The sequence below is a fragment of the Panthera pardus genome, unplaced genomic scaffold, assembly GCF_024362965.1.
Source record: "Panthera pardus isolate Hobbes unplaced genomic scaffold, ASM2436296v1 HiC_scaffold_11, whole genome shotgun sequence".
Lineage (NCBI taxonomy): Eukaryota > Metazoa > Chordata > Mammalia > Carnivora > Felidae > Panthera > Panthera pardus.
In genome coordinates this window covers 31,073,074-31,196,487 of record NW_026526666.1, presented here as the reverse complement: position 1 = coordinate 31,196,487, position 123,414 = coordinate 31,073,074, and the positions used below count along the sequence as shown (strand labels likewise).

General features: G+C 41.4%; 1 protein-coding gene and 2 long non-coding RNA genes across 4 annotated transcripts; all 3 read left to right on the top strand.

Moving 5' to 3' along the window:
* The first annotated feature begins 2,052 nt into the window (after positions 1 to 2,052).
* LRRC8C (leucine rich repeat containing 8 VRAC subunit C) lies at positions 2,053 to 82,632 on the top strand. The gene is made up of 3 exons (XM_019414098.2): positions 2,053 to 2,352; positions 47,090 to 47,231; positions 76,007 to 82,632. Exons 2-3 carry the CDS (start codon positions 47,094 to 47,096, stop codon positions 78,278 to 78,280), a joined length of 2,412 nt encoding a protein of 803 aa, XP_019269643.1. The 5' UTR covers positions 2,053 to 2,352; positions 47,090 to 47,093; the 3' UTR covers positions 78,281 to 82,632.
* Positions 82,633 to 93,603: 10,971 nt separating this feature from the next.
* LOC109246249 (uncharacterized) lies at positions 93,604 to 106,768 on the top strand. Of its 2 annotated transcripts, none has more exons than XR_008418714.1 (3): positions 93,604 to 93,973; positions 103,443 to 105,210; positions 106,178 to 106,768. It is a non-coding gene; the product is annotated as an uncharacterized LOC109246249 (long non-coding RNA). The 2 variants fall into 2 exon arrangements; XR_002071280.2 differs by lacking the exon at positions 93,604 to 93,973 and adding an exon at positions 98,817 to 99,136.
* Positions 106,769 to 107,860: 1,092 nt separating this feature from the next.
* LOC109246250 (uncharacterized) lies at positions 107,861 to 122,784 on the top strand. Its single transcript, XR_002071281.2, has 4 exons — positions 107,861 to 107,997; positions 109,749 to 109,884; positions 114,257 to 114,420; positions 122,580 to 122,784. It is a non-coding gene; the product is annotated as an uncharacterized LOC109246250 (long non-coding RNA).
* Positions 122,785 to 123,414: the final 630 nt, after the last annotated feature.

Genomic DNA, 123,414 nt, shown 5'->3' with positions numbered 1-123,414 from the left:
CTTCAGAGTGCATGTGAATCACATCACTGCATGTAGACCTACCCAATGCACCCTATTAAAAAGCAGGTAGCAGACAAAAGTATTGTAGTTAAGCATCTGGGGGAGGCAGGAGCCTCAACTTGCAGGGTTCATGTCCCATCTCCAAATCTTGTTGCTCTTCCTCATCCTTCTGATTTCAGGTCTATGAAGAGTACAGTAAGCACATATTTATTGTAAGCTACCATTGATAGCAGCTACCGTTTATTGCATATTTATAAAGTGCTTGGCACTGTTCTTGCTGCTTTAAGCATGTTATCTAATTCACACAGCACCCATACCCATATTGCCGATGATGGAAAAATATAAAATTAGCAATAACTCCCACAGGAAGAGTAGGGATTTATTCCTGGTGCACCCCAGTCCAACGTCTAGAGTGGAGTAGTTCCTTGCCACTGGGTAATGAGGGAGCGTTTCAGGGATTCCTAAGCTTGAGGTCAGGGTGACAATGGTACAGGAGGACAGAGATGCTCAGAAAGCACTTGCAGAATGAAGCCCTGGATGGGAGGTTTGTGCCCTTAGAGTACTCGCCTCATTGAGTATTTAAATCCAGGTAAGCTATTTAAGAGGCGGAACTACCTCAGATAATATCTGGTAGTTTGCAAGGTGCTCACAATTTTAGCAATTTGCCACAGTCAACTGTGCCTTTTCCAGAGGAACTTTTCAGGAATTTTTCCACCTGTTATCTAGGAGAAAGGCCCCACCCTTTCTCCTAGACTTTTGTGTTGATTTAGGTGAATTAAGACTGTTGTTAGAGTCATCTAAAGCCTACAAGGGTTTAAGGTTGACTTCCACAACAGTACAAGAGCTGGAAAAAGTGTGATAGTTCTCCAAGCAAGTAGGGGGAAAATAGTTAAAAGCTAAGAGAACAGCTTCTGGACAAATTTTCTTTTCATTTTGACTTGGAAATAGAAATGGGGTAAAAGGAAATACCTGCTCTCTTAAGCCTTCCTGTGTAAGAACAAATCAACTACTGAAAGACAATTAGAAACATCAGCCTTTTCCTGACTGCCAGGACAGAGCAATGGGTTAATTTTAGGTACTCTTAGAATAACTGATATTACTAACGCATCCCTGGAGACTTTATATAACTTAGTAATCTTGTCTGTACATTTTTCACTGGGCAGAAGATTTTCCATACAGATAGTTGTCAACTTCTAAGAAGACAGACTTTGCTTTTCAATCCTGAAATTGGGTGGGAGGAGAACGAGAAGAAAAACATGCTTCAGATCAATCAGTAAGGGAGAACCCCTCCCCTATACTCTTTAAACAACAGGTGGTTTTGACGAGCACCGTCAACTCTTCTATACACAGCTCACAATTGTAGGCGGAGCGCTCAATTTCAGCGTCCCTAGAACCTACTGCTGAGAGACAGGGGAGCCCAGCTGTCAGTGTCCAGGAACATGGGGGTTCCTGCTGGAGAGGAGCCGGGTGTCCTGGGGCTCGTGGGCTTCATGGTGCACGGATACGGGCTTTAACCTTTCTCCTCCGTCTCCCTCAGTGCGCCCCTTCCCATTCTTGTGTTCTTATGGGGTCCTTCTGTTGTCACGAGGGGCGGGAGACGAGGAGGAGGGATTATCCCTACCCAGACCCCAGTCTAGTAGGGGAGTTGCCAGAAGGGCTATTTTTAGTGGTAGCTGCTCCCCTCTAACACCCAGGGGAGGAGCTGCAGCAGTGGAGTGGCCACAGAGCGCAGAAGAGCCTCGGTTTCCCGCGCCCAGTTAGCGATGGGGGAGGTATTAGACGCAGCCCGCTCCCCGGGCAGAGGCCGCCAGGTGGCCGCCTCGGAGGCCGGAGCGGCCCCGCGGGAGAGCGCGGGAGGGTTCGTTTCCCACTTGGAGAAGAAAGCCTCCGGCGGCCGGCGGCAGCCTTGCCGACCAGTCCCGGCGCGGGGTGGTCTCCGCAGGGGAGGAAGTTCCCGGGCACGGCGGCCTGCGTCACAGCGGGGCTGGGACCGCGGGGCGGGCGGCGGCGGGCGGCGGCGGCGGCGACCCCGGGGCCGGGCGCTGGGCGGCGCTGGCTGCCGCTGGCCCGGCTGCGCGCGGGGCGGCGCTGGAGGCGGCTCCGTCCGCGGCCGGGGAGGCGGAGGGGAGGAGGGCTGCGGGGCTGGGGCGGTAGCTGCGTCCCGGCTCGGAGCCCGCGAACAGGACGAGGAGGAAGACGCCGCCGTGGCCGCGGCCGCAGTGCTCCGGGCGCCACTCGCCCCGAGCAGCGGCCCCGCCGACGACCCCGCTGCCGCTGGCCGCCGCTGAGTCCGACCGGGAGACCGCTCGCCGCTCCCCAGCGCCCTCCCCGCCGGCACCCTCGCGCCCAGAGGTAAGGGCGGGGACCGCGGAGGGATGGAGAGGGGCGGCCCGCCGAGGACCGGGGGGCTCGGTCCGCTAGGTGCGCGGGAGCCACCGCTCGCCCCGCCTCGCTCGCGTCCCTGACTGCTCCCGCTCTCGGGCGCGCAGAATATGTGGTCGCCTGCCCACTGTGTGGTCCTTGGAGCCACCCGCTGCCAGGGCTCGGGGACCCGCCAGCCCCTACCCCACCCATCCCACGCCAGCCCCAGCGGCGGGGCCGGGGACCCCAGCCTGGCGCCGAGCACAGAGCGGCCGCCGCAGGTCCTGCGGACTTGGTGGGGGGTGGGGGCACCGGGGGTGGAGGACGAGGAGGAAAGGCGGCCACCACCGGGGCGGTCGTCCTTCTTCCCTACCTGAAAACCTCCGGAGACCCCACAGCCTGGCCCTTCTGGTCTGCTCTCCCCAAGCCCCTGAAGTTAGCACTTTCAGGGAGAGCAGTCTGATGGTGTCCAACGCGAACGAGAGCGCGGCGCCTGCCCCTTTGCGGGACCGGAGGGGAGAGAGGGTTTAGCCGGATCCGGAGGGCCAGGTGTCTAGGCCGGCGGTTGAGACCCAAGCCAGGGTCGCCGGTCCTTCCCCTCCCAGCAGAGAGGTGGTTAGGGATGGAGTTAGCAACACCGGAACCTTAGGATGTGCTCTGTAGACTCCAATTCCTTTCTTTGCTGCTCAGACAGTTCTTTCCTCCCCCACCTTACGCCTGCCGGTGTGCATCAGATTATAGTTCCTTCAAAAGCTCACACCTTACCTAGCTCTGAATAACCACAGACACCCAGCCCACGTCCCAGGACGGATATTTCAAAGTGTGAAGACCAAACTTCACTTGGTTTCAGATTCTTTTTAAGCATCTGAAACTCGGCAAACCAGTTAGAAAAACACCTGCAAGTCCCCATCCTCCTTAAAGTAAAAAAAATAAGAATCTTTGTGGGAGTGCAAATGCTGGACAAGGGGAGGCTTGAGTGACCTTATTGGTCGCAGCTTTATGGAGGAGGAATTAGTCACATACCTCTTATAATGTAAGAAATGGAGCCTCAACCAATGGGCACATTTCCAGACAGGTATGGAGTGGTGTCCTAAGGCATCCATGAGGCTACTTCATGGACAAGTCAGGAAAATGGCATCTAGATGGGACAGGAGGCAAAGTGATGGTAACCCTCTTGTTTAGCACAACACTGCAAAATCACCCTTATGTGTGTATACATTTTTTTCTTCATTTTTTAATTATTTTTGTAAACCCAAAATGTAAGTTGAACTTCCCCAAATTTGCTCAGATCGATAAACCATGTGCTGGATGTGTGGACACAGATGTATACAACTCTAATCTAGTATTTGCATTTCTTCTGACTTGCTCAAATAATGAAGACCAAGAGTGTAACCCCGATTTACTTTGGAGTGATTCATTTAAATCCTGTCTTGAGGTCAGTTTGTTTTTGAGGGGTGGGACCAGCTTTTCAAGAATGGATATTTTTTGATGGTTCACATGATGGATTGACCACAGATCAGTCCTACCATTTAACAATGGTATCAGAGATAGCAAGCACGTTTAACGATTTCTTACTAACAAAATTATCAAAGTCTTTGTTAACAGTACTATTCTCTTATTTCCCAGATTGACTAAGTACTTTGTTTAATGGCATGTTTTAGAAGGGAATGCTTTTGTGGGGGGAGGGCTTATTAGAGAGTGTAAGGGAAAAGACTGAATGATTTTCCACTTATGTGAAGTTTCTTTTTAAAACAATACGAAGTTAGCAATTTTTAAAAATTCCTGAGGTGCCCAATTTTTACCGAGTTGTTTTTATGATTTTCCAATAGTCTGTAGCATTTTTAAGTTACAGTCACCAATAACATTATAATATAGCCCAAGTTTAGAAGCAAATAGGGCGGAAAGTTATACATATTTTTCCACGCATTGTGTTAATGATTTAATATGGTACATTGCTATAGTGTAGCTGCTCTAGGTACCTAACATACACTATACTCAGATTCTTACAACAAATGTTTAGGGAGATGGTGACTGTCTACATTTTACAGAAGAGAGTTTGTGACTTGCCCAAGACCAGAGAGCTAACTTAATGCCTGAATGAGGCCAACTCTCCTTAGCCTTAATGATGTACTTTTTTATTATCCAAAGCGGCCTTTCTTATTTCTACATAAATTTACTGTTAATTTGCCGTAATGACTATATGAGGAAACTGAGATTAAAGAAGTAAAATCACCTGTCTATGGTTTTCCATGTAACTAGTATAGAGTAGACTTCAAATTTGGAATCCAGGGCCTTCTGTTTCTCAAACCTGTGTTCTTGCCATTGATCTCTATTGCATGACTGATTAAGAACTTAAGGAAACATTTTACTCTTTTTCATCAGCTGTTCTCATCCACTTGACAATGATGTTCTCAGATAGGCTGCAATACACTCTCAAGTTTTTATATTCCATCCCTGAAGTGCAGGCTGTATCTCCAGCCCTAGATCGCTATATGAAATGCACCCATAACCAATGAGGGTGACATTACTATGGAAGTATCCTTGAATCCACTTAATTTTTCTTAAAATATAAATCAGTGTAGATTGGCATGGGGGAAAGAGCATGGCCTCAAGATGGGAAAAGCTGGCCAAAAATTTGGCTCTGCTATCAAGGAGGAGTGTAAACTAATTCATGCCGTGGAACTTTTCTGAGCCCCAGGTTCCTTATGTATAATGAGGTTAATAAAACCTGCTTAGTTGGATTATTTTGTGAACTAAGTGTAACAATCCATATAAAGGACAGCTCCTGTCACCTGGTAGGTGTTCAGTAAGTGGTAAGGATTAACACCCCTGTATCCTAGCACTGATTGAAATTTCTGCTGTATTTAACTCCATGTATATTTTACATGCACCTAGTGATTAGTCATTGCTATCAGTGATTCATTCTTCAACTATACAAATATCTAATCAAGTGTTTAGCATCTTTAACTTTTGAATCACATCCTTTTTTTGTAGTCCTGACTTAAAAACATTTGCTCACCTAACACAGTTTTTTCTTTGCTCCATTCTGCATATTTTTTTTTAGAACTTCACTAGCCATATTTCAGTGAGTTGGAATTTGTAATTTTTGGCAAACACACTTTCCTGTTTTCTGCCTCTCCTGATTTCTCAGCCTTGCTTATCACTCAAGGCACCATGACAATCCCAGTATCTTCCTACCACATACCTCACCCTTGACCAGATCTCTACTAGCTGTATTTTCTTCAAGGCCCAGCCTAAATGCTGCCTCCTTCCTGAGCCCATATACCTCCCATTGCAAATCCTTTCTCAGTTGAGGGCACCTGGGTGATTCAGTCGGTTAAGCGTCCGACTCTTGATTTCAGCTCAGGTCATGATCTCATGGGAGAGTGGGGCTCTGAAGTCATTCTTGGCTTTCTCGTGTTCTGCTCCTTGCTCCAGTTCCCTGGGGATCATAGCCTGGGCTTCTGGTGTTCAGTCTCAGAAGCCACGAGCATTAGAGGAGCTTGGCTTCTTTGTATATTGACTTCTTTCAGCATCTGGAGCTCATCGGCTCTGTACGCTCCCTTCCCCTCAAACAACTCATCCTCATCACCTGTAGCTTTTGCTTTGACTATAGTGTTCTTTTTCCTTTCCTTCACCCTCAAACCTCCAGTAATATATTTATTTTTCAGCATCTTTTCTCTTGATTTTTGGAGCTGCACTGAAGCCTCCCTCAGGGCAGAGGCCATATCTGCCTTGTGCATGTCTGTATCCACAGCACCTGCACAGTGCCTGAGACATAGCTGCTCAAGATATAGTCACGGGATAAGTATATGGTATATGTGACAGGAACATTTCTAACCTACCAGCTGGGGATGTATCTTTTCCCCTTTCTATTGCTTTAAATTCTGATTATGAAATTTGATAGTGTAACTAGAAGTTATCCTTCTTAGGGCCATGAAATATGTATATGGAAATAATTCTATGTGTGATTGGAAATTAGGAGCAAAATATGAAGTCAGGACTCCAAAATAAATCCTGGACAAATGTCACTAAATAAGCTAAATATATGAAAGGTCATGAGTCCTATGAGTTCATTCTGTGTATTTGAAGACCTTGTCGCATCAATACAAATTAAGTAGTCTTTCTTAAATACTGTTGAGGCTTAGACAATTGAAGCCACTTTAAATATGGTTTGGGTTTTTTTTTGAAACAGGAAAAATATAATCCAACTTCTGGAAAAAAATATTATAGAGGATTAATCTAATAACACCTTGATTTTTTCAAAATAACTGTGAGAATAGCTTCATTAGGAAAACACCATCAGGCTAATTTGTATTATTTCCCTTGACCTTAGGCCCAGGATAATGTTATTATCAGCAAAGTTAGGAAATACTGTCCAGCATACACAACTTTGTAGTTAATGCAAAGCTATGTGGATCTGTGTAATCAGAGAGTGGTTAAAGTTGAGGAGCTAGCCGGAGGTATGTCTAGGCTTTGAATCGGAGTTGAGGGCTTAGGCATTTTATCTACGAATCTGGATGGCATAACAGAAAACATGTATCTGATATTTCTTTAAATGGCTCCATGGTGAATAGAGTAGCTTGGTGTTGAAGCAAGGATTGGAAATGAGCTTGGCAAAATTAAAATAAAATAAAAGGAAATAGTCAAAAATAAGCAATAAAATATACTTAAGGAAAGCATACGATTATATCTTGAAGAACAATAAACGAGCCTACCATACGAATATGCCAGAGTTTTGTTTGGGTATGTTCATTTCTGTATCACCAGTATTTAGAATAGTGTATTTGTTAACGTTTTATTTTAGTCTGACATATAAGAAAAAAGGTTTCTGGTATGTCAGCTTGAAAATTCATTCTTATTAAGGCCATTTTATAAAAGTAATGGATGGTCAGATACAATTGTGAGACCAAATACAAAATGTGCGTTAAAGGTTACTAGACTCTTGACTTACAGTCAGCAATTAACTGGGTCACTGGGTAGCTGGTTTCCAAGCATAAGTCTTATCCCCACTCCACATTATACAGGAGGCTAGCAAATGCAATAGTGATGAAAAAATTAAAGACATAAAAGATTAGAAAGGATGTAGCAAAAATATCTCTCCCTATAAACTTTGTGATTAGAAATTAGGATTCCAGAGGCACCTGGGTGGCTCAGTTGGTTGTGTCTGACTCTTGACGTCAGCTCAGGTCATGATCTCATGGTTCATGAGTTCAAGCCCAGCGTCAGGCTCTGCATGACAGTGCAGAGCCTGCTTGGGATTCTCTCTGTCTCCCTCTCCCCCACCCCTGCTCATGCTCTCTTTCTCTCAAAAAAATAAAAAAAGAAGAGAAGATTCCATAATCTAAGGAATCTACAAAGCAGCAACTAACAATAAGTGCCCCACTAATCTCTAACTGAATTGCAGGTATTCAAAATTTACCAAAAAAGCTTAGAAGTAAATATGTTGTCAGTCACTATTTCAGTCAACCCTTGTACGTAAACATGTAGATGATTTTACTTGTCCTGAGAGTGTACCTAACATTATAGTCACATTAATAACATTTTACCTATCAGGACGCCTGGGTGGTTTAGTCGGTTGAGCTTCTGACTCTTGATTTGTGCTCAGGTCATGATCCTAGAGTTGTGGGATCAAGTCCTGTGTTGAGCTTCATGCTGAGCGTGGAGCCTGCTTGAGATTCTTTCTCTCTCCCTCTCCCTGACTCATGCTCTCTCTGTCTCTAAAATAATTTTTTTTTAAATAACATCTTACCTATTGACTTTTTTTTCTGCTTGATAGCTTTCCCCATAATGTGATTGCAATAAACAGAGCAGCCTACTGTTGACCTAATTAAGGATTTAGGGAGCAAATCAATTAAAGCTAATGATTGCTAGCATCTCTATTACTTATGAATGCCATAATCTGGCTTGTAGGAGAGAGAGCAAACCGTTGATGCCACCTGGGTACTGTCTAGTGTGTATCACATATGTCCTGAGTATAAAAAATCTTTATTGCTTCAAATTTGGAACATAATCTTAAAAGAACAATTATAAAATGTCATATAAGAATACAGATGCTCAGTGACAAGAGAAGCCATATTGTTGGTAGTCGTATTTACTAACAACTAAATCGGAAAGTTATACAACATGTCAGAATTTTAATATCTCTAGAGGCCAGGAATCTCTTATTACTCCGCTTGTTTGCTTTCAGTTATTTATAATTTAGGAATACCAAAAAGCAGTACAAAAGCAAAAAAGCTAATTGCCGCTTTTGAAATAATACATGGGGCTGGGTGAAGAAAAAAATAACTTGCTATCCGGGTAGGATATGTAAGCAAATGATTTTACAGCCTCATAGTGAGAAAAGGTCATCTCAAAACTAATTTTTCTTTCGGGGCACCTGGGTGGCTCAGTCAGTTAAGCGTTCAACTCTTGATTTCGGCTCAAGTCATGATCTCATGATTGAGCATGGAGCTTGCTTGCAATTCTTTCTCTCTCACTCTGTCTCCCCTCCCCTCATAAATAAACTTTAAATAATAATAATTTTTTTTCTTTCTCAGTTATCAGTTATCTATTAAGCTCTTTGAAAAAGTAATTGTATCTCAGTATATGTTATTTATCATATAAATCGCATAAGCTAAGCGCTGGGGATGACAGTATTTAAAATGGGAAACTTTACTTTTTGAGATAAAATTAACTTTATAAAACGTGTTATAAAACAGTGTTTATAATCATTATTTGAATGTTATGAAGAATAAATTATGTTTGTATATATGATATGTAAATTTAAATTATCACATGATAGTACTTTGTCAAAGATTATTCATTATCTAATTGGTTTAATGTTCGTTTATTTTGAGAGAGAGCACATGTATGCACATGTGTGTGCACAGGGAAGGGGCAGAGAGAGACAATCCCAGGTAGGCTTCGTGCTCGATCTCATGCAGCTCAGAGCCTGCAGCCTGCAGCCTGCTTCAGATTCTGTGTCTCCCTCTCTATGCCCCTCCCCTACTCGCACTCTGCCTCTCGCACAAAAATAAATAAACATTAAAAAAAATTTAAAAAATATATATATATCAAAGAAATACAACATCCATTGTTTCACATTATTGTAGCATTGCCTAAAATTTACAACCATCATTAGAGAAATAGTTATAATGGTTGTATGAATGGTTATACCATTGAATGGTTATAATTCAATTTTGAACATATCTACAAGCACTTAAACTTTTAGTGTAAATAATGATCTGATCTGTGAGATAAATACAAGGAATTTAGTAACTTCCAATTAAATATACATCTTATCAGAGAACATATCAATCATGCGTAAGCTAAAATACATTTTAACAACTTTATTGAGATATGTTGTATACTATAATACTTGCTTAAAGTATACAATTCAGTGGTTTTTAAGTACAGTTACGGAATTCTTCAGTATAATCTAATTTTACAACATTTTCATCACTCCCAAAAGAAACCTGTACCTATTGGCTATCACTCCCCACTGTACCCTCCCACTTCTCTTCCTCCTGAGCTGTCGAAAGACACCAATCTGTTTTCTATATCTATAGATTTGCCTATTGTGCACACATTTCATGTAAATGGTATCCTACAATATGTGATCTTTTGTGAGTGTCTTCTTTCATTTAGCATACATTTGAGGTTTATCCATGTTGTAATATCTATCAGTAGTCCTTGCCTTTGTACTGCCAAACAATATTGTATAGATATACCATATTTTCTTTATCCATTTATCAGTTGCTAGACATTTAGGTTGCTCTGAGAAATACTCCTATGAATGTTCGTATACAAGTTTCTGTGTGGACATAGGTTTTCATTTCTCTGTTGGATAGATGCATGTAGAAATAGAATTGTTGGGTTGTATGCAACTGTGTGTTTAAAATTTTGATGTAAATGAGTTTGATGTAAATGAGTATAATTTTTGCATCATATCCCAAATTAGAATAAAATCAGGGCTGAGGCATTTAACTGGCTCTTTAATGAAAATTAACAAGATAGTTTAATTTGTCTAAGTATTCATCATCAGAAGTATCCACTGAATTTTGAATTTTAATATAATTCAGCCACAGTTTGCAAAGCACTAGTAAAGTGCAACTAAAATCTCTTTAAATTTTGGAATAACAGTTCTGGTTAAGAAATATGAAAAGGCTGCTGAAGACTGACTACATAATTATTTGTATATTTTCTGGTTCCTTATCCTTAGTGACCGGGACACCACCCATTAACGCCAAACTTCCCTTTTGTGCATTTTTTTCCTCTTTTTATTGTAGGGTGGAGGGGGATATTTTTCATATTCCCTTAGTCTAGAAGTATGTAAGTGTTTATTAGCTTCTGCCTAAAAAATGTGAACTCCGTTCAGTTGAAAGTCTACAGTCTTGTTAGTTTCTCTCTGGAAAGAGGGAAAGTCACCTATGAAAGTAAAATACCTCTCATTGGTTAACATTTTTTTCAGGCACTGCTCTTTTGCATGGGATGGTGATGGAGAGACTATCTTGGTAAATTGGACCCGTTCAGTCTACTTAGTACTATTCTTTTAATTCACTGTCAGACCAAGACCTGGCAGAAATTTCCCCTAACCTTTTCTCTTCACACCCTTGTGAAATCACCCAGACAGATTTCCCTTTTCCCTTCCTTTCAAAGTGAATCTATTTGTTTAAACAGGTATTCTCCTAACACACAAAAGACGAACTCCTGCAACCACTGAACCTTCATTCTTAGAGATGTTCTGAGCAAGTGGGAAGCTAATGCCTCATAGGGGCCTAAAGGACTCACTCACCATAAAAGCAGAACACTATAAATAACCACTTCCAGATACAGGCAAATGAACAGAAAACCCCTGAATAAATTCCTACATGCAATTTTAACTTTTAGACAAATGTAAATATATGCACAAACCCACTGCAACCAAGACACAAAATAACTTAAGGCTTCTGTGAATGTTGTCAAAGGATAATTTTCAAAAAGTTGAACATGACTCTTAATATAGAATGAACATGTCGAGGAATTATTCAGGTTCTTAATAAAGAAGCCAGCTGGTTCAAAGAGCGTTCAAGGAACTATCTGAAAAAAGAATGTTAGAATAACATTTCTCAGTTAGATACAAAAATTAGGTAGAGTCCTTCAGGGCTATTAAAACACACACACACACACACACACACACACACACACACACACACACACACCAGTGTTTGTTTGTTTGTTTCCTACTGGACAAAAATCTACAAGTCTGGAATTGAATCAGCAATAATTAGCAAGTCAAAGAAAGCTATATTCCCTAAATAACCTTTGGGTGAGCCAGTTAAACAGTTCTTTAATATTACCTTGAAAGAGTGTACTGCCTTCCCTTTGTCTCATTTCTAAGTTTTGGATACTTTGTTTCTTAACAATGCATACGTTTGCTCATCCTCAACTTTCTTTCTAAGGGCTTTGATTGTTCTTAGTAAAACAACAGACATTCAGCCATGGAGTGTGTCAAACACAAAACACTGGCCATAGAAATCCTTAAACTTCAAACATGAAACAGAAACTTTGGGTTCTACCCTTGACTTCTCTTCTAGGGAATCCTTTGTGTCAGTATACCTCTCTAACCTCATTCTGGGGAGGAGTTCTATTTTAACTTCAGCCCCAAGTGCAGCCAATTCTTAGGGCCCAAACTGCTCTCCAGGCTCTCAACTTGGATGACAAGTTATCTAAGTCTCGGAGGGTGAGATTCCTTTCCGATGGCCTTTAGACTTTCACATTGAAGTGCTTAAATTGCAGCAAAAACTCCAAGGCTCAGGAAGAGAAACATACAGGATCTCATTGGCAAACATGACTTGAGGGTCCTTGATCCAGAGGCTGCCCACAGCTCTGCTTCTTTTGAGTCTCCATTGAAACTTCAAGAACCATTCCACTAGGAATTGGCAAACTGTGACCCATGTAGTTTGAGGTCTGCAACCTGTTTTTATCTGGCTCACTTGCTGAAATTAGTTTCTACGTTTTGGAAGGTTGTTTAAAATTTTTTAAAAAGAATATGCAACACAGATTATATGTGACCTGAAAAGCCTAAATATTTATTGTCTCTCCCTTTATAGAACAAGATTACTTATATCTTCATTTACTAAAAACAAAAACAAAACAAAACAAAAAAACCCCCGACTTCATTGTTAGTATGTAACAAACTTCTTGAAAGGGAAAAGCTCCCTTGTAGGCTAATTTAAAGATTTGCTCTTGGTAGGGACATTTTATGGGAGAAAAGAATGGTTAGAAAAGCATTAGATTCAACATCAGAAGAAAATAATATTGGTTAAAGGCTACTAAACGTGGTTGACAGCCGGTCAACTGTGTGGGTGGTAACTGATTTCCCAGAACAAGTCTTAATGTCATTAAAGTTCATGAGACTCAACTACTTAAGCATTGTATCGAGAGCACATTTCTTTCTGGGAGGAGGTTGCAAGTTATATCAGACAAACAGATTAGGAACAATTTTTCTTTTACAAGGCAATGTATTGTATATTTTAAAAGCATACCCAGGATGCAGTAAAAGAAAAGCAGACTCTAGGAACCTCTGACGCCACACTAGCTCTTACGGTTTAATTTAGGACTACACAAATAAGCAGGAAGATGAAAAATTTGGAAGGAAGTCAGAAGACCATCACAAAGAGGATTAAATTAAAACATTGAAAAACTGAATCTATGTGGAAAAAATGAAAAGAATTGGGATGTTTCAGCTCAGATTAAGAGGATGAGGAGAAATGTTACAATTACTTCCAAGGGTATAAAGGGGTCTCCAAGTGAGTGTGAAGAGTGATTATACATCTCTTCTCAAAAGAGGTAAAAATTTAATCTGCGGAATGAGGATGACATCAAGACATCAGCCTTTACACGAATTTTCATAAAGGTTGGGTCTTTAAGATACTTTAAAAATAGAGTAGCATTGGGGCTCTCTGTCATGGGTTGAATATGGTCTTGCCTGAAGGGTTAGCCAGATAATCCCTTGAGATCATGTATTTTTCATTTAAGACTATATTGGGTGCAAACCACCAGACCTGCTATCCTTTGAGGAGATTAAAAACCAGCCATTATCCCTGAAGACTTACTCTGTGGCAGAGGAGGTAAGATAAACAAATACGTGCATGGCAAAGGTAAGGGACAGTACTACCACAGGGGGACAAGGAATATTTGCACGTATTGAATTATCCAGAAAGGGAAACAATTAAAAATATGGCTCGGAAGGCGAAGACCTGGACTCGGGGACGGAGCCATCCACATCTGAGGAAAGAGCAATCTAGGCAGAGGGAACAGCAGGTACAAAGGTGTATCCTTGGCATGATGGAGGAACAGTGAGAAGGCCAAAGTGAGAGGAGGGCACTGAGCAAGGGGGAGAGTAGTAGTTGTTAAACGAGGATGTTGTAGGCTCGTGGAGTATCTTGTCCACTTCTTCTAAAAAAAAAAAAAAAAAAAAAAAAATTTATTTTTAAGTAATCTCTACACCCAGTGTAGGGCTTGAACTCACAACCCAGAGATCAAGAGTCACATGCTCCACCGACTGAGCCAGCGAAGAACCCTCCCCTTTTTAAAATATTTATTTTTGGGAGAATGCAAGAAGGGGAGGGAAAGGGTGAGGGGGACAGAGGATCCAAAGTGGGCTTTGCGCAGACAAACAGCAGCCAGCCCGATGTGGGGCTCAAACTCAGGAACCATGTGATCCCAACCTGAGCCAAAGTCATGACACTCAACCCACTGAGCCACCTAGATGCCCCAGCAGCCGCCCCCCCCCCCCCTTTTTTTAAAAGATTTTATTTTTGTCCACTTCTACTCAGGTGAAATGAGGAACCGTTAGAGGATTGTGAGGAAATGAGGGTCAAAATCCGACTTGACTTTTAAAAGGATCACTCTGGTGGCAGTGTAGAGAAGCCCTTAGCTAATTTTTTGGCCTCAGGGCCTTTCACTCTTAAAATATTATTTGGGAATGCAAGCTGGTGCAGCCACTCTGGAAAACAGTATGGGGGTTCCTCAAAAAAACTAAAAATAGAACTACCCTACGACCCAGCAATTGCACTACTAGGTATTTATCCAAGGGATACAGGTGTACTCTTTCAAAGGGACACATGCACCCCCATGTTTATAGCAGCACTATCAACAATAGCCAAAGTATGGAAAGAGCCCAAATGTCCATCGGTGGATGGATGAATGGATAAAGAAAATGTGGTATGTGTATACACACACACACGCACACACACACACACACACACACACACACACTGGAGTATTACTCTGCAATCAAAAAGAATGAAATCTTGCCATTTGCAACTACGTGGATGGAACTAGAGGGTATTAAGCTAAGTGAAATTAGAGAAAGACAAATATCATATGACTTCACTCATATGAGGACTCTAAGAGACAAAACAGATGAACATAAGGGAAGGGAAACTAATATAAAAACAGGGAGGGGGACAACACAGAAGAGACTCATAAATATGGAGAACAAACAGGGTTTCTGGAGGGGGTGTGGGAGGGAGGATGGGCTAAATGGGTAAGGGGCACTAAGGAATCTACTCCTGAAATCATTGTTGCACTATATGCTGACTAATTTGGATGTAAATTTTAAAAAATAAAATGAAGTTATGAAGCAAATCATGGAGACCCTGATAGGAATCCAGGACTCCAAGCTCATAGGCCAGGGTTCTGTCCTCTTCATCAGTAGCTACCAAACATATGAAGGGTATGGATTGTTAAAAGCACAGATTTCTCTTAACTCTTAACTCTAGAGAACAAACTGATGGTTATCAGAGGGGAAGTGGATGGGGGGATGGGTGAAATAGGTGATGGGGATTAAAGACTACACTTTTCATGATGAGCACTGAATAATGTATAGAATTGTTGAATTGCTATATTGTACACCTTAAATTAATATAACACTGTATGTTAACTATATTGGAATTTAAAAGCTTAATTAAAAAGTGGAAAAAAATTTTAAAAATTATTGAAATTTTTATATAGTTAAAAAATTATATAAAGACAAAGAGCTTTGTGTGGTTTATATCTGTAGATATTTACCATATTAGGAATTTAAAACTAAGTTTTTATTTTAAAATAACATTAATAAAGCCACTACATGTTAACACAGAGAACATTTTCTAATGAAAATAACTATATTTTCACCCAAAAAAGAGAAAATGACAGTGTTTACATTTTTACAATTTCCTCAGTGTCTGACATTCAGTCTGTTCACTATCACATGTCATGTAGCTTCTAGAAAACTCCCTTGTATACTCATGAGAAAATGAGAATTAAAAAAGCAGGTAATGTGTAGTATTCTTTGAACTTACTGATTTCCTGAAAAGGCACACTTTGAGAAACAGAGGCAGAGAAGAGACTAGGTTATAGGAGGCAAGCAGGTAAGCACGGAGACTATTAGGAAGCTGTTGCAGTAAACCACACGAGATCTGCTGGTGGCCCAGGTCCTAGCAATAAGTGTAATGAGAAATGTTCCTATTCTGGAGATACTGTAAAGGTGGGACCGGTAGGTTTGCAGACACAATAGACCTGGATTTGAGAGAATAAAGTCAGAATTCAAGGTTTTGGACCAGAGGAACTGAAATGTAGAAGATGTGGGAAGAGCAGATTTGGGGGTGAAATGAAGGATTGTTGGACTGATTGATTTTGAAATGCCTATTAAACACTCAATGGTAAATGTCAAGTCTGCAGCTGAATATCTAAAGCTGGGATTTAAGAGAGGGATTTTTTAATTGCCTTTACATCCCTCTGTACTTTTTTTGTTTCAAGTTATTATTTAAATTCTAGTTAGTTAACATATAGGATAATATTGGTTTCAGGAGTAAAATTTAGTGACTTACATACAACACCCAGTGCTTTTCACAAGTGCCTCCTTAAAACCCACCCGTCACCCATCTAGCCCATCCCACCCCCACCTCCCTCCATCAACCCTGCATTTGTTCTTTATAATTAAGAGTCTTATGGTTTGCTTCTCTCTTTTCCCCTTCTCCCCCTATGTACATGTTTTATTTCTTAAATTGCACATGTGAGTGTAAGTTTTCTGAACATTTCAGAGTCTAAAATCTATTATTTATTCTCTCAGAATTGAAAGTTAGTTTCGCTGGATACTGAATTCTAAATTAACAATTACTTTTGAGGGCACCAGGTAGCTCAGTCAGTTAAGCATCGGACTCTTGATCTCAGCTCAGGTCTTGATCTCAGGGTCATGAGTTCGAGCCCTGCATTCAAAACAACAACAAAAAACTATTTCACTAAGAATTCTAAAGTTTTTTTTTTTTTAACCATTATCTTCTGGTGTTCAGTGTTGTTACTGAAAATTCTTATGCTGATTTGAATTTTGTTTCTTTGTATGTACCCTCTAACCTCCTCTCTCACAGAAGCTTTTAGGATCTTCTCTTTATGCCTAAAGTTCTGAAATCTCTTGATGGCACAGGTATTTATATGCATTCATTGTGCTGGACACTTTAGTCAGCCTTTTTAAATATTGAGTCTCATATCCTGCAGTTTGGGGAAATTTTCTTGCAATAATTCCCTGCTCATTTATCTTTTTACTCTTTACAAATAAGATTTCCATTTTCAGCTATCAGACTCTTTACAAATAAGATTTCTGTTTTCAGCTATCAGATCTGGAATCTATATTTCTGTTTTTTCTTCCCTTTGCCTTTTTGAATTTACAGTGAATTTCCTCCAGTTGCAATCTAACCCTTAGATTGACTTTTTTATTATCTTATTTTTAATTTCCAAGTTTCTACTGATGTGTTTATGGACACAGTATCTTCTGCTAGTGCTCTGAGAATATTAAATATAGGTTGGAGTCTTTTAAATGTGATCTGTTACAATCTGCTTTGTGTGTTTCTCCTGCTTTTGGTTTTTCTGTGTGTTCATTCACTCTTGATTATGTGTTTAGATCTGTCTTTCAGGTTGGAGGCATTCCCCAGAGATGGCTGGTAATCTGTAATGGTGTGTTCATATTTAATAATGAAGCATAGAAAGCTGTTTAGGAGTACTGCGTAAGTTGTAGAATTTTTCTACCAAAGAGCTTCATAATAGGTGTTAAGATGTAAGCAGCCCTTTTCTGGAAGGCTTCCAGTTAGACGTCATTGTGCCAGGATTACAATACCTCACATCTCACTGCCTTTCAAGATCATGTTTACATCATCTTTATCCCTCATGCAACCCATTAGTCTGTGTGTGTGTGTGTGTGTGTGTGTGTGTGTGTGTGTGTGTTTAATAGTGTGTATTGGCTTAACATATAGGCATGTGGTTCTGTTTTATTATTGTAACAAGCACCAGGGCACTAGGACTGGTCTAATACAGTATAGTCAGGAGTAGAGTTTGGTCTAGAACCTTGAACGTCCAGTCTAATGTTCTTTCTACAAGTAATGCTCTTCATACTGTCCATCAGAGCCTCCCTCGGGATAGAAGAGATTTTTCAGAAATCAGACTTTCAGACTTTCAGCTCGTTTCATAAATCTGGAGTAGAGCCAGAAGCATTGTTTGAAGCACCAAATTTCATTTATTATCTTGTATTTTAACTCTAAAATGCACATTAAACCACACCCTTGTTGGTTTCAATGTGACATTTTCTTTTCATCCAAAATCTTTGAGTAGAGGGGCACCTGGGTGGCTTAGTCGGTTAAGCGTCCGACTTCAGTTCAGGTCACGGTTTGTGAGTTTGAGCCCCACGTCGGGCTCTGTGCTGACACCTTGGAGCCTGGAACCTGCTTCCAATTCTGTGTCTCCTTCTCTCTCTCTGCCCCTCCCCCACTTTTGCTCTGTCTCTCTCTGTTTATCAAAAATAAATAAATGTAAAAAAAATTGTTAATCTTTTGAGTGAAGCCTGTGTGCCTGGAAAATATGCCATGTGGAACCTATGACTTCTCACACTCCCTAGCTGGCATGCGTTCACCTCCTCCAGTGTGAGCAGTGTCACATGCAACTAAAGAGTTAAGTTATGAATGCAAGTACTGTCAAAATCTCTGCCTCCTCCATCCCTAATAGTGACAAACAAGAAAGGACATTCTCTCTCATAGTAGGAACACAGTCATGTGGATCTATGATGTCAAGAGTTCATCCTCCACATGTCTTGATGTTCCACTCTTGCTATCGTGTATCCCTCATTGGCATGGTTGAAGATCCTGAATACTAAACCTTCATCCCAGCTTAGAAGAGGGGAGGGGGATATGTTAAGGGTAAACTCCTTGCTTTTAAGGACACAACTCAGAATTGACTATTTTTTCTCTTTATATTTCACTGGCTAGAACTAAGACACATGGTCACCCCTGCCTGCAAGGAGGTTGGAACAGGTATTCTCTATTTATGTAAAAAGGAGAGACTAGATATTGGAAGGCAATAAGTGATCTCTCCCACAATGGTACTGCTATCTTATAGCCGAAGGCACAAGGAACATAGAAGCACAGCTGCTGACCATGCTGTAGACCTCAGAAAGGCAGCTGTGTTCATAGATGAGAGCACTCAGACAAACAGCCTTTCCAAAGTGCTGTGTTCTTCACACTAGCAGGTGTAACTACCTGAAGGTATGGGGTAGGGATGGGCCTTTGTTCTTAAGTTCAGTCACTCAGTTGACCTTATCATTATCATTAAGATCTTCTTAAACTCAAGAGTTTCCTAAAACTCTGTGTCATACTCCAGAGATGCTAGGTGCTAAGGTCTAGAAGCCACATAGTCTATGGAGGATCTAGCAGATTTGTACACCTGAGACCTCTGCGTTTGCAGATAGCTACTTCAAGAACTGGGGCAGGTTGGCATTTTCATGGGGTTTTGTTTCACTATATCATACAACAAGGACAGATAACAAATGGAATTAGAGATGGTTGATTTGAAAAAACTGGCCTTTTTTTTTTTTAACATTTATTTTTGAGAGACAGAGAGAGACAGAGCATGAGCAGGGGAGGAGCAGAAAGAGGGAGATACAGAATCCAAAGCAGGCCCCAGGCTCTGAGCCATCAGCACAGAGCCGGATGTGGGGCTAGAACCCACAAACTGAGATCATGACCTGAGCCGAAGTCGGACGCCCAACTGACTGAGCCACCCAGGTGCCACAGAAACCGGCCAATCTCGAGGCAAGGGAAAAAATTAGCAAATGTTTTAAAGAGGTCACCACAATTTGGGAGTACTTTTTAGGCACATTCTATGAACATTAGATATAAAGAAACAGAGTAAATAGGATTTTTGAGGATCCAGAATCTTCCCAAGAGAGAAGCCTAGCTAATATTTTCTTAATTAAATAATGAGGTTGATAATTGTCATATTTACTGCCAGGCACTTTTCTAAGTGCACATAATTTAAAGAGGTTGGCACAGAGCTAGATTTCAAACCCACTATGAATTTCTAGCTGTAAAATGTGCATTGTAACCAGTACATCATGTTGAACAAAATGAAAGTAGAGATGACTTTTATTTTTTAGATTAACGTGGTTGTTTATTACTAAACTTAGAGTTCTGGGAATGTAGATGTTCAAAGAGGTAATATATACATATAAGGTAATAACAGGAATATTTTTATTAGTTTTATTGTGGGCATATATTGTTTTGGAATAAGAACTTTATATCACCCTAGATGTGCACAGCAACTGTAATCACTTCACTGAGAAGGAAATTTATAGAAACTACCTTTAAACTTTATATTAAAATACTATTAAAATCATGCCGGTGTCCTGAGTAGGAGCATATCATATCTTTATATGTCCACCTGAGGATGCTAGTGGGCTCAGTAAGCAGTGGCCATTGTGGTTTAGAAGGAAGATGCTTAATATGACCGCATGCCTCTGCAGAAAATTTTAGGGGGTCTAGTCTGCTATAGAAGAGAAGAAAATTTGACACCCAAACTGGAGCCATGCGCAAAGGACCATATCACATTAGAATTTTTTTTAATTTTTATTTTTTAATTAGAGAGAGAGTGCTTGCACGCGCATAAGCAGGAGGTGTGGGCAAAGGGAAAGAGAATCTCAAGCAGGCTCCATGTTCCGTGGGGAGCCTGACTCAAGGCTTGATCTCACTACCCTGGGATCCTGACCTGAGTCGAAATCAAGAGTCGGACACTCAAACAACTGAGCCACCCAGGCACCCCTAGAATATTTTATACACAAAACCAGAAATGTAGGTGAGACAGTAAGGCGTGTTATCAGTGTGAAGGTCAAATATATTTATGGTGAATCTCAGGAATGTAAGCATATGCCTGAGAGCATGTTTACGTTTACCCAGCTGTGTTGAGAGGTTTTTTTTAATCGAAATATGCTATGCTTTTCCGAAAGCCCCCTTGTGCCATATCCAAATACAAGCAGAATAGATCCCTTATATGAGGGAACCACAAATCTTGAGAACAGTGGTGTTCCTTGATGTTCTTTGGCCACACTACTGTTTGGTTTAACTAACATTTCTGGTAATGGAATTGCCCAAGTCTCCGAATTAGTTTGCTTAGAATTTTTATGTTTCTGCCAGACCTCTTCCTGTTGACATATTCAAACTGAATCAAAATTATTTGTGTGACATCATAAGCAGTGTATAGCATTGGAGAACAGTCTAAGGGTCTGATATATTAATCTATTTGGGTGTGTTTGCTTGGAAACCTGGAATGAAGCCTATTGTAAAATATATTTGTTTTTAGAATATAATCTAAAAAGTTAGAAAATTTGTAACCTCCGTGATGTATTAAAACAGCCATCCACCATCTCACAGCAAGAATTTATTTAGTGGAAGTGAGGAAGGTGGAGGAACACAGTGTTTTAAAAATAGACAGCTATGTCCTCACCTTTAAAAAGATTCTACCTAGGGGTTCCTGGGTGTCTCAGTCAGTTAAGTGTCGGACTCTTGATTTCGGCTCACGTCATGATCTCAGGGCCGTGAGGTTGAGCCCTGGATTGAGCTTTGCACTGGGCATGAAGCCTGCTTAAGGTTCTCTCTCTCTCCCCCTCTGCCCCTCCTCTGATCTCTCACTCTCTTTAAAAAAAAAAAAAAAAAGATTATACCTAAGCACCATCACTGTTTTTATATTAGAGTCACCTATGAACAGGATTAAAGAAATCCCCATTGTCTTTCTAAAACCAAGCTGTGGATATAAAAATTGAACCTGTATATTATTCATTATCAAGATGAACGATGTTTATTAAAAATACAGATATGCAGTATGCTGAAAATGGGCACTTTTCTAACAGGAAAATGGACTATCCATACTCTGACTTAGCTGTTGGATGAAGTAGATTTTACCCTTTAAATTCTTTAAAGTTAAGTGTTTGACCAAGAGACAGAAGAGCTAAGAGTTTTAAAGGCAGGGAGTTAGGAGCCACTGCCAATGGAAAAGCAAAGAGAAATTAAAAGAAAACACACACTAATATAATACACAGAGGAGATATTACACCTTGAGTATATTATAAATTTTAAAAAATCTCTGACATTATAATGTAAGTTAATAGGAAATTTTAAGTGATATCACTACCATTTTTAAAGAAATCTTTCTATAGAGGAAAACACCCTTTCTTGCTAACATTTCCAAAATTAAATCTAGAAGGAATTCAACTTTCAATTCTATTGTTTCTGTTGTCCATGGAATGTTAGGTTTAGTGACTTTGAAAAACTGGCTCTAAAAACAGATTCCCTAGGTTGTATTGAGGCTTCTCTGCTTACCACTGTGTGACGCCAGGCAGGATATTTAACCTTCCAAAGACTCAGTTTCATCTGTAAGAGCAAGCTAATGGTACCTAGAGCTTCGGAATGTTTGGGGATTAAATAATATGTCACATGTGAAGTGCCAGACACTGTCTAGGTGCACAGTAAACCTTAGCTCATATTATGTTGGAAGTGGAGTTTTCCTTTATACATACAGAGATCTTTGCCAGGTAAGATCAGTACTCACCGTTATTCTAAAGTAAAACACCTATAAAATAAAAATAGATTGCAGTTCTATTTACAGTTTAGAAGTATCGTCTACATTCAGAGAATGTTCTGGAGAGGCAAATCATTGCCTTCTTGTCATGTAAAACCATTACTGCTCAGACAACCAGGTCAGAGGCGAGGTGTGCCAAGATGAGCTACACTCTGCCCATGCAGGATTTATAGTTGGGAGGGGAGATAGATGGGTGTATAAATAACCCAGGAAGGGGAGTGAAGGAGTGAGCAGAGCAGGTAGGGAAGGTGTTGATCTTGGACTGCGTATGAAAATACTCAGCCACAGGCTTCCAAAATAGGACACTGCCCTTATGGTCTAAGACCCTTGCAAATCCAGTAGCATGTATTTCTCATGGGAAGGGGGCTGCAGGGAAAGCCTGTCTGTCTTGATGTGGTGATCCAGGGAGAGAGAGGGTCTGAGGTATGTAGTAGCTAAGGACGTGATTAACTTATTCCTTACAGCTATAAAATATAAATTCATAGAGTACTGAAGTCATTTTAAGTGAATTCTGCCTTGATAGGCCCAGAGAAAGTTCTGATTTTTCTTTAAGATTTCATCTGATGCTTCGGTTTACGTTTTATCCCAAGAAGAGGAATCAAGATGTTTTCTAGGGGCACCTGGTGGCTCAGTCAGTTAAGTGTTTGACTTCAGCTCATGTCATGATCTCATGGGTTCATGAGTTCGAACCCCACGTCAGGCTCTGGGCTGACATCTCAGAGCCTGGAGCCTGCTTCGGAGTCTGTGTCTTCCTCTCTCTCTGTCCCTCCCCTGCTCGCTCTCTCTCTCTCTCTCTCTCAAAACTAAATAAACATTTAAAAAATTAAATTAAAAAAAAAGACGTTTCTAGAGAGATAGGTCTCAGCCTCAGCTACTCAGCTATTAGAATCACCTGAGAAACTTCGTGCCTGGATCTCACTCCAGATATACTGACTTACTTGGACCCAAGTGTTAGTATTTTTAATGCTTTCTAGCTGATTCCAATGTGCAGCCAACATTGAGAGCCACTGCTCTACCTACCCAGGGTTTTGTTTTCCCCAAGATGTTCTAATACAATGTTTCACAAGACTGGCTCAGCCCGGATTCTGTGAACAGAGTTTCCTATTGGCAGTTTCCAATTTCATATCAGTCCATGTGTTTTCCTTTTGGAAACACATAACGTTTTCTGCTGTTTCAGTAAGTGACATTGGCTCAGACCTTAGGCTCTATCTAAGTGGAGCAACAGAGGGCTTTCTCCACTAGCATTCTGCTTCCAGAGAGTCTTACCTATTTTCACATCTCCATGGCATGACCAACTGACAAGTTTTGTTCTAGAGCCTTCTGTTCAATCATTTAATAACAGGTTCTTCTGGTCTGCCCTAAACGTCTCATATAAGCAGTGTGAAGTCTGTTTTTATACACAGAGGTGAAGCATTGTTGTATTTGGTACCTCAGTCTGTCCATATGCTTCCAGGTTCTTGACTCATCTGTTAGACTCATTAATTCCTTTGTTTATCTCTGTTCATGTAATATTTCTGTATAGGTTCTGTTTCCACTACTTTTTCATTCAGCAAATATCTCTTGAGTGACAAATATGGGCCAGACACTCTCCTAGACGTTACAGACAAAATAGTGTCCAAATCAGGCAAAAATTCCTGCCCTCGTGGGACTTATGTTCAAGTGGGGGGAAACAGAAGAGAAACACATAATTAACAAAAATATGTAGTATGTTCAGAGGGGCTAAATGCTATAAAGAAAAATAAGGCAGGACAGGAGGCACGGAGTGCTGGGGTTGGGCCTGGCTTGTGATACTAAATTGGCTTTGCTGTGTTATCCAAGCAAGAGCTGGTGAAGGCTTGGACCAGAGTGGTAGTGACAGAGATGATGAAAACTGGTTGGAATCTAGGTAAGTTTCAGCAGGGCCTAAAGAAGGCCAGGGACTGAGCCAGGCAGATATCACCAAGAGGAGAATTCCAGGTAGAGAGTACTACAAATGCAAAGTCCCTGAGGCAGGAGTTAACCTGGGACGTTCAAGAAGCTGCAAGAAGGACCAGTGCTGCTGGAGCAAAGCGAGAGTCAAGGAGAGAGGGCTCTGATACTGGTATTGGAAGTGGGAGGGGTGCAGATGGCAGGGGACCTTATAGGCTTTTTGTAAAGATATTGACTTCTTTTTTCTCTAAGTGAAATGGAATTCTTAGAGGGTTTTAAGCAGAGGAGAAACCCGACATTCTAATAGGATCATCTGGCTGCTCCATTGAGACTAATCTGTATGGCTCAGTGGTAGAAGCAGGGAGACCAGTTATGAGACTATTGGGATAATCTAGTTGAGAGATCATGATGGCTCGGACCAGGATAATGGCAGTAGAGCTGAGTCAGAAACAATTGAATCTGGATGTACTTTTGAAGGTAGAATTTGTGGCTCTCAAATAAGTGTCTAATGTTTTTCCACATTCCTCTTAAAAGAGTCTTAAACCCCAGGAAGAGACCCGAGTAATTCTAGTTACAGAAAAGTTTAGGGGTGTCTGGGTGGCTCTTTCGGTTGAGGGTCCGACTCTTGATTTTGGCTCAGGTCATGATCCCACATTGACTCTGTGCTGAGCATGGAGTCTGCTTAAGATTCTCTCGCTCCCTCTGCCCCTCCCCCACTTGTGTATGAGCATGCTCTCTCTTTCTCTAAAAAAGTTTAAAAAACAAAAATAAAAATAAATAATTTTTTTTTTTTTTTTTTTTTTTTTTTTTTAAAGTTTAACTTTCAGGGCACTTGGGTGGCTCAGTTGGTTGAGTGTCTGACTTTGGCTCAGATCATGATCTCGCAGTCAGCGAGTTAGAGCCCTGCGTTGAGCTCTGTACTGACAGTGCAGAGCCTGGGGCCTGCTTTGAATTCTGTCTCCCTCTCTCTCTGCCCCTCCCCTGCTCATGTTCTATTCTCTCTGTCTCTCAAAAATGAATACGCATTAAAAAAAATTTTTTTATAATATTTAAAAAGTTTAACTTTCTGGCTCCTGAATACACCAAATTCAGTATCCTGTTGGTTTTTTAAAGGACACCAGCATTGCTGATTTTTTCTACTTCTGATCTACCATAACTTCCCACATTTTCCTTTGCTTGTGCATTGCTGTCATTTGCCACTGAGTATTTTGACCCAAATTATCAATGATCACTATTGTACGGCTGGTACTTTTCTTCCCTTCTTTGTGGCCTTTACCTGAGTCCCTGGAAGGTAGCTTAGGCAGGAAATAGGAGTAGAGGAAAGAACATAATACTATTTTTTTTTTAATTTTTTTAAATGTTTTTATTTATTTTTGAGACAGAGAGAGAGCATGAGCAGGGGAGGGGCAGAGACAGAGGGAGACACAGAATCTGAAGCAGGCTCCAGGCTCCAAGCTGTCAGCACAGAGCCCGATGTGGGGCTCAAACTCACAGACTGTGAGATCATGACCTGAGCTGAAGTCAGATGCTCAACCGACTGAGCCACCCAGGCGCCCCAAACATAATACTAATATTTTTATAAAGGAACCCAAGGTTCAAAATAAATCAGGCCAAGAACACCTCTTTTTCCACTCCTGTCTTCTCCCAACTCCCTCAACAAAGCAGAAAAAGAAGATTTTGCTCTTTAGCCTACTAATCAATCTCTCAGTGGGCCTTTGATGCCTTCTATGCTTCCCCTGTGCCCCTAAGCAGAGAGCAGATAGCATGAGAAAATGCAGAGTGCTGCAAAAGAAATCTGGTGGTTCTCTTCCCCAAAACGAAGTGCACTTAACTCTAAATTCTGGTATTCACGGAACTATTTCTGTTACCCATTTTTAACAACTGGAAGAATTTCAGAATAAGCATACACTCGTCTTTATTTATTGAGTACTTTTTATGTTCCAGGCACTGTTTTGCACACTGGGAGACAGGAATGAACAAGACAAAGCTCCTGTTTATTATGGAACTGAGCTTATAAATGGGGAGACAGACAATAACACAAGGAAACAAGTGAATACAGTGTAGTGCATCTGACAAAGATAATGCTGTTGAGAAAAGTAACTTAGAATGAAAACGGGAGTGCTGGGCTGCTGTGCTACTGGCAGTAGCCAGTTAGGATTAGTATTTTAAATAGGGTGACCAGAGAAGGCATCTGATAATAGGACATTTGCACAGAAACCTAAGGAAGTGAGTGACTCAGTCCCACATCTGGTGGGAAAATGCTCCTTGCTACTGGAAGTCTTTAGGTAGTTTTCTTCTCTCCATGCACTTCCTAAGTGACTTCATCCTGCCCTGTGGCTTTACCCACTTCCTGTCATGTGATAACTACCACATTTGTATCACCAGCCCAGATCTTCCTAACTTGAGCCTCATGTATCCAGCTGTTAATGGAGCCCCATTGGATGTCCGATAGTGGGCTCAGATTTAACACATCTCTAACCAAGCTCATCGCCCCCTCCCCAGACCCGCTCTTGCTGTGGCTTCCCTCTCCCCTAGCAAATGGCAGTTCCATTCTTTCTCAAGTCAAAAACCTTGGTGTCATCTCCCTCTCACTGAAACCCCATATCCGACCAATCAGATTGATCAGGATTACTTATACTGGAGAAAACTAGAAAACGAGGAGACTTGGAAAGTTGGGACAAAGGAATTGGGGTAACGTAGAAAGCAGAGCAGTAATAGCAGTGTCCACAGGACAGTGTTTGGTGTTTATGGAGAAAATTGAAGCTAAGGGAATGTGAGCCCTGGAGGGCAGGTTGATATGAAAGCGCATCATAAGCCAGATGAGACCCTAGGAGAGCTGGAACTTCAGAGTGGTCCACTATGTATGCATGTGTCTCAACATCGAACATTAGCTGGACTTTAGGTACCCACGACAATGTTCACGTGAAGTTCACCTGAGGTAGTTTCTGTCCCCTGCCTCTGGAAACTTTGTGGACCTGAATGGGGAAGCCAGAAATCCAGAGTCATAATTTTTAAAAGACAGTGAATATTGGAACCATTTTGTTTTAGAAAAACCAATTCTCAGGGCACCTGGGTGAGTTAGTCCGTTAAGCATCCGACTCTCGATTTTTGGCTCAGGTCATGACCTCACAGTTCATGAGTTCACGCTCTGCATCAGGCTGCATGCTGACAGTGCAGGGCCTGCTTGGGATTCTCTCTCTCCCTCTCTCTCAGTGCCTCTCTCTCTCAAAATAAATAAATAAACTTAAAAAAATTAAAAAAAAAAAAAAAAGAGGGGCACCTGAGTGGCTCAGTCGGTTAAGCATCTGACTTCAGCTCGTAGTTGATCTCATAGTTTGTGGATTTGAGCCCTGTGGTCGGGCTCTGAGCTGACAGCCCAGAGCCTGGAATCTGCTTCAGATCCTGTGTGTCTGTCTCTCTGCTTCTCCCCCCCTTATGCTTTGTCTCTCTCTGTCTCTCAAAAATGACTAAACGTTAAAAAAAAAAAATTTGAAAAGAAAAAAGAAAAGCCAATTCTCTTTGTGGGCTTACTGCAGTAGAGCAAATACACTTTGCTGGAACATCAGGGAAGGGAAATCCTGATAATTTTATAGGGGCAAGTGATGGTTAATATCTAAGAGTAGTTAAGTGTGTTGACCAAATTAATTTGAAAAAGAACAATGAAAAGGAAGTAAGTAGCCGCTGTCCTTCTATTTTCATTTGGTATACATTTCCCAGTATTCAAGTTTTCAGTACAGAAGGTTCTTGCTATTTTGCTGCTCTGAGTTCCTGGAAATAACATGGAGATTCCCCCTGAAAGAGTTTGGAACAGTATAAAGTTGAGGACTGCATTTTCAAACCAAGGGGTTAGTGTCAAATGAAAAGTAGGTATAGTCAAAAGTAAAACATTAAAAGCTTTCTGTGGCTCTGGTAAAATTATGTCTTTCCTAGCTGTTTATGATAGACTGGTAAGTCTCTTACCAGTTACACCTTTTTGGAGAGAAGCTGAGTCCTTTCTAACGTCTAAGGAGATCTGACTTCAGAGTGGATTTCTCTCTCAGTGCCAGATTTTAGGCCAGAGTGTGCACATCACAAATATGATTGTCCTGAATTCAGTCCTCAGATACCTAATGCCTCAAATAGGTGTTGTTGCCAGTGGATGACAAGACGAATTTCCCATAAAGGAAGTTGTTAGAGACTGAAATAATTTCTCTCATGAAGTGGAATGAGCTTGGGCACTGGAATTTGACCTGAATGGGAAGTTTTGCTATGCCATTCACAGCCTGTGTAACTTTTGAGAAATTATTTGATCTCTCTTTGCACACTTCCTCGTCTGTAGAGCAAAGATAATACTACCTCATGGGTATAATGTGGAAGGTCCACAGATAACACATTTAATGCCTGGTGGTTAATAGACACAATAATATTAAGTGTTCAATGTTATTGTACTTTTACTTTGAAAGTACTTTACTTTTACTTGAAATGATTCAAAGTTCTGTTTCTTCTGTTTTTATAAAGAATTATTTTTTAGTGTGATACCTTGAGTTAGAACCAAGGCGCCAAACACCAAGGAGTTCTTATTTTGAGTAGTAAAACTCCCGATCGCACTTACCAATTTGGTTGTTCGCTTTATTGCTCGAATTAGTAGCAGTGCTATAGCTCTGCAGTTACTGTTTGCTACAATTACCTCTTACACACTCCTCCCCGCCATCCTATGAAGGAAGATACTATCCTATTCTCCATTTTAAAGAAGAAACGGGCACGTGGGTGGCTCAGTCAGTTAAGTGTTCAACTTCAGCTCAGGTCAGGATCTCTTGATCCGTGAGTTCAAGCCCCGCATCAGGCTCTGTGCTGACAGCTCGGAGCCTGGAGCCTGCTTTGGATTCTGTGTCTCCCGCTCTCTGCCCCCTCCCTCACTCACACTCTGTCTCTCAAAAATGAATAAAGGTTAAAAAAAAATTTTTTTTTAAAAGAAAAAACAAAGATTAAGCACCCTGACCGTTGTTATCCTGATCCCAAGTGGCCGAACCAAGATTCACACTCAGGCACTTGGACTTGAGTGCTGTGCCCCTAATCACTGTAATTCTAAAGCAATACTTTAAAACTCTAGTACTACATTAATATGACTATCTGTTCTTGGCTTAATCACCAGGGATGGATCACCTCCAAAAAAGTAGACGTTGGGCATGCAGAATGTAACCTATTTTATGTTTGTCTTTTCCTATAATAAAACCAGAGCTCCAGAATGTGTGGAGGTTCCATATCGTTTGCAGAAAAGTAAGTGGGTTGGAGATCATACATATAGCTGAACTTCTAAAGTCATTTAAGATCACAGGTCACTGAAGAAAGTCTCATTTGATCCCTGTAGACCCTTTGAGAGTTAATTCTGGGAGTTAAAGAAAAGAAAGGTACAGAATGTTTATTAGATTAGCTTAGTCCTGATTACTATGGTTCTACTCCCTTGGATATTCTCTTTCTTTAATCTGTTTACATGTTTTTTGCCTGTTGCCATGGTAAAGCTCATTCCATGAGTGAGAGACCTCAGTGCTGAAGGAGGTTTTCTTAATGTTAAATCTTGCATTTTCACTTCCACGTTTTATCTTGGTGTTACTAGGGCAACCCAAATAATTTCATTTTCTCTTTGAAGTTGATGCCTTTAAAGCTGTTATACCCTCATGCTGACTCATTCATGTTCTTACTTTTTTTCTAGTTTAATTCCCGCAGCTACTTTCTTTACACAGATGTTTTCTGCTTTTTTGTAGCCATGATAGATGAGGTCCTGTTGGTATAGTAGTTAAGTATTTGGGGGAATTACAAATCCCACTGAGGATTAGAAAGGAGCTATGGACCTTCTCACCAGAGGACAAAAAAAAAGCCAGTTTAAGCAATAATGGATGAATGTACAATGGGAAAAGACAGTTTCTTCAATAAATAGTGTTGGGAAAACTGGACAGTGACATACAAAAGAATGAAACTGGACCACCATCTTATACCACACACAAAAATAAACTCAAAATGAGTTAAAGGCTTGAATGTAAGACCTGAAACCATACACTCCTAGAAGAAGGGAGATAAGCTCCTTGACATCAGTCTTGGCAAGGGTTTTTTGAATTTGACACCAAAAGCATAAACAAGTGGAGACTACCTCATACTAAAAACTTCTATATAAGAAAGGAAACCATCAACAAAATTAAAAGACAACCTATGGAATAGAAGAAAATATTTGTAAATCATATATCTGATAAGGGGTTAATATCCAAAATATGTAAAGAACTCATATAATTCAATAGGAAAATAAAGCAGTTCTATTAAAAATGGGCAGATGGTCTGAATAGTTCTTTTTTCCAAAGAAAAGGTACAAATGGCCAACAAGTACATGAAAAGATGCTCAGCATCACTAATCATCAGAGAAATGCAAACCAAAACCACAGTGAGATATCACCTCTTGTTATCTATCACTTGTTATAATAATTATTATCAAAACACTTGTTATAACAGTTATTATTAAAACAAGAAATAACAAGTGGTGGAGAGAATATAGAGAAAGGGGAACCTTTGTGCACTATTGGTAGGAACGTAAATTGATATAGGCACTGTGGAAAACTGTGAGGTTCATGAAAAAATTAAAAATAGAACTACCATATGATCCAGCAATTCCACTTCTGGGTATTTATCTGAAGGAAACAAAAATACTAACTCGAAAAGATACCTACACCCCCATGTACATTGCAGCATTGTTACAATAGCCAAAACGTTGAAACAACCTAAATGTCTGTGGCTGGATCAGTGGATAAAGCAAATGTGGTGCATATATGCATACAATGGAATATTATTTTTCCATAAAAAGAAGGAAATCCTGCTATTTGCAACAACGTGCATGGACCTTGGGGCATTATGCTAGTGAACTAAGTGAGACAGAGCAACACAAATACTGTGTGATCTCACTTACATGTGGAATCTAAAACAAAACAAAACTTGTAGATACAGAGAAGAGATGGGTGGTTATCAGAGGCAGGGGTGGGCAAAATGTGTGAAGGGAGTCAAACTTCCAGTTATAAAATAATTAAGTCCTGGAGATGTAATGTACAGCATGGGAACTATAACAATACTGTTAACAATACTGTATTGTATATTTTAAACTTGCTAAAAGAATAGATCTTAAAAGTCCTCACCACAAGAAAAAAAGTGTAACTCCATGTGGTTAGTGGATATTAACTAAACTTCCTTGGACAATCATTTCACAATATAGACACATATATCAAATCATGTTATACACCTAAAACTAATACAATGTTATATGTCAATTATATCTCAATTTTAAAAAGACATGGTGGATGAAAATATTGAACAAATAGTATCTCTTATCCAAATTTATTTGGGTCTTAGGTTTTGAGTAGCAAGTTGTAAGAGTTGGTATAGCAAGGGATTCATCAAAAAAATCTGTCCCAATCTATTCTGTTTCTAACTTCAGATTGTGAAAGTTAAGGCACCTGTTTATTTCTGTTTTCATTTTTACCTCATCCCAGGGCAATCTCCTGTTTGGTTTTATATCTGTCGTCTGGAAAGCCTCTTGGCAAAGTACATGCCCGAGTTAAATGGCTAGTTGGCATGCATCATTCCCAGTGCTGGTCTGGCTCACAAGCCATTTGGGTTTGAAATCATACAAAAAGCTGAGGAGCAAAGAGGAAAGATACCGTATTTTGAATCTCCTTGTTTAACAGATCTGTTGCCCACACATTTGACTATAGCTTCTTTTTGTATTTTATCCCTAGTTCTTGACACATAATAGTTGGATAGCAAATGTTGAAAGAGGGAGGGAAGGAAGAGAGATCAAGGGGAGGGGGAAGAAAGAAAAGGAAAGGAGGAGGATATATTCAAGGGAAAGAAGAAAAGGAGGAAATAAGTAGACCATAGGAGACTATCCTCTGACCAAAGACTGAATTTCTTGTGTGTAACTTGGAAGTCAGCTCCTGAGGGGGAATTCTAGATGGATTTTGAAGGGAGGGGGTGTAGCCCAGTGGTAGAGTGCACGCTTAGCTTAGATGGGTTTTGAGTGAGGTGACTACACTGCAGGCTGGCACATGTTTGGACAGGTGCAGGAGACAAGAGCAGCCCTAGGCTTTCATGCTTGCCACCTGTGCTCAGTTCCAGGAAGTTACTCAGCAGCCCCCTCACTGGTCATGACTGGCCTACTGAGATTCTAGAAGAATGTTTGCTATTTGTGGTGAGAATTTGGTGAATTCAATACCAGAACTTTGGGGCATCGTTAGACAGTTAACAAGAGAGTGAAGGCATTGTGTGGAGGATGATTCAAGAGATCCAGTGGTGGGTTGGTTCATGTGTTTAGAAGGCAGTTCAGCAGCAAGGTACAAGGTGAAGCTGAGAAGGTCTACCTTCCTCTACAAAAAGGTTGCTTTGGGTGAATTTTTATGTACACTTTAGAAAAAGACTTGGTGAGTCTTGGTGCCTTTTGGCATTTCAGTTGCCCACTTGGCCTCAGAATCTGGACCAGCTCAGGCTACCCTTACCCTGTGTCTTCAGACACGGAAAATATCAGCTCTAACCTGGTTCAAAATAAACAGAAACAAATCATTTCTGGTGAGTGATGGAAGGCAAAATGATACACCTTGAATTGGGAACAGAGAGCCGTCATATTATAGACCTTATGTTGTGCCTGAAATGTTCTGGCCCTGGCCTCCAACTTTACCTAGATGACTGTCCCTACCTGCACTTCATCTTTCTGTGCAGGCACCACTTCCCAAGCCCCCAGTAGCTCAGGTACCTCAGTAAATATCAGTGTCCTAAACGTCCACTTCATCAGACTATCACAACTGCGATGAAGCGGTTGTATGTCATTACTTCTGTCTGTCTCTCCACCATAATGTAAGATTCATAAGGACAGGGGTTGTATCTGGCTTACTCACTGGTATGTCCACATCAGTGAGCTCAATACCTTGCAGTTTACTTATTTTTGAGAGGGAGAGAGAGAGCATGAGCTGGGGAGAAGCAGAGAGAAGGAAACACAGAATCCAAAGCAGACTCTAGGCTGTGAGCTGTCAGCACAGAGCCCGACGTGAGGCTCAAGCCATGAGATCATGACCTGAGCCGAAGTTGGATGCTTAACTGACCGAGCCACCCAGGCGCCCCAGTACTTCGCAGTTTAAAGCTACTCTAGGACTTGCAGAAAGAATGAATAAAGCTGCCAGGCACTGTGATAGGTGCTAGGGATTTAAAGCTTTCAAAGACACTACATCCAGCCTTGAGAAACTGTGCTTCTGAAGTAGGTATCTCCAATGATAATTCATCCCTCTCTCAGTTTCTAGAGGGGAAAGACCAAGGGCGAATCACAATGGTATGGCTTTTTCCACCTCACTTCCCCAAATTCTACCTCTTTGACTACAAGTATCCCAACACAGACTCTGTTTGTATCTAAGGACTGGCATAGAAATGAACCAACCTATCTTTCTACCAATTTCTGTTTCTTTGTTGAAATGGATATTTATTTTGTTTTTGCCCAAACAATTTAAATTTATGTCTATGTAGCCATTTATTAGGTTCCTAAAACATTAGTCTGTTAAGTTTTTAACAGGGGTCATCTGAAAATAGGATCAAACATTACAGAAGGAACGAAAACAAACAAATCCCCACAGTTGTTGTTCCATAAACCTTGATTTTCCCCTGGACCTGAGCCACCTAAAAGATCATCCACCCATTTCTAAGTCCCACTTTACTTCAGAACTTTTGTTTTTTGTTTTTTGTTTTTTGTTGTTGTTTTTTTTTTTTTGTGAGAGAGACAGCAAGCGAGCAGGGTAGGGGCAGAGAGAGAGAGGGAAACACAGAACCTGAAGCAGGCTCCAGGCTCTGAGCTGTCAGCACACAGCCCAACGCAGAGCTCAAACTCATGGACTGTGAGACCACAACCTGAGCCAAAGTTGGACACTCAACCAACTGACCCACCCAGGCGCCCCTACTTCAGAACTTCTGACGGTCTGTCAGCTTTGAAATGTTTGACTTTTAAATGTAAGTTTTTTCTTGTTTCTTCCTTGCTCTTTCCAACTAAATCTAAGGTTTTAGGTAAATTTCTGTGACCTTTCTACACAGCTTCTCATTTTTTTAATGTTGGTGATCACTACATAAAACCTCCCAATTCAACAACCACTGAACTAATTTTATTCCTTCCAAGCATCCCTAGTCCACCTTTTCATCCTGCTGATAAAACTGCCAAGCAACTTTAGGTAACTAAATGGCACCCTGCAAGTTGACAGATTGTGGGGCTTCAGGGTCTTGTTTTCTAGGTCTTTCTGCCATTTTTGAAAACGCATTTGGCAGGGCTCTCAATGTCTTTGAGATAGTTTTCTCAGGAAGACTTCCTTGGCCCCAAGCCATCTTTCTTTCTAAAATTAGCAACTGCAAGCAAACGATTTTCAAAATACTATAGTTTGTCTACAAAGAGGGCACTGCTTTGGGTCTTATTCCAAGTTGGCTAATGGGTTCTATTCCTCCCACCCCCCTGCCCCCACACCACCATTTTCTTTTTGCTGACAAAGTATTCAAATGAATAAGTCTAGGTCTCACACTTAGACTGGTATTATAACTTTCTTTTTAATTATTCATTTATTTGATGACTCTATACTGAGCACCTATGACATGCCGAAGACTGTTAGGTGATGGGAAAACAATAGAGACCAACATTAATCCAAGAACCATGCAAATGAGTGGAAAATGGAGTCTATGACAGAAGTCCAGGGTGCTCCAAGAGCCTGCGGGCTGGATTTGACCCAGTCAGGGAGATCAGGGTTGGCTCATGGTGCTAGAGCCGAGGTCTGCAGGATGCATAGGAATCTGCAAAGCAAGGGGGGTTGGAAGAACATTCCAGCTTTAGGATTAACACCACAAGGCCCTGCTATTGCTTGAATCTCCTTCATAGTGACTTTTCGAGAGCCACACAGATCACTTGACCTTTGTAATCATGCAATGTATACCACCTCATTTCACTATTTCTTTCTGGTAGTGTGTTGGGGGGGGGGGTAGTTTTTTGTTTTCATTTTTTAACTAAAGACTATTATCTTCAGAAACAGATGTACTTTAACAAGTTGATTCATATTTTCCAAGCATTTCTTTCATTTAAATTTTTGGCACATTCTAGGTCCGAGAGGCAAGTAGCCTTTGACCATGTTCTCCTAGAGCCTTCATATAAAGAAACTTTTATTCCCTCCTTCAGTTTCTAAAATGTGAGCCTCTAGTATTGAATATCATCGTGTTAGATTTTATTTAGCTTTGCTTTGAGAAAATAAGAGTTGAAAGAGGGAAGTCCTGTAATGTCTAACTTGGAAAAGATAGGCCATTAAATCAATATGTTAAATTTAGAGCCAAACCCAACAAATATTTTTCCTATAGGCAAAAAGCCTTGCATTAAATATTTATTGGTTGGATGAACAAAAACCTAATATTCAAATTTTAGGTGTATTCACATCCATTTTAATATTCTGACAAAAGTATGGTGGTTGTTAATTTCTTTATGTAGAATTGTTTCTTCCTGGTGGCTGGAGGGCCTGGATTTCATTCCATCGTGGATTTTACTGAGCACATCCAACAGGAAAGACAAACCAAGAGCTGACTTTTTCAAAACAACCTTTTTGAAAAGCCCCTAAGAGGATTAACAGTTAATGTTTTTTTTACTGTTGTAAAATCTTCTCTTAAAAGAGAAATTTTAGGGGTGCCTTGGTGGCTCATTCAGTTAAGTGTCCAACTCTTGATTTCAGCTCAGGTCATGATCTCATGGTTCATGAGTTTGAGCCCCACATTAGCATGGAGTCTGCTTGGGATTCTCTCTCTTTCCCTCCCTCCCTTTCTGCTGCTCCCTTATGCTGTCTCTCTAAATAAATAAACATTTTTTATAAAGAGAGATTTTAAATGGTAGATTCTTGCAAAGATGAGCTTAATAAAAAAGGCCATAAAAATATTCATACTACAAATCTATTAGTCTTTCAGTCTCTCACTTTAAGTCCCAATCTTTTGTTTCCTGAGCAGTGTTACTTTGTTTCCTAGTTGTTAGATTTAACATAGCTGGAACTTTTAAATCTTACCATGAAAGAAAGAAAGAAAGAAAGAAAGAAAGAAAGAAAGAAAGAAAGAAAGAAAGAAAGAAAGAAAGAAAGAAAGAAAGAAAGAAGAAAGAAAGAAGAAAGAAAGGAGGGAGGGAGGGAGGGAGGAAAGAAAGAGAAAGAGAGAGAAAGGAAAGAAAGAAAAGAAAAGAAAGAGGAAGGAAGGGAGGAAGGAAGGAAAGAAAAGAAAAGAAAAAAAAGAAAAAAAGCAAGCAAGCTTAGTGGGAAAGTTTTCATAATAAGTTTTTCAGCTGCCTGTTGCACTTTTGCTGACTGTTTTTAAAAGTATCAATCTCTCTAAAGAAGACATCCGGATGGCCAACAGGCACGTGAAAAGATGCTCAACGTCGCTCCTCATCAGAGAAATACAAATCAAAACCACACTCAGATATCACCTCACGCCAGTCAGGGTGGCCAATATGAACAAATCAGGAGACTATAGATGCTGGAGAGGATGTGGGGAAACAGGAACCCTCTTGCACTGTTGGTGGGAATGCAAACTTGTGCAGCCACTCTGCAAAACAGTGTGGAGGTTCCTCAAAAAATTAAAAATAGACCTACCCTATGACCCAGCAATAGCACTGCTAGGAATTTACCCAAGGGATACAGGAGTACTGATGCATAGGGGCACTTGTACCCCAATATTTATAGCAGCACTTTCAACAATAGCCAAATTATGGAAAGAGCCTAAATGTCCATCAACTGATAAATGGATAAAGAAATTGTGGTTTATATACACAATGGAATACTACGTGGCAATGAGAAAGAATGAAATATAGTAAGTGAATAATATAATAAGTGAATATAAGTGAATATAATGAAATATAATAAGTGAAATAAGCCATACAGAGAAAGACAGATACCATATGTTTTCACTCTTATGTGGATCCTGAGAAACTTAACAGAAACCCATGGGGGAGGGGAAGAAAAAAAAAAAAAAGAGGTTAGAGTGGGAGAGAGCCAAAGCATAAGAGACTCTTAAAAACTGAGAACAAACTGAGGGTTGATGGGGGGTGGGAGGGAGGAGAGGGTGGGTGATGAGTATTGAGGAGGGCACCTTTTGGGATGAGCACTGGGTGTTGTATGGAAACCAATTTGACAATAAATTTCATATATTGAAAAAATAAAATAAAAAAAATAAAAGTATCAATCTATGTTTATGAAAAGTATTTGTAAAACAGCCAAACTGCCTATTGGAACAGACAAGGCAACTTTCCCCCATAGGATTGCTAAGAATTTAACTCAAAACTATGGAGCATTTTGGGGCCTGGAGCTAACAATACGAAATGGAAGATGGCCTCTGCCTTTTCAGACTACTTTAAACTCCAAAAAGTGAAAACTAAGTAGGAACCTTCAGCTTTAATGTTCTGAAGGGCAGGAGCCATCCTGTCTTCTTCACCATCCTCTCCTTGCTTTCCTTTTGTTAGAAAGAAAGTTGCCTTCCAGGTAGACCTACCACTGATCCTACATGCATTTTGTCTGGACTCTCTGACCTGCACCGTATGTTCATGGTGCTTCTGCTGCTTAGAACTATTTTGTGCTTTCTTGGCTCAGGGAGTAAAACTGGACTGGAAATAAATTTCTTTTTGTCCATTGAAGGAAGAAGATAGTGTTCAAAACAGTTATTATGGATTTGCTCAGTTGAATCCTAGACTTAGTTTTTGGATGTCAGGACTGATAAGATGAACTGAAATCTTTTCTCAATCACATATAAATGATATCAAGAGTTGGAGGGGAAACACGCAGTCTTCTCAAGGGTTTAGAATCCTGTGAGGGAAGGGGTGGAGGCTGACATGTACAGTGTGCCTCCTGCAAGACTGTTTCTGGTTTAAGGGAGAGAGAAATGACATGAAACAGAGGTGACCAAGAATGCCAGTGGGATGCAGGGAGCTGGAGCCATGTTTCTTGGAGAGACTTTTAGTAAATTCTGAATGACAGAGATGAGTAAGGCCTTGATATCCTTTATGATCGCTTTTTGAGACTGTTAGATCACAAGTTAGTCTCATTTTAGAAAATGTTTCTGAATCCAAATTTACTTGAAATGCACATAATAAACCTTAAATTATTATTAGTGTCATATAGATGAAGCTGAAGCTCTTGGACAGAAAATCCCAAAGAAAGCAAAGCCTTCTTTTGAGATCTCACTAAGATTTAGGAGGGCACTATTCCAAACCATTATATCATAAACAAGACTATTATGTTTGGATCTGTTTTCTGTCTCTTGTTTCTTAATAGAGCAATGTTCTGATAAGGGAGTCACAAAAGTTGGCCATTGGATACAAGCTAAACCTAAGAAATCATTATCGATCGACACATCCTCTTTAGCACCAGTGACAGAACGTTGTGCATTAAAATTTCAATGATCCTTAACTTTGAAATTATAAATTATTCCTGACTCTTTTCTTCTTCTCACTCTCTTCATAGTGCATGTTCTTTGAATAATCACTATTTATAATGTGAATAGTTAATGGTAATAGTCATTTATTGCAATGTCAAACTTTATAACAGGATAATAATAGAAGAAAGAATTTGGTCTTTACTACAAAATGCTTGAATGGGTGTGTGTATCTTTGAGTATGCTGGTATATGGGGACCTGGTTTGATTTACCAAATAGGAATTGAAGGTCCACTCTAAGGCATTGTGTTGTTTTCTAGAAGACACAGAGATAAACAAGATATACACTCCAGCTTCAGTGAAACAGAAATAACCTCTTTAAATGCACCACTGGCACAGGGAACACTAATCAGTCACATTTACAAAGCAGATCAATTACAATTCATGCTTTTATAGGAATTTCTTTAATACGCATTCTCCCATGAGAGTCCATGTGGGTGAAGACAGGTACCTTGTCCTCTGTTTTGTTCACTTGCATTCCCCTAGCATAGGACCTGACATATTTTACACTTTCATTATTCTACAGCAAGTGCATAAGTAAATGAAGGTAATCTGTGCTTGTGAGAGAAAAAAAATCTGCTGTTGATCATCATATATACTAAATTTTTAGTGGATTCAAAAGCTTCTGGCTACAGTATAGGTAACTGTGGAAACTATCATGTGAAGCAAAGTCCTTGAGATGTATGGCCTGAAGTACAATGATTAAAGGGATTTTTCTTTAATATGTGAAAGGTATAATGAGGAAGAGAAGATATGATATCTTCTCTTTAAGAATGAGAATTGCTAGGTAGGAGTAATTTTTGCTTCCCACCACCACTACCACCCTTAGAAAAAAGGGCAAGCTCAATTTGAATATTTTTGAAATAATGTGATTGGGCCATTAATTTAATGTATGACATTGTGGAAATATGCAAGGAGTTAATAATACGGAAGTATCCACTGGGTTCCAAGTTTCACTTGCCTCTTTCGATTCCTTCTGACTGCAAAGTTCTTGCTTTATGGGGCTGTAAGGGCAGTAGAGTTCAAGAATCATTTAAATGTATTAATAATAGGTTTTTAGAAATTTCCTGCTATCAAATAGGGATATGAAAAGAGAAGTTGAATACAGAGAACTTCTACTTAAACTGTTTGTTTCCTAGTATATTTTAATTGTTTTGCATTTGAGTCATCATGATGTAGTTTTAACTAGGAGCTATATGGGGTAAGGTTTGGTTAGAAGTCATGGCTCACCCTTGGCCATGTTCCTTGGGCATGAGTCACCTAATCTGTCAACTCAAGTTTTTCACTCTTAAAATGAGAGTTATGGATGAGATGACCTCTGAAGTGCCATTCAGGTTCTAAAATTTTATAACTCATTTCTTACTTCCTTTTAATTAGATATATTTCTATAGAACCATGTAATTATGATCTTGGTTGTGGACTTTTCTAGAGATATTTTGTCATGTGTGCCACAACTACAGAATAAAATACAATCTAGAGTCACGTTCTCCCAAGAGAGAAGGGTATCATTTTTAGGAATTGGAAAATTTGGCATTTTCTCGTTTTTTATTTCCATCTTTGCACTGCTAGAAGAAAAGCAGTTTGTTTTATTTTGATGATTGTTGTTTTGAGCATATCTTGAGGACTTTATTTTGATTTATGGAACCTTTGGGTACAGCTGAGAAGAATCCCTAAATAAATCAAAGTATTTCTGTGCTCTTCCTCACTTGCACTCCTTTTCCACAGTAGCCTCAGGACACCAGCTGATGTCCTGGCCTTGCACCATGGGATCTTTCTCCCATAGCATTATCCAGAGACACCCTTTGCCTTTACAGTGATTATTTCTAAAGCTAAAGGCAATTGTATTTCCCTTTCTTCATTAAAATTACCATGTATCCACTATTTACTCAGCAAATACTGAGTGCCTACTATATGTCAAGCATTATTTTCTAAATAGTTGAGATACGTCAATGTATAGAGTAGAACTGAAAAGAAAGTACCTGCCCTCATGAAACATATTCTGGTAGGAGACAGACCATAAAGGAGCACAATATGTTTTGGTAGATTGGATGTAGGATATAAGAGACAAAGAAGAATCAAGGATGACTCCAAGGTTTTTGGCCTAAGCAACTGGAAAGATGGAGTTGCCATATTTCCTAGAGATAGGAAAGTTACAAGAAAAATAGGGCTGTGTGGGGTTGGGGGAAATAGGAATAAGGGAAGGGACCTGGAGCTGGTTTGGGACATACCGCATTTAATGTGTCTGGTGAATATCCAGATGGAGATGTCAAGTAGACAGTTGGGTCCATGAGTCTGGATTCAGGTTTGAATTTGTGTTTAGTTTGGATGCTGTTTAAAGCAGTGTGACTAGGGGCACCTTGTGTGGCTCCATCAGTTAAGTGTCCAACTTTGGCTCAGGTCATGATCTCACAGTTCGTGGGTTCGAGCCCCACATTGGGCTCTGTGCTGACAGCTCAGAGCCTGGAGCCTGCTTCGGATTCTGTGTCTCCTGCTCTCTCTCTGCCCCTTCCCCACTCATGTTCTGTCTCTCTCTCTCAAAAATAAAGTAAACATTTAAAAAATTTAAAAAAACTAAAGCACTGTGACTAGATGTGATCGCCAGAGGATGAATGACTTTGGGAAAAGAAGAGGTCCAAAGACTAAGCCCTGAGCACTCCAAAGTCAGAGGTCAAGGAGAAGAGGAAGAAACAGCAAAAGGGTTAAAGAAGGAACAGCCAGGGAAGGAGGAGGAAAACCTAACAGCTATGGCGTCTTGAAAGTCAAGTAAAGGATGGTCAGATTATGCCCATGCTGCTTATATGCTCGTAGAGCAAATAGGTGAGGCCTGAGCATTGGCCATTAGATAGGTTTAGCAACATAGATGAAGCATATATGTGGATTTCTTCTCTGTAGAATCCATATTGCATGTGCTCAGAAGTTATTGAACTTTTATTTTTTTTAACTTTTTTTTTAACATTTATTCATTTTTGAGAGACAGAGACAGAGCATGAGTGGGGAAGGGAAAGAGAGAGGAAACACAGAATCTGAAGCAGGCTCCAGGCTCTGAGCTGTCAGCACAGAGCCCGATGCAGGGCTTGAACTCATGAACTATGAGATCATGACCTGAGCTGAAGTCAGACACTCAACCGACTGAGCCACCCAGGCGCCCCAGGAATTATTGAACTTTTAAATTCATTTTTGTAATGGTTCACTCCCACATTACTGTAATTTGGAATTGGCTCTTGTTCCCTTGAATGATGTCTGTCTAAAGGTAATGCCATTTTCCAACTGCCAAAAAACTGTGGAACAAAGCAAATGTTGGCTGTATCCAACTGATAGGCATTGGAGAGCAGTGTTAGCAATCAGGTTTGAATCAAATAGAGTAGGTTTCATATTCTTAGAGCCAAGGGTTAATAGAGCAGAATTTGTTCTGTGTAATTAATTCTGGAGAAAATAATAAAACTCTCCTGAGAGGGAGGAGGACAGATTGTTCAGGAAGAGCCAAATAAATGAAAGAAAGAAACTCTGGGTTTGCAACTAACTTTACCAATATTCTTTACCAGAGGATTATATCATATGATGTTCTGAGAAGTAAATTTTATAAAGCCATTAAAATGACTTTCGGAAATAAATATTTCTAATAAAGGAAATGCACGTGGATTTCTGCAAAAGGGCACAGAGGCAGCTCTATAACATAATGTAGAATTTATATAATTTTAATTAGGACTCCAGAATCTCATGATTGAAATGCAATGCCATATTTCCAAAGGCATTTTTTAATTAGGTAAACTAAGCTCTTACATAATAAGTTGGAAATCAAAGTTGGACAAAATTCCAAAATAGAAAAAAGTTAAATAGAAATAAAATTATGCTGATTGATCTCTAGGGGAAAAGACTATATTTAAACCCAAGCAGTTGATTCAGTGGTGACTCCCTGAGCTTGAAACAGTAACTCTTGAAATGGTAACAAATCCATTGGAAGCTACAATAGTAATGAAAGAGAAATCCAGGGTAGCCACTGATAATGCAGGTCTTCAGAGCTGCTGAAATTTTTGAAAGAAGAATACAAAATAAATTTTTGTTTTCAATCAGCAAGCACAAGGTCCATCTGCTCTCTCTTTAGTTTTTGGAGTTGTTTAATCAACTTCTTTATCCCCACCCTTTTGTTGCGTCAAAAATAATTACAAGGATGAGCCCTGTGATATGTTAAAATAATAAAGTCTCTGTGTGTGTAGGGTGGATCTGTGTATGTACATTCATGTGGAGTATGTGTGTACACGCATATATGGCCTGGCCATAAACATGGACACATACATACACTTACCCAAAAGCGGTGAAGTGTGTTAAGAGCTCTAACAAAAGGGCTGTGTCATCTTGGCCGTCAGCTTCTCTAAAAACCCATCTTAGTTAGGTTGTGCCAGTATGGGGAGGCAGTACATACTATTTAAGTTTCTTAGATTCCTTAGTTTGTCTTTATTTTCCACATTAAAAAGACTAATGCCTGTGAAGGCAATGTAGCCAAGGACTCAGAGAACATGGCCTTTTCTGAGTGCCTATGCTTTGCTTTCTCAACAAGAGCTGTCGATGAAAGAACAGTGAGCCTCTACCTCAGTGCTTCTCAAAGTGTGGTTGATGGAACCCTGGTGGCCTAAACCGGGAGTCCACAAGGTCAAAACTATTTTGTCATGCTCAGATTTATTTTTATTTTTTTATTTTTTATTTTTGCCTTTTTCGCTTATGGTGCCAAAGCAGTGGTGGGTAATGCACCTTAGCACGAACCAAGATAGAGGTATCAGACTGTGCTGTGGTGATTACATTCTTCATTAGCATACACTTACAACTTAAATGCCAGTTTTATTTAGTCTCCTCATTGATGCATTAAAATTATTTAAATAACTCATAAGCCTTAGCTACACACTGTATTAATGTGCTGTATGATGAAGGAGAAGAATACATAAAGCATTTCTGGTACATTCCACAGTACAGCAGTTGTCTCAAGGAAAAGTCCTCATTTGAGTTGAAAGTTGAGTTAGCTCCTTTATCGTATTATGTCACTTTTACTTGAATAAAACAACTGATTACTCAGACTTTAGCCTGTGGAAGATATTTTCTTGAAATGAATGAAGTGAGCCTAATGCTTTAAGGAAAACATCTGATACCATTTGCTACCACAAACTTCAAACTTTCAGGTGGTGATTAGAATTTTGGAAAAAATCCCATTCCTTAAAACTTTTCTCATGAAAGCAGTAATGATATTAATGAATGTGATTTTTTTTTACATAATTTGTCAACATTTGGAAGATCTGCATAACTCAGCAATCCAATATTTTCCAGATAACCAAATACCAACATATCATGAAGTTTGAAAAGTTTGTTGATATAGTTTTCAGATTCCATATTGCAACTAACTAGGTCAGTTTGATATCAAAAGTTAATATCCACAATTATATGAAAAGGCTGTTAAGATACTCTATTTTCCAACTGCCTATCTATTGGATTCATAAATTTCGATCAAAATAACATTGCAACAGACAGAATGTAGAAGCAGATGCGATAATCTAGCTATCTTCCATTAAGCCAAATGTTAAAGAGATTTACAAAAGTGGAAAGCCATGCTTCTCTCTCTCTCTCTATCTCTCTTTCTTTTTTTTTTTCTTTTTTTTTTTTTGTTACTGTTTTGGAGACTAGTTATAATCAACATGTAATGGGTTTATTTTTAACTTAGTATATATATTTAAACTTTCTTGGTTTAAATTTCTAATACAGTAAATATTAAGTGGTGTGATCCACATAAAAAAATGCTCCCTGGGGCGCCTGGGTGGCTCAGTCGGTTGAGCGTCCGACTTCGGCTCAGGTCATGATCTCACGGTTCGTGGGTTCGAGCCCCGTGTCGGGCTCTGTGCTGATAGCTCAGAGCCCGGAGCCTGTTTCAGATTCTGTGTCTCCCTCTCTCTATGCCCCTCCCCAACTCATGTTCTGTCTCCCTCTGTCTCAAAAATAAATAAGCATTAAAAAAATAAAAAATAAATTTAAAAAAATGCTCTTTGAGGTCCTTCTACATTTTAGAGGGTGAAAGTGACCTGAGATCAAAACATTTGAAAGCCACTGCTTTACATTGGTGCATTTTATTCCTGAGATTGGTCCTCACTTCAAAGAATAAGCCCAGTTCCTTCAAAGGTGTACAGGAACTCACCATGAAGGAAACAACCACCAAATCTGTCAAAGAATGTGGACTAGCACACAGGTATACTGCCCTCGTTAGCACTGTCACTGCAGCTGGCTGGGGTCACCTCCAATCTCATTTGGGTGAGCAGAGCTCCATGAACAAGCATCTGAATTCAGTCATTCACTTACTCAACAGCAGTTGTTCAGGCCCAGCTCCTGTTTGCCAGGTGCTGTGGTCAGTGATGGGAATGCAAAATGGAATGAGACAATGTGGCTCAGCCGGTTGAGCGTCTGACTTGATTTTGGCTCAGGTCATGATCTTGTGTGTTTGTGAGATCAAGCCCCACATAGGGCTCTGTGCTAACATCGCAGAGCCTGCTTTGGAAGCAGAACTCGGAAGTTAAGATGAGTTAGAGCCTCTGTGACTGTCACTGGCCCAACCGTGAGTAGGAAGCACTTGGGGCAGTGAGGTTGTAATGACTCACTGGGAAGCAAAGCGGTCATGAAGTGTTAGGAAATATGAACTAGTCTGAAATGTCAAGGACACTAGGAATCTGCAAAGTTCTTAATTTAGCTTGTATGGCTTGCCTGCAACGTATGTTTTGAGAACACACGTGCATAGCATATAGGTTCTTCCTTCAAGAAGCTTGCAGCCTAGTGGTAGTAACAGAATGAAGTTAGGGAAGTCGTGTTTTGATAAAATGAGAAAATCGTGTCAAATGCTGCACGGATGTCAAGTAGGCAGGTCACAGATGAGAGTGGCAGCAGGCAGTTGAAATTTTCAACACTGTGTTAAGGAATAAGCCTAGAAGCAAGACAGATTGCCGCTTTAGGAAGTCAGCTAAAGCAACAAGACAGAATGGATAATTAAAATCGTTTCCAAAGATAACCACCTGTGAACTCAAAGAGGAGGCTTGGCTTGGCTTTGGGCTGTTTATTGTACAGCCCTCAATTCAGTATGAGGGAAGGGAAGATCCACAAAATAAACAAGGCTTGGGAGAATAAGCAGCAAAACGCAGCCTTGCTCTTGCTCTGTAATTAGGACTGAGTAATAAGGACAGGTGCAGAGAGCTAGATTCTTGGATCCAAAGGTGGCAAAAGGGAGAGAAATTTTCTTTTTGTCCCACACTGGCTGCCCTTATTGCCATAAGAACAGAACATTCCTTCTCACATAGCAGGCTGATGAACTTCAAGTCCCGGACCATAGGAAAGGCAGTGGGACTGAGCCATGAGAAAGGACAACACAGTCTAAGAAGGATGTGTCTCTTTCTCCTTTTTCCTGGAGCCTCAGTTGCATCCTACTCATTTATCTTCTGTCGTTGAGATAGAGATAGGCGTTTCCAAGGACAACTCATTTCTCAGAGCAGAAAATCAGGATAAATGTGAGGTTCATGGTGAAATATGCAGAATACAGAAAATAGAGAAAAAGAAATCAAGTCAAAAGCACAGGCACAGGATGCCTGGGTGGCTCAGTTGGTTGAACGTCTGACTCTTGATTTCGGCTCAGGTCATGATCTTGTGGGTTCGTGAGATCAAGCCCCACATGGGGCTCTGTGCTAACATCGCAGAGCCTGCTTGGGATTCTCTCTCTCCCTCTCTCTGTCCCTCCCTACTCGTGCTCTCTCTCTCTCAGAAATAAATAAACAGTAAAAAAAAAAAAAAAGAAAGAAAAGAAAGGAATGTTTTACAAAGCACGGGGACAAAAAATGGGAAGCAAGAAAGAGTGAAGTCCTTTGCAAACCATCCCCTCCCCCTACCACAACCACAACCACAGCCAATGAGGTCCTTCCATCTTACAAGACCAGGGCCAGGTGGCAAAGCAGTCTACCTTCCCAGGGGGCAAGTAAATGCTTTACAAATAGAGACTAGTAAATAATTAACACAAACCAATGCTGAGATTACATTTAAAATAGTTTAAAGCAGCAACCCAGGATGCGAAGATAAATAACAGAAGCGTTTCAAAGGCTGGGCTCTGTTCTTTCTGGCATCTTCATGTTTTGTTTAGGGGAAGGGAGGGTCCAGGAAATAATGGTCTGCTCTGGCCATGGTCTTTCTGGTCATGCGGAGCCAAAGGCAACCCACTTATGGGATAATAGTCAAGTATTTGCCATTTCCGTGTGGGGCTTATTTCCTCTACCAGTGGCATTATTCAATGGCTTCATAAAACACCAAGGTGCCTTGACAACTCCTGGACTAATTCAGGTCACTGCTTCTCATGGGTTGAAGCAGCACGTCAAATGCTGTTAATGTGGTGTGTTGTACGTGAAGAGAAATTAATTCACAGCCTTTCCTTTCTCAGAAACATGATTCCGGTGACAGAATTCCGGCAGTTCTCTGAGCAGCAGCCTGCCTTCCGTGTGCTGAAACCATGGTGGGATGTGTTTACCGACTACCTTTCGGTAGCTATGCTGATGATCGGTGTGTTCGGATGTACTCTGCAGGTAGGTGCCTAGACTCACATCAAAATGGGAGCCAGAGCAAGACACTAAGCTGTTGAAACCTTTAAAAAGAGCTGGTGGTATGATTTTCAGCCATGTAAATACTAGTTGTCCTGCTCTACTTGTGTATGGTGTTTGTAGTCATGGAAGGGAGCCCAAAACATATTCACTGCACTTTCATATATGTATATATATTTGTATAAAACTAAATAAACTGGCCTTCAAGTGTTCTACTATGATAGGGGCATCCATAAAGCACTAAGAGAGTGCAGAGGAGGGGCCCGTGGCTTGGGAATGAGAGAAAAGGTGATGGTTGTATTAAAACTTGGAGAACCAACTGTATTAAGGGAGACGGAGCCAGGGGTAGAAAAAGATGCCAGGAAGGAGACAGAAAGCTTGAAGTCATGGGTGTGAGGAAGAACATGACACCTTTGGGAAACTGTCAGTAGGGCTGGCACTCACTGGGTGTCATCAGCGTGAGAGTTGAAGCCATGCCTGTGAATGGAGTCACCAGGGAGAATGTGGAGAGAGAGATGACGTCAGGAATACCAAAGTGTGAGCAAAGGAAAAAGGGGTGCCTTTGAGGGAGACTGAGAAGGGGCAGCCGTATGGAGAGGTGGAACCCAGGAGGGAGTGGCAAGACACGTGTGGTCAACGATGGCAGGCATACAACTCACTCACGGACTAAGGAGAAACAAGTAGCACCCGGCTCGTTCGAAATCATAGTTCGAGTGGTTGGAAAAGTGAATGGAAATTAAAGACTGGCGTCAGTCGATCAGCTGAGAGGAAGAAAAACTTGGAAGAAAGGGAAATATCTAGAAGTGGTGCAGAGTGGAAACAAAGGCCTTTTAAAATTTGATTTTAATAATGGTTAACACATAATGCTTCCTAAGTGACAGGTACTCTTCTGAATACTTGACACATATTTTAACTCATTTCATCCTCATGGCAACAGTGAGATATCGGTACTATTATTATCCCCACTTACAGAGAGACAACAAAGGCACTGAGAGATTAGGGAAACCTCCAAGGTGAGTGGCAAAACCTTTACTGAGACCCAGGCAGTTTGGCCTGCGTGTTAATCTCTAACACCATGCCCCTTTGTATTTGTAGGCTGAAAACATTTGGCCTCTCTCTACCCCCCAAAAAAGGATACCAGTGAAAATTCAGAATTTGAAAGACAGAAAAGACATACATTCATTTATAAATAAAACAAGTAGTTGTTGAAGAACCTACTGTGTTCCAGGCACTGTCCTAGGTGCTAAGAATTATCAGTGCAGGAGAAAAAAGACAAATACCCCAGCCATATAGACTTTAAATTCTATGGGAAAACAAAATAAGCAAAACCAGCTCATAAATTATATATATTAGAAGGTAATAAGGACAATGAAAAAGAAAATACAGCATACGTGGACGGTGTCAGCAGGTGATATTAGGAGTTGCAATTCTCACGTAGGAAGCCTTCACTGAGAAGGTGACTTCTGATGAAGGAAGTGTGGGAGCAGACCGTGCAGATGTCCAGGGAGGAGCCTCCCCGGCAGAGGGAACAGCAAAAGCAAAAGACACATGGACAGAGTGTTCACAGACTCCTTGCCCTTCTCCAGGAGAACTTGACATTTGACTTCTTCAGCTTTCTAGCTCTGTTTCCCTGGAGACCTGATAAAAGTAGAATGTTAGCTGTGTTACTAGGCAACGTTGCTTGTGATATAAATGACTACTGTTTGGTCAACTGCATCTGGACTGAAAGAATGATAAATGCCTGGTAGGAAGCCACACCACCGGACTTCTGTGATTGTGGTGACACCTATAATAGGGCATGTCCCTTGACACACAGAAAGTGTATCTATTGAGTTACACCAGAGATTAGTCTCTTTGGAGCATAATAAGCCTTTTAAGCCAGGGTAAATGCAGACCCCCATGTCCAGTGGATCTCTTTTCCTTGTGCCTGAGATGATCTGGAGAGGAGGGGCCTGGGGAGAGACGAGGTCCTGGGCAGGGTGTGGATCCCACACAGACAGTTAAGAGGGTTCCTCCAAAGGTAGAAAGCCTGATGCCACATTGCTGGCAAGCTGTGATTTTAATCCTGGATCTTTCTAAGTGATTCTGGTGCCAGATGAGTGTTAGGATAATCTTAAAGTCCGAATGTTGAGATACACCTGGAAGGACCCCTGGTGATGTTATAAGCCTGAAGCAGGGATGTCCCTGGCATGCTGAAGAAAGCCAGGCCAGTGGGCTAGAGCAGAGTGAGCTAGGCACAGAGTAGAAGAATAAGGCCTGAGAGGCAATAGTTGCAGATCACACAGGGCTTTGTAGGTCCCTGGAAAGGTTTGGGCCTTGCTCTGAGTGAGATGGAACATGTTTTGAGGTTCAGGCAGAGGAGTGTCATTATCTAACTTGTATTTCAACAAGACCACTCTAGTTGTTAAGAATACAGTAGAGGGGGCAAGGATAGAAGCAGGGAGGTTTAGAAGGCTAATTTCAGAAGGCTAGTGCAGGGGCACCTGGGTGGCTCAGTCGGTTGAACCTCCAACTCTTGATTTCGGCTCTGGTCATGAGCCAAGGGTCGTTGGATTGAGCCCCATGTCAGGCTCTGCACTGTGTGTGGAACCTGCTTAGGATTCTGTCTCTCGGGCACGTGGTGGCTCAGTCGGTTGAGCCTTGGACTGCAGCTCAGGTCGTGATCTCACTGTTCATGAGTTCGAGCTTCACATCAGGCTCCATGCTGACAGCTCAGAGCCTGGAGCTTGCTTTGGATTCTGTGTCTCCATCTCTCTCTGCCCATCCCTCTCTACCTCTCTCTCTCTCACAAAAATAAATAAACATTGAAAAACAATTCTCTCTCTCCCTCTGCCCCTCTCCCTCACTCACATGCTCTCTCTCTAAAAAATAAAAAAATAAATAATAAAAATTTTAAAAATCATTAAAAAGAAGAAGAAGAAGGCTAGTGCAATAAAATCCAGGCAAGACATGAATCAGATGGCTTGCACCGGGATTGAAGCAGTGGTTCTGGATATATTTTTAAGGAAAAGCTGTAAGATTGGCTGAAAGATTGAATGTGATGTATGAGGGAAAAAAAATCATGACTAAAATTTTTAGGCCTGAACAACTGGAAAAAGTTTGTTTTTGAGCATAAGTTTGAGTTATATGTTAGATATCCAAGTAGACCTGTTAAGTCAGAAGTTGGATAGAAGACTCAGGAAGGAGCTCAGGGTAAGTGAAGGATGGTCATCTTCACAGAGGAGGAGGTGATGGATCCAGGATCCAGTGGCAGGACAACCCTTGATTTGGGGGGAGGGGGCATCTTCCACCACAATGGGAATGATGGCTACAGATGCATTTGGTTGGAGGGGCAGGGGCGAGGCACAGAAAGATGAGAGTTTGCACCTAATAGCTTCTGTGAGGTAGAAAGCAACACATCTGAAGAGAGCTTGTGAGGGTGCAGGAGGCCATAGGATGTGGCAAGAAAGGAGGCCTGGAGTAGGGTCCTTGAGGAGAAGGGCAAATATTTAGAATGGCCAGTTTGGGAAGTCACAGAGGGAGGTGACATAGATCAGCAGGAGGACTCTGTGTCTGTTTTACTTTATTACCATGGCAGGGCCTGGAATCGTTTCTCTTGTTGGCATATCCCATGGCAGGATGAAATGCAGAAAAGAGAAACCACACAGACTATCCATAAAAACTAGTAGTTAACCTGGAACAAAATGAAAACAAGAGCAAGAACCGATGAAAATATCTACAGTGAACATCCTTTAAGAAGTGCACCCATAGCAAGTTCAGAAGGGACAAGTGAGTTCAAGCACAACTGGAGCACCTGTTCCTGTGTCATGGTCAGAATCCTGTTCCTGGAGCACAGCCCTGTTGCATCTTTCTGCTGTGCTGTAGCTCTTGGAACTCCCCACCTAGCACCCCACCCAGCATCACCGCATATCAGATACTGACCTAACCTGGTCCCTTCACACACAGGCCTGTTTCATTCTCATAGTCTTTAGAAGAAAACCGACCCCAGTTATCTAGATATGGGAAGTATAGTCTGAGAAGTCAAGGCTCTAAACAATGTGAAATGCCTCAAAGGAAGATTGTGTCAGAATATGAAGGTTACCAGTCTCAGAATTCGTAGGAGGTGGACCATTTGATTCAACAACATCCCCAAGTACCCACAATATGTCAGGCATTGTGTAGAGTGCTAGACACTGAAAGAGAAATATAATACAGCCCCTGACCTCAGATTGCTAGTAGTCAAAAGACCATAGAAATCCATAAGCAATGCCACTCAGCATGTAAGCACCTCAATGGTGATAGACTTCAAGAGCATTAAACATGGTGTCATATCAGCTGCTGGAAGTTAGGAACTTGAGGAAATGAAAATTGAACTCAGTCTCAATGAATAAATATACAAAACTAATATATATATGTATATATACACACATATGTACATATGTGTGTATATGTGTATTAATATATATATACACATATATGTGTGTGTGTATGTGTGTGTGTGCGTGTGTGTGTGTATATATACATATACATATACATATATATATATATATATATATATATATATATATTTAAAGGAGTGGAAGGAAAAATCAGCACAAACAAAAGATTTAGTATGATCATTTCACAAAGCCCTCATTGATGAGTATCAATGGCGTTATAGAGGGCGTCTCATGGTGGGTGGGACATTCCTGCATAGCAGAGGAATTGTCGTATCTCCAATGCTAATCGCATCTGCATTGAGTAACCGTGATAAGGGAACCTGTTCTAGAATCTGCATGTATTTTAGCTCCCAGAATGAAACTGTAAAAGTAAATTAGTCCCATTTTTCAGATGAGAATTTTTATCTGAAAGGTTAGGTGACTTGTCCCAAAGCCAAGAGGGATACAGTGGATTTTCCAAACTGCTGTTGATTCTCCAGAATGGGTCTTTCACGAACGCTGTGCACACTGCTCTGGAATGGTATGGAAGCATTACAACTGCACAGATCATATGGCCAAATTTTGGCTTGTGAAACAGGATCTTAAGTATAAAAACAAAGGCAAAATGACCAAAAGGGAAAATAGAAAGTTAGAAAAAGAAGGAATTTCCTGAATTACATTTTAGATTTTCTAAAAGATGATTCACTGTACACGTACTATAAGAAAGAATAACTTTTAACCTATAGTAAACATTAAAGAAACAAGAAATAAAATAAGGTATAAATTAAAGTAAAACCATCTCATATATCCATATTACACATGAAAGTAATATTCTTTAGGGGGAGAATTTGCACTCTTATTTTAGTTCTGATATCATAATCCTCTGAAATTGACTTGATGACTGATAACTTCATAAACAAAAGGTTCTCTGTGAAGCTCAAATTTCCCATTCCCAAGGCAATAATTTAAATAATCATAAAATCTTATCATAAAATGTGTTTTTATGCCTTGGGTTTCCCTTTGTAAAATGAAAGTGTGATAATTCTTTCCGATCTTATTTACAAAACAAGTTACTCTTATGGTTCAAAAACATGACAAAGCAAAAAATCAAAGGTAGGGTTACAAGAGTGCTCAGTGGTGGTAAGAGTCTCTTTGACTCTTCAAATGGCTTTGTCAAGTGGCAAGTTGATTATCTGTTTATTCCTATAATATTGTGTTCATATAGGTTTAACACTATGCATTTTGAAACTATTGGGGAAAGGAAGAAGTTGTTATCTATCAATAAGTTGTTATCAGTGTTCATTCTTTTTTGCCCTGATGTAAAAGGATTGTCGTCAACACTCTGGTCTTACTCTTCTGACAAATATTTGTCCATTTCCAAGCAAGTAGCTATTTTCAAGGCTGCCATGGAATAAGAGAATGTATAAAGAGCATTCCTTAGATTACATCCGTCCACATAAGAAGCAAATGTAAACTCATTGTGAACCGGGAGACTGTGCATATCCTATTCCTGTATAGTCATACACCCTTAAGGACCAGTAGTGTAAACACCCAACTTTTTGCTATAAACAACGCTATTCAAAAACTCAACACACTCAATAAAATGGAACAAATCCTGAAAGGTCAACACATTGCTTCCTGGAAAAATAAGATTGCTTTAGATCTCTGCTCAGTGACTCCAGGTTATCTTATTATGACCAAATCCAAAACAGCCCCCAGGCAGGCTGTTCCAAATATAGAGTTAGTAGTTAGAAACCAGAAACAGGAACTGGAAGAAACAAGCCCCCTGGAAGCCCAAGGGGACTGCTTTGTGACTGTTACACAAGAAAGACATTTCCTGCTTTCTAAATTAGGAAAGAAAAAAAAGCCAAGAGAATGATTTCAATGACTTGAAAGCACCTACAAAAAAAATCCTCGGGGACTTAACCCAATCCCCAGGAGCAGTCCGGCCAGCAGAGTTACACTGGAGAAGAGTTTGGGACATCTGGCTTATTGGTGGGAATTGAGTCCCACCTTGATTTTTTGGTACATATTGAAGGTAAGTTCCACCTCTCTGAGTTACAGCTGTCCATGTCATTTGCACGACAATGGCCTTCAGGTGAAAATGCTCACAGGCAGTTCCCAGGAAAGTACAAGTGGTAAAAATTGTAGACTCCAGAATGATTTCAAAAGAGTTCACTTTAATAATGTGCCCTGAGTTCTGGCTTCTGTCTCCTTCCCCCATTCTCTGTCCCATACTGTCTGGATTTCTAGTTGATCTTTTTCTTTTGTCAAATTTGAATTTAAAAATGGAGACTCAGAAATTCTTAGCCTGTTGGGTTTGGTGAAATTCAGAGTCCTGGTGAAAGAGCAGATGGCACTAATGGGTAGGCTCGAAATGAAACCCTCATCTAAGATCATGTTTTATGAAGTTTCTTTGTACCCTCATGTCATCATTCTGCTCTGAGTCTTTGGGGAATATAAACAGAAATCATTAGGTGGCAAAAATAATTTTAAAGAGGACCCTTTCCCATCTCTGTAAGATGGTGGTGGGTCCTGTAAGAGAAGCACTATTTCAAAGTCCCTGTTACATCTAAGTAACAAAAATATGCCTTAGTTAGGACTTCCTTGTTATGATGGTTTATTCAGACTGATACTTTTGATCTTCCCTAGAACATGACTCTTGTCATCTTTCACCTTGACAACTGAATATGCAGTGAATCCCTGGCCACCAGAATAATATATGAGTGCCTTTCACCTCATCCTCTTGGGTTTAACATGGGGTATGAATCTAAATGCTTTTCTTAGATCGTCTAATGCCGTCCAATACTAGTCAGTGAAGGAGGAACATTTCCCTTTATCTCACTATTATTGATTGTTATGATCGTGTTGCCTATTGATTGTTTAATAATACACCTTTTCCCTCAATAGCACAGCACTGATAGGCTTTAGGATTTTTTGTGGGTTTTTTTTTCTTTCTATAAGAAGCAAAGGAGATTTAGTCTCTGTTGTTGAGCCTGGATTGTAATTCACCAAGACCTATGTTTAAAGGTCTCTGTTGAGTAGGTTTGCTCTGATATGGAGGGCATGATCTTGTATTTCTAATCAGGGTCCTGAACTTGGAGACCCTCCTCAGTCCTCTAATCCTCCCAGCCAAACACTGACTAGCCCTCCCCTGCCCTCACTTGGTTCCTCTTCAAGTCCCCTTCTTCCATTTCACTGAGGACACCACACTGATGACATGTGGGTCATCTCAGCCACACAAGGGCCCTGAGATCAAAAGATTTGACTACCACTGGGACGGCATTTTAATTGTAAGGCTAGGAAATTTCTAGTTTATATCTGGAGTCCTCTGTTTAAAGAGTGCTTGCTGTGCCTTCTCCCTCTGTGGTAATGTTTTCTTTATAAACTCTTACATTTTTGTTATATTTAAAATTTCTGTTTGGGAACATTTAGCCTTTGTATAGTTAAAAAAAATTACCCAGTATTATTGTTTTGTGCTCACTTTTTAAAATATGTAATAAAACACTCCCAACTAGAAGATTTAACAAAAAAATAAGATACCATTCAAAATAGCACCAAACCTATCATGTATGTAGGAATTAAGCTAACAAAGGATACATGGTAACTTCACAGAAAACTTTAAAATGTCTAGTAAATGACATAAGAGACAATTTTAATTAAGGGGAAGATATTATATGCCCTTAGCACAGAATTGATATTACAAAGAGGTCCAGTCCCCATGAATTATTTTATGAAATAAAAGCAATATTAATAAAATTCCAGCTTGATTTTTTGAGAAATTTGATAAACTTATACCAAAATTTATATGACAAGTGCTCACATGGGGGGGGGGGGGACTAGAATGGCACAGAGGAATAAAGAAAGAGATGGAGGGGGAAGAAGAGGGGAGAGAGGAGGGAGGAAGAAAGGGGCTTTGCGTGAACTGATAATATACTGTGCACTGAAGAATATGGGTAATTCAAGCCTCTGCCCTTGAGGTTCCCCTCTCCCTAACACACACACACACACACACACACACACACACACACACGCATACACGTGCGCGTGCGCACACACATTCAGCCCACCCCAACTATATAAACTAATTTATTCAAATGTTCTTTATAGAATATGAGTCAGGTGCTCCATTTAAATCTCATCCTTTTTCTTTCTTTCAGTTATAAACTTCTAAGTCTCTGTACAAATATTTCTATTGGATTTCATAAGCTGGAAATTTCTTAACTCCAAGTTTTACAAATAGAAGAATCACTAACTCTAAGATTTATCATCCTTTTGTTTCAAAAGCAAAAATCTAGTTGGAAGAACTGCCTAGTAACATAAATTCCATAAGACCATGCCTCATCTGTCAGATTTATCCTATATCCCCATGACCGAGAGCAGTAACAGGCAGGTGTGAGTGCTCACCAGAACCCATCCTGCGGAATGAAGGGGTGAGTGAGCAAGGAAGAGTAGATGAGACATGTTTTGCCATGTGCTAAGGTACAGTGAGCATCCAACAGCCGTGGGAAGGAGCTGAGACCTTTGAATCACAGAGATAACTATACTCACTTGTGGGTGTTTCACACCGTAACTTCAGAGACTGTGACCAGTACAAGAGAGGAACCCACGGCCCCTGTCTGAGGCCTGATGGAAGTACACTGAGCCTAAAGTTGAGAAGATTGAAGGGAACATGAGAATAGACAGCAGACACCTGAAGGGCTGCCTTGTGGAAAGTTGAAATGGCTTAAACCATTCCGTGTGTCCTAGAACACCAAATAGAACCAATAGCAGAAGTTTTAGGAAAGACGATTTGGGCTGAGTACAAACTCAGACTCTCAAAAAGTCAAGAACTTTCTGAAAATGTCATGCAAAGTAGTGAGTTTTCTCTTCTTAGAGATGCCCTTCCAGAAAGTGAATGGCTCAAGAATCCATGTGTCATGCAAACAATGTTCCTTTGTTCTCTACATATAATAAATAGTGCCAAGCAGTGAGGTTAGGTGGTGATAAAACATGACAAGTCCCTGGCAAAAAAAATGAAAAATTTAAAGTGCAACATTAGATATAAGTGAATTGTGAAAAGTAAAGCCATGTTAGGAGAGTGACAAGTGTCCTACTCTAAATAGGGTGGTCAAGGAAGTCCTCTCTGAAAAGGTGCCATTTGAGCAGAATTAAAGGAACTGAAAGAAGGAGGTGTGTAGGTATCTATAGGAAGAAAATGCCAGACAGGAAACAGAGGAGGACAGTGTTCCAGGTACAGAGAGAGAACAGGGAGTATGGTCTCTTGCAGTTTTTCTTGCTTGGATCCTCTTTATAAGGCTTGACATCACTATTAACCTAAAGTGAGCATTACCACTAATGCCTTGGAGCACCGTGCTCCTGCGAATAGCATGTCTTAGGTTGACGCTTCCAGATTTAAGTTGACTCCGACATCAGAGGTAAGACAAAGAATTTAATCCTACAGCATTTGGAAGCTAGGACCTTATGAACTGCTAAAGCAATTAGCATGACCCTTTGTTGACACTTCAGCCACAGTGTGTGGCAGAAAATGTCAAGAGCATATCTCATCACGCCTACTTCAAGTTACTAAAAGACTTCAAGTTGCTAAAAGGCAGGGTGCGTGTCTAATTCATCTTTGTGCTGCCCACCTGCATGTCTTAGACTTGACATGCACTCAAGAAATGTGTTGAGTGGATGCATTAATATGCTTCAGCAGCTCTAAGGACTCAGTGACTGTCATAATAATAAAAACAATTATATGAACTTGCAATTTAAAACTGAACCAAAAACTGACAGAGGAAAGTTTTGTGTGGGGTAATTAATAAGGAGGTGATAAAAATCAGATCTTCCCCCAAAAGTAGAAAAAGAAGCCAGTAGCAAATAATTTTCCTTTAGTAATATCAGAGAGTAACCACAGCCTTCTAGAACTGGGTAAGACTGGGGAGCACAATCCTTAGAATAATTAGCATAAACCCAGTGACAAAGAAGTAAGACTGGCTCTGTGTCTGAGCAACAAACTTGGGGGGAAAAAGTCCTTTGAGGATGTTTTGCAATAATGGGCTAGAAAGAGATCAACACACCCTGACTTATAGGTGGTTATGTGGCTTCATGTGTTAGAAAACTAGAGTCAAAATTTGTATAGAAAAAAATAGCATGCTGTTAGAGCAAAGAAATTTATAGAAATTGAGGCACCTCAGCAGAGCAAGTTATAGAGTCAATCCAGTGAGACCAATGGAGTATATTTTACAGACTGAAAATTTGTTATGTTTGGCATGTGTGGTGGTTTTTTAATACAATTGTAGTTGACTGTCATGGTGAAAACCAGGTTTTTCTTATCTAGACAATTGCCCATTTATTCAGATGTTGTACAGAGAAGTATACTGCCAGCATCCCAAAGTAAACCATATTATGAGCAGTGATTAAGTTCCAAAAAATATTAATACTTGACCTTCTACCCAGGGATTGGATTTTATGAGCTTCCCTAAGAGTCTAAAAACCTCCATGTTGTTTTGTGGGAAAATGGTTTCTTCATTCTAAACAACCAGTTTTCAAATGGACTTTTGAGGGGTTTTTTATATTCATTAACTCTTTAGTATACGTTAGTCTTTCAGGGGGTTTTAAAAATTAACATTTACTGGTTCTTGAGTAACGGTGATACTTCCATGATATCGGTTTATTCTGTTCTTTGAAGTTTGTAGTCCCACACTAATTAAGTTTCTCTAAAAAATAAAAATAGAATTTCAGAATTAGAGGAGAATTTAGAGGTGAGTTAATATAAGTTCCCATCCAATATAGAAATCTCTTCTATAACATCCTTGACAGATTAATACCTAGTTCCTATTTGAGTATATGTGGTGATAGGGAGAAGTGTTTTGTTCAGTGAAATTTTTGCCATGAAACTGCAAGTAAATCAGTACTGGCTGTTGACTAGGTGCCCGGGACTGTGTTAGGTACTATGGGGGATACAAAATAATTAAGGCTCCGTCTCCTTAAGGAATAGTTGAAGAAGCAAAATAACAGACTTTCATTCTACCGTTTTGTTTGCTGTGCTGTGTTACATGCTAAGTTCTGACAACACAAAACTTGCTCTTGACTCTGAAGGTGTTTAAACTTTTGCAAAGATAAACATTCACGTACATCCTTCTAAAACGCAAGATAATTGCTGCAGTGTGTGTGCATGTGCGTGTGTGTGTATGCGTGCATGCTATATGGTCATATTTCAACGACCAGTTATTACAATGACTACAAAGCAGGAAAAACAGTTAAGTCTACCTGGGGAAATCAAGTTTGTCTACATTCTATATAGGATGATTTAAATTATATTCCTGGGGGAAGAAAGTATTATGCTGTGTTACAGAAAATAAGACTTGTGAGGCAAAGTAAAATTTAATTATATGTTTCCTTCGAAGATTATAGCAAATAAAGACTCTTAGATTTTTTATTTAACAGCACTTCTTCTTCCTAAAGAATAAAGGAGTAAAGGCTTTTCAATATGCATAGTGAGTTTTCATCAGGTAATAATAGCAAGTTCTAAACATTAGCTTTCTCTAAGAAGTAAACTTTGCTAACTGGCAAATTAGGGTCAGCTATTTTTAAATTGAGCTGTGTCTCCCTACTCAAAATATATTAGTCTGTAAGAGCTGGTGAGATTCTTTGCACTGATACCTTAAGCTAAAGCTGTGTAACTTTAAGTTCAAATATGTTAGCTTATGTTTTGCGATATTGATGTTAACTTTTTAAAGTTTTTTTTTTGTTGTTTTTTTTTTTTTCGTTTTTTTGGGGGGAGAGAGAGAGGTAGAGAGAGAGACAGAGACAGAGAGACAGAGAGAGAGAATTCCAAGCAGGCCCCACGCTGTCAGAGCAGAACCTGATCTGGGGCTCAGTCCCACGAACCATAATCAAGAGTCGGACACTTAACCGACTGAACCACCCAGGTGCCCCTATGTTAACTTTTAAAATGTAGTTACTGTGGGTGATGTATGGAATTGTTGAAACACTATATTGTATGCCTGAAACTAATATAACACTGTATATTAACAGGAATTAAAATTAAAACCTAATTTTAAAAAAAGAGGGAAAAAAATTAAAATGTGGGTGTGAGATGTTGGGCTCAGAAATGCCTACGGCAAAATGAGGAAATATGGTAGAAACATATCCTTCTAGTTCACTTTTGTGCATGATCATACTGGTTAGTCATTTAGTTTTATATTTTTATAAATTCTGCACTATCAGGGCACCTGTGTGGCTCAGTGGGTTGAGCGTCCAACTCTTGACTTCGGCTCAGTTCATTATCTCACGGTGTGTGAGATCGAGCCCTGAACCGGGCTCTGCACTGAGAGCAAGGGACCTGCTTGTGATTCTCTCTCTCCCTTTCTGCCTCTCCCCTGCTCACTCTCTCTCTCTCCCTCTCTCTCTCAAAATAAATAAGTAAACACTAAAACAAAACAAAAAATTCTGCACCATTAACCACAAATCTTCTGTTTAATAAACAGGCCATCAATTACATCACCATTTCAACGGAAAACATGAACTCTCCCATAGGTTTTTAGGTGAAACACATGGTTTTTCTGAGCCTCAGTTTTATTCAATGAGCCTCAGTTTTATTCAATTGGCATCATTTCCATTTCACAGTTTATTGTGAAAAAAATGGTGGTAAAATAGAAATGTATTCTTTTTAGTCTCTTTAACTGTAGACTTCAAATGCCTTCATCTGGTGCATTTCCTTCAGCCCTAGGTGTGATTAGTTGGGTCTCTGGCAAACAGATTGAGAAAGGTCTAAGAGAAAGGACCAAATTCTCAATTCTTCCCTCTCCCAGAGGACCCTACAGGAGCTATATGGACAGAAGACAAGACCAGGCAAAAGAACATTTGATAAAAGAAAAAAAAAGAACATGTAATAAAAGAACATTTGATAAAAGCCCCACTCTGTCCCCAAACTCACTATATCAATCTCCTGGTGAGCTAAGCCAGACCTCAGATAAGTCACAAGGCCTTCCTTTGCCTAACCACTGAAGGCTATGTGATCTGGGGTAGGAGGAGGGGGAGGGCAGCTCAAGAAGCTGCCTTATCCTCTTTCCCTGCACTTTAATCCCTGCCTGTCCAGAGTTGGAAAGGGCAAGGAAGACACTGAGATCGGGACAGTGGAGGTAGGAGATTGATTGTCGATTCTCCCTAAAGCCAGGGGGAGAACTTGTCTGAGCTATCCTCCCCAGGCCCTCCGAGGAGATGGTCCGCTTCCAACAGAGGCAGTTCCAGAGCCATCATATCACATCAGCTTCAAGAAAGAAGAGAGACTTCAAAGTGGTGACCCCCAAGGGAAGCTCTAAAGAGAGTCCAGAAGAACTCATCTTGAGAGCTCATGCCACTTGAACTCAGAGCCTTCACCCCTTATGAGCACCAAGATTCACTACTTTTCCTTGAATGCAGCTATCTCTACTAACCCCATTTCTCCTAGAAAGAAGGAAGGAGGAACAAAGGAGAATCTTGAGTTCTACCCCGAGGTCAACCACCTAGATAAGTCAGAAAAAGACCCATCACTGAGATTCATCCTATATGGTAAAAGATCCATTTGCCTGGAATGTATGGAACCTTTCTTATCCAAATTAATGATATTTCTGGAGTCCAGATAGGTTAGCTTCCAAAAAGCATGATGATTAAAAAAAAATTTTTTCCTTACTATCCAACACACCTAAATGAGTAACACTTGCCTTGACTTTTGCCTTTCCGGCAAGCCTTCCAGGATGTCACAACAAGGCACAGGCATTCTCTCGTAAACTATACCATCAGTTCCCTCCCATAGATTGACCACAGCCTTGACATCGTTCATTTGATGAGCAATTTATTCTTTGATTATTAGAGTAAATTAGTTTTTGTTTAGTAAAACAGTTTTTTGTTTGTGTGTGGATGCTTCCATTGTTTAGAATTCTGCATCTTTATACTGGTTGTACATTGTGTGGACCATCCAGAGGATTTGTTTCTCTTTGGACCCCCCCCCCCCCCGCCCCAGTTTCTCTCCTCTTCCTTCAGCTCACAGTTTATCAGAGAACTGCAGTGTGTCCAGGGATAAGTCATGTTGAGTACAGAACTAGGATTTCAGTCCCTGGAGATTGCTTTAAAAAGAGCTTTCCCTTCATTATTTCAAGAGCATAATTATAAATATTTTAAATTTCTCAAGCAACTGAAACAGTCTCCATTATGAATCATTAACTGTAAGTTCCTAATGTTTATCCACAGTTTTTTTATATTCACTAAATCTTCTCACATGGTTTTGGCTTTAAAATGAATACTTTCCACTTAAATCTTGAATTGCAGTGGATCAAATAATGCACTAGTCCACTTGGCTTATGGGAAAATGCCATGAAGCAAAATGAAAGCAGTTTTGAATCGGACCCACTCCTTCATTTTTGAATTTTCTTTTCTAATTCCTTTTGTATCCTAGAGCAGCTGACCTCAAAGAGGGAAAAGAAAACACAAGGTAAATACAACTAGGATACAGAAATTGAGAGCATCCTTGATGGCTGGAAAGTCTCAGGCTAATCAATGGTTTAAAAATATATAACATTGATAGTATATAGTCATCCTTCCCTCAAAAAGTCAGTATGTCTGTATTTACAGTGGTAAGAGAATCACCTTTGTTAAGTGAAGTGTCGAATGTATACATGATCCTAATGGAGGCGTGATGGTTTCTTTTTCATTTGGGAATAAAGGGATAGTGCCTCGCAAATCTTGGCCCCTTCTTTGTGTATCTTAAATGAGTAAGCACTTAGCTCCAGCTTTATGAATCACTAGGCAGATATCACCTGGCAATTTGGAAGATGTGTGAAATGAATTGTTTCATCTCAGAGGAAAGTAGCTAGCAGCCAAGTATTTCCTGATGCTCACTGGCATCTGATCTTATAAATGCGTGTGCTTGCCATTGTAGTTTGTTTTCCTTAGGTGAGAACATGTGTTTGTCTACTTGCCTCATATTTATTACGTACCTAATTTGTGCCAGGCAGTGTTAATAAGGATGGAGCCCACTTTTAAAGAGCTTCTTGGTCTAGGAGGTAAAATGATAATAAACAATTATGCCAGGTTTCCTTAGGTGCTATGATGGGGGAAAACCAGGGCTTGAAAGACTTCCAGTTCTGTTTAACTGTATACCCTTGTTCTGTATAGTAATGACTCAAGAAATGAGGCTTTAACTTTTTCAGTGGTTAATTCTTCCACCAGACTAGTGGCACTTAATTCCCTCAAGCTTAGACATTTCTGATAATGCTTAACTTGAGAAGATGTACTTGCTGTCAGGGATTCACTCGTGTACAGATGAACCCTTTAGCAAGTGTACTATTGCTGTACCTTACCACCGAGAGAATTCATAAACTCAGATATCCAAATTTTAATCACTCATCCCTCTGATCCCTTGGAGTTATTCTCAAATAAAATAAATTCAACTATGCCTCAGAGGTGCCAGAGGATGACCTTTTTTTCCCTTTTCCTTTTCCTGTGGTTATTGAGAAAATGAGCAACCGATAAAAACAGGCATTTCGCTCGACCCTTTTGTGTTTTTAATAAACACCTTAAAACTGGGCAATTTGCTTAAGGCTGGTGTTGTTGGGATTTTTTTTTCCCCTCTTTTTCCTCTTACTATCTGGGTGTATACTTCCTCCATACACAGGGTATTATTTCCTGTCCACGATAGAAGTCTTAAACGCCATCCTTGAAGAGAAGGCCAGTGCCCTGCGCACAGCAGGCCGGGAACCTCACACCCTTGCAGCAGCCACACATCCCCAACTCCCCTGGAGACCGGGACCTGGTTTGTGCTGGTGAGAGCGTTGCTGCCTGTGGCGCTCAGGGGTGCCTGTGTCTGTGCTGCCGCGATCACCGCCCCACATACACACGTTCTGGGCTTGTGAACAAGGCATTTGCTGAGAAAGAAAGCATTTAGATGTTCCCCCCTTGAGAACCATCTTTTCCACCTTTTCAGTTCCTTTTCTTTCTCACCAAGATTTGTGTGTACCGAAAATATTTTCAGTAGTTAGCCCTGAAACAAAATCTGCATTTTCAGAGTGAATCCTGTCACTGACAGAGGCAAATATTGCATCTCTTGAGAATAGGTGTTTTCTTTATTTTCTAGCACCTTGTTTCTGGGGGAGTAAGTGTGTGCGCTCACTGATGACTTAGAGACGTGAAAATTCATTTCCTTCCCTTGGTTCTCCATCCCTTCTCCAAGGAGGAGGTAGTGTGCCTCAGAGAGGAAGAGCTGCACTCGACCTTTGTCATCTTTTCTCTTCCCCTTCCGAAGTGCAATCCTTTATTCCTGCCTCTGCAACCACGAGGTTCTGACTTGACCCTCCTGTAACCACCATGTCCAGTAGCTTTGAGGGGCAGATGGAGGTGCTCCAACCCCATGAAGCCTTCCCCGCTGACGCCAAGCCTGAGTGTTCATTGTACTTACCACACCGTTCATTTGCTGTAGATCCTGCCTTATTTGCACCCCTGCTTGACTTTTTATATGACTCTTTATGTCACTCCCTTTGGATTATAACTACTTTTAGAAGAGCAAACCTTGGTTATGTCTCCTTGATTTCCCTGTGATACTTAGCATAGAGTAGATATTCAAGAAGTTTTAGTTGATAAAACTAAAACTGTTCTATCCTAGTATCTCTGAACAAGTCTGAGGAATAGGTCTTTAGGATCTGTTTCTTGCAAGGTCATTCTTGGGTTACCAGAGATTGTTTTGGTCTGTCAGAATGGGAGGAATTTTGATGATTAGCTGCAGGGTAGAACCCTTTGGAATCAACTGTATTTGAACCTACGGAGCGGAGAGAGGATAAAGTTAATCACTTTTATATTGGCTCATCTGCCTTTCTGTGGCTGCCGGCTAACTAACTAGAGCATAACCCAGTTAAAGCACTATCTCTTTAAAGAGTCAACCACAGGGGTGCCTGGGTGGCTCAGTCGGTTAAGCCTCTGACTTCAGCTCAGATCATGATCTCATGGTTAATGAGTTGGAGCCCCATCAGGCTCTGGGCTGTCATAGTGGAGTCTGCTTTGGATCCTCTGTCTCACTCTCTCTGCCCCTCCCCCCCTCTTTAAATAAACATTTAAAAACAAAGAGAAAGGGAAAAAGAAAAGAGAAATAAAGAAGAAAGAAAAGAAAGAAGAGAGAGAAAGGAAAGAAAGGAAGGAAGAAAGAAAGGAAGGAAGAAAGAAAGAAAGAAAAGGAAAGGAAAGAAAAGAAAAAAGATGGAGGAAAAGCAAATGAAGGAAGGAAGAATCAGCCACAATCTAAAGAATATGTCTGGATCATAAGTTAGCATATTGGAAAGACACCTGCCTTTTTATCACATGCATCAAATGTTCTCACTTCTTTCAGTGATAACATAGTCATAACTACGACTTAAAGTCTAAACCAGAGAAATAATTTTTGGGTTATAGTACAAAGAAAAAGAGTAATGTACTTAATTGTTGAGGTTGTAGGAAAATAAGTACTCTCGTATGCTGTGACAGTGGGAGATGTATAAAGTAAGTCAGCCTTTTTTTTTTTTTGGTGGGGAGAGGAATTTGGCATCATAGATGTGCCTTGTTTGGCACTACCCGAGCAATGTGGTTCTTCATAATGTTAGTCTTAAGACTAAATTTTTATATTAGAATGCACATACACTCTTTTCCTTCTGGAAAAGATACTAAAGCAAGTGTTATACTTCAAAACATTCCCTCTGTTGAGTGTGTATAGCCATGATAAAGTGTAAAAAGAGATAACAAAAATGCATACATGGACTCAAAAACAAGACCAACATTTGTGTGGAGCAGGAACAGAATACTGAGTGAGGCTGAAGCAGCTGCCAGGCTGTTAGCCAAAAGCAGGCAGTAGCAGCCAGGGGCTCAGCTCCTGCCAGCAAGGGGAGCTAAAAATGCACCGAGCAAGATAAGAGACTGGAGCCTGGTCACTGTTTGAAGCCAAAGGCCCCCACTCCCAAAAGGAAGCTGAAAAGAATGGCGAGTAACTGGATGGCGGACCGACACTTCTGAGGAAACTGTGCCTCCAGCTGGGAGCTGAGCCAGCCTGCCTGCTGTATCCTGACCGGATCCATAGGATCCTGACATTACAGCGGAACGTCAAAATACCGTGATAAGACCTAATGGCGGGTTGGGGGGCTGGGGGTTGGGTGCAGGGAACCGCAAAAGAGCGCACAAGAGATGGTGGGAAACAGTTTCATCTCCCAACCAGCCTACCACCCAGAGCACAGGAAGAAAACTATGCTAAGAAAAGGCTCTCAGCAAAATTAGCCTTTGGAATACTGGTTCACCTGAGATGAAACTAAATTTTGAAACAAACAGTGAAGTTCAAATAAATATACTTACAGTGGTCAAAGAGATAAAGATATAACAATTAAAAAATGGGTACATATGACATAAGAGCAAATGGCTATAAAACATTTAGAAATTTTGAGCCTGGGTGACTCAGTTGGTCAAGCATCCAACTGCTGGGCTCAGGTCATGACCTCATGGTTCTCGGGATGCAGCCCCACATTGGGCCCTGCACTGGCAGCATAGCCTGCTTAGGATTCTCTCTCTCCCCCTCCCCCACTCACTCTCACACTCTCTCTCTCAAAATAATTTTTTTTAAATGCTTATTTATTTTTGAGAAAGAGAGGGCACAAGCAGGGGAGGTGTGGAGAGAAAGAGACAGACACAGAATCTGAAGTAGACTCCGGGCTGTGAGCTGTCAGCACAGAGCCTGACATGGGGCTCAAACTCATGAACAGGGAGATCATAACCTGAACCAAGTCAGATGCTTAATCGACTGAGCCACCCAGGTGCCCCATCAAAATAAATATATATTTTTTTAATTTAGAAGTTTTGGGAGGAAAAAAGTCACTGAGCTTAAAAATATGAAAAATAAGACTGTACTCAGCTGCAGAAAGAAGTAATGAATTAGATAAGCATTCTGAGTTTACCCAGATCCCAGCAGAGAGAGGCAGAGATTAAAAAGCACACACACACACCCATGGGTGATCGATTGAGAGACTCTAACATACCTCTAATAGGAATTACAGGAAAAAATGGAAGAAATGATGGAGCAAGTGTGGAAGTCATATTTAAAGAGATTTTGCTGAAATTTTCCAAAATTGAAGAAAGTTGAGTCCTTAGCTATAGATATTGAGCAGGATTAATCCACACACGTTCAAAATGAAAGTGAAATTGTAGAAGGCCTGGTATTAAAGGTAAAATCTTAAAAGTTATCATCGAGAAGGAGATTGCCCACTAAAGGACAAATGCAGAGTGACAGCAGACTTCCCAGCAGTGAAAATACAGGCCAGAAGAAGATGGAATAGTATTTTAATGTGCTGAAGGGGAATTACTGCCAACAGAGAATTTTATAACTTACGAAACTATTCAAGAATGAAAGCAATAGAGTCACCTGGGTGGCTCAGTCAGTTAAGCATCTAACTTCGGCTCAGGTCATGATCTCACAGTTTGTGAGTTTGAGACCCACATGAGGCTCTCTGCTGACAGTGCAGAGCCTACTTTGGATCCTCTGACTCCCTCTCTCTCTGCCACTCCCCCGCTAGCTCATGCACACTGTCTCTCAAAAATAAACAAACATTAAAAAAAAAGAATGAAAGCAATAGGGACATGTTCTGACATACAAGTATATGAGTTTTCTATCCACAGACCTTTATTAAAACAATTATTAAGGGATATACTTCAACTAAAAGGAAAATGAACCCAGAGAGAAGATACAGGATCTAAGAAAACTGGTGAGCACATGACTTAATAAATATGTAAATAAACACAATCACCTCTAGGTCATTTTTTAAAATGTGTGTTTCAGAAGAAAAGTAAAACCCCAACAATAACAAAATGCAATAGTTCAGTGGGTAGTTAAAACGTGCTTGGAGTGGGATTGCAATAGTGAAAAATTTAAAAGTGTATATTCTAAGAAATTATAGGTAGTATCTTTCTAGAAATACAGTCTACACCTTACTAACCCAGCTGAGGCAGGATGGCAAATAAGAGATGTGGAAAATGTTAACAGTGCAAGGGAAGGCAGAAATAAATCCAAAGACCAGTAAATATACAAATATGAGTGAGCAAAATAATTAATGGATTTAATTCACTTGTAAAAAGAGAGAAATGATTTGTTTGGATTTTTTTTTAATCCATAAAAGACATACCCAAAAAATAAAATCACAGACAGGGGTGCAAAGTAGATTAAAGAATAATATTAAAAAAGAAAAGCTGGTGGGACACTGTCAATATTAGACACATTTAGCATTGCCATCTTCAAGAATGCACTCTTTATCAGAACAAGATACATATGTGAGTTTTAAAAGGTGTGTAAATTCTTGTAGTCACCACCACAGGCAGGATACAGAGGAATCCCAACACCCTAAGGAATTCCCCTGTGCTGAAACTCTGCAGGGAACCCCCGGCAACTGCCCACAACTTCTCTGTCCTGTTTTACAGAATGCCGTGTAAAGTCAGATGGCACATAATTTTTTAACGCTGGCATTGGTTTCAATAGAAAAATTGCCTAAGTGCATGTGGTCATTGGAATGTTTTTAAATTATAGCATATCCACACTATGAATTCTGGTGGTCCTTAAAATGAGGTAGAGCCCTATGTGCCAATGTGTTAAGGTCTTCAGGACGTATAATGAAAGTGAAAAGCTCGAGGTGCATGAACAGTCTGTATAGTAAGATCCCATGTGTTTATATGTCATATATATGCAAATACACAGATATAGATCTGGAAGAGTGTACACCAGACTTAGCAGGGCTTACTAAGGAATGGCACAAGGGTAGAAAGGGAGAAAGGAGGACTCTACCTTCTGTGTTAAACATAAGTATTCATGGGGCGCCTGTGTATCTCAGTTTGTAAGCATCCATCCAACTCTTGATTTCGGCTGAGGTCATGATCTCGCAGTTCATGGGATTGAGCCCAGCGTAGAGCTCCATGCTGAGCATAGAGCCTGATTAAGAGTCTCTCTCTTTCTCTCCCTCTCCCTTTGCCCCTGTCCCACTTACTCACACGCTCTCTCATGTTCTCTCTCCCAGAAAAAAAGTGTTAAAAAAATTATTAGAAAGATTTATGATAGTGAATAATAAAACGATTTAGGCATAACTTGACATTAAGTATCCAACATCTATGTGAAGAAAGCTGTAAAACACTCCTGAAAGGCATAAAATTGGATGAAAACAAATGAAAACACACCATGAAGGAGGAGAATCAATGCCATGAAGATGTCAGTTCTTCTTAAATTAATTTATAAATGTAATTTAGTCCCAATAAAAATGCCACCAAGGTGTTGTTGTTTTCTGGATCTAGACAAGTTGATTTTAAAGTTCATCGTGAAAGACAAGCATGAGATTGAGCACTTACCACACCAATTACTGATTAGTTGTCTTTCTGCTGTGCTTGATCTTGAAGGGGTTCTTTTTTTTTTTTAATGTTTATTTATTTTTAAGAGAGAGCCACTGAGTGTGAGCAGGGGAGAGGTAGAGAGAGAGGGGGACACAGAATCCAAAGCTGTCAGCACAGAGCCTGATACAGGGCTCAAACTCGTGAACTGTGAGATCATGACCCGAGCTGAAGTCAGATGCTTAACCAACTGAGCCACCCGGGCGCCCCAACCTTGAAGGACTTCTTGTTCTTATATTCCTCACATAATATCTGGCATAAGTAGATACTCCAAGATGGCTGACCTCTCCTGAGGGCACGCATGCAACACTCCACTTTCATGTTCTGTCTGCCCTACCCCACTGACATCAATGCCATTTATATCTGTGGCATGTAATAGATAAGCTGGCCCTTCTTCATGTTGCTCTTTGTTATTTCAAGCAGCTTCTCTGAAGCTAAGTGGTTTTGTTTTGTTCTGTTTTGCTTTTACCCTCAGCTCTTTTGGTGTCTCATTCATGCCAATATGATACTTTTTCAACTTGTTACCACAGGTGGGTTCTGCTTTGTACTGCATTGCTTTTCTAGAAATTGTGTAAGTTAAGTAGATCTTATTTTTACATTATCCAGTAGATGCTATAATCCTAACAAAGTACTGGGAATCAAATTGCTATTATCAAAGGTATAGCATACAATCAAAGATGGAGGAATGAACAGTAATGATTTAAAATAGTGAAAATTACTATTAAAAGGCCCCAATTTCCATTGACCATGCAGGGCATTTCAATAGATGATAAAGTATTTCAACATATTCCACTTAATATTCCACTTAATTCCACTCTTTGTGGATATAAATTTGACAATTACAATGTTAAATATTTGATTCTTTTCTTAGATATGAGCAGCATGTCAGGCATGGTTTAGATGGGTTGTTTCCTTTCCTAAGGCGGCCTGAATGTTTACTTTATTTCTCTTGAAAACACACTGAGTTCCTTCCCCCTACCAAAAACAGCTGTTGTGTTATCTCAAAATAATTTACCAGTGGGAATGTATGAATCCAAATTTCACTGAGCCCACTTCTGAAACCTTTAGGTTTCTTTTCCAGAACTATTTCCTAGATATCACAGTGATGGAAGACTTTTGCATGAATAGTTTTATTCCTCCAGGTTCTTTAATTGCAAGACCTTGAGGGTCATAGTATACATTTTTATCACCTAGATATCAGCTGCTCCTTGGGATCCAGAGCCTAATGGATCAAATTGCAGTCCATAGCCCCATGACCCTCTCCAAGTTCTACAGACTCCTGGAAGGATTTGGTTCTTATGGTTCTCATTCCTACTTCCATGGAAACAGTTTAGATGATAGACTATTACCATCCCTGGCAAATTCTCCCCATCTATACAGTTTGGATCCAGGCATGAAATCTTCCTTTTTGTTGTGGTTTTTACAAAATTTACTCACAAAAGCTGTGTGTGTGTGTGTGTGTGTGTGTGTGTGTGTGTGTGTGTGTGTGTCTGTCTGTCTGTAGCAGATTATACCAAAGTTTCAGGGAAGATTGAAAGGTATTTATATCTCAAAATAGAAATATGGGGCACCTGGGTGGCTCAGTCAGTTAAGCTCCTGACTTCGGCTCAGGTCAGGATCTCGTGGTCTGTGAGTTTGAGCCCCGTTTCAGGCTCCGTACTGACAGCTCAGAGCCTGGAGCCTGCTTCAGATTCTCTGTCTCCCTCTCTCTCTGCCCCTCCCCTGCTCACACTCTGTCTGTCTCTCTCAAAAATAAATAAACATTTTTTTTAAATGTAAAAAGAAAGAAAAGAAATAATGAGCATATACTCCAGCCTCCTGCCATGTTGCCTGACCTATTTTGTTTGATTCTAGCCCCTCTCTGCTTTGCTGACTCACCACTTCCCACCTCCAAACCTGTTCATCCCCAGATAAAGTAGGGTTGGCCATTGTTGTTGCCATGGCTTCACCTGACCTTTGCTCTCAGTGATCACATTCTGTGTCCCTCTCCTCCTTGTTTCCAAGCTAACTTAGATATTTTCCTTAATATAGACAATTTTATTCAAGAATTATTCTCATATCCACCTTTAGCATAGTAACTTTGTCACCTTGCTATATTTTGAGTTGGATTCTCTTGCTCATCCTGCTTTTTCAATCTTTTTCTCTTCCCCTACCCCATTTCTTCCCCCTCCAGTCTCTCTTTCCCTTCACAAACACACATTGTAGCTCCTGGTCTCAAGCCCTTTTCCTCCAAAGGCATTCTGAGGGTTGCTCCTAAATAAAAATGGTAGCCTTCCTCTGCATTGTGATGTGTGTGTACAAGCTGGTGGTGATGGTCTGAGCCTTAGTGTTTCGTGGAGGGCTTTCTCCCTACCCACCCCCCAGGTGCTCTCCCTTAGTCCTGCACCAGCAGCCTGAGACCCTGATATTCCTTTGAAATTTGTGTTCTAGCCTCTCGGTAAGGCTTGTTTGGTGCTCTAACCTTTAAATTACTGGATAAAGGCAAAGAGAAGAGAGGTATGTAGATTTAAATAGCAAATTTCTCAAAAGAGCAAGAAAGGTGAAACAAAAAATTTTAAGTTCTTATAAGCTGCTGTTTTTTTACAAAAGATACCACAAAAACACCCTTTACCATTTGTTGTTTTTGCTGCTGCCTTATTTTTGTCTGTCTTTCCCTTTTTTACTGTACCTTTGCAAATATAGATTCTTCTCCAGTTCTTCTCAATGCTGTAATGTTCACAAATACTATGTCTGTTAAACACGGCGGGGGTAACTTCCTCTCGCCTGTGGCCGTTTTACTATTCCAGTCTTCATGCTCTTACTGTTGGACTCCTTTACCTGCCCTGTTCCTTTTCATCCTTTTCAGTCCAGGTTCCTGGATTAGGCAACCTGCCATCACATTCTTTGGGAATTCTCCTCTGAGTTGCGTCTCTGCTGGAGTCTTCTTTTGAAATGTTCTCTCAGCAGCTCCAGCAGCTATTGTTCTTAGCAAGTGAACACCAGTATTTTTTTGACTCTCTGCTCACTTCTGAATAGTTAACAGCTGCTGAAAAATAGAACACCATCCTTACCCTCCTGGGATTTAATAAGTAGGCACATTTTCAAAATTCTGTCTTTGTGAAGATTGAAAGAGAAATAGGGCATCAGAAGGCTGAAAGGAACTTGGGGAGATCAACTGGGCTGTTTTCTGTGACGCCCTCAAAGAAGAAGCTGGGTGAGATGGGAAGATGTGTGGAATTAGAAGAACACAAGTCTGTAAACAAAAGACAGGTTTAAATTCCTGCACTACCATTTCCTAGCTATGTGAACTTGGGCGAGTCACTTCCGTTCAGTTGGGTTTCTTCTTCTGTAGAAGGGAGAGAATATGACCTGCCTCCCTGGCATGGCAGATGTTAGCCAGTCAGGGACCTTTGTGCAGAATCTAAAACGGTATCCCTGCTGTGTGACCATAGGTAGCCCCAGGAGGATGGAGCTCCCATCCTGCTGAGGGAAACACAGCAGGATTTCACCCCACCCTTGCCCCCTTAGCTCCGCACCCTCTCGTGCCCTGCATATCCTAAAACCCTACACAAGCTCCAGAGGTCTGTCATCTTCCACCATTAGGAACAAGCCTGGGGAAGCACTGGGCAGGGGGACAGTAATGGGGTCTGCTGGTTGCTTGGCAGGGAGTTAGCACTGAAGAAGGTGTCCACCTTTTTACCTTCTAACTGGTCTTGCTTTCACAAATGGATTCTCCTGTGTTTTCATCACAACACTGACAATGCCTTATTAACATACCGGCTCAAATGTGTCCCTCTTGGGGAAGGTCCTCGGGGAAGCGCTCCCTTTCCCTGCTCAGCTCTGGCCCCCACCTACTGCTTACTACACAGACCGTTACAGCGTCCAGTGAGACCACTAATGGGAAAACATCCAGAACATGACCCCAAACTGAACTGCTTACTTGTCTCTCTTCTGTATTCCTTAAGGATAGTCTGGCATTCTAGGCTTCCTCCTATTTTCGATCCCAGGGTTTTCCAAGGTGGAGTGCTTGACCCCCCAGAAGTGCAAAAGATGCTCCACTGAAAAGTGAGATAAAAACAAAAACTTTTAGACAGGCATACCTCATTTTATTGCACTTCCCTTGATTGTCCTCTGCAAATACTGTGTTTTTCACAAATGGAAGATTTGTGGCAATCCTGTGTTGGGCAAGTCTGTTGGCGCCACTTTTCCAACATTTACTTGCTTTGGGTCTCGGTGTCACATTGTAATTCGTGCAAGGTTTCAAACTTCTCCGTTATTATTATTATTTGCTGTGGCGATCTGTGATCAGTGATTATGACTTGCTGAAAGCTCAGATGATGGTTCGTATCTTTTTGACATAACACTTTCGCACTCTTCATAGACTATAGTATAGTGTAAATATGCACTGGGAAACCAAAAATGTCATTTGACTCACTGTGTTGCAGTATTTGCTTTATTGTGGTGGTCTGGAACTGAACCTGCAATATCTTCAAGGTATGCCTGTATTTATTTTAGGCTTAAAGGGAAGGGAATTAAGCTTTTCTAATATTTCACATATGAATTGACAGGACTTTATGGTTATAATTTTGAATAGAAATAAATATACCGGGTGGGCACACTCAAAATTTTTTCCCTGACCTGGGTAAGTGATAAAAATGTTCGAAGACCACCACTCCATTCCCACACCTCTGTAGCCACCAAATTCTGGTAAAATGCAGACCCATTTATTATTCTTCCCTGCTGCTTTTTTGGGGTTTTTTGGTATAATTTATTGTCAAATTGGCTTCCATACAACACCCACTGTTCATCCCAGCAGTGCCCTCCTCAATGCCCATCACCCATTTTCCCTCTTCCCTGCTTCTTTTGATTGACATAATATGTAATTGCTCCCTGCTTTATCTCCCAGGACATAACTTATAAATTTTTTTTAATGTTTATTTATTTTTCCGAGAGAGAGAGAGACAAAGCATGAGCAGGGGAGGGACAGAGAGAGAGAGGGAGGCACAGAATCGGAAGCAGGCTCCAGGCACCTGGAACCTGATGTCAGCACAGAGCCTGATGCAGGGCTCCAACTCACAAACTGTGAGATCATGACCTGAGCCAGAGTTGGACGCTTAACCGATTGAGCCACCCAGGTGTCCCAGGACAGAACTTTTATAACTCTTGTAGAGAGACTTCCTCTCTCTCCCTAGCCTCATTCTTTCACTGTTACCTGCACAGGGTATTGAAGAAGTAACCTTTTTTTTCCCAAAACATAATTTGCATAAGGTAATTTGTTACTTACAATAAAGTCAGATTGGTATCTTTTTTGTTTAATTCTAGAAATTCAGTAAAATAAAATAAGAATGTGGGCTCTGGGTGCAGGTGGCCTGAGTGACTTAGCCTTTCTGTGCCTTTCTCCTCATCTGTGAAACAGGAATAATAAGAGTACCTGCCTCATCAGATTAAGGTGACAATGAAAAGAATGATTACCTGTGACATTCTTAGAATAGGGTCAGTTGCATATTAAACACAGCAGAAGTTTTCTGCTGTCACCCACTATAATCACCATCCATATCTTCATCCCTCGGAGAGCGATGGGCCACACCCAGACATACGGAACTCTGAACTGGAACTACCAGTGGCAGTTCTGGATTCACCCACTTTCTCAGCAAATACATACTGGTGTTCTCCTTTGTACTGGGCGCTCTGCGAAGTGCTGGATGCTCCACTCCATTGTCAGACCTCGTACTTCTCTCCGGTGGCCTGTATCTCCCATGCCATCAATGCGTGGTCACATCCCCATGCCACAGCAGCTCACTGGCAACGGATTCAGTTTCTGCTTCTATAATCCATAGAAAAGGCTTTGCTGTTTATGACCAAAATCACTAAGTATTTTGCTGTTGCAGAATCACTGAATGCTATGGTTTTCCAGCCATTTGACATCTTACAGTACAAATAGATCTTCCCTGCATTATTAATCCCACATGTTATTGCTGTCGATTCCTTGGGTGGTTATTCTCCCTCTACACCGTTTGCTTGTTGTTCAAAGAGTTCCACCTACATAGACTTCTTCGTAGGGACAATTCCTCCTGGTTGATTCAAAGAGTACGCTGCCTTACATTCCCTCCTATTCAGAAAGTATGCACGCACTATCTCTTACCCAAATTTCAATGTCTGGGGCTACTGGACATTTTTAGGGCTTACTATTTTTTTCGATGAATTGAAGTATCGGTACAGGAATAAAAGTTGTTGAGGTAATATTTTGTATAAAAAGCCAGCAAGTTTAAACCTAATTATTTTACTGTGGAACACTTCTGTATTGTTCCATATCTTTCTGCAGAGAGATGAAATGGCTTTCATAAAAGCTTAGTAAATTCCCATTGTAATAAGACCATTTGCACTCCTGTGCATGCAGTCCGGGATATGGGTAGAAAGTAAAGGGGAAATGATAAAGACAAATTCTTCCACGTTCCCTCCTTCCAATCCTTTTAATTCTCATACACAAGTTTATGTCATCTCAGAAGCCATCCGATTCAAGATTGAGCCTGATAAGGGGTGACTAGTTGGCTCAGTCAGGAGAACATGTGACTCCTCATGTTGGGGTCATGAGTTCAAGCCCCATGTTGGGCATAAATCATACTTAAGAAAAGATTGAGTCTGATAAGGGCATGTACTTCCCAGTGATTGATTCTCCCAGGCTCCAGTGAGGGAAGAAATGCAAAATTTTAAAACACACAAATATTCTTTAGATACTTATTTTGTTGTGAGTTGTTCTGAGTCCTAGCAGAACCGCTGTGTTTTATGTCATGACTTACACATGCTGAACAAAGTCAGATATTTCAGTTTCCCACCATGTGGGCTGAGGATGAAATCCTGGTGCCGGAATCGAACGTTGTATTCTCCAGGCAAAGGAAATGGACATTTATTGGATGTTATTGCTGCCCTCTCCACACTAATGACATTATCAAAGCTCTTTGAATAATATAATTTGAAAATATTACTTCTGTGTTTCAGGTCATGCAAGACAAGATAATCTGCCTTCCAAAAAGGGTTCAGCCTTCTCAGAACCACTCTTCCATTTCAAATGTCTCTCAGGCAGTTGCCAGCACCACCCCACTGCCTCCCCCTAAACCATCTCCTACTAACCCTGCCACTGTGGAAATGAAAGGACTAAAGACAGATTTGGACCTTCAGCAGTACAGTTTCATAAACCAGATGTGTTATGAGCGAGCCCTCCACTGGTATGCCAAGTATTTCCCTTACCTTGTGCTCATCCATACCCTGGTCTTCATGCTCTGCAGCAACTTCTGGTTCAAATTCCCTGGCTCCAGCTCCAAAATAGAACATTTCATCTCGATCCTGGGTAAGTGTTTTGACTCTCCGTGGACCACCCGGGCTTTATCTGAAGTGTCTGGGGAGGATTCCGAAGAAAAGGACAACAGGAAGAACAACATGAGCAGGTCCAACACCATCCAGTCTGGTCCGGAAGGCAGCCTGGTCAACGCTCAGTCACTAAAGTCGATTCCCGAGAAGTTTGTGGTCGACAAGTCCACGGCGGGAGCACTGGATAAGAAGGAAGGTGAGCAGGCAAAGGCCTTATTTGAGAAGGTGAAGAAGTTCAGGCTGCATGTAGAAGAAGGTGATATCCTATATGCTATGTATGTTCGCCAGACTGTACTTAAGGTTATAAAGTTCCTGATCATCATTGCCTATAATAGCGCCCTGGTTTCCAAAGTTCAATTTACAGTGGACTGTAACGTTGACATTCAGGACATGACTGGATATAAAAACTTTTCTTGTAATCATACCATGGCCCATCTGTTCTCAAAACTGTCCTTTTGCTATCTGTGTTTTGTGAGTATCTATGGACTGACGTGCCTTTACACCTTATACTGGCTGTTCTATCGTTCTCTCCGGGAATACTCTTTCGAGTATGTCCGGCAGGAGACTGGAATCGATGATATTCCCGATGTGAAAAATGACTTTGCTTTTATGCTTCATATGATAGATCAGTATGACCCTCTGTATTCCAAGAGATTTGCGGTGTTCCTATCTGAAGTGAGCGAGAACAAATTAAAGCAGCTGAACTTAAATAACGAGTGGACTCCTGACAAACTGAGGCAGAAGCTCCAGACGAATGCCCATAACCGGCTAGAATTGCCTCTCATCATGCTCTCTGGCCTTCCAGACACGGTTTTTGAAATCACAGAGTTGCAGTCTTTAAAGCTTGAAATCATTAAGAACGTAATGATACCAGCCACCATCGCGCAGCTAGACAATCTCCAAGAGCTCTCGCTGCACCAGTGCTCAGTCAAAATCCACAGTGCAGCGCTCTCTTTCCTGAAGGAAAACCTCAAGGTCTTGAGCGTCAAGTTTGATGACATGAGAGAGCTGCCGCCCTGGATGTATGGGCTCCGGAATCTGGAAGAGCTCTACCTGGTTGGGTCTCTAAGTCACGATATTTCCAAAAATGTCACTCTTGAGTCTCTGCGGGATCTCAAAAGCCTTAAAATTCTCTCTATCAAAAGCAACGTTTCCAAAATCCCTCAGGCCGTGGTGGACGTGTCCAGCCATCTGCAGAAGATGTGCATACACAACGACGGCACCAAGCTGGTGATGCTCAACAATTTAAAGAAGATGACCAATCTGACGGAGCTAGAGCTGGTCCACTGCGACCTGGAGCGCATTCCCCATGCCGTGTTTAGTCTGCTCAGCCTCCAGGAATTGGACCTCAAAGAAAACAATCTGAAATCTATAGAAGAAATCGTTAGCTTCCAGCACTTGAGAAAGTTGACAGTGCTCAAACTGTGGCACAACAGCATCACCTACATCCCGGAGCATATCAAGAAACTCACCAGCCTGGAGCGCCTGGCCTTCAGTCACAACAAAATAGAGGTGCTCCCTTCCCACCTCTTCCTATGCAACAAAATCCGATACTTGGACTTATCCTACAATGACATTCGGTTTATCCCACCTGAAATCGGAGTTCTACAAAGTTTACAGTACTTTTCCATCACCTGTAACAAAGTGGAGAGCCTTCCGGATGAACTCTACTTCTGCAAGAAACTTAAAACTCTGAAGATTGGGAAAAACAGCCTATCTGTACTTTCCCCGAAAATTGGAAATTTGTTATTTCTTTCCTACTTAGACGTTAAAGGCAATCACTTTGAAATTCTCCCGCCTGAACTGGGCGACTGCCGGGCTCTGAAGCGAGCTGGGTTAGTTGTCGAAGATGCTCTGTTTGAAACTCTGCCTTCTGATGTCCGGGAACAAATGAAAGCAGAATAACTTATTTTTCTTTAGAGCTTGACTGACACATGCTTCTACCAAATACAGTATCAATAATTAGGTAGTCTTAATGCCTTTCCTATTTTATTTTATTTTTTTTCTCTTTCACACAAAACAAAATGTACACAGAGATTGAGCAAGGAGTATGTATTTTTTAATAAAAATTTAATTGTATTTTCTCAACATTAATATTTTAAAGTTTTATTTGTCCTGGAACCTAATGTATCTATTATTGTTTTCTACTGACAGGAACAGGTGGTTCCATCTGTTTTTTGTTTTGTTTTTGTTTTTTTTGTTTTTTTGTTTTTTTCCTTTTTTTTCCATTCTTGTGAAAGGGAGGGAATTTTGAGTTGCATGCTTTTGGTATTTTTTAAATAGTCATTTTGCCAAGGTCATTTTTAGCTTGTTTACACCTGTACAGAGTCCTTGTTTTGTTTTCATTGTGTATGTACCAAGGAATTTCAGCTAGTTTATTGTAATACCAGCTGCCTTCTCCATTGGCCAAGTCCTTCATCCTACAGAAAATTTTTCTCTGGAGTGTAAATTCACATAAGTGCATTGTCACAGACGAGTGTTTTTAAAATTTCTCCTCCCCTCCAAAAGAACCCTAAATTATGTTATTTCATATACCTGACAGTGAAAGTTATCCTTAGGCTAGGATTTTGTGAGTGAAGACAATAATCTTCCATGGTTGGCTTACTCGAATTGGTCATTTGTAATCTAACTGATCCGCGTTTTCAACGACGTTTCAAAAATATCATTTAAAAGCAAAACACAGAGGCCCTCCCCGCCCCTCGCCTTTTAATCTTAATATTGCTATGTAGTACTGGTGAGCAACCTTAGAGAAGCTAGATTTATTTTAATTAAAATAGATAATTAAATTTAAAAATCAGAATCAGAAGCCTGGTTTTTAAGTAATTTAATAATCTCTGATATCTTGATATGTGGGTACATCAGATGGAAAAAAAAAATCGCTGCGAAAGCACTCTGTTAAAGGGCTGGCGCACTGTAGTCAGGCGCCCTGATTGCCCTGGGCGGTGTGGGGTGGTCATCTATTCAGATTCTGCCTGTTACACAAAATACCCATATATACAGAAATGGAGCTCCCTTAATCCTGCCCTTGCTGCAGATGCCAGTGATGCAAGCACAGGAACTTTCTGCTTTCTTTTGGCTTAAAATAAGCATCTCATCTAAAATGGTTCTTTTACTTTTGTTTTAAAGGGGCGAATAAATAGCTAAGCGGATGTCACTCAAATAATTTTTGCTTGATGGTCAGCAGAGCTTTTATTTATCTTTGTATTTAAACCAACATAGTATGCATCTTGGGCAAAATCCATCACTGATTCTTACTCTGTTAGAACAGGAAAATGAAAAGACTATTTGTGCCCTCAATCCAGGAACAGTATTACCAATCACGGGATTTTTGTTTTACGTAGTAAATTCATACGGACTGTTTCCGGAACTCTAGTCTGATCTAAGAAAGTTTTGTGACTTAACAGCGCAAGAAAATAGGAAGATGATTTGGGGGTTTCAGAACACTGCTTTTAGAATTTGCTCGTTGGTCCTGGTGATTTTGCTCAGTGCTGCTTCGAGTCGTATACAGAACATAACTACAGAAACTCCTCAACGGATACATGTACCTCAATCGTGTTTTAAATGTTATGAGATGTCATGGAGTGAAGGATTTGGGAAAGAGATGCTTTTCATTTGTTTAATAATGAAATCACATAGTCCAAAGTGCTTTACTGTTTCTGCTCTGTGTTAAAGTGTTCAAATGGTGATTTTGTATAACTGATTTATTTCCCACTGGAACTGAAATGCTATGTTTAAAATAGTAACATGGTTATATTTCTTGTATGATAAAATATTCAATTCCAGAATATGGTTAGGATCCTGATTATGAACAATGTGTTGTATTTAGAAACATAGCCCTATTTTGTTTTAAGCAAACAAAAGACCTGGAAGATTCTCCATGGCCGAGCATAACAAAAATACCCTGTTGAAAGGTAAGCTTAAATAACTACTGGTAAAACACTGGGTGCACTATATTTCTGGACAAAATTTATAGTTATTTTCTATGTCACCCTTCAAAAGGGATCTATTCAGGTTAAAAATCATATTTATGCTGAAGTGTTTATCTGGTGTTAATTCATAATCTCATATGGGTTCATAACTGAAGTAAGGCACTAATAAGTAGTTTTCTCACTTGTAATAATTTGTTCACAATTCCAAGAGACTTTGACCTGCTTTCTTAATGATGTCACAGGCTGACCCCAAACATAAATTCTAAATAACATCCAGTAAATCGGTATTGCTCTATGACTTTATGTTTTAACTAAGAAGGAAAATTCATAGATGTTTCTATTAGATTTTATAAAAATTCAAAAGTCTCAAATGTCATCTTGAGTCTCAATTTTCTGACTCTGGCCCTCCTTAATATTGTAAGTTTTTGTTCACATTTATAAGCAAAAAGTATTCAATTACGTTTAGCCTTTAAATGGGAAACTCAGGTAAACGAACTGCTGACTTTTCTAAAGTCCTTTAATGGATCAACTCAGTGTAAAAGGGGTATTTACCTAATCCCTTTCTGTATTTTACAAGTGCTCTTGCTAACAAGGAACAAACTAGCTCTATTTCTCCAAACTCTATAGGATTCATGAGAAACTGCTTATGTAAATATAAAAGCACCATATGTAATCATAACTCCTATGGCTGCTTGACGCCCATGATGGGTATGCTTTTTGGTCAGTTTTAATGGTTAAGTATCGAACAGGTTATTTGTCTGGTGATGGTCTGGTTGAAACAGAGCATATAAGTATATCCCAATGGAACTCACACCTAAGGAGACCACACCTCAGAAACTACTCATGTGTTAGGTTTTTGTTTTGTTTTGTTCTTAACACAACATTTTTAATATAAATGTTCTTGATACAGTGAAACCTGTTACTTACAATTGTAAATTTTTTCTTACTGTTCACACACCTCTTCCCTGCTGTTACATTTCCTATGTAGCTACTGTAAAGAGTTCGAACAATTCACATGGCATCCTGTTCAGCAGGCACTGCGTTTTCGGAAAGCCTTGGAAAATATGCCTGCTATGAGTATTTTGTTCATTCAGAGGTTCCACTTTATTTGCCTCTCAAGCCGTCTTCATGAAAGAGCATCTTAAACCTCCTGGATTCTTTCTTGGGCTACTTGGTATGAGGAAAGCCCAAGTTCTTGCAATATGCTATCTTATGATTTCTGATATTAAGAAAGAGAAGACAAATTCTTTACATCTCTTCTTACCATTTCCCCCAAGAAGAGTTTTGCTGTTGTTTATTTTTCTAATTCTTTTTTTTAAAAGTCCATTTATAAGTAGTTTATTTTACTTTCTAATTTCATGCCAAATACCTGATCCATAGTAATGATGTATTTACTTAAACAGTGAACATTCATGATCCATCTTTATGAAAATGGTCAGCAGTACTTAGTAGTGAATACATAAGATACATTTTAATATAATTTCAACTCGTGTTCTATTAATTCTGAAAGTGACCACGCTGGTCAAGCAGTTCACATTTTTGGTAGGATCTCAATAATTCACAGTAGGGTCCAATAGCAGCCTTAAGTTAGTAAAACAAAGGAACAAAACAGAGCAGTGAGCAGTGAGGGGAATGCCTCGAGAGTCCGTAAGGTATTCTCATCTTTTCTTGTCTATTCAGACACGTTGTAGGAAAATTTGGACAGTCTCAGCCAGACCTGCCATTGATTTTTCAGATTTAGGCCTCAGTGACATGCTTCTAATACAATTTCATACTAGCTTTCAAACTAGGTGTCCACTCTTACTCCATTCTCCCAGAGCCACACACTGACAAAAGTTAACATCCTGAAGTTCATTCTGGGGAAAGGAAAGAGTGTCCTCCCGCCCCCAAGGAATTTTTTTTTTTTTTTTTTAAATCAGAAGACCTTGAAAAAGGGTACTTTGAAGAGCTTAATTTGTTGGCCGTGTTAAGTAACAGTTCCTCTGCATGGTTTTTAACGTGGTATAAATTGGCTTTCTGCCGAATACTAGTCTCTCTCCCACCTGATCCTGCCTCTTCAATGAATATCTTTACTGGGGTTGAAACTCATAATGCCTTATGTGCTCACTCAGTTGTTGTTTGTTTGTTTGTTCTTCCTACGACTTGTTTTCTCTCACTGTCTCTATGTGTTCAGATTGTGTCAAATGCTGGTAAACCTCTAAGATTGTCAAGGAAATGCTTGAAAGTTGATTTGTCACAGTGCAAATTCACGATAAAATGTTTTAGTGTTATTTGGCTATGTAGTACATAGGAACGGAAAATAAATAAAGACATTTTTGTAATTTAAAATTGAGATTTGTCCCTTAATCGATTGTAGAAATCATATTTATCTTTTGCATTTCTCTGGTGTTTTGCATGTTGTGTTGCCCAGGCTCTCTGTACTCTGCAGGAAGTAGGCTGCCTGGATCCTTCCACTGCGTGTCCAGCCTGTTTCTGCAATTGTGACTAATTATTTCCTTCCTTAATTCACTGCACTGCATCTACCTAAGGTGCCCCTGGAGTTTCATTTGGGCAATTAGCACATTAATATGTAATCTGGGGTGCAATTTCTGTGCATTTGCCAGATCAGATTGTACAATTGCTGTCCAGCCCAGCTTTCAGTAAATACTTTTATGGTCATGATCGTGGTTACTTAAAGGAATCAGAATGGTTCTCGGTTAGGATGCCTCCCCTTGTTAACCACGTACACACCAGGCTTATGGAAGCCCTTTTTAGGAAAAGTGAATACACCACTTATACATAAAAAAACCGTGATTGGTAACTTTTGAAGCTAATTTGTCACTTAACATATTTTTCTATAGTCATCTATGACTCGTTATTTTACTGATGATCAACTGATAGTCCTTTGGAGAAAGACTATTGAGACTAGGAAGGATTCTGAGTTGGGGAGAGGCCCTGTGAATGTGGGCATCAGATTGTGTGTGAGCTCGAGAAATTTTGGACACAAGAGCAGAGAAATACAATAGAATAGACACAGCTGGTGATTTCAGTGTAATTTGTACATACGAAAAAGACTATCCACTGATACATTCTAATGTCCCATCTTCTGGTCCTTTCATTTATACAGAATAGTGAGATAAACACTGGAATTAAATAAATTCATTCACTGTTGGTCAGGCTAGTAAGATATAAGCATATTTGTTTGGGTGCAGAAGTATGTAAGAGGAAAGTCACTGAAGGCAATTTTTGACTCAGTGGGGGTACTTACATGGCCATAGGCCTCCATATTTCTAAATCTAAGTTTGAATGTTATCCTAAATATCCAAGTAGTAAAAAAAGTGAAAGGCTGAATTATTTTTGTGTGTAAATCTTTGAATGCAGGCTATACTTTACATTTCATATTTGAACAAAGCAACATACAACCACATATAAGATTGGGCCCACAATAGATGACAGTTTTTTCAAAGTTAAAATATTTTGCATAAAAGACACAGCCTGAAGCAAAGGTAATATTACCAAATGTAAACCAAATTGGCCATTCTGATTATTTTGATTTAGGGATTCCTGTTAGAAAGTTTGGGAACAAGTAGAAAATGGGCTCTCTCTTTAATTTTTTAATCTTTCAAGGAATTTATTTTATTTCAACTCAAGCTACATCTAGACATCACCATTAAAAACAAAGTGTCTTAGTAGCAGTTATCAGGTAATAATAGATCTTGGGAAAAGCGACACAAAAGGGGTAGCATGTAAATTTTATGTTTTATATCTCCTCCATAGTCTATGAAAAAAATAAGAAACTTCTAGCAGTGATTTTGCTATAAAAAAATTTTTTTTGTAACGTTTCTTCAATCTTCATTGCACAGGTTCTTGGGATTCCTTTCTGATTTCATATGGTCTTTGCGGAGTAATTTTGTTAAATCATACTCTAGGGGGCGCCTGGGTGGCTCAGTCGGTTAATTGTCCAACTCTTGGTTTCAGCTCAGGTAATGACCTCATGGTTTATGAGTTCAAGCCTCCTGTGGAGCTCCATGCTGACAGCGCAGAGCCTGCTTTGGAATCTCTCTCTCCCTCTCTCTCTGCGCCTCCCGTGTTTGCTCTGTCTCTCTCTCTCTCTCTCTCAAAATAAATATTTTTAAAAAATCATACTCTAACATTTGGACAGGGCTATTAACTGACAGCCTTGGGGCTGTGAAGGGACATCATCCCTGTCCAAACTGGTTCTGGGACACACACTTTCCTTAGGGCTGCCATAACAAACTACCACACACAGGTGGCTTCCACAGACAAATATATCGCCTTACAGTTCTAGATCAAGATGTTAGCCACGTTGGTGGCTGCTAAGGGCTGTAAGGGAAAATCTGCTCCACGCCTCTCTCCTGTCTCTTGGTGGTGTGTTGGCAATCTTTGGCAATCCTTGACTTGTAGATGGATCCCTGAATGTCTGCCTTCATCTTCATTTCGCGTCCTCCCTGTGTGTGTCTACCTCTGTGTTCAAACTTCCCCTTCTTATAAGGATTCCATCATACTGATTAGGGCCCATCCTAATAATTTCGTCTTGATAATCTGCAAAGACCCTATTTCCAAATGCTTAGGACTTTATCATTCTGAGGATGTTGAAGAGCAAGAATTCCTGTTCTCTTCCAGGTCCCTGGCCTAAGAATCAAATTGATACGAGAAAAAAATTTTTAGGAGAAAAAAAATGTTGATTGCATATGTATGGGGAATACACAGACTGGAAACTCCAAAGACAGTCAGGAAAAATGAGATCTGTATGTCATCATGAACTAAGGAGAAGAGGATAGAGGTCTGGGACTTTGAAGGGAAGGAATGCCATTCACAGTGCAATAAGACAAGCAGATGTTTAGTAATTAGATGTTTGCTCTGCCATATAGATAGGTCACTCAGATAAAATTTATCTGTTAATAACCCTTACTCTGGGAAAGACCGCAATTTATATTCTTCTATTTAGTTAAAGGAGGGGCAAATATTTTCTCTTAAGCCTGCAGGGTCTCAACTCCCTTCAACTGAAAATAATCTTCATGCCAAAGTGGCCCATCTTGGGACAGCCTGTCCTTGGCCACTGCAGGGGACACCATTCAATCCATTACTCTAGACAAGATACTTCACTTTCTTGATAAACCTATTATATTCCAGGTTTATTAGAAACAGAGAATTTGGAGCCCTTAAAGATTGGTTAGTTAAGTGGTTTTCAAATAGTGTTCCAAGAAACTCTATGCTCCAACAAAGTATCTCAGGAGGATTCGGGGACTAGTTAGAGCTCCTGGTTTCATACCTGTTCCAATTACTATTGCCCTGTAACAAGCCATCCCAAAACTTGGTAGGTTAAAACAACTCTTTCATGGTACTCCCAGATTCCATGGGTATGGAATTTGGAGGGCATAGCAAAAACATATCAAACATAGCAGAGCATATCTCTGCTCCACAGTGTCTGGAATCTCATTTGGGAAGACTCAATGGCTGGGAGCTAGAATCATCTGGAGTCATCTTCACTCCTACCTCTGGCATTTGCTTCTGGCTGTTGGCTATAACCTCAGCTGGTCCTCTCCACATAGCCTGAGCCTTCACACAGCTTGTCAGCTTCAGGGGAATCAGAGGCATTATGTGATACCCTAGGGCTCCGAAGAGACTATTCTAGTAGGCAGAAAGGATGCTGTATCACCTTACTCTTGTGACATCACTACTGCCATATTCTATTGGTTGAGGCAGTTGTAAATCTTGCCCAGTTTAGGAGTAGGGGAGAGGGACTACACACCCCACCTTTCAATAAGAGGTGTGTCAGGATTGTAAGAATACATGGAACAAAAAATGTTGTGGCATCTGTGAAGATCACAATCTGTGACACTATCCACACCAGTCTCTTCAACCATTAAGCACCACCTCTCGCTGACACTCTAACGTTCACTAGCAACTGTATATAATAAATACAGGATCCACAGAAGCCAAATAACACTGATAAATTTTACACAATCCTTTAGCAGATCCAATGATTATTAAAGAAAACCCGAAAACTGAGCCAGCTAATATTTCCTTCACCCCTTTCCTCTGTTTCTTCTTTTTTTGGACAAGCTGGGAGAGCCTGGCAGAGTTTGTTATGAATTTACTGCAAGGAAGTCATCATTTCATTTTATGGAATTGCATCTTAAGAAATCATCAACTTTTGGGGCACCTGGCTGCCTCTGTCGGTAGAGTATGTGACTCTTGATCTTGGGGTCCTGAGTTTGAGCCCCACGTTGTGAGTAGAGTTCACAAAAATAAATAAATTGCACAGCTCTTAAAAATATTCTTTTTAACCGTCGACTTTTTGACGATTAAAGCAAGGTGCTTTCACAAAACTTTCCTGACTATCCTAGGTCTCTCCCAATGTCAGCCAAAATTTCGTATGGTGCTGGGAGATGCACGTGTACACGCACACATCCCTGGTCTGTGACTTAAAGCAATCGGAGGAAAAGTCTCATCGGAGTCCGTGTGGAAAAGTGGAGAGACCTGGGGCGACCCGCTAGCCACGTCCCTCTCTGCCGCCCCAGCCCAGCTCCCTGCCCTCCCCTCCCGACCCACCCGCCCAGGGAGCCGCCCACCCCTTGCTTGGCAACAGCCTTGTGTTGTTACCTCGCATCCTTTCAGCTCAGGAGGGACGTTTAGGGTTGGGGAAAGTTTTCTAGGAAACAATTACTCACGAGCAAAGGGACCAGAAAAGTCCCAGAGATGTGCTCCAGCAGACAGTGTAAACTAATGACTCGCAGCTGGGCAGCCTGCCCCGTCGGGCCGATGTGAACCGAGGGTGTGGAAGGCTGCCTCGGGTCGGTGCCCTCCCTCCAGCCTACTCATCGTCAAACCACGCACCGCGGGCTCCCCTCGCTCGTGTTCGCTCTCGTAAAATCCACCAGCGTGCTTAGTTCATCCGGAAAGAATAACTCTTCAATGGCATGCCTTCCTTCCGTCATAAGCTTGTACCGCGGAGGTCAGCTGCAGTCGGAATGGGTCTTAAGACTTGGGTGAAATTGGTTATACCCTCCACTCCACGCCCTTTGCAGCCCCTTGCCCTCCCCCAAAACCTTGACAAATTTCCGGTATGTTTATGGTTTCAGGCCACCGGCTCTGAGCCTCTGTTTCTGTGGAATGTCTTGCGCGCATCACCTCACCGTTCCAAGTGTTGGATCCCCCTTCCAGACCTGAAAGAGGAGTCGGCCCTGGTCCTTGACTTCCCCCAACACATACACCAGGGGTGGGTGCGTTTTGGAGACTCTAGTGGAGGTTTGGGGGGAGAGCAGAGCATTCAGGAGAGCCATGCAAGCCACTTTCCAGCCTCATAGTTGTAAAAGCCCTCAGCCTGTCCACGGAATTCTTCGACCACCCCCACCCCTCCCCTGCTCTTCTCTGCCCCACCCCCAAGCTCAAAGTCCTCGTCCAGAGCTGGGCAGTTTAACTTTCTCTATTCTTCCGCCGCCTTCCTCTATCCACCTCCTCGCTCATCTCTTCCACCCTGGCAGCTTGTCCAAGATTTTCTCAGCACAATTCCGTTAAAAGGAATGCTGGTGTCTGCTGTTAAATTCTTTCATCAGCCAGTTTGCTACAAGCCCTTGCTCTGGGCTACACCTGACTATGTCTCCTGTCTTCTTCAACATTACCTGGCCTTTCTCCAACCCTCTGAATGTGCCAAATCTCCAAGTTTCATCCTCAGCCCTTTGTCCCCCTTGGTCCTCCCAGGAACCCTTAGTGACCTCATGACTTTCAGGGCGACGTCGGCTGCCTTCCTATAGCAGCTCCCAGATCTGTGCCCCTGGTTACCACTGCTCTCTGCATCCCACTTCAGCAGCCTTCTGGGCATTTCCTCCTGTCCTGTCATCTCAGGTTGCATGTATATGAGAACAGCAACCTTATCTAAGCACAACTATTGGCAACAGCCTCCACAGGGTGCTGTCCCTCCATCCTTGCTTTCTCCTCTTCTCCATTGCTGGACTGGTTTTCCAGAATGTAATTCTGATCTTACTGCTTCCTCTGCTCAAAACCTTCTGCTGTCTTCTTAATACAGTCTGTAGACCTTAGCCTGTGTTTCAAGGTTTACCATAATCCAGGTCTGACCTACGTTTCCAACACAAGCCCCGGAATCCAGCGTGAATTCAAATCCTCTCTGTCCATTTACCTGATGCATAACCTTGGGACAGTGAATATAAACTCTTTGGTCTCTGTGTATGTTAAAAACATGCATATTTGGCCCCTCTCAGGAAATACTAAAATGTTATGTATCCCAATGCTGATAATACCTCAAATTCTGTCCTTGCTAAATTTAAATCTATTTTCACAGTTTATCACCAGTCCTGGTCTCAATCAAGGTAAAGACAATCTGTGCTTGGAGCGCCTGGCTAGTTCAGTAGGTAGAGCATGAGACTTGATCTCAGGGTGGTGAGTTCCAGCCCCACATGGGGTGTAGAGATTACTTAAAAATAAAAACAATCTTAAAAAAAAAAGAAAAGAAAAGATGGGGCACCTGGGTGGCTCGGTTGGTTAAGCGACTGACTTCGGCTCATGTCATGATCTCACTGCTTGTGGGTTCGAGCCCCGCGTCAGGCTCTGTGCTGACAGCTTGGAGCCTGGAGCCTGCTTCAGATTCTGTGTCCCTCTCTCTCTGCCCCTCTCCCACTCGTGCTCTCTCTCTCTCTCTCATAAGTAAATAAACATAAAAAAATAAATAAAAGACAATCTGTGCTCTTGAAATTCTACCAGTATTCTCAGCTGTAAGTCATAGCTATTTGCAGGGCCTCTATGATATGACCTAAGGTTTAATAGCAAGAGAATACAATGAGGTGACTATGTAATCATATGTATAGTCAGCCAAGAGGATGGTTAGCTATATCCTGCAGCAGTTACTGGACTGTGAGGAGACATGGATGGAGTTAGGGAGCAATGACTTATTCCCTTTTCTCCAGGAGTTCAAATGCTGACAGGTAGTTGGAAATACAGGGGGTAAGGACTAGAGCCAAAAGTCTTGCTGCCTCGTAGCATCCGAATTCAAACCAGAATTGACCTCTCACCTGTGTCACTGTCCGGATGTGTATATTGGAGAAAATCACTTAGCTCCTTGAGTCACAGTCTCCTCCTCTGTAAAATGGGCAGCAGGTAGGGGGTACCCCCCTTAAGCACTGTTGTGATGCTTAGGGTGTGATGCATACAATGTGCCCAGCTCAGTGCTTGCACTCAGGAGTTTTGCCAGTATCATGATGACTGTGGACTGAGTTCTGGGGAATGTAAGAAATACCATACAGTATTGTACATTTTCCAAAAGCCAACTCGTATTTGGACGCGCTAGGCATTGTCTTAGAGGCAGTAAGCTTGTAGCTTTGGCCTCAAGGAGCCGGTGCATCCCAGGAGAGTCACAGGTGAGCAGTGCCAGTGGGCCGCGTGACGAGTGGTGTAGCAAGTGTGAAAGTGCAGTACTCTGGAAACACACGCTCTTTTTCCACTAACCACATTTACCAAGCCCACTGCAGGTAGCAGACACTCTTCTAGGTGCTGAGGGATCAAAAATGAAGATGATCCCTGCTTTGAAGCACTTTCTAATCCAATAGGAAAAGACAACCAAGTATTCAATAGCAATAATGTGTCACAAGAGCTCATGCTACACGTGAGGGCAAGGGTGCAGTCACATTCACCTGGTGACTGGAAAGCTTTCTGGGAGTGAACCTGAGCTGAGTCTTGACGCATGTGACCCCCCAAGCAAAAATGAGAAGACTGTGGGGAAAGAGCTTTTTGCGAGGGCACAGAAACCTGCAAGACCACCCAATGTCATTGGAGGGCTTAGGGCCAGGGAAGAATCATGAATCATGGCACTGATGAAAGGTGAAGATAAAGAGACATGGTGGAGCCACTGGCATGCGCCCTGCCCGTGTCACCCAAGCCCGGGAGCTCTTGGGCTTATCCTTCAGGCAATGGGAAAGGGCAAAGAATTTCAACCCATCCTCCTTTACGTTCAAAGCCCGGATAATCCTACTACATGTATCTGAGAATTTCCTCCCTGTTTTCAAATCCTTGTAAAAAGAAAACACTACCATCTGGTCTTGCAGAAAACCAAAAGCTGCAAGGAGAAGCCAAGCATCGGCAGACTGACAATGCCCAGAGCAAACTTGGCTGTGCATAATGAGACTCACGAACAATGTGTTGCTTGAACTTGTCCTTGGCATTAGGACACCTCAGGGAAACCACCCAGAGGACTCATTCTCTGTCCCTGCCTCTTCCTCTTCTTTCACACCCTAGTTTCTTCCTTTGCTTTGCTGCCATTTTTTTTTAATAGCCCAGCTAATTGCAGGAAATTTGCCCTGTTGAGAGTTTGGAAAGTCATAAAGGAAACCACTCAATTCAATTGAACTCTGAGTGTAATTCTCACGACATAACTCGCCTCCTTCCTCTGCCCCTGCCCCTTAGGTTTTGGTCATTTGGAGGTAGCATTGGTTGATCTCAGGGCACACGAGGATGTACACACTTTGTATCTGCCACCCTCTTTGAAGCCCACTCCTGGGCGAGCCCAGGCTGCCTGCTTGAGTCATGTGGGCTGGATGGTCCAGACCAGGAGAAGTGGAAGAGGACGTGGCTCGGCTTAGCCAAGTGTCCCCATCTGACCTCTTGCTCTTTTTCTGTCCCCAGAGGAAAGGTGGAGCTTTCCTGCCCACAGAACTTAATTTCCTTTTCCCGTTCTTTGCAACATTGCATTCCTGTCCTACCTCCTGGGGAGAATGGGACTTGGTGTATCCTGCGGACAGCACTCAATAGAATCCTTTTTTTCTCAAAACTGAGGCCTTTGATGGGCCTTCAGGGAAAACTACAGGTTGAAAAGCTCGAGGTCGTCCCCCCTCCTCTGCTGGTACCGTTTCTTAGTGTATTTCTCACTCCCTTGCCTCCCCCCAGGGTGAGGCTTAGAATCTGGCTGGACCCCAGTGAGCCTGCCACAGTGGGAGCATCTCTGGTCACCTGCCTTCTCCCCGACCAGAGCCTGGGAGCCCCTCCCTCCTCCAGTCGCTTTCAGACACAGAGGAAGCATGGCACCTCTGAGCATCACATCGTGCTGGCAGCTGCTGTCCAGAGGGACCAGGTGATTCAACCTGGAAGTGGGGGGAGTTCATGCCCCGTGGGGTTTACTTGAACCAAAGACAGAAAGGAGACCCCAGGGTGCTAGCAATATATTCTGCTCCCTTCGTTCCTCCTATGGACCATCCCTATGCTCAGCTGTTTGGTATGCCCTGCTAGAGCATCACATGCTAGCGAGGGACTGGCTGTGTTGTATCATGAAGCTGTGACCAACCCATTAACCAGTATTCACTTTCCTCTTTCCCGGCCTTGATTGTCCTTTTCTCTCATTTTTGTAACCCTGCCATTGCACCTCCCAAAGAAGTATGAGCAGGTAAGTTTTGCCTCAGTCTGTTTTCTAGGGAACCCACTACCAGTGGCTCACTGACCTCAAAATAACACTCTGGACCCATTAATTTGGTTGCTTTACTCCTAGGTCATCCTGGGCAGGTTTATATTCACCTCTGCCCATCATACTCTAAAACCCCAAAGGAAGGGCATTCTTTATTTCTGCACTGGAGAAATTCAGATCTACAGATCTCTAGAAAACATTTAGTCAGAAGGAGAACCATCCATCACAGCACTATTAACAAGGGGGGTTGGGGGGAGACAGAAATAATCCAAGCTTCCAAAAAACAGAGTGATTTTTTTGAAATGGTACCTTTATAGAATAAAACACTAGATAGACATTAAAAATTATGTTACAGGCATGTTTATTGCCACATTAACATTCATGATGTGTTAATCGAAAAAAATCAAAGTACAGTATGATCTCACTTTTGCAAGAAATAAAAATACATATATCTGTGATTTTAAAAATTGGGGGAAGTTACATGCCAAATGCAAACAGAATATGTCATTTGGTAGTAGGATATGAATGAGTTCTCCTTAAGTCCTTATATGTATCAGTATTTTTAATTTTTTTCCTCTAAGAAATACATATTAATTGTGTTTTTGGTTTTTGGTTTGTTTTTTTTTTTTTTAGTTAAAAGGAAAAATGTATCCTGGGCCTGCTGTTCAAAAATGCACACTCTGCCAGCAACATGCTGTAACTTTAGAAGGAAAATGAGATGAAGACTCCAGAGAGACTCTAGAAGGCTAATAATAACAGTTAAGTTTTTATAGTATTTTATTTTGGGGTGAAAATTCTCAAGAGGACATGACTTGAAATTGTTCCAATGATACACATGTGTTCAAGTATAAAGGTCCTATGTCTATAGCTCTAACAAGAGAAAGGATCCATATTGCCATTGTAACTATCTTTTGTGAGGCAGCTCATAAAGAACACCCATGTATTTCATTATTATAGTTAATCATTGTACTATTCTTTAAAACATGGGCTGCTCCTTGAATACTTTTTTGTGTGTGTGTTTTAATTCTTGAGAATTTTAAAGAATAACCCATTGCATTTGCACAGGTTGGGGCAAATGGTGGGCAGTCCATATGGTCCACTAAGCTTTGTCTGTTTCCCAGACACTATGCTGGGTCCTGGGGAATATGGAACTGAAGACATGTATTCTTCCCTCGACGTGTTGGTAGGGGACGTGGACCAATGAACTGACGTCTATGGCTGATAATAGTGGGCATGCTGTGGCCGGAGTTCTGTGGGCCACAGAAGGGCATGCCATCCAGACTCTAGACATGAGTGGTCAGGAGACACTTCCCCAGAGCAGGTGACATCTGAGCTGTATGTTGAAGGATGTGTGGAAATTAGCCAAAGAAAAGGAGAAGAGCCTTCTAAGCATCAGCTCAGAGAAGTAGAAGGGAGCACACCCAGGGACTGGAAAAAGTGAAATCTGTTGATCAGTGCTATCCAGATGGAAAAGTTCCATACCTCTGCTGTCCAAAACAGGAGCCACAAGATAACATGTGGCTATTGAACAAGAGAACTGAATTTTAATTTTCTTTCTTTTTTTTAATTTAAATTTAAATAGCCGCATGTGGCTACTGTATTTTTTACATGACTTTATTGAGGCATGCTTCGATGTGATTTAATGTGGGGTCCTGGAGCAAATGGTCAAGAAAGAACTCTTGAGATATTTTCGGTACAAAAAAGGTGGTTTTATTAAGGCACAGGAATAGGAACCAAGGGCAGAAATAGCTGCTATTTTTCTGTTGGGGTAGAGACAAATAAGTTCCCAAAAGATTTTCATGGGCTAGAGAGGCCTTACAGGATCCTGGAGACCTGGCTATCATCAAGCTAAGCTTGCTTTTTGCCTTTAGAAAAGCATTAAGACAGTTGGGAGTTCCTGGAGGAATGTCCTACTCTGCCTGTCCCAAGTATTTGTCGATGGGCTGCAAGTTTTAAGGAAATTTAATTTTACTACATTTCCTTTTGCCTTTGTTCTCCACATCATGATTAACATACCAAAAAATTGTACAGAATCAATACAACTTGATAAGTTTGGAGGTAAGTATATACCTGTGAAATCATCACCACCATCTATGCCCTAAACACCTCCATCGCCTCCAAGGGTTTGCTCCTGCCATCTTATTTATTATTGTTCTATGTGTGTGATAAGAACACTTCACGGAAGATCTACTCTGGCTACAGTATTGAACAGCACAACAGCGGTGAGATCTGCTGCTAGATCTTTTACGTCATTTTTTTCTGGTAAGTTTCATTTTCATTCTAAAGGTGAAAAGGAGCCACTGCAAAACTTCAAAACAGAGTAATGACATGAGTAGACTTAGAAGAAGAAAGATTTCTTGCAAATTTGGAAGCAAAGTAATTTGGCCAGTTTTTAGTATGTGTTCATTTTCCATGACCGTCGTAGAAAAGGTGACAGAAAGGAAGCATGTAAAACAAACATTGCCATAAAATTCAACTTTAGAAATGGCCTGACAGTGGAAAAGAACAAACAATTAGCTACCCACAGACCAATCAGTAAATGATAACCATCACAGTAGGAAATTGAGTACATGGCATGATGGACCATTCCCCAGAGCCCACAAACAAATGGCCAATTAAATGCATAAAACAGTGCTCAACCTCACTGGTATTCAAAGACATTTCAATGAAAATGAGATTCCCATTTTCAACAACCAAATTAGTAAAGCTTTATTTTGAAGATGGTATGTTGTTGAAGATGTAGATAAAAGTCTCAAAAGTCTTTAAGAGAATAAATGTATGCATCCATTTTTCAGTCTTTTAGTAAAAGACGTGAAAATGTTTAAGCCCTGTCAGTGAGCTATTCCATATCTGGGAATTTGCCATAAAGAAGTAATTAGGGATTCTTGAAAAGATTTATGCACAAGGCTGTCCATGTCTGTGTTATATACAACAGTGAAAAAAAAATGACAACAATCTAATTGGAATTCCCAATAGATTTATTAAATAAATTATAACACATCTACACAACTGAGAACCACATAGACATTAAATGTCCTATTCCATATGAATACTTAACTGCATGGGCAAAATGTGTGTGATATATTTTTAGTGGCCAAAAAAAAAGCATCCCTATTAGAATGTAAGCTTTCAGTTGAATATTAAAAAAATCATATGGATTGAAAAAATACTTGAAGGATGTTCACCAAAATATTATGAAATTGATCACTTAGTAGTGTGATTATAGGTGATCTTTATTCTCTACTTTGTTTCTCTGTATTTTATAATTTTCTACAGTGAATATCTGTGACATTTAAAAAAGAAAAGGATTTTTTCAGGTTGAGGTTCTTAATTATGTAGGTAGTGTTCAGTTATAACAGAAGTAATTTGAAGTATGTAACTGCCACACTTCTGTTCCATGAGATAAAAAAATTATAAAGCGGTGGTAAGCATTTGCCAGTCTAGACTTGTGGACAGCAGAGCTGTTAAAGAAGGCCAAGTGACTTTGGAGTCCTTTCCAGAAACTCTTTCCTGCTGCTGGGAGCAGCTGAAGTGCCTTAATTAATCAAGATAAAATGTTTCAACCAGAGATAATTATGTATATGAAGATGATTTTGCAGCCAGATATGTGGATGGTTTATATAAATAGGAGGGGGATTTTCCCCTCTTTAATTCTTCCTAGTATTTTAACCCTATGTATCTAGAAAAGAAGAAAGGACAAGAGCAAGGAAAGCTTCCACCAGAGACTAAACAACCAGAAACTTTAGCTAATCAGAAATTCTTCTGCCTTTGACTTTTAAGAGAGAATGCAAACTCTCAAGAAAGTGACTGTAAATTGAGAATTTCTCATAACCAACTTTCAGGATATTTCTTAAGGCTTTGCCAATTCAGACTAGTCTCCAGACTTTCTACGTCAATATTTGTCATATCCGATGAAAACAATTCCTAATGGTGAATCTGAAATTCCAGAAAGATTTTTATTATCAACTAAAACAGATTAAATGATGTTCTATATACTCTGAATATACGACTTCCTACACAGAAGGAAGGGAAGGAAGGAAGGAAAGGAGGAAGGAAAGGAGAAAGAAGGGAGGGAGGGAGGGAAGGAAGTGAGGGAGGGAGGGAAGGAGAGAAGGAGAGAGGGAGAGAGGGAGAGAGGGAGGGTGACTACATATACAGACTAGGAAGAGTGGACTCCATCCAAGCCTCACATGTCGGCATCAGCAATGTGGCTTCCAAGGGCTTGGTACATCTCTGTGTAGTCTGGACAAATGTCTAGTATCCTACTCTGCCTGATAATTCCCTGGAGGGGTGAGAGTCCTGCCCCCTTACATCCTCCCTTCTCCTCTCGCTAGTCTTGGAGGCTCATAGATTTCTCCCATAGAGAGCACAGCCTCCATCGGTACGGTTCAGGGGTGAACTTCATCACTCAGGACAGGTGGAAGGTCCAGAAATGGCAGGGTGACCTGGTGGTTCCGTCCTTGGGAAGGGGATTGGAGTTTGCAGTTTGTGTATTTAAGCCGTATCATAGGTACCACACTTTTCCTTATTGTCTGTGTATGTATTGACTTTTTTTGTTTAGAATATTTCCCCATGCCAAGGTTTGTTTACATTTTTTTTCAATGTTGAAATGATTCAGGTAATTTTTCTTCCAAAAAAAGCCATTTCCTGGCTGTGCGATTCCTCCCCCGCTGCCAGTCACTTCTCATACCTTAGTGTCACAGCAGGAACCTTCCTCTGCTCCTGAATCTCCCAGCTCTTCTGGGATTAGCTGATGAACTGTCTAGGCAATTCTGCTCACACATTTCACTTCTAGTTGTGTTTAGTGACAGGAATGATTTCTGTTTTGACATTTGGCAACTTCATTAATTAGCAATGACTTCTTCATCTCCTCTGGTTCTGGCAGATACTTAGAGGGAAAAGAAGAAAAAGCCATCTTCTATTTTCAAAGTGACTTGGGTGGATATTGGGGTTTGGGCCTAGAAGTGGAGGTAGAGGTTAGTCAATGACAGAAATGGCAACTATGGGTCTCAGCAGATTATTCTGACAGAGTTACTATTATGTGACCCAGCCTGTGTGGGGTGGGACCGGAGATTTTTTGGGTCTCAGTATGAAAGGAAAAACAAGGACAGATCTACTTACACTATTTTTAAGTGTATTTTAAACATCTACGTTTAATAGATGCTAGGACAGAGGCAGTGCAAAATGAATGAGCAATTTCACATTTTTGAGAACTCAATTTAGTAAATCTAATCCTGCCTCAGGGGGCAGCAGGACTCATAAGTACCCCCTGCCGGTTTTCCTGTGGTTATAAATAGATACATTGGAGAATTCAAATGTACGGTGTATAGTATTAATTTAAACTCCACGGAAGCCAGAACTTGTCAGTATCCCCAAGGCCTAGAGCTTAGCACATAGATGATGTTCAATAAATATTTGTTGAATGAGATGAGTGAATGAATGTGGATAATTTATGTGATCACTCCTACCTTAAATGGTTTCCCCTGCACTGGTTGATCACCTATGACATTGTTTCCAAATCATGCCTCTGATCTCTGCCTTTGCCTGAGGAAATGACTAGTATCTCCTCTTGGATGAATAACTCAGCTCTTACAACTACCTGAAAGTTTTGTGTTTTGTTTTTTTTTAATGTTTATTTTTGAGAGAGACGGAGACAGAATCCGAGTGGGTTAGGGGCAGAGAGAGAGGAAGACACAGAATCCAAAGCAGGCTCCAGGCTTCGAGCTGTCAGCACCAAGCCCAACGCGGGGCTTGAACTCACAGGCTGTGAGATCATGACCTGAGCTGAAGTCGGACGCTCAACCGACTGAGCCACCCAGGCGCCCCTGAAAGTAGTCCTTTTAAGCAAGCCTGCATCCTGATGGACCACCCAGCTTCTTCACTGCGCCTTCTGTCTGTACATGGAGGCTGGTGCGGTTCTGTGGGCTTCTGTGAGTCCACTCCCCGCTGGGTCATCTCCTATCGGCAAAGTGAGGGCATTGGTGGGGGAGGGGGGCAGATTCCTTTCTGAAGGTGAGGAGAGCCCTGACCCTAGGGCCAATTTATCTACTTAAATAGAGGCCCACAAAAATATTTTAATCTTAATTTCTTTTAAAATTCTAAGGAAAACGAATATCATAATGCTTATATAATAATGGTTCTAGCCTGGATTATATTCATCTTTATACCAACACAGTTATAAATTATAATTTTTAGGGGCACCTGGGTGGTTCAGTCGGTTAAGCATCCAACTTTGGCTCAGGTCATGATCTCACAGTTTGTGGGTTCAAGACCCACATGGGGCTCTGTGCTGACAGCTCAGAGCCTAGAGCCTGCTTCAGATTCTGTGTCTCCCTCTCTCTGTGCCCTCCCCTGCTCACTCTCTCTCTCCCTCTCTCCAATATAAATATTTTAAAAATATATAACATAATATAATATAATATAATATAATATATAATATATATAATTTTTAATTCTTTCTTTAATGAAGGAAAGTGCCCATGATGGAAAAAAGGGAACAGGGCCCTCGAAAGTCCTAGCGTGGCCCTGGGTGTCCTGAGCAGAGCAGCAGAATTAGCCAAGCTTTGTGCTGCCCAGGAGGGTGTCCTCCCCTCAGACTCTTTCCCAGAGATAAGCAAGCTCTTCAAGGAGGAAGGCAAACTGCCACATGGAGGCTAGGACGCTCTGTAACTTCCCCAGCCTCTAATTAGCTGTACCCTCTCCCCTCACTCCTGGACCCCAAGTAAGGGACACGCAGCACGATCCCATTGTTTCTTCTCTCAAGTAAGGTAAACCCCAGTGTGACCTCCTCCCCGGACTCTCAAGTAAAGAAAGCTGGTCAATGACTTCAACTCCTTTTCCCTCAAAAGTCAAGCTCAAGCATGACCTCCCCTCAAATCCAGCAGGAGCAGGCATGATGTCACTCCCACCCTCATGCCTCTCTCCCACCCGCCTGGCGGATGACACATTTCCACCCCGACTGCTTCTCAGAAGTGGCTCTGCCCGAAGGTGTGGGTGTCTGGCTGGCCGCTGCTTCCTGCCAGCCACGGGGCAAGCCCACCAGGCTGGAAGTCTGTGACATCACTGTGACTCAGCACTCTGTGGCAGATGAGAATTTATTCAAGGCTCAACATTAAATAAGGAGTTTTCAGGCAAGTCTGGAGGACAAGCTGAGCCAACTTAGGATGAGAAACTAAAAAGCAAAAGGGGAAATCCAGGGCTGAGAAATTCCTAGAAACGAAATCATAACCTTGGACAGGAGGAGAAGGTGACTTGAGCTACTAAGCAGGCATGACCTCAGACCTGCAGCGGCTCATGGGCCTGCAAACACACAGGAACCCGACCACCTGTCTGTGTCCCCTGTGTGCCTTCTGACCTCCTCTACAGGCTCTGGTACGTCCATCTATGAGGGACAGCGGCAAGCCCCCAACAGATATGGCCGTCCAGGTATGCATGGGGGACTCAGCATCTGGGGAGTGATATGATTTGAATCTGCAGCCCAGATTTAATTCACAAGAAAGAAGCAAGACATGGAAGGAGTTAACCTTGTAAATAAAAAGTCTGGTGGGATGTGGACAGTCAGGGAGGCTGTACATGTGTGGGGGCAGGGGGTATATGGGAACTCTCTGTACTTTCTGCTCAGTTTAGCTGTGAACCTAAAACTGCTCTAAACAATCCAATAACTTTTAAAAATTGGCCAAGGGCACCTGGGTGGATTCTTCAGTTAAACGTCTGAGTTCGGCTCAAGTCGTGATCTCACGGTTCGTGGGTTCAAGCCCTGCATCAGGCTCTGAGCTGTCAGCACAGAGCCTGGAGCCTGCTTCAGCTTCTGTGTCTCCCTCTCTCTCTGCCCCTCCCTTGCTCACATTCTGTCTCTCTCTGTCTCTCAAAAATGAATAAATGTTAAAACAAATTTTTTAATTGGCTGAAATTTCTTTTTAAAACCTATTCTATGGCCACAGAACCCTGCCTAGCATCATGCAGAGGTTGATCCTAGCTCAAGAAGAAGACTGGGCAGAGAAAGACAAATATCATATGACTTCACTCCTATGAGGACTTTGAGAGACAAAACAGATGAACATAAGGGAAGGGAAACAAAAATAATATAAAAACAGGGAAGGGACAAACCATAAGAGACTCTTAAATATGGAGAACAGAAGGTTGCTGGAGGGGCTATGGGAGCAGGGATAGGGTAAATGGGTAAGGGGAATTAAGGAATCTACTCCTGAAATCATTGTTGCACTAAATGCTAACTAATTTGGATGTAAATTTTAAAAAATAAAATTAAAAAAAAAAAAAAGAGGAAGAGTGGGTAAGCAGGTCGGCTAAGCCATTGTGATGAGAGGAGCCATAGGAAATGTAACTTTTTCTCTATTTCATGCCTTTGGCTGATCCCTCATGTTACAATTTCTTAACTGTGTACAACTGCTTTGCATTCTACAGCTAGGAAGAAGTCCATAGCAAATACTTCTGGGAGAGACAGACTCCACCATATGAATAGCTAATAGATCAACTTTTGCAAGATAGTTTTTATATCCTAAGCCTCAGTTTCTTCACCTGTAAAATGAAGATAACAATATTACGTGACCCAAGAGATGTCATATGGATCAGTCTTCAGGAAATCTTCATCTAGAAGAGTCACACCCTCCCTTCCTGGACCCTCACCAGTACAACCTAAAACCCTTCCTCATTTTACTTTTCTACAAAGCATTTACCATCTTCTCCATATCATACATTTTACCTTTAAATTTCTCGTTATCTTTTTATGCCATGAGCCGAAGTAGGACGCTTAACCAACTGAGCCACCCAGGCACCCCTTCATATTTCCTTTTAAGCATCAAGTGAAATACTGGAAGTTTTTAATGCCTGTATAACTATACAGATAATGCCTATAGAAGTATAGTTGGCCCACACCAGATTCTGCTCTAAGAGTCAAGAAGAGGTGCACCAGCCGGCTAACGTGCACATGTACATTATTTTAAAGACTCTCTGGTGTAGACACAATGAACCATCCTTATACAGTGGCCCTTCGATTTATTTAACTCCTTGTTGGTTCTGCACTGACAGCTTGGAGCCTGGAGCCTGCTTCGGATTCTGTGTCTTCCTCTCTGTCCCTCCTCTGCTCATGCTCTATGTCTCTGTCTCTCTCTCTCTCTCTCAAAATCAATAACGTTTTAAAAAAGAAAACATGAAGAATTGTCCAAAAACCAACTCCAGTTAGCCACCCCACAACACCATTACCAGGAGGGTACCAGGCTATGAGGATCAAAGCAGAAGCTCAGAGGGGCATCAGAGCAAAAGTTTGGAAGTACTAAAGCAGGCAGAACTGAGCTGCAACAGGCAGCAGGAAAGAATCATCTTAAGTAGATATTAAGTAGATATCAGGGCATCCTGATAAGGCATGTTCCCCTTATACAAGCTCATGGAGTATGTAAAGCCAAAATCAATCAACAATCTGCCTTCCATCTTGATGGGAAGTTGGTTCTTTCAAAATACACTTGCATTGGGGCAACTGACTCTCTCTCTTTCAAAAATAAATAAACATTAAAAAAATTAAACAAAACAAAATGCACTTGCATTGCCTCAGTTCCTATAACACACACACACACACACACACACACACACACACACCAAATCCTTCTATAGCAAGCTCAGTTTTTTTTTTCTTTTTCTTTTTTAATGTTTATTTCTTTTTGAGAGAGAGAGAGACAGAGTGTGAGCAGGCGAGGGGTAGAGAGAGAGGGAGACACAGAATCCGAAGCAGGCTCCAGGCTCCTAGCTGTCAGCACAGAACCTGATGCAGGGCTCGAACTCAGGAAACATGAGATCATGACCTGAGCCAAAGTCGGACGCTTAACTGACAGAGCCACCCAGGCGTCCCTCAAGCTCAGTTTTCTTATTGAAATGCTCTGCTGACCCTCAAAAGGGAAAGCAGAAATTCTTCAAAGTCATGATGAAGGTCCCGTTGTCTTGATGCCTTGAAATGACCAGTGTGCAAGTATTTGTTTGGTTTCTTCATCTCAGCTCCTTCCCTCAAATGGAGATCCACCCAAGCTCCAGAAAGGGAGGACAGGAGCTGAACTAGTTGTGGGAAGTCTGCGAAGTCCAGGAGACTGTCCTGGCTTGGCTCTCCCAAAGGTAAAAAAGAAAAGTCTTGTGATCTGCAGGCAACTGATTCAAGGGGCACAACTATACGTCCAGTGCCTTTGTGCAAACCATAAAAGTTGCCTCCTCCAGGCCCATGCATTGGAAAACTTTTCATTCCTCAAGGCTGAAGCGTCTCTGAGCCTGGTGAGAGAAGCAGGGCTTATTTCAGCCATTTCCTTCCCCTCTCCTTGTTTGGACCTCTCTGTGCAGGACAGAAACTGCCTAACTGACCCTGGGGGGGTGGCTGTGTGAGAGGGGGTATTGCAGGGCTAGAGGTACATGAAGAGCAAAATGCCTGACTCCTACTGCGTACGCCCCCACAGATGAGACCCTTTTCCTTTGCAGCTGGAGTTTAGTCTATTGTTGGATCTGTTCTAGGAGATGCTAACCTCCTAGTCTTTCTCATGCATGTTGCCCCCTAACCACTAGCTAGCCCTCCTCTAGGCCTGTGGTATCAATACTCAGACTAGGTGGAACTAGGAAAAATGTCTTTCATGGGTTTAAAGGTTGAACAAGTAACTTAAAAGTCCATTTGGAAAGGGACAACATGGTGTTATGGAAAGGCCACAGGATATGGAATCAGCTGACCTGGAATGGTGGCTTGATAGGTGTCAACTTGGAGAAGCCGAACTACATTTCCCAGAATTCCCTTCCCTGCATGGTTCCCATTAGACTGCACACAAGAGATGATCTTGTGTGAGATTTGAAGGGAAGCAGTGAGCAATATTTCATAGTTCGCACATGTTGCCACTATTCTGTGGCTCACCTCACTTGTTCCCCCAAACCAGTGTCTTTTATTGCTGGTCTTGCCTTCCCAGAGCTCTCCACTGTGAGAGCAGTTGCTGGTGCTGACCTACCTCTCCCACCCCTTTCCAAACTTCCTACATTGCATTTGTCTCTGACTAAATAAACCATCCCTGATCCTGTTAACTGACCTGCCCCTTGCAGGTGAGATAGCATTTTCTCAAGGACTTTGAGAGATAGGACTTTCACACAAAGAAAGGATGTGAGTGGAGCTTATAAACACTCAACCAGCTGGTGGAGGAGGTATTTTGGGGTGGTTTCCTCCAAATCACACAGTGACTGGCACCATATACTCTATTTGGATTCACAATAAAGGTGATTACTTATGACCTTACTAGCAGAGAATATAACTACCTCAAGCCCTCCAGTGTTTAAATTCTTTTCCAGCTTTGGGGGCTTGCTGGAATATGGACTATTCAGACAAAGACGACTTTTACCACTCCTTCAGCTGTCTGCACCCTCCCCTCCCAATGCATACACCCTTCATCTGCCCACTTTCTCCCTTTCATCCTGCCATGTTATAACCCTGGCTTCCACGTATCTTGTCAAAAGTGAGCAAAGGGGTATGAGCTATCCTAGGACAGCTTGACACAGAAAAGATGTCCTATCGAAATCCCAGAATGTCATGATGAACTAGTTTAGAAACAGTATGATACACTGCATTGCTTTGCCAAAGGCAGTCTCTGGGGAAAAAAATATTGAACATTTGACTCATTCACTGACAATGTGGGACAATTAAATGGGGGAAGAAAAACAGAGAAAAAAGAAAGGAATGAATAAATGGTTTCCTTTCTGCCCATAGGTATCTGATTCAGAGCACTCATGAATCTTGGACTACATTCAGCTATAATCATGGGTGATTCTCCAAGCGAAGGGGCTAAACACTGGCAAACGAAAAGCAGATTTGTCCACTGCATTCCTACCCTAATGGATGCTGAGATAATGGATGCTCTACAATCACCCACAAATTTCCTGGTACTGCTGCTGTTACTGCAAAATGATGGCTCCTTCAAAGTATCATCTCTTGCCCCTGCCAGAGAAAGCCAGCCTTTAAAAGAAACTAAATCCAAGGTCACTCACTTCCACATAAAGAGAATATTTTGTCAGCTGCCAAAATTCATTTATCTAATGTACTCTTACCCAATAACTTAAGCCTGGTGTGCTGGGCAGAGTCCAACTTGGGTAATTCCATTCTCCCAACCAAATTCCCCCAAGGAGTTTGAACGAGAGAGGACATTATTCTTCACTTCTTCAACTCTCCTATTATTAATCAAAAGAATGTTTTTCATCCCCAAAGCATGATGGGGATATGAGGATAGAATTTTTAAAAAGGGATTATTCTTAAGAATTTAGTAATGAGAGACTCCATTATATAAACTTAGTAAAGTTCTTTGGAAGTAGAGTCTAGATCCATTTGTGAAACAAATAGTTATTAAAGTATATGCCAAGTACTGTTCTCAACACTGCAGATGGAGCAGGACACAGAAGTAGTTTCTGCTTTCAAGAGGTAGCAATTAGAATAAGTTGATGAGTTTGGAGACAGGGCCAGAAATCAGACCATTTAAGTACTGATATGGAGTTTGGATATTATTGTAGGCGCAGCTGGAGAGTATTGGTGGAGCGATATGATTGATCAGATTTGAGGTCTTTTTAATAAGACCATCCCTTCATGGATATCTATGGGCCAGGGTCCTAGCCTTCTGCTACTTTCCACGGAATTGAATCATTTCAGGATCAACACAACTGTGGCTGTAATTTCCTCCCCACAAGCCTTCAAACAGCATTGAATCTTGGTTAGCTCAGAGCGCCAAGGAGGCCAAAGCCATGGTTTGGCCATACGGCCATCAGCATGGCACTGCTCCATGACAAACCGTACCCCTTCTTCCTCTGTAGCTGGCTGTACTTCATAGGCTCCCTTTGGTCTCATAGGACACCAGACAAGAAGGTAAATGAGGAAGAATTAGTTCATCTCCACTGCTCCAAGAGCTGCCTATGACCTGCTGAAGGTAGTTCGGTGGCAATATCAAAGAGCGGAAGCATCTCTACATATATGTGACCTATTGAATGGTGGTGTTCTTGGAAAGAGCATTACCACTGACAAAGAACCACTGAAAACTTTCTATTTATTGCCCATCCTGTGAGCAGTGACAAATATAAATAAGAAAATCATAACATCTGAAAATAAAAGGGGACATTAGTGGTCACGAAGTCCAACCTCTCTCCCCTAATGTAAGATTCTTCTATGCAGACCTGACAAGGAGTCTTCCAGTGTTCTATACCCTTCCTATATCAGATGGGGTCAGATGAATAGCAATTTAATTGCGTGTTGTTTTGTTGGTGAGGAAAGATCATTAACTGTGGTACCTTTTGCCAAAAGTTGTGGTCTGAAGGGTCAAAGGACAGATAAAGAAAGTCACATCTGAATGAGAAGTTAAGGTTAAGACCTGGAAAAAGAGGACCAAATAAGTTTTCCAGTCTCAAGTGCAAGAGGGAGAATAAAGAATATGGAACCAAACAAGAAGATACCCAGGATGCTGATGAATGAGAAATGTGGAGCAGGTGGATTAGAGGTAACTCTGGAGAAAGTCCTATGGGTGTGTACAAGTTTTCATGATGGAATTGTTAACATAATTCTCACACAAATTTGTATGATTGTGCCAAGTACTCTGGCAGGAGCTAGAAGACAACTTATATCCGTCTTCCCCTAAATGGTCACTGCCTCACATGGAAGCCCATTGCATCATTAGGAAATATCAGTGACCAGAATATTCTCTGTATTGAGGCACTGGGTGGCTCAGTCTGTTGAGCATCTGATTCTTGGTTTCAGCTCAGGTCATGATATCATGGTTCGTGAGTTTGAGCACCACATAGGGCTCTGCGCTAACAGCCAGAAGTCTGCTTGGGATTTTGTGTACGTCTCTCTCTGCCCCTCCCCTGCTCATGCTCTATCTCTCTCTCAAAAATAAGTCAATAAACATTAAAAAAAAAACAACAACAAAGAATATTCTCTGTATCCTTTTCCCTCTGGCCGTAAGTCTGTTCTTCAATGACATACAGAGCAAATCTAATTCCTTCCCCTCATGACAACCATTCCAATGTAACATGGCAGAAGAGAGAGGGGCAGGCGGAAAGGGGAGGGAGAGAGAGTCTTAAGCAGGCTTCATGTTTAGTGTGGAACCCGATGTGGGGCTCAGTCTCAATCGTGAGATCATGACCTGAGCCAAAATCAAGAGTCTGACACTTAAATGACTGAGCCATGCAAGCGCCCGTCGCTTAGCATTTTTATTAGATGTGTTTCATTCTTAGCTTCCTTTTACAGGTTATATTCTTTGTTGACTGTACTCCTTCCACCAACACTTCTTTAACCACCAGTGACCATTTATGACGAAAACTCATCAAAAAGCTCTCTTTGCAGGCAAAATAATTCCTTCAGGATCACTTTCACTTATGTCATCAGAATTTTACTTTTGAGAATTATTTATCTCTCATGGTTGGATCTTTTGATTATACCTGTGAGTTTTTCTTTTTCTTTTACAGAAACTTTCTGAATGGTATCTTAAGAGTTTTGAGACCATATCAGAAGCAACCAAGAGGTCCTTCGTCAAAAATTTTGGACTCTCTGATGAGAATCTACTCCCTTTCTACTATTCCTCAATGAATTCTCCCACTTAGTGTTATGTGTTGAATTATGTCCCCCCAAAAAAGATATGTTGAAGCCCTAATCCCCAGTACCTCAGGATGTAACCTTTTTTGGAAATAGGGTGTTTATAGAGGTAATCAAGTTAAAAGGAGATCATAATCCAATAATAATGATATCTTCAGCTCCAATAAAGAGGAGAAATTTAGACACAGAAATAGACACCCCATGGGAATAATGCCATATGAACATGAAAGCAGAGATGGGGTGATGCATCTGCAAACCAATGAACACCAAAGATTGGGAGCAAACTCCCAGAAGCTAAGAGAGAGGCATGGAACAAATTCTTCCTCCCAGACTTCAGAGGGAACCTATCCTGCTGACATCTTGACCTTGGACCTCTAGACTCTGGAACTCTGCTGTGTAAGTCACCCAATTTTGTGATACTTTGTTACAGCTGTCCTAGCAAACTAATACAGTCAGAATTAGTACAAAAATGTGAGAGTTTGCCCACTGATTCTAATGTGAATGCTGCCTTGTTTCCCTTGGTTCTGCCTGCTCTAGTTCACTCCATCAGAGCCCATTGTTATTCCACTCAAGATTCTCAGACTTGAGACCTAACCTCCAGATATTTTCATTTCAGTAACTGTAAGGTGAAGCATAGGAATCTGATTTTTATTAAGCCTTATAGACAATTCTGGAATGAGAAGTAGGAAGGACTTAACTGACTTTGTGTAGTTTAGTCCCCTCCCTGGCCCCAGGGCCTTAGCACATCTGAAAACTGATGGATCCACTTCTGCTGCTAAGCTCAGCCAGGATCCAATGCCCCCATTGGTAGCCAGAGGGCTCTCGTGCTGCCTGGTGTTCCTCTGGTGCCTATTCTCAGGACCAGGTCTAGGCCGGGGGCCTGCTATTCCCTCATGCCCTTGTTAGTCCTCTCCTTGAGAAGCGCCCTGACCCTAGACCCCAGCCTGGTGGCTAGGCCACTAAACTCTGAAGACAGATCCTCCCAATAACTGACTGATCACTCTCTTGCTTCTTGAGCACCCCCTACCATCAATTTCCAACCACACTCTGGTCTTTTAAGGGACCAGTATGGGAAATATTTGTGCCCAGCATGGGAAATATTCTTAGTGACTGGTACCTGACTTATGAAGGGCCCTTCCCTGCCCTCTAGACACAAGATGTACCAACCTGGCTGCTTCTCCATAACCAAACTCAGCAACTATTTGGATGACACAATGTGCTAGACCTTGTACTATACACATCCCTTCTGGCTTTCATGTTAGGCTCACTATCTAATGAGGAATACAAAAAGGTACATGGATGCACATTACCTATGAGTACAGGGTCCTAGGGGCACAGAGGTGGAGCACCTGACCTGGGTCTGGAGGGTTCACAGGTAGAGAAAGCAACTTGAAGAAGCTTCCATTTAAAACCAAGACCAAAAAATATATATATACACTAATATATTATTATTAATAACATGTTAATATAATGTGAAGAATATGATAATATTTTATTAATATATTACCAATATATTATTTATTATAGTTAATAATTATTAATGTTAACAGGGCTGGGAAGAGGAAGAGATCTTCAGGCTCAAGAGGCAGAAAGGGCATGATGGTTTCAAGAGCAAGAAGCTGGAGGGGTGGGTAAGAAGTGAAGGTTTTCCAGCCCCATCCTGTCCCACAGGAGAATCTTCCCTAGAAGAGAGGTAAGACAGATTACCCACTCAGCCATATTTGAGAACATGCCCCCATCCAGGAAAGCATCCCAACACACGTATGAGGGGAAAGTGGGTGGGTGGACCTCAACTGACCCTCAGCCCATCTGTCCTTCATTCAGTCTCTGACTGTACCCTCATCTGTTCTCTTCATCTTCCCGATTTAATTTCTCTTCCACGCGACTCAACCAGCCTCACAAGCCACACAAATAATCTGTTATTATTCTTGGCCTGCAGTTTTTCAAACTTTAGCAGGCAGCCTCTTCAACCTCATGTAGCTAAAATCTAAGAGATAGGACTTCGGCCACAGCCCGGCACCGCCCTTCCCCCATCCCTAACCATTCTGGATGGTCCTGACAGGCAGCCTACCAGAAAATTAATTCCCAGCTGGGATTAAATGACAAGAAGTTTCTGCCAAACCACACTTGCCACTAACAACTCAAGAACTTGAGACACTGACCATAAGACTGGCCGTGAAAGACTCTCCCCCAGTCCCACGTATTTGAATTTACCTGTGATGTAAGTCTTAACCTGGACAGCTTTGGACAGATGCACTCTTGAAATGTCGGATTATCCCTTCCTATCGAAGGGACTACTCATCAGCACAACATGGCAGCTGATATGTAAAGCGAATGGTAAAAAGGAAAGGCAATCATTTCCTCACTAAACGAAAGAAGAGATATGAATCTGAGGAACACAATCTGGCACTGATTGAAAGTAAATTACCAGCTGATTAGATGGCTGTAAATACAGGGAGAGAAGCCTCAACAGGCAGCTGGATTGCGTGAGGAAGAGGGAAATTAGAGAGGGCACAGGAGGTGTTGAGCACAGACAGGGCTCGGCAAAGAGGAATAGTGGCTGCTTTGTTCTGCCAAGATTATAGAAGCAGGAAGGGATCTTCGGGAAACGTTCTGTAGATGGAGCCAGCGCGAAAGGGTGGCCCCCACCTCCCACTGCACTCTCCCAGCCCCACATCCCTAATGAGCCCAAGGGGATTCAACACTCAAACCCATACCCAGCAGCAGCTAGGACGGGTCGTGGTTGTTGTTACTGCAACACGGGAAGCATCGATGACTTCTGTTCAGAGAGGAAAACCTGTTTTAGGTTAGATGCAGTCTGGAAGCTTCTCCCTTCCTATCAGAAAAGCCACTCTTCTAAAAACCTCATCCCTCACATCCCTGCAGCCTACAAAGACAGAGTCCATGCAGATGTCAGTGGAGGATACCATCCCCCAAACAGCAGCTAGGCATGCTCCTTCAGGGAGCAAGCACTGAAAGCAGCAGCCCCTGTGAACTGAGAGCTCTCTGCAGCTAGTAGAAGGAGCTTGGGACAAGGAAGGACAGAATAGTGTAACTAGGAAACCAGGGCTCTCCTGTGCATACCAAAAAATATCCCTCTTCCTCCGGCAAATGGCAGAAGCATCTGGCCAGCCTAGGAAGAGGTGATGGGGGGGGGGGGGGGGGGGGGAGGTGGTGGTGATCGGCAGAAGTGATGGGGGAAAAAGAGGATGACCGTAATGTTTGCATTGGTGATGGAAGTGAGTTTAGCAAAGAACAGACAATGGATGCCTTAGTCCCATGGGTATTACTGTTTCCATAGCCCTGAGCCCAGCCTTACAAGCTTCTGTAATCCTTAAGCAAGGCAGCTGTGTGCTCTCATTGACCGAGGAAAAAATACAGAAAGAATATATAGCTCTTGGATTAGTTCAGCAACACTCCACCCTCATTTTCTTTGTGTTCCAGCCCTCAGGCCCTGGGTATGCTCTCACATAGTTCCTGGAGGGAACTACTGAGGGACATGGAACCCAATGACCACATCAGTTACCATTTGCATGTAGAAGGAACCATCCCAATGTAACATGGCAGAAGACATAAGAGGGTAGGGAAGGCATAAAGAATAAAGAAAACTGGGGGCGGGGGGAGAACTTAGCAAAGAGGTTTTAAGGCTTCAGTAAAGTCATTTCTCTAGCCAGATCCGACTAAGGGTATTGCTAATTCTCTAAGATAGGGGCATTTTAGGTTACGACACTCTGGATGCTTCTTGAAGCTTATTGTGTGAATACCACATTTAGATGCTATCGGTACAATTAACTGTTTAACTGCATACAGTTCTCATTCCACATGGGGAGTTAGTCATTCTCAAGAAATCTTTTGATTGCCTCTGTACAACTCAGAATTATAAGAACCCCTCAAAGCACTGGAGGTGCACAAAACTGTCATTGTCAAGATTATGGTGTTCTGAGGGTAAATTCCAGGTAAGTAGTCCCTTTTATCAAGTGTGTCCTTGCAGCTCTCTGGATGTGACATCCACCACAAAGGCCAGTATCAATCAGATCACTAAAGGGACACACGTAGCTTACACCAGCCAAGGAAAACTGCAGAGATTCTGTGAACTAGTCTGGGGCCAACTTTTAGATGAGGATAGAAATGAAACTGGGTTCACTTCGTCTGGTGTTGACTGAAATGAACGTTAACGTGCCAAACATCTGAGTCACTGGCTACAAATAACCGATTGGAGAACTGAAGGGTGTGACTGGGGGGGCGGGGGGGCGGTGGGAAGAGCGATGTGAGGAAAAGGGTGCGAGAACATTAGGATCGCATGTTGACAGCTGCTTCCCGGGAGGATAAGAAATGGGAAGAGCGCACGAGCAGGCACTGCAGAGTGTGAGGTTAAGTTTAAAGACCTTCCACAAGGGGCACCTGGGTGGCTTGGTCGGTTGAGTGTCCAACTTCAGCTCAGGTCATGATCTCACAGTCCGTGAGTTCAAGCCCCGCGTCGGGCTCTGTGCTGACAGCTCAGAGCCTGGAGCCTGTTTCAGATTCTGTGTCTCCCTCTCTCTCTGCCCCTCCCCTGTTCATGCTCTGTCTCTCTCTGTCTCAAAAATAAATAAAAACGTTAAAAAAAAAAAAAAAAGACCTTCCACAAAACCATCCTCTTTTTGAGTCACCACATCTTCTCACACCCTTGGAACAGTGCTTGGTGGTGCTGGTGAGATGCGTGTTCCCAGTAACCCCTCAAGTCCATTCAATCTTCCTTCTCTGGCAAAGCAGAGGTGAGGATCAAGTGAATGAAGTAAACATTTGGACCTCACAGACTCAAGAAGTACAACCTACTTCTCTCTCTTTCTTTGAAGTTTACTTCTTTATTTTAAGAGAGAGTAGGTGGGGAGGGGCAGAGAGAGGGAGAGAGAAGCCCAAGTAGGCTCCATGCTGTTAGTGTGGAACCCAACTCAGGGCTCAATCCCATGAACCATGAGATCATGACCTGAGCAGAAATCAAGAGTTGGAAGCTTAACCAACTGAGCCACCCAGGCATCCCTCAACCTACTTCTCTTAAGATATCTCTATTCCATTTTCCTAAAGACAGCAGATGAATTCCAAGAAGCTACAATGTGCCCTTAAAGAGACAATTTAGAGCACTGAGTATGCTTAATTTCTAGGATTCTAGGTTGGAACAAAGCTTATTGGTGAACCTTGCACCAACTGTAGCTGCCCAGTTTTTCCACATGGTTTCTTCTCTGCAGCCGGACAAGAGATTGTAGTGACTGGAAGTAAAAGTATATCCCAGACAAGAAACATTTAACAAGGTAAGACTTCAGAACTGCTTTGGTTAAACCCTGCTCTCCCAAAATTCTGGTGCAAGAAAAAAAAAAAAAAAATACAGTCCTTTTCTAAAACTGGTCAGTATTAATGTAATTCCCATCAAAATCTGAGCAAGTTAATTTGTAGGCCTTGACAAGTTTATTCCAAAATTTATTTGGAAAGGAAAAGGCCCCAGAATAGCCAAAACAGGGATACCTGAGTGGTTCAGTCGGTTAAGCATCCAGCTCTTGATTTCGGGTCAGTTCATGATCTCACAGTTCGTGGGATCGAGCCCCCCATCAGACTCTGTGCTGAAAACATGGCATCTGCCTGGGATTCTCTCTCTCTCTCTCTCTCTCTCTCTCTCTCCCTCCCTCTTCCCCGCTCACACACATGCTCTCTCTCTATCAAAATAAATTAAATAAACTTAAAAAAAGAATAGCCAAAACAATGTTGAAAAACTAGAATGAAGTGAGAGAAACCACTCTTCTCAACATTAAGGCCTAATGCATAACTCCCGTATCAAGACAGCATGGTGCTGGTGGAGAGAATAGGCACATGGATCAGTGGAATAGAATAAAGAACCCAGATCTAGAGCCACACAAATATGTCCCTGACTAACTCTGATAAAGAAATGAAAGCAATCCAATGGAGGAGAAACAGCCTTTTCAATAATTAGTGCTGGAAAAATTGGACATAAACCTCACACCTAATATAAAAACTAACTCACAGGGCACCTGGGTGGCTCAGTCAGTTATGTGTCCAACTTTGGCTCAGGTCATGGTCTCACGGTTTGTGAGTTAGAGCCCCACATCAGACTCTGTGCTGACAGCTCGGAGCCTGGAGCCTGCTTTGGATGCTGTGTCCCTCTCTTTGTCAACTCTTCCCCTGCTCGTGTCTGTCTCTCTCTCTCAAAAATAAATAAACATTAAAAAAAAATTAACTCATAATGGATCATGGACTTACATGTAAACATAAAACTACAAAACTTCTAGAAAAGAATACAGGAAGGTATCTTTGGGACCTAGGGCTCAGCAGAATTGACCTCATCAAATTGGACCTTATCAAAATTTAATACTTTTCCTCTGTGAAAGTCCCTGTAAAAAGATGAAAAAACAAATTACAGTCTAGGAGGAAAGATTTACAAATCACACAACCAACAAGGGCCTTGTGTCTAGAATATATAAAGAACTCTGGAAACTCAACATTAAAAAAAAATGGATCCAAGCATCCTTCCACACCATGGTTCACAGCATGTGTTCTGTGGATCACCTAACTTAGGATCTTGGGTGTGGGGGAGGGATTGGTAAAATGCAAATTCCTGTGTCTCATTCCAGAAATTCTGATTCCATAGATTTAAACGAGGCCTGAGAAATCTGCCTTTAAACCAAGCTACTCAGGATGTCTGGCTAGTTCAGTCGGTAGAGCATGCTACTCTTGATCTCAAAGCTCAGGGTTGTGAGTTCAAGCCCCACTTTGGGGGTAGAATTTACTTTTTTTTTTTAAGTTTATTTTTTTTTGAAAGGGACAGAGACAGCGTGAGTGGGACAGGGGTAGAGAGAGAGGAGAAAGAAAATCCCAAGCAGGCTCGCGCTGCCAGCATGAAGCCTGATGTGGGACTTGAACTTACAAAACAGTGAAATCATGACCTGAGCCAAAACCAAGAGTTGGTCACTTAACCAACTGAGCCACCCAAGTGCCCCTAGAATTTATAAAAAAAAAAAAAAAAATCTGTTAAAAATTAACAGTGAAAAAAAATAACACAAGCTCCTCAGGAGATTTTTTTTTTTTTTTTTTAATATTAAAGCTTGAGAACTCCCACAGCTATTCAATCTAGTGAACTATAAAACAAGAACTGCATTAGAAAGAAAATCAGGACTGGGCCACTTGTGCCCTGAGGGGGCAAATGAGAACAGGAACTATTTAAAGACTAAAAACAAACTGGAAGTGTTATGAACAATTTCTTTTTTAATGTTTATTTATTTTTGAGAGAGAAAGAGAGAGAGACAGAATGTGAGCAGGAGAGAGGCAGAGAGGGAGACACAGAATCTGAAGTAGGCTCCAGGCTCCAAGCTGTCAGCACAGAGCCCATTGCGGGGCTGGAACCTGCGAACCATTGAGTTCACAACCTGAGCCGAAGTCAGACACTTAACCAATGGAGCCACCCAGGCACCCAATAAGTGATTTCTACGAAGCAACTACTCTAGATTTATTAGGATGTGAATGAATGATGAAGTACCCTCCCCACACACCCAAGTATACAAGCATAAGGAGAACCTGCTGGGTATGCAGAGCTTTTTTTAAATTCTCATAGCCATGCTGCTTGAGGGGCCTGGCGCCCTCTGAGACGTGCTCATGAGGGATTGTGAGAGCCCAGGAAAGACCCTGTTGTGTGAGGACAGGGCATGCACTTTAGCAGGTTGGCGGACACTCATGTCCCCAGCTAAACCAGTGTCTCTGGGCCTCGGGGAACCCACAGCCAGGGACCCCAGCTCTGAGGGCTGAAGGCCTGCCCCAGGGTCCTCTAATGCCCTCCCTACCACCACCTTTCCCACTCGCTCACACATAAATATGTGCACAGGTCTAGAGATAAGGAACAACTCCTTCTCACCAACCCACCAGACAGTCTGTGTTTCTGCCTTCACTATTCTGCTTCCAACCCCTGACAGGTGGCAAGAGGGGAGCCTGAGGACAAGGCAACATGACTAAGTGCGAACACAGCACGAAGCCGGGCTCCTCTGAGCAGCTGGAAAGAGGGCTCTCACCTCATCTCTGGGAAGAGACGGAGGCCAGCCTGACAAAGAGAACGAGAAAACTGCCAGGGGAAGGTGAGGTAGGTAGCTGTCCACCCATCAGAAAGTAAAGTGATGTTTAGTAAGACCAAGGCCAGACCGAAGAGCCACTGGCCAGGATGGAATAGCACACAGATCTGTGTCTGAGGGCAGGAATGACCCGTCTCCCGCTCCAGGCTCCAGAGGAGAGCTTTGCTGTCCAAGGACGCTGCCGAGTGGCTTTGCAGACCCCTGCACAACCCAGGTCTCTGAGTTTCCCAGTGTTTGCTCCTTGGTGCCTGTTGTATCTCCTCTTGGTCAGAATTGATGGGAGCTAATCACTGCTGAAGCAGAGACTCCAGTTCATTTCCATTCACCTCATTGTTTGTCTTTTGGGCTGCAGCCAAGCAACAAACATGAACATTCCCCCCTGCGGAGCAGACACACACAGACACTTGGAAGCCTGCCCACATGTGCCACGCTCTCCCAGGCATGCACACGTTTACACATACACGTATACACCCGCACACGTGCACACGCATACTCACCCATCCACACTCTCACGCATGCACGTATATGCATCGACACGTATACTCACTCGTACACAGGTACCGCCCATATGCATCCCCACACTCACGCACATGGGCACACACATCCGCTCCGGCTGCGGTTCAACTGTGCAAGTTCTCTGTCTTCCGCGACCAGGATATCCTCAAACCTGAGATTTCCTCCTCCTGCCCTCCTGTTCCCCTGGCGGCCTGGGCACCCACACCAGCACTCCGTAACTTATCACCACCTCTTAGGCCACTTCCAGCCATCGTCAGTGCGTGGGAGACCTTCCAACCTTCTGTCTCAATGAAAATCAACCGTTGTAAACCCAGGCTCTCATGAAGTTCCAGGGACCAGCAGGACTTGGATTTTAAACAGTCTCACTGTCTTCCCTGCGTATGAATCAGTCTGGGCTCCAGACGAGATGGGGCAGCCCTCTAGTGGCCATGGCCGATATGACAATAGACTTTGAGAGCTCAGGGATGCTGTAGGGACCAGTCTGCTCTTCTTGAAGGCACGGGAAAGAAATTACAGTTATACAATCTTTATTGACTAACTCCTCCACTCCATTGCCCCTAGATCCTTCTAGTAACCAGGTCCTATCAATCTTCCCTTCCCAACAGCCATCCCCATTGCCCCACCTTAGCTCTCCCTTATCTGCATAGTTGGGCTGCAGTGGTCCATTGCCTGGACCTCTGTGTCCAGTCCATTATGGACCTTGCTGCCAAATTCATTTACACTCATTGTTGGGTCTTCTACATTCTCTTTTTAAGACTTCCAGGCTTCCCCCATCATCTATAGTGGTGACTCTCAAAAGGGAGACAAAAGGTAGAGTGAGAAGCACCTCACTCTCTCAGGACAGAATGAGCAGCATTTCCACACACAGGCTGGAGATGTCAATGCTCTTCCCCAGCCCATGCTCATGTTGAACCATTTTTATCAAGGGGCTGTTCCTCAAGATATCCTATCAGTCAAATGTAGAGGGCTGGGGAAAAGATGGAGAACCCCTAGTCCTCTGGGCTAAAGTTCAAACATCTCAGCTCCCTACAATGTGTCCTCAAATTTCCTTTCTAGCCTTAGTGTTACAGTATAATGTTGAGGTTAAGGACTAGAATCAGACCGTCTGGGTTGGAACCCCAGGTCTACAACTTATTAGCTGTGTGCCTGTATGGAAGATTCCGAATCCTCAGTTTATTTCCAGTGTTGTTGAGATTTAGTGAGGCAGCCCATGTATCAGACTTAGCCCAGTGCTTGCCACACTCAGTGCTCAATTAATGACTGCTGTTATCATTACTCATCTGTTAACAAGCCAACGGGTTTGCTCACAGGTCAGGCACATGCTTGCACTTTCCATCTCTGCACTTTGGCTCTTGACACTTTATTTGCTTGGAATGTCGTCTCCCTCCTCTCTAATGTTCTGCTGAGCCCAGCTCAAATTTCTTCACCTGCTCAGGGAACAGAGATAAGAATAGTGGGCTTATGACTTCACACATTATCTACTGTGAGACGAAACCAATACTTTGTGAGAGTGCACCATTTGAACTTATATATGTATGTAATAGACCAATGTGTGGGATATTTTACCGTTTGTGCAATTACTCTGAAAAATTAGATAAAGCCTTGTAACATGTATTCATGTGTTACTGGAATACTTAAAAATTTTTTTTAATTTTGTTTTAATGTTTATTTATTTATTTATTTACTTGAGAGAGAGAGAGAGAGAGACAGAGACAGAGACAATGTGAGTGGGTTGGGGCAGAGAGAGAGAGAAGCATAGAATCCAAAGCAGGCTCCAGGCTCTGAGCTGTCAGCACCAAGCCCGACGCGGGGCTTGAACTCACAAGCTGTGAGACCATGACCTGAGCTGAAGTCGGACGCTCAACCGACTGAGCCACCCAGGCACCCCTAAATTTTTTTAAACATTTTACTTCTCTGCCAACTAGATTATAAATACATGAGGGTAAGAGCTCTATTTTATACTTATATTCTCCATGAACATATCTTACGTGATACTTTCACTATGTTAGGTACTTAGTACTCATTTAATTAAGAAGTGACTTATCTTTTATAATAATAGTAACATGTTTTTGTCCCTTAAAGCAAATTTTCATTCACTACCTTATGACCTTTGATTATCTAACTTCTACAACATCCCTGAAAGAAAAGAAAAGCTTAGGCCTGTTTCATAGGGACTTCCTTATTGGAAGTCGTGCAAGCACATTGTGTTATTTATATGTGTTAATTACATCACAATAACAGTCTCCAAATGGAAAGGTATCTGGATCAAAAAGGGCAGGTGGTAAATTTTGTAAAGTATGCCTATATCATGTTTATTTAGAAATCTTGGAAATCAAGCTGAGCACTTGGCTGGACCCATACCTCAGGTTTTTAAAATTAGAGAGATCTGTAATTGCCCACCCCTTTCTGAACCCTCAATTCCTATTCAAACGCAACATGCAGCATTTTCTGGAAGAATCAGAAAAATAAGACCTAAGTATCACTCCTAAGGAACAGAAAATGGATACTCTTACCATTCAAAAACAGAAGCAAATACCATTAACATATATGGTTGGGAAAAGAACTAGCAGTTGAATTCAAATTTATGAGACATGGGATATATGAAGAATATAGCAATCCTTATCATTTTGATGTTACTTTTTAAAAACTGATGCTTAAAATTAAAAAAATGTATAGCCAGGGTGAAATTTCATATATCGTAGGTATTATCTAAATTTTTCTACTAGGTTTTTTCATGAAATATTGATGTATTTTAATGTATTGTAAAATATCTTCAATGAGGAAAATGTCACAGACTATATTTATGTGACACATTAAAAAATATGGAATATGGAATTTAGCCTATAAATATATTCTGGAGTCCAAAATACTTTCACTGTAAATTTCAAAAAGCATTGACAAAGACACAGAGCAATTGTTACTTTCATATGGTGCTGGTTGACTTGCACAATGGTGTAATCACTTTAGAAAACAATTTGGTAGTTTCTTATAGAGTTAAACAAATATTAACCACATGGACTGGCAAACACATGCCTGGGCTTTTATCCCAGAAAACTGCACACTTACGCTCCCACAAAAACCTGTACACTCATGTTTATAATCAGTAAAGAACAGATTAGGGGTTTCCAGGAATTATTGGGTGGGGGAGGGTTTGGCTGCACAGGTGCAGCATGAGAGAATTTGGGGCAGGCAGAAGCAATGGAAATAGTCTATATCCTGATTGTGGTAGTGCTCACGTAAATCTATGCATGTTAGAAGTCATGGAACTATATACCCAAAAAGTAAAGTTTACAGTATGTAAATATAACAGTAAAAGCCTATTTTTTAAGAAAATCCAGAAACAAAGTTCAGGGAAAAGTGAATGGTGTCAATGAATTCAATGTAAATATATTGATCACCTGTTATGTATAAGGCGCTGCCTGGGGTAGAGGCAAAACGGAAACCAGAACCTAGTGATGAGGCAGTTTTAGGAGCATTAACTTTGAAATCTGCTAGAGCTAAGATAGAATGCCTGGTCTATCTCTTATGAAACCTGTGTTTTTAGGGAGGTTGCCTAACATCTTTGAGCTTCAGTTTACGAGAATAATAAAACATACAGTACGGACATAGTAAGAGATTGAAAATGATAACTATTATTATTACCATAGCATTGCTAATATTAAAGCTAGTGATGCCAATAAAAATGATTGCTCTACCTTCAAAATACACCCAGCATCTAATCAGTCTCAGCATGTCCACTGCCACCGCCCTGGCCCAAAAGCCACCGTCACCTCCTGCAGTAGCTTACTAACTGCTCTCCCTGCTCCCACCCTACAACCTGTCCTCAACCCAGACACCAGAATGATCTCTCTAAAATGGAAGTCAGATTATGTCACTCATCTGCTCAAAACACTGTTGTGACTCCCCCTGGCACTCGGGGTGAAAGGCCAAGTCCTCCCTGTGTCCTCAAAGATCCTGCATGATCTGGTGCCATTTGCCTCTTATAATATCTTCTGTTGCTTTCCCCCTCACTCGCTCTTCTTCCACACTGACCTGTTACCCTGACTTCAGCACACAGGGCCTCGATTTACAGCCTTTGTACTGGCCCTGGCCCCTGCCTCCAACATTTTCCACATGCCTGCATTGCTCATGCCCTTACCTTCTTTGTGACTTTGCTGGAATGTCACCTTCTAAAAAAAAAAAAAAAAACTATGTTAATTACTGTATTTATTTTTTTAAGTTTATTTATTTATTTTTGAGAGAGAGAAAGAGAGAGCATGAATGGGGAGGGGCAGAGAAAAACGGAGAGAGAGAGAGAATCCCAAGCAGGCTCTGCACTGTCTGCGTGGAACCCGATGTAGGGCTCAACCCATGAACTGTGAGATCGTGACCCGAGTAGAAATCAAGAGTCAGATGCTTAACTGATTGAGCCACCCAGGTACCCACCCCTCAACCACTGTATTTAAAATTTCAACCTGCTCCACTTTCTCCCAGCCCCAACAATCCCCCTTGTCTTGCCCAGCTTTTCTTTTTCCATATGTCTTACCACCTTCTATATAACAACACCAAACATTGGCAGATGGTTCTCTCACAAATTGCTGGTGGGAGTGTAACTTGGTACAACCACTTTGGAAATCTTTTAAAGACTTCAAAATATTTAAGTCTTCCAGATTTAATTAAAGATTTAAAAATCTTTAAATCTTTAAATTTAAAGAGTATCTACCAAAGCTAAAAATACCCTATGCTGCTCCTGTGTGTAAACCCAACAGAAAGGAATGCCAAAAGACTCATATTAAGAATGTTAAAAGCAATTTTATTCATAATATCTCTGAACGGCAAACAACCGAAATATCAACCTATAGCGCAGTAGATAAACAAAATGTGATATTTTCAAGCCATGGAATAATACACAGCAATAAGAGGCACATGATAGTACCCTTAACAACATGAATGAATCACAGGCCTAATATTGAGCAAGATAAGTCTGAAACAAAAGAGAATATTGCATATGATTTATTTGATGTTCAAGAAAGGCAATGGCTTTAATGATAAAATCGAAATGAAGCTACTTATTTCCCTAATGGGGAGGTAATCTAATCTCTCTGAAAATAATGATAATAATATCCATCTTGCAGGGCAAGGCTAACTGCAGGAAACTTACGTTTAACATCTAGCACCAGATCCTGGCACAGAATATTGGCTAACTAAACGATAGTTTGTCTTCATGTGTGTCCTTGATTTACATTAGCTTAGTAATTGTCAAGTAAAGATAGTTTTATGATACTCAACACAAAAGTTTCCGTTATATATGCCATTAGTTGCCTCCCAATAGCCATTCCCTTTTCCTTCTTTTTTTTTTTTTTTTTTGAAAGCTTGTTTATTTTGAGAGAGAGAGACAGTGAGCAAGTAGGGGGAGGAGCAGAGAGGGGGAGAGAGAGAGAGAATCCCAAGCAGGCTCCGTGCTGTCAGCATGGAGCCCAGCTTGGGGCTTGATCCCATGAACTGTGAGATCATGACCAGAGTCGAAATCAAGAGTCGGACGCTCAACTGACTGAGCCACTCAGGCCCCCATCCCATTTTCTTCTTAATAATAGAGTCCATATTTTGTTCAGAGAAGCCATACGCCCAGCCCAAAGTGATGAAGCGTGACTAAGCCATGGAACTCCCATGTCCCTTTGCCAGACCCACTTTCCCAATTTCCCCTTACACCGAGGGGCACCCATGTGCCCAGTTTGGGCCAATGAGACCTAAAGAGGAATTCTGATAGGAAACTGGCTAGAAAAGGGTTGTTTTCCTCTCTAAAAGGAGAAAGGCACACACTCTCTCACTGCCTCCCCCCCTCCCATTTTCTGCCTTGTGGATGAATGATATATGGAGCTGAAGCAACCACCTTTTGATCAAGAAAATCATAGAGAAAAGGACAAATAGCCCCAACTTATCAGAATTAGCAATTCACCTACCTTCAAAGCTTTTGTTCTAAGAAGTAATTATCTTTATTATTTAAGCCCTGTTACTTAAGCCATTGTTAGTTGAGTATTCTATTACTTCCCGCTGAAAACATTCCTGTGACGACCCCCTTCTAGACTACACGTGTGACAAAGAAAATCCTTAAACTGATCATTCGGACATCTTATTGTGCTCTCTTTAATTTGCCCAAAGTCTGAGCACAACCCACCCCTTTCTTGTCCTTCCATGAGTCTCCTCCGTGCCAATTTACTAAACTGCCTCTACTTTCTAAGGCAAACACCTTTCAATTGCATGTGAACATACTAATGAGGTCAGTGAGGTTCCTTATGCCTTGAGGCTAGGGAATGAAACTTAAAACACAGGAAAACTCTATTCAGTTGCTGAATTTGTTGGAGGGTAGCCAACTGCCAAATGCTGGTGGTAGCACATACTAACCTGCATTTGCCCGCATGCGCCAACACTGTAAATGGAAATGTCTTGTGAATAGGTGGTGTGCCCAAACAGGACTCGTTCGCGCTTAGCAGGGCAGATAAGTTAATGACATCCCAGGGCCCTCATGAGCCCACACCTCTTTCAAGGCCCTGTTTGGGGCCCAAGCAATGTGTTGACATGGTAATATGTTTTTGTAAAACTTAGAAGTATATTGGCCACAATCAGGACCTCTGTCCCTTTCCTCTCCAACCCACCCTCTGTTATACTTGCCCTTCTGTAGGCTGGTGTTAGAGAGACCATGGGGTGTTTGGGGTTCAGCTAAGGGGAAGTTGAGTTGAAGATCCGTGGAGTTTAGGTTAAGAAGGTTAGGTTTATGTGGTTTACTTTCACATCTAGTTAAGTTATTGCTAGCTATTCTGGTGCAGGAATGCCTTCTGGCATTCTTCCCACTGCCCACTTCAGCAATGCCAGGGGTCATATTGCAATATGAACATGACCTATTGCACTGGGCATCGAAAGTATGTGGATAGTGAAGAAGAAACAAGTTTCCAAAATAATGAAGCAAGAAGCTAGTCTGTGAAAAATTCTGCCAGTCTTCAAATATGCAAAATTATAGGCAGAGGATTTGATTCTCACACATGCCCATTCAAAACAAAAGTTCTGTCCTGCCTGGAGTATACTCAATAAGCACTGTATGCAGTTATAAACCCACAGTATTCTTTTATGTAACTCACACAAAATAGAACTTACCGGCATTCCTGCGCTTGTAGGGCACAAAGCAACATCAGTTCTATGGTGACTATGTTTGTTTAGTCACGTATTTAAAAAATCCAATATATTGGGGGTGCCTGGGTGGCTCAGTCGGTTAAGCATCTGACTTTGGCTCAGGTCATGATCTCTCAGTCTGTGAGTTCAAGCCCTGTGTCCAGCTCTGTGCTGACAGCTCAGAGCCTGGAGCCTGCCTCAGATTCTATCTCCCAGTGTCTCTGCCCCTCCCCCACTCATACTCTCTCAAAAATGAATAAATGTTAAAAAAAATTTTTGTTTTAATCCAATATATTGGATCACATCCTGAAGAGGACAGCAGTTTTAAACAAAATGGGATGAAAAATTACCCATCAATGGAGCACAACAAAACAATGAAATCACTGTACCTATTTATAAACAAAGCAACGTATAGTGTTAAGAATAATGTGATTACATGATCAAGTAGCTTAATGCAATGTAGGGGGTTTTTAATGCAATTTAATTACTCCTCTGTATGTTTTATTTTCAGATACCTTTTATATTCATCCAGAATTGCTGACCATATCAAAATTCAAAAGAACTTCCAGAGGTATGTATTTAAGAATATTCATTCATTAACGCATTATGTAATCTTGCTGGGTTTTTGATGTTTGCAGTATAGCCAGCATTTCAAAATTTGTGATTTGCTATAATTTTTTTTTCTCATTCTAAGTAAATATGTGTTTTTATACCAATTCTGTATTCCTAATTTTGCATTTATGTCCTTAAAGAGTGTCTTCTTGAACTGTGAAATGTATACAACCCAGAGCAACTGCTGCGATTAGTAAAGACTGCAAATGTTATTTACCAGTGCGGGTACTTTGGAAGTTCTTTTAACTTCAAGCTTTGAAAGGACAAGAAAATTAAATGAGAAAAATTGAACTTACTTTGTAGCATGCCCTACATAGAATTTGTTAAGTGAACGTAACCTGATGTTAAATAGAACACTCTCTCTTCAGTTTCTCCAGGGGGACTGATAGTCTAGCTCTCACTTACCAAAGTATATCTGAGACAGAGTGCCGTAAGAGGAATCTTAAAAAGAAAAAAAAAAAAAATTCTGAGGTTGAGCTTCAAAAATTCAGGACATTTATCCAGGGACTTCTTTTGTACCTCAAGAATATAAAAAGTTTTTGGACAGTGGGAAGAAAGAGGAAAGATGGGATGGGGGAAATTTGTACTGAGAACTTCAAGTCCTATATCCCATGAGGAAATAAGAGGTGGGGGGCGGGTGTCTGAACCTCCCCGCTCAAGTCTCGGGGGCCCTTCAACATGGCCACTTTGAGAGTCGGATATGTGTGGCCTGCAGTTTGAGGAATGGCAAGCTG

Coding starts and splice junctions, on each gene's coding strand:
- LRRC8C (XM_019414098.2), top strand. CDS start 47,094: ATGATTCCGGTGACAGAATTCCGGCAGTTCTCTGAGCAGCAGCCTGCC. Junction 47,232..76,006: donor TGTTCGGATGTACTCTGCAG/GTAGGTGCCTAG, acceptor TCTGTGTTTCAG/GTCATGCAAGACAAGATAAT.